The sequence below is a fragment of the Orcinus orca genome, chromosome 6 (genome assembly GCF_937001465.1).
Source record: "Orcinus orca chromosome 6, mOrcOrc1.1, whole genome shotgun sequence".
Classification (NCBI taxonomy): domain Eukaryota; kingdom Metazoa; phylum Chordata; class Mammalia; order Artiodactyla; family Delphinidae; genus Orcinus; species Orcinus orca.
In genome coordinates, this window is record NC_064564.1 from 13,024,360 (window position 1) to 13,168,538 (window position 144,179).

Consider the following 144,179-nt stretch of genomic DNA (forward strand, 5'->3'; position numbering starts at 1 on the left):
CATGGCCGCTGAGCCTGCGCGTCCGGAGCCTGTGCTCCGCAACAGGAGAGGCCACAACGGTGAGAGGCCCGCGTACCGAAGGAAAAAAAAAAAAAAGCACACTCCATGCACTTTATCTTCTGCAGTCCTACAACACTGAATTCAGGTAAGCAGGTGAACCTGATCGTGATTGCCTCTATGTCACAGGTGGGAACAACCATGCTCTTCAAAGTGAAAAGTCTGAGCAAAATAGCTAATAAAGTCTTCTGGTTTCAAATGTCCCCCCCAATCCCCGGCTTTTTTTGTTCTACCAAACAAAAAAAGAAATATACCAAAATAAAAAGCAAAATATACCAAGAAGAATAACAAAGACACATAATCAATGATTTAAAAGAAGGGCTTCCCTGGTGGCGCAGTGGTTGAGAGTCCGCCCGCCGATTCAGGGGACACTGGTTCGTGCCCTGGTCCGGGAGGATCCCACATGCCGCGGAGCGGCTGGGCCCGTGAGCCATGGCCGCTGAGCCTGTGCGTCCGGAGTCTGTGCTCCGCAACGGGAGAGGCCACAACAGTGAGAGGCCCGCGTACTGCAAAAAAAAAAAAAGAGAGAGAGAGAAACAATGTCAGGAGTGATGGGGAGAGGCTTTATAGAGGTGTAAGACGTGATTTTTAAACAAATTTTGTTTGTTTTTTTGCATAAGGAAACTGGTATATTTTGGTGGAAGAGAAGAGAACACAGACATTTTTCATGTGGAAGAAGAGAACGTGGGATCTCTAGAGGCAGGAGAGAAGCTAGTGCTTTGCTAATCTGAAGATACAATGAAACCTCTCTTGGTGCCAAGAGAGGGCACTTGGATAAATTACAGTAAGTTCCCTACATACAAACCTTCAAGATGCGAACTTTCAAAGATGCCAACGTGTGTTCCATCAGCGTCAGGTGTGAGTGACATTGCAGCCTGCACTCCACCTTCTATTGCTGACCATCCTTCAGCTCTACCATCTCCCACCTCCTCTCCCTCTTCCAGTCAGTAACTCTTCTTAACTGTTCACTCCATGCCAGCCCCGTATGCCAGCTGTTGTACTGTACGACTATATTTTTCAAAGTACTGTACTGTAAGATTAAAAATGTTGTCTTTGTTTTGTATGTATTATTTGTGTGAAAAGTATTATAAACCTATAACAATACAGTATTATATAACCGACTGTGTTAGTTGGGTACCTGGCTAACTTTGTTGGACTTACGAACAAATTGGACTTACACACACACTCTTGGAATAGAACTCGTTCATATATAGGGAACTTACCGTAGTGGAAAAACCTCAGAGTGCATAATTAGTTTAAATTTGACTCAAGAAACCATTAGAAACCTGCGTAAGTTTCTAAGAAGGGTTGTGACAGGAGCAAAACGCTTGAGGGAGATGATTCTGACAGCACATGAAGCCATGCAACAGGAGGAAACAGGTGTGTAATTGGGAGATGTCGTGGAGAGAGAGGTGACAGAATGCACTCCCAGGAAGACAGACAGGAGTTGCACTGGTCTTTAGAGAGGTACCTGGGGTGGAGGAAGCCGTATTGGAGATGGACAATCAGAGTCACCTATGAACCCACTTGAATGACAAAAACCTCATGCTTGGGCTTCCCTGGTGGTGCAGTGGTGGGGAGTCCGCCTGCCGATGCAGGGGACGCAGGTTCGTGCCCCGGTCCGGGAAGATCCCACATGCCGCGTAGCGGCTGGGCCCGTGAGCCATGGCCGCTGAGCCTGCGTGTCCGGAGCCTGTGCTCTGCAATGGGAGAGGCCACAACAGTGAGAGGCCCGTGTACCGCAAGAAAAAAAGAACAAAAAACTCATGCTCTACTCCCCTGCTTTCATGCATATCTTCAAGATTCCAGATAGACTTTCTAGGGGTTGAGTGTGTATTGGAAAAGGCACTCCAGGTGATTCTGACATGGGATACAAAAAAGGATGAAAAAATAAGACCCCAGTCCCAGGAGAGTTGAGATCTAACACATGAGTAGCTAGGTAGTGAACCAGAACTGCACGATGCTGTACCATGTTGTATGACGGAGGTATGCAGAGAAATCTCCGGAAAGTCACGTGAAGGAATGATTCATCCCACATAGAGAAGAGAAGGGTCACAAAAGGTGTAGATGAGTCGTTCTCATCCCTGGCTGCACATTTCAAAACACCAGTTAAATCAGGCTCTCTGTGGGGGGGACTTGGACAACAGTATATTTTAAAAGCTCCTCAGGTGATTCTAGTGCAACTGGGGTTGAAAATAGTTGTTCGATATCAAAGTTATCCCAGCCTTTGTACAAGGAGTAGATGTTTTCTAGGTAAAAAGAGTAATGGAATTGCTAAAGGCACAGAGATATGGAAGGAGCATGTTTGGAGAATGGAGAAAAGTCTAGTGTGGCACTTTGGTGATGTGGAGGACAGACTGCAAAGGTAAGCTGGGGCTACATGGTGAAGATGCTGGCAGCAGTGGCAGAGGAGAAGGAGACAAAGAGGGAGGGGGAGGAGGAAGAACATCGTCCTCAAAGTATTGGCAGCATGTTTTTCAGAAGAGTGATAAGAGAGACCCATTTTATAACAACTCTAGAGGGTGAAGATGGACAAAAAGAGACATAAGGATATCTAACTTTGTCTTAATTTCTTTGGGCCAGGGGAGCCGTTTTTGCCTGTACTATAGTTGTGATAAAGCAATGGTCATTGAGTCTTGGAAAGTATTATGCTTGATAGTCACAAAGATGAATGTCTTCATTCTCCATGACGTTATTTTTTTAGTAGAATGAAAAGTATCCGCGCCCACGTCCCTACCAAAGTACCAAAGTGTGAGGTTTTTCTCCCTTCCCCCTCCTCTGAAGATTAGAAGTGATTTCAAGACTGCCAGTCCTTTCGAATTTAAAAAGAGGAATTTAACCCCTCTGCCCCAACCCTTGGTAACAATTTCAAGCAGTGCATTCCTATCCTACACACTTAAAGGCAGGCATTTCAAAGGCAGGCAGACAATGAGGCAGATCTTTGCCCCCGGGGTCCAGGGAGTGCTACGTGGGCTTTGAGTCTTCCCTCTTCTCTGTCTTTCCCTTTCTTTCCTTGTCTTTCTAAGTGGTCTTAATATTACACTTAATATTAGCTTTTACTGAATAATTTTACTTCTGTTTTGAAATTTAAAAGCTGGTGAATAAAAGTTCCTATTTAACCCTTTTTAAAACCTTTCAATTAAGTTGATTTTTACATGTATGTTCTTGGATCGTGTGCTTTTCCTCTTTCCTCTCCTTCTGTGAATCCTAGTCGTTCATGCGAAGTGCACAAACACAAACAATTTCCAGATGGTAGTAAAAGTGTAATGGTGGGTAGGAACATTGAGGACCTGAGGTTTGCAGATGCTTGATTTTATTTTTAGACTCAGATGGATTTCCTTCTTCAAGGCACCCTTCAAGTATTCATTGAACACCCACTGAATACCCACTGTAGATCAGGCCCCCTGGGTTGGGGTGGGGGACACAGTCAGTCCTTGGTCCCATCTCATCTTCCTAATAACTTTAAGATATAAGTAAGGGTGGGCTTCCCTGGTGGCGCAGTGGTTGAGAGTCCGCCTGCCGATGCAGGGTACATGGGTTCGTGCCCCGGTCCGGGAAGATCCCACATGCCGCGGAGCAGCTGGGCCCATGAGCCATGGCCGCTGAGCCTGAGCGTCCAGAGCCTGCGCGTCCGGAGCCTGTGCTCCACAACGGGAGAGGCCACAACAGTGAGAGACCTGCGACCGCAAAAAAAAAAAAAAAAAAAAGATATAAGTAGGGTACAAGATTATTTTTACATAATGAAACCGGGGCCCAGAAGGGTTGAGGGCACAGATGGAGGCTAAACAAATGTGGATCCCAGATCATTCTATCTTTGGAGTGGTGCTCAAAGCAAATCTTTACATCATGTGACACGTCTCAATAGCACCTGAGTTACTGCGGAGGTAGTGGCAACTAATAATTTACATTACTGTAATGGAAAAAGTGACATTTCTATTATGTATTATTGTTTTGAGATTTTAAAACATGGACTGAAAAAAATGATAGAACCTGGTAAAGCAATTATTTAACATAGGGAATTAAATACTTCATCCCTAACTGTTGCCTGTTGGAAAAGAACAAAATGTTTTAATAAGACACTTCAATAAATATATTTTTTAAATTTAATATTTTAATCGAACATTTTCCTCAAAAATCCTTTTATAATTACAAACCCTTAAAAAGTATTAATTGATCCAAGGACTATTAAATTCCATATGGTTTGTATTTATATTTTTAAAATTTTAAGTAAGAGCACTGATAACAATGAGGATGATTTTTTATTTTCATATAACTATCTTAAAACGTTGAAGTACCTTGAAATCATTAGACACTAAAATATGAAAATTCTAGACTACAAGGAATCTTTCTGTCTTAACCCATACCAGTGTTTTATACCTTAAAAAAATTTTTTTTTTTTACCATATCCTAAGGGATCCTGTAATTCTTTATAATCTCAACTCACTCCTGAGCTTCATTTTAAATAAAAGCAACAGCAAAATTTCTGAGCTATTGAATAGACACATAAATAGTTACACTTTCCCATTTTACTCACTGCTATGTTCTGTTCCTTCACCATGCCATGTCTTCCTTTTTCCATTGGGTAATAGAGGCGATTCTGATAATTTCCTTAAATAATTGAGGTAGCTAAAGTGTAATTCATTAACTTCATATTTTATGTTTTCAAAGTTGAAAGTTTACCCGTGTGGGGCTTCCCTGGTGGTGCAGTGGTTAAGAATCTGCCTGCCAGTGCAGGGGACATAGGTTCGAGCCCTGGTCCGGAAAGATCCCACATGCAGAGCAACTAAGCCCGTGCGCCACAACTATTGAGCCTGCACTCTAGATCCCGCAAGCCACAACTACTGAGTCCGTGCGCCTACAGCCCGTGCTCCGCAACAAGAGAAGCCCACTGGGTAAGGAGCTAGGGCTAGGAGCTAGCTCTTTTTGGTTTTAAGCCACAAATCTGAATCAGACATTTTCAAATGCACATGCCATGAAAGCTGGGTTCTTATTTCTATATCTCTAGAAAAAGAGCAGCTGTATTAACTCTCTTCTCCTTTGCGAAATGCTAGCTTTCACTTCATAAATCAGAACCTTAGGAGGTTGGATTAAACATTTGAAAAGTCAGTTGGGTTGCAATTTTAAGCACATTTAAGTAAGTTAAAAATATATTTTATTATTTCTTTCTATAATAGTGAACACTAAAGATGGGTGCTCTTATCAGTTGGGAAACCAGCTATGGGTATAAATGATAAATCTGTTTGTTCTGGACTTTTATGAGATTTTCCCTTCTCTTGGGAACCCAACCTTTCTGTGGTTTACCCTGTAATGTTCTTCCCTGACTTACTCTGCCCTTCTGCCCCAACCATGATTGATTGGCCCAGGAGAGGGCACCTGGAAGTAGAGCCAATGAGTCTGTTTTCTAGGATTTTTGGCCTCAAAACAAAAGAGGTCAATTAGAGTTTCTCTACTGACACAAACTCTAAGATGTGAAACTTGAGACTCACAGTGGACATATTTCCCACCACTTGGATAAATCTGGTAAAACAAATAGGGATGAAAGATCTTGGATGTCTCAGGCACCAGTTGCTACACCCTTTCCCAAGTGAACTTGTAATCCTCCAGTTAGCCATCCTTGGGGATCTGCTTTTCTTTATTCCCAAGATAAAGTATTTTGATTGTGGAGGTGGGAGAGGAAAAAAGGAGGAAGGGAGATCAAGTCTTCTCTCCTTTGAGAAAATCTTCTCTGGAGGTAGTTGGTTTTATTTATTTATTGAATTTTATTTTATTTTTTTTATACAGCAGGTTCTTATTAGTCATCCATTTTATATATATTAGTGTATACATGTCAATGCCAATCTCCCAGTTCATCCTACCACCACCACCACCACCACTATCCCCCCCCCCCCCGTAGTTGGTGTTAAATCAATCTACTCATGACAATGCAACAATCCCCACAGGTTATTATTTTAAAGTTTGCAGGCTAGAGTCTGCAATCAACTGTTTACTGAGTTGTCTGCCTCCTTTTCATCAACTAATTGACCCATACCTTTGATAATAAAATCATTTTGGGTGAGGATCAGAAGACAAAAAGTATGTGTTCACGTGTGTGTCCTAGGACATCTGGAGCACAGGTGCTTCATGATTAAAATGAAACGATAGTGAGTACTTACTATGTGCTTACGTGCATTGTTCTAAGAGTTTATATGTAGCAACTCATTTAATTCTTACAATATCCTACATCAAGGTAGTTGTTGTCTTCCCCATTGTATAGTTGAAGATACTGTGGCTGAGAGAGGCTAAGTAACTTGTCCAAGGTCACACAGGTAAAATGAGTGTAACGTCAGTATTCAAATCAAGACAGCCTTGCTTCAGAGTCCTTGCTCTTACTGCCCATGGCACATGATTTTTTATGATAGGATGCAGGATACAGTGCTTCACAGGAGTGCTTTCAAGCCCCAAGGGATCACTGGACTCCTCTTGGGGAAGGAACGTTGTTTTAGACCTGCGGCCATTACCTGCCCATGGTGGGTCATGGGCTCAAGTATGTGTTTAATCATCATCATCTGGGGCTTGTTGGAACAATCTAAGCTGGAATCCGAAAGGCATTAGCCAACTCTGTTGTCAGAAATTCTGCATTTAGGGAGTTATTAGAAGCACAAGGATTTCCTTACGCATAGTAGCCATCTAATACACAATTGATGAATAAACAAATGAGCAACAACTAGTTATAAAGACTGTCTAAATGTATAACAGGGATCTAAAACTTAATGGCCCACTTCTGAGTGGTAGGATTACAGATGATTTTCACTGTATGTTTTCAGGTTTTTGACCAAGAACGTGTAAACAGACACGTTTACCTTTTTTTAAATCAGAAAAAAAGTATGTTTTAAAAGAGGAACATTCAGAGGCAATAATGATTGTGTTGGGTTTTGTTGCATCTTTGTGCTTTATACCCCAAGGTCCAGAAATATTTCATTTGTCCTCAGTGTAAAGTTTAATATAGGTCCTCAACAAGTACTTGTTGTCATGATATTTATTAATAATATATTCCATTTCTATAAGACCCTGTCATTCTTGATTGAAAAAAATCATACAGTTAGAAAATACTAAATGGAACTCTTAGAACACTGGAATTAGAAAAAGTACAAACGCTCACGGACACATGTATTAATTATATGTAACTAAATAGTAGTTTGAAATCCTAATTTTTTCTACATTTTTTGTATCTTTCAATTCAAGCACATCCTTCGTCACCTTAGGGAAAGGCAGAGGCAGGTAGGAGGTAGAAAGAGTCTATCAAATCTCCAGGCTTGTGTTTCAAAAAGTCTAATTCATTAAGGATGATAGAGTCTGAGGTAGAGAGGGCCCTCCCAAAACCAAAAAGAAAACATTCTCATTTGGATGACAGAATCGAGGACTGGAGTGTTGGAATAGCAGAGTCCTCTCTGTCATTACCCTGGTGAGGGGGCAGGGCAAGATGTGCTTGGGACATGGGACCATGGGCACCAAGGGATCGTAGCCTTAGGGACCCATCCTGATACCCCAACATGGCTTGAAAGCAGTTGGCCTGAATGTACCCAGCCCTTCTTGGCCCGAGATAAGGCTCTTACTTCTGCATGGAAGACTGGCTGATGGTCAGAAGGAGTTACCCCAGTCTAGGCTGTTATGGGCTAAGTTGTGTCCCACACCCACATTTATATGTAAACGTAACCCCCAGTACCTCAGAGTACGACTGTATTTGGAGAGAAGGTATTAAAGAGGTAATTAAGGTAAAACAAGGTCATAGTGGTGAGCCTTAATCCAATCCTACTCGTGTCCCTATACGAAGAGGAGATTAGGACACAGACATGCACAGAGGGAAGACTTGTGAAGACATAGCAGGGAAACAACCATCTACAAGCCCAGGAGAGAGGTCCTCAGGAGAAGCCAACCCTCTTGACACTTTATTCTTGGACTTCTAGCCTCCAGAACTGTGAGACATAAATTTTTGTTGTTTAAGCCACACAGTCTGTGGCACCTTGTTATGACAGCCTGAGCAAACTAACACACACTGAGTCTACATGTGATCTCAGAACCTTATCACAACCCTGGGAGGACCACTCCAGGATGATCGAGGCAGGAAAGCTGCCAATCTTATAGGATTAGGGCTTGGAATAGAAACTCAATTGTTTAATGGAGAATAAAACCTTATTTCTTCCACACCAAAACTTGAGTTCTATGATTCAAACTTATTACTCACACTATTTTGTTTCATGTTGATTTTGCTGCATTATATTTGAGGGATCTGATTTTATTTCTACTATTTATTATTAATTCTTTTTTTTTTTTTTTTTGTGGTACGCAGACCTCTCACTGTTGTGGCCTCTCCCGTTGCGGAGCACAGGCTCCGGACGCGCAGGTTCCGGATGCGCAGGCTCAGCGGCCGTGGCTCACGGGCCCAGCCGCTCCACGGCATGTGGGATCCTCCCGGACCGGGGCACAAACCCGTGTCCCCTGCATCGGCAGGCGGACTCTTAACCACTGCGCCACCAGGGAAGCCCTATTATTCATTCTTTTTAATGTGTCTCTCTTAGAACTCATTATTTTATGACTCATTGTGAAGTTGTTCGAAATCATCTAGTACATTTCTCACTTTCTTTTTTTCCAGTAAGCTAGGTTATAGGAAAATTTGTGTGAATTGTTCCAAACTGTATATATATATATATATATATATATATGTGTATATATATATACATGTATATATACACACATATATATATACATGTACATATATATATATATATATATTCTCAATAGGAAATCTTCACAAAGAAATTCCACTATAGAGACAAGACTTGGGAGAAGGAATTGGAAACCAGATCCCCCAGTTTGCAGCTGATTCAGCTGATGGAAGGCAGAATAAACCACCAATAAATAGTGAGAACAATGGAAAAGGCTTGGAGACTTTTGTGATTTTATCAGCAGATGGCAAGTGTAATTTAATATAGACAAACTAATAATTAATTGGGGAGCAAGGAGGCCAGTCCAGTGATGTACCTAGGCAGAAAATAATCCTCTAACACAGAGATCAAGAAAAGGATTTAGGGATTATACTTGAAAAATCATTAAAACCCTCAGTCTAGTGCATAGTTCTGGGAACAAAAGCGAACACAGTGGTAGCAAAGAGAAAGCACAGAAACTGGAGGTGGCAACCGTTAGTTTGAAAAGGACTTTGATCTAGTCAGGAATCTCACCATGTTAGCCATTAGGATGCAAGGAGGTGACAGAAGAAGAATAAAAACTCAAGAATCAAATGTATTCACTTACATAAGAGGGACATGAACTCAAATACCTCCAAGGACCAAGCAGGTGAGTAAATGTGTGAGTTGTCATGGTAAGACTTCAGGGAAGGGTGGGGACTGGGTCAGAATGGAGGGTGCTTAAAGGCTTTTAGATTCACGTATGTGAGAACGCCTCCTCCCTAATCCGAAGGTCCCTGGAGGATAGGGCTGTGTCTTACTCAGTCTTGTATCCTGCACTGCATTAAGCATAGTACTTTGCCCCATGAAGATTGGTTGAATATGTTGCAATGAAGAAGCTGCTCTATGCCATACATAGCAGAAAATGCTGCTGACAATTGCTGCGTCTGTTCCTCTCGGGCTGCTGCGTCTGAAGTTGCGTGTCTAAAAGAGCTTGTGAGTGGGCCTGAAAGCCCACTCTGTGCCTGGCTCAGCTTCACAGCACCTGATTTGCATGCAGTGTGTAAATTATTTCTGTCTCTGTTATGTATAATACTGCATTTTCTCTCTTCTGTCAGCTCCTCCCATTTAGCTCGGCCTTCCTTCATCCCAGATTTTCCCCTTTCCTTTTTTTAGCAACATAAAAAGGAATTTCTCAGTTGGTTTTTCCTTTTCTGTCTTCTCATCCTGTTTTGTTTTGCTTTGTACTCTTTCCTTTTTCTCATTATACCTATGCTACAAAATATGGGAAACAAAAACCATCTCAATGAATTATGTCCTCAGGTTGTGTGATATTCTGGTTAGCAGAGTTTGTGTTTAACTACCTTTTTGAAAGGTAGTTGAAACTACCTTTGAAACTACCCTTTCAAATGGCACAATCCTTTTACGGTAGGTAAGAGAAATAGGTTAACAATTAAGAAGTACATTAGGCTGATCTTAATGTTTATTTATATTTTTTGACATTCACTGATATATACAAAAAACCTACGACATATATATGTAAATTATAAAGCATAATAATAAATGAATAGCTATGAACCCACCTCTTAAGAACTAGAATGTTAAAAATACAGTTAAAGCTTTTGTATTTTACTTAGTGTTTCTTTGGTGCCTACCAGTCCTGCCTTGGGACCATTACTATGAGCATCAGTTACAAGTGTACCATACTCTGGATGCACAGCATAATGCTTTTGTCAAAATATAAAATAAGGACTTGCCTGGCAGTCCAGTGGTTAAGACTCCATACGTCCAATGCAGGGGGCATGGGTTCAATCCCTGGTCAGGGAACTAAGATTCCACATGCTGTGAGCACAGCCAAAAAAAAAAAATGTATATACATATGTATATAATATATATATGCACACACACACACATATATATTATATATATAATATATATTTTTATATATGTGTATTTTTATATATATATGAAATAAGAGTCTGAGTTGTTCCTTGCATCTGTCTCCTCTTCTCCTTCCAGATTCCATTGCTGAGGCCCAGCCTGGAGACATTCATCTAGACCATGACACCAGCCCCTTTACTTCTCTCTCTGTCTCTGTCTTCACCCAGGGTTGAAACTGCAGCTGGATGATGGGGCAAGCCAATAGGGCAGTTGTGGATGGGAAGATTCAGTCTACTAGAGACACAAACATATTTGAACCAATTAGAAATATGGTGCCAATTAGCTGAATTTTTATACAACTCTAAATAACCAGCGAAGTGTGAATTGATTCTATCTACCTGCTATATTAGTTTTCTATTGTTCTGTAACAAATTACTACAAACCGAGCAGTTTAAAACAACACACAGTTACTCTCCCACAGTTTCTTGGGGCAGGAGGTCAGGCAGAGCTTGGCTGGCTCCTCTGCTCAGCTCTCACACAGCTGTGATCAAGGCGTTGGCTGGGCTGCATTCTCATCCGGAGGCTCAACCGGGGAAGGATCTGCTGCCTAGCTCAGGTTGCTGGCAGAATTTGTTTCCTTGTGGTTTTATCACTGAAGGCCCTAGCTTCTAGCTCTCCGTTAGTATGAGGCTGCTCTCCCATCCTAGAAGTCATCTTGCCACATCCAGCCCACCAGGGGAGTCTCCAGCTTCAGCCTGCTGAGATGGAGTCATATATAATGTAATGTAATCCAGAAGAGTGACATCATGTCACCTCTACTACATTCCATGGGTTAGAAGCAAGCCACAGTTCTTTCCACATTCAAAGGGATGGGATTGCACAAAAGTGTGAACACCAGGAGACAAATCCTTGAAGGTCATCTTTTAGGGTCTGTCCACTACATATGCCTAAGTAGACAGTGATTTGGAGTAGGAAAAAAAAATCCTAGTCAGCCATATATATATATATATATTTTAAAGTCTCTTCCCAAAGATTATGTGTGATTATAATTAACTGAAAGTTGGCTTTCCACGGAAATTTTAAAACCAAAGAATGCATTGCATAGTGCTGACTGTTTGGAAGGAGTGACTTATTTTAGTATCTAAAATGTAAATCCTTTAATGTGCTCTCCCAAAAGTTCTTTAGTTTAGAAAGTCATAAAATAGAACTGATAAATGCAAGAGAACTATATACAGAAGGAACTTTTTTGCCAATTTTTTTTTTTTTTTTTTGCGGTACGTGGGCCCCTCACCGCCGCGGAGCACAGGCTCTGGACGCGCAGGCCCAGTGGCCATGGCCCACGGGCCCACGTGGGATCCTCCCCCGGACCGGGGCACGAACCCGCATCCCCTGCATCGGCAGGCGGACCCTCAACCACTGCACCACCAGGGAAGCCCCAATTTTGCCAATTTTTTAAAGGACAATTGATTCTGTTTGGGCTAGGAAAATTTAATCTGTTTATGAATATTATTTTTATCAAAAAGAATATTAGTTTCTTCCTGTCTGCACTAATAAAGGTTGGGCCAAAAAATACTGGTTTATAGAGATGCCAATTAATTCGTCAGCTTAGGATACCTGCATGTTGTCAGCTTTTGCTCTAACTTCTACACTTTCATCAAAGCTGTTGGTCTAAAACAAAAACTTAATTTTGTCATTTCTCTGAATCAAAGCCTCTGATGATTTTCCACTGCCCTATACAATCAACTTTAAAGTCTTAAACCTGACTTTTATGTATCTTCAAAAATGACCCCAGGCTACCCTTACCATCTTCCTCTTCTTTCACACTTCTACATGCATCTGATGCTGTAGGCACACTGAAGAGTTTCGAGAGTACCAGAGCTCCTTCATTGTGCTGTCTCTGCGTCTGTTACGTCCTCAACTTGGCATACGTCCATCCCCTTCTCTGGGAGTTCTAGAGATTTTGCTTTGTTCTACTAGATTCCTTGGGCAAAGTGCTTAATACTTAGGAAGTACTCAATACATATTGCTTGAATAAATGAGTCTCAGACTATTCTTATGTAAAATGAGAGATTGGATGAAATGATGGTTCCTTATGGCTCTCTTTTTAAAATAATTACACGAACTTAGACAATGTAAGAGTACATATAAATAAATGAAAATTTGTGATTGAAATTCTAAATGCTACAGGATTTCAGAGGAAGGAGGTATCATTCTGTGTTGGAATAATCAAGGACTTTTTTTTTTTTTTTTTTTTTTTGGTACGCGGGCCTCTCACTGTTGTGGCCTCTCCCGTTGTGGAGCAAAGGCTCCGGACGCACAGGCTCAGCAGCCATGGCTCACGGGCCCAGCCGCTCCGCGGCATGTGGGATCTTCCCGGACTGGGGCACGAACCCGTGTCCCCTGCATCGGCAGGCGGACTCTCAACCACTGCGCCACCAGGGAAGCCCTCAAGGACATTTTTTGCTGAAGAAGGTGGGATTTGAAACAGGTGTTGAAAGATGAGAGTGATTTTGAGCCATTGCTAGCATGATACCTTCTTCTTGTAGGCCTTCATTAAGTTTATTGATTTGTATTTTTGAATCGAATGATAGACAAAGGGGAGGTAAATAGACTTTGTGAATGAAAAACACAACGAGATCAGAAGCTCTAGTGCAGGAATGAGCCAGATATGTGTGGACCATGAGAAAATTTTCCTGATAAGGGTGTGTTCTGTTCAACAGTGAAGATTAATTTTGACTATGTAGGTTGGGAACAAGATTATGGAAGATCTGAAAACTAAGGGGTGCAGACTGAATTTTGTACTGTAGTAACTAGTGAGCTATCACATGTTTTCACAATAGCGTGATAGAATTTTACGTTTGTTAGCCTGGTGATGGTAAGCAGGCTGGGTGGGAAAACAAGAGAATAAAGTCATGGAGATTAGGTAGGAAGCCTCAACTTGGATAAAAGTCATTCCTTATATTTCTTACATCTCTTTATGATTTAGAAAGCATCCAATAAGCCTATAAGAGAACTTCTCACAACAAGCCTCAGAGGAAGGTAGGGCAGACATCAATATTCTTATCCTATATAGAACTGAGATTCAATCTGGATTTGTCCAAAGTCACAGAACTGGCCAATAGTGTTCCTGGAACTCAAACCTATTTTGTGCCTTTTTAATCTCTAAGACCAGTATTCCTGTCATTAAGAAAGAGAAATGAAAGAGGAGATATCAAAAACTGAAAATATACAACTTTATAAGGTATAATTCACATTATGTAGCAGTAAGTTGTGGCCTGAATATCAGGAAATGTAAGTCCTAATCCTTGAGTTAATGTGATCTAGTGTGACCTTAAATAAATGTCTTCTACGGCCAGCTGCCTCTGCCTCATCTGTAACATGAAGGTTGTTCACAAAATGCTCTTTAAATTCATTCTGGCTCAATGGTCTTGGAGTTTGTGAGTGAGTCATCAGCTAGGGGTCTGGATGACCAAGTGAGGCTGGTATCACGGCAGTATGAAAATTGGAGGACAGCATCAATTTGAGGGCCAGGAATGATGAAATCAGGTTTGCACATCAGGAAAAAGTTAAAGGGAGTGGTTGGCAGAATAACAGTCCTCCAGATATGGCCACATCCTTATCCCTGGAATCTGTGAACATGTTACCTTACATGCAAGAGAAATTGCAGATGTAATTAAAATAAGTATTTTTTTGAGATAGGGAGGTTATTCTGGATTATCTCGGTGGGAAGAGGGAGGAAGGAGAGTCAGAGTTAGAAAAGAAGATTTAACGACAGACGCAGACGTGAAGTAATTGCTGGCTTTGAAGATGGAGGAGGGATATGAGCTGAGGAACGCAGGCAGCCTCTAGATCTAGAAGAAGCAAGGACATGGCCTCTCCCCTAGGACCTCCAGAAGGCCCACAGCCCTGTTGACACCTTGACACTCGCTGAGACCCCCTCTGGACTTTTTTTTTTTTTTAACGATTTATTTATTATTTATTTAATTTATTTTTGGCTGTCTCAGGTCTTAGTTGCGGCACGTGGGATCTTTGTTGAGCCATGTGAGATATTTCCTTGCCGCGCGCGGCCTTCTCTCTAGTTGTGGCACACAGACTCCAGGGCGCATGGGCTCTGTAGTTGTGGTGCGTGGGCTCTGTAGTTTGTGGCACACGGGCTCTAGTTGAGGTGCACGAGCTCAGTAGTTGTGGTGCGCGGGCTTAGTTGCCCCGCGGCATGTGGGATCTCAGTTCCCTGACCAGGGATCGAACCTGCGTCCCCTGCATTGCAAGGTGGATTCTTTACCACTGGACCACCAGGGAAGTCCCTCCCCAACCCCAGCTCCCGGACTTATGACCTCCAGAACTGTGAGGCAATAAATCTGTGCTGGTTCAAGCCACCAAGTTTGTGATAATTTCTTACAGCAGCCTCGGGAAACAAATCCAGGGAGTGTCTAGGGAGGGAGGACTAATATTCACTGCCACCTACTGTATCCCAGGCGTTGATATCACAATAAGCTTGTGGGGGAATCAGTGTGCTCACTGTTTTATCCATCAGGAAAGTAAACCTGAGAGCGGAAGTAACTTGCCCAGGTGACACAGGAAGAGTGGGAATTCAGATTCCGGGCTGTGTGACTGACGGTTCCATCATCAAATTTCCGGTATGAAAGGCAAAGTCCACAAGAAACCTGCATGGTTGCTTAATCTCACAGTGCTGGAAAACCAGAGGAAATATGGTAAAAAAATCAATGAACTAGGAGCTTGGGAATGGCGATGATCTAGCAACATTAAGGTCTAGTAACATGAGGCAGGGATGGGCCAGCATCAACACTAACTCAGTGGCAGGTACATTTTACACCATTTCAATTAACCGTCACAAACCATGCTATGAGGTACATTTTATTCTCCCTGTTTTTACGTCTGAGGAACTGAGGCTTAAATAAGAAACTACCTTGCCCCAAATCCTTTAACTAATGACAGAGCTGGGATTTAAATACAAAGCTCACCTTTTTGACTAACAAAACAAAACAAAACAAAAAAACCCAAAAACTTTTATTTAAAAAAAAATGAGGGGCTTACCTGGTGGTGCAGTGGTTAAGAATCTGCCTGCCAATGCAGGGGACACGGGTTCGAGCCCTGGTCCAGGAAGACCCCACATGCTGCGGAGCTACTAAGCTCGTGCGCCACAAGTACTGAGCCTGTGCTCTAGAGCCCATGCTCCACAACTACTGAGCCCGTGTGCCTAGAGCCCGTGCTCCGCATCAAGAGAAGTCACTGCAACGAGAAGCCTGCGCACCGCAACGAAGAGCAGCCCCCACTCGCCACAACTAGAGAAAGCCCACAAGCAGCAATGAAGACCCAATGCAGCCAAAAATAAAATAAAATAATAAATTGAAAAAAAGGAAGAGCCAGAGAAAGGCATAATTTAATTATCACTTGAAAGTATATGACACACACACAACCCCCACGCCAAACTCACACAGAAGATTGTAATTGGCTTGAGGTCATGGATGTTTATATCATTATTTGCTCTCCAAGGTGCTTAAAACAGTCTTGAGTAGATTGTAGGCACCCAATGTACACTCACTAGATGGAATCTGTCAGCGGGATCGAGGGGATTCTGTATAAGGATGACTGAAAAGACTGAAACCCCGAAGTCTGGAAGGATGAAGGTTGAGATCTGATGAAACCCAAATGTAGCAGAGTCCCCGCTCCCCCTTAAAGCTTTTCTCTGTGCCTCCATCCATCACTGATCTCCTCTTTCTCCTTCCTGATTTCTCCTTCCTGATTGCCCCAAGTGCTTGGGCACTTGATCACTCAGTTTTGCACTTCATTCTGCTGCACTGATAGCAACAGCGTCCCCTGCCTCCTGTATCAACCCAACTTTCTAGTCTCCCCATCCCTCTCTCTCATGCTTGCTCTCCAGCCTGATCGCTTGTCTATGCAAATCCTTGTCTCTGGACTGCCTGATGCCCTGACTAGAGCCGGTGGAATCCCTGCCTCACACCAACCTGTATCTAGATCCTCCTTGCCCATTGCTCCAACTTTTGGGGTTAATTCTCCCTTCCCCCACAATGCCTTCTTTAACCCTTCCAGCTCTTCTCCTCCACTTCCTCTAATCCTTATAGAAATATAAGAAAATTCAAGAAGGGTTTAAGTCAATTCACAGATGGCAGAGTTCTTAAGAGACAGAAACATTTACAAAATACTCCTCAGTGGAGCTGCTGTCCAAAAATACAGATGTGCCTACCCCTTCATTCCTACCTGTCTCTGCAACCCTGCATGTGTGTGCACACTCTGCATCCTTCAAAAATAAAACCCTCCCTCAAACAATTATTGCCTTTCTCCCATCCCTCCCATTTCTTCCTACCACTACCACCATCCTATAGGTATCACTGTAATTTTTTGGAAAAATACAAGCAAATAAGAATAGATAACCTTATCCCTTCCCCTTCCTTACAGAAAACATAGCAAGCTGTATTGTTTTGCACCTTACTCTTTTTGGAGAACAAAGTATACTGCAACTCTTTCTATATCACTAAAAAAGAAAAGTGTAAATTTACAATATCACTGCATGTTTTCTGTAGTGTAGATATGCCACAGTCTAACTAATTTTACTAGTCTCCTTTTGGATTGACACTTCATTTTTTTTCTCTCCCATCTTTTTTCTTGCTATTATAAACAATGCTAAATGAATAATCTTGGCCACATGTAATTTCTGGCATGTGTATGTTTATCTGTAGGATAAATTCCCATAAGAGGGACTGCTGTCTCAGAGGGTGATTGCATTTGCAATTTTGATAGATAGTACCTAATTCCCTTCCATAGAGGTTGTACCATTTTGTAACCAGCAGGAGTGTGTGAGAGGGCTTGTTAAAATTTCAGTTCTTAACATCAAATATAGAAATGGAGCTTCTCAGGATAATGGGTTCTCTGTGCTTACTCTGCAGTGCTCAAAGAAGTCCTATTTCTATAGAAGACAATTGGATACGAGGAATAGATTTGATAAGGATGACATCCACCTACTGGTTGTGAGGCTTTACCTAGGCTCAAAGTAGGAAAATCTTGTGAAGAATGTAGGAAGCCCCTTTGCAATGATTTGCTGGGGCAAATCCTCGTGTTGGAATTCAAGTGTCCTGTCTCTCAGATGTGTATCAGCATCTTACATAATAGGGTCCCTCCAGTGACTAAACCAGTGACACTGACTTCATTTCGAGGGGCCAATAGCTGCCTGGCCCAGGGCAAGGGTAGAGTAAGTGGTTTAGGCTTTAGAGTCTAATCCATGCCTACCCTACCTCCTAAGGGTGAGACTCTTAGGTGTCATGAGGTGACACCTTAGGTGTCTCTTAGGTGTCATGAGACTGATTCAAGCCTGTTTTCTAGACCATTAGAATGGGGACACTAATGTTCATGCCTTTTTGGACTGTTGTAAGATTAAATGGAATAATGTTTGGGATAGTGACTAACACACAACAGTATTCGACACTAACTTTCCCTCTTTACCTTTCTGAAACTCACAGAGAATTGGGACAAAAACCCCAAAGTTCTCTCTAAACAGCCAAAATGTATGCCACAATTTCCATAAATTAACTCTGTCTCACTTTACTCATAGAAGAGGCTCTAAAAATCTATTTACTGTTATTTTACATGTTATTCCAGCATCTTTTGTAGTTTGGCTTCCCAGCCTATATCCGAGTGGAAATAACAGGAGCCAAAGCTGTTAACTGACTGATGAAAAGCAGAGCTTAAAAAAATTGTTATTTCGAAACAACAATAACAACAAAAGTGACCAGTAGGCCTGGGTGCCTCTTTAGCAAGCCCATAGACAGTCAGAGTCTCTTAACATAAGGCTACCTTAAGGGCAAATCATCAAGAAAGTGTTAAGTGGTGTGCTGGTAAGAAAGCAGACCAGTGGGCAATGCATTTCTTTTATTCCCTTTCCCACCCCCGCTTTACTAAAGAATTGAGATATCTCTGTAATATATCAATTGAGTTTTATGAAGATTTACATCATAAAATGTAAAGTAATGCAATGAAAGTCACTTCAAAGGGTAAATTTCAGTTACGTGAAAAATTAATTAATTCACTCATTTAACCAATATTTATAGAGTGCTCACTAAGTGTTCAGGACTGTGTTAAATGCTGCACTGGCTTGGACATCTAATTGCCCCAAAATTCTAGGTTAAAAAAAAAAAGGACCATTCATAGCACAGTCCAAATTTATGTTAACCTTTCAATGAGTCTTCATGAGAGGTTTATTATCATTGATTTCAATTTTAGAAACTCCTGGGTTCTACAAAGTATCCCTTCCATAGAAGGCAGAATGGTAAAATTTTTGAAACAGCAAATGTAAAGTTGAAATCACTTGACAGTCTGTGAATCTTATATATGTACTTTAAACTTCAATCGTGATAAACCCTTTTGACTTAGCCTCATTTGTCCGCATTATATAGTGACTGTAATTTACTTAGCTAATTTCACTAGTAGATTATGTTCCTTCTGGGCACAGAGAAACAGAAAATCGTAAATATGTCATTGCTGCTTGCTCTTTTATCTCATTTCACAGGCTCACAGGCTCAAATAGAGAAAATGTATTTAAAAACAAATTAATTGCATCTACTTCCTAGAATTATTTGAAAATGCTTTCATTTATTAGAGATACCAAATCTACTGGATGATAGAATTTAAGTAACTATATGTTGGCATATGTGAACATAGCAATAACAATAATAGCAATAGTAATAATAATAATAGTTATTATTAATCCAGTGCTTACTACCTATCAGGCATTGTGTTGAGAGCTTTGAATAGACTATGATCTTTAATCTGTCCAACAACTTTTTTAAAAAATAAATGTATTTGTTTTATTTATTTATTTTTGGCTGCATTGGGTCTTCGTTGCTGCTAGCGGGATTTCTCTAGTTGCGGTGAGCAGGGGCTACTTTCTGTTGTGGTGGCAGGCTTCTCACTGTGGTGGCTTCTCTTGTTGCGGAGCATGGGCTCTAGGCACACGGGCTTCAGGAGTTGTGGCACGCGGGCTCAGGAGTTGTGGCTCACAGGCTCCAGAGTGCAGGCTCAGTAGTCGTGGTGCACAGGCTTAGTTGCTCTGCGGCATGTGGGATCTTCCCGGAGCAGGGCTTGAACCCGTGTCCCCTGCATTGGCAGGCAGATTCTTAACCACTGTGCCACCAGGGAAGCCCTGCCGAACAACTTTTCAAAGAAGCCACTGTTATATTCCCATTTATATAATGGAGGAAACTGGGATTTAAAGAGGTTAGCTATCTTTTTCACTTTATTCATGTTTTAGTGGAACTGGGATCCAAACCTGGGCAGTCCTACTCTACACCTATGCCATCTTTTAAAGGTGTTATTAACTCAAATTCAGTAAAGAAAGAAGTAGTATCTCATCTAAATGCAGAGTAATCCTTACCTGCTGGCTATAAGTTTTACGCCCATAGGAACAAGGAGGCTTAAATTATAGTGTGAAGTAAAAGGATACCCTTATGTGACATGTTTCCAAAAGTAGATTTTGGATTATTTCTTCCCCCCTCCCCCGTCAAATGGCAAAGGTAAAAATTCTCTTTGAGTACTTTCTGTAAACGTCTTTACAGGTTTTAGCTTGGCATAAATACCCATGAAACGTTGTGTACCAAAATGTGGAATCCTCACCTTGCCCTGCCACCCCCAAAATTTAACTAGGAGCTATAGTGTTAAATATAGTGTTAAATATAAATTATATATCTCAAAATAATGATACTGAAAATTTCAAAGGCATCTTTCTTCCCCGAAACCTCAATGCCATACAAATATTACCTAATTTGTCCTATTTGAAGGAAAATTATTGGCATGATTAGAAGGTTTTACTGAAGGAAGAAGTAGACAGAATCAGAAAAATGAGCACAAAAATCCAGAGAGGTCAATGAGAAAATTCAGGGTTAGAAAATTTTTTCTTTTAACTCCAAAATGTTCCATTCACCTGATCAGTAACAATTGTGACCATGTAGCTTTCTCTATCTGGCTTCAAATATACTTTCACTAGAAGATCATTGTAATTCAAATCCATTCGGTGCTGCTTCACTTTTGTAAACTGTTAGTTAAGTAGTGTACCCTGCACCTATTTTAATCATATAGCACATTGATAACATTTTCACTTATTTAAAGCCATGTTTACTGACAGATCCTTAGCACCAAAAAAATTCTAAAAGGCAATTTTCACACATCCAAAAGCTTGAAGAAGTAACTGACACAGCTTAAACCCTGGCTAGTTCTGAATTTTCCAAGTTAAGGTCACAGAATTGAAAAACTGCATACTTAAAAAAAAAGTTGGTAGAAATACATTTTAATCGTGAAGAAAATACACTCAAGGTCACAATATGCCAATTCAGTCTTCGCTGTAATTTTCAAGACCCAATCAGGCTGGTTATCACTGGATTTTTGCCTGCACTTTTCTTAAGGGAATGGTGAAAACTTTATTGCAAAAGATGGTAAAGTTATCAGTGACAAGAAAATCAGGGGGTCAACAGAGATAAAAGAGGAGGGAGTTGTCTAAATAGAAGTGAGAATCAGTGTGTATGGGAATCTAAACTGACTTATACAATTTCTAAAGACCCTCAAAATAAGAAAAGGAGACAAATTTAAAAGAAAAAAATCAAAAAAGGAAAAGAAACAGCCAAAGAGGTGAGAGACAGCCATTTTGATGGGGGGGGCGTCTAACTACACAATGAGGTCATCCTATCTCCCGGAAGTGACACGTAATCACCTGCTTTGCACTAGCTCCGCCCCTTCCCTCACAGGTCCCGCCCCTCCGCCAGCAGCCGGGAGGGTGTTAGGGGGCGTTTCTCCAGGAGGAAAGCTGTGAGCTGCGACGCTGAGGAAGGGGACCCCAAAACGTCTGGCACTGCCCCCTCCAGGGATCACTTTGGACCGCCTCACTCGGCCCAGCGGGATTCAGAAACGCCGAGGGGTCAACCTGATGGGTTTCGGGGTCAACGGAAGAGGGGAAGGGGAGCCCTGGCGGGGTGAACCCCCCGGTCCCCCGCCCAGCAGCTGAGGCACAGGAGGGCGGCCATCTTGGCCGGGAGGGTAGGGCTGGGGAGCTGCGGGCGCCGTGCGATTGGGGGGCTCGCCCGGAAGTGACGCCAACTACCCGGAAGCGGAGGGGGTTCCCTGGCCCACTCCCCCCTCGTTCGTTTGCTCCCCCGCTTCCTCCCCGCCCCCCTTCCTCTCCATTCGTTTCCCCCCCCTTTCCCTGCCTTCTCCCCCCCCCCACCCGTCCCTCCCCCCCCAACCTCCGGAGCTGGGAAGAGAGTCAAGATGGCGGCGAAATCCGATGGCGGTGGCGTGGGGGTGGGCTTCGCCCAGCTGCACAACCTGGACGAGGCGGTGGGCAGCGGCGGCGAGGAGGACGGGGAGCCCGGGGGAGGCGGCTGCGGCGGCGGCGGCGACGGCAGCGAGCCCGGCGAGAGCAGCTCGCTGCACATCTGCCACTGCTGCAACACTTCCTCGTGCTACTGGGGCTGCCGCTCCGCCTGCCTGCGCTCCCTCCTGGGCAAGAAGCCGCGCCGCAGCGCCGCCGCCGCCGACGGGGGGGACCAGCCGCTGCAGCCGCCCGCGGCCGCCGGCCGCCACCCCCCGACGCCCTCGGCCGAGCGGCCGCAGCCGCCGCAGGTGGAGCGGCCGTGGCTCGACTGCCTGTGGATCGTGCTGGCGCTGCTAGTCTTCTTCGGGGACGTGGGCACCGACCTGTGGCTTGCCCTCGACTACTACCGCAAGGGGGACTACGTCTACTTCGGGCTGACCCTCTCCTTCGTGCTGGTGCCGTCCCTGTTGGTGCAGAGCCTGAGCTTCCGCTGGTTCGTGCAGGACTACACGGGCGGCGGGCTGGGCGCCGTGGAGGGGCTCAGCAGCCGGGGCCCCCCCATGATGGGGGCCGTCTACGGCCATGGCGCGGGGGTCCCGGCCACGCCGGGGGCGCAGCGCCTCTGCCGCCTCTCCGTGTGGATCTGGCTGTCGGTCATCCACCTGCTGCAGATGGGGCAGGTGTGGAGGTAAGAGCACTGCGGGGGTGGGGGCGGGGGCCTGGCCAGCTGGCCCTGCAGAGGGCCCCGCGGGCGAGGCCGGAGCCCTCCGGAGTGCGCTCCGCCCTCGAGGGGCCCCGCAGGTGGGCCCCTCGGACACGCCTGGCACGGGGTCTTGAAGGAGGGCTTTGCCACGCACTTACCCTGGCGTCTCAAAAAGACCATCGTGCGGTCTGGATCCCTGGCCACGCCTTTTGGCCCGGGGAGGCCCAAGTCCCGCTGTATGTCTTCATCCCTGGTTCGCACTTAGCGGAGACCCTGCCTCATCCTCCCTCTCCTCTGTCTCTGTAGATCTCTATATTCCCGTGGTCCCTTGCCCCTGTATCCCAAGGTAACCAGGCGCTAGCGCTTTTTATCTGCACCCTAGCTCGCCTCCTGGGGGAACCTTCCTTCTTCCAGCCGGTTTGCACTCGGTTTTGTGCCCCGGTGAGACACCTTCCCCTCTTTCCCCGTCTTCTCTCCGCAGTGGCCTGTGTGGGGCTCTGTGCAACTCCCCTGGCTGCCTCTCCTTTCAGTGCTCCGTTGTTCCACGCCCCCTCCCCCCTTCCTGCGACCCCCCCCCCCCATCCCTTGCAAAGGACTCCAAAGCGCTGTTCTCCTTGAAGGAAAAATGACTTTTTTGCTGGATTAGACGTGCCCTTTTCTTAGTGACAGGTAAAATTGTATAATATGTGATAGGTGTAAGCGTTTGTTTTTAACTCTCAACCTCCGAAAATCACTTAGCCACCTGGACATCTCTTCTGGTGGAACATTGTTTTTGGTAGCCAGGCCAGTGCGCAGGTGATTTATGTTTACACAAGCCCCAAGCTTAGCCCTGGGGCTCTTTCCCTTCTTGTAAATTTCCCATGTGCCAGGTGAATCCCTCAAAAACCACTTGCAGATTTTTTTTTTAAATAGCTTAACTTGCTAAACTAAGGAAATGATTTCATTAAAACGTTGGTAAATCTGTGCCCTCCAACTTAAATCAGCTTGAGTGTATTCTGCAAACAGTGAGTTGTGGGTGAGAGCATTCACAAGAAAAAAAAATCTTACTGAAGAGAAATTATACAGAGCTCCTCAGGTACGTTGCTTCTGTGAGAAGACATTTTGCCTACACTGCTCAGGCACCTATTCCTAGTAGGAGATATTAGGTGCTCAGAATTTCAGTTTACTGGTATGTACTCAGGTTAACTGAAATGAAGTTCAGTGTGTTTTGAATTGTTTGTCTAGGTCTCTGTTCAGAATTTTAAATAAAAACATTTCAGAAAGCATGGGGAGGAATTAAGTCGAATCACGAAAGAGCAAGAACTTTGTCTGCAGAATTTACATGCAAATTCAGGATGGGGACATGTGAGTGGTTCTTGATTTTTCTGGTCCTTGCAGGGTAGTTTACTGGTGTTCCTAGATTGAACCAAGCAACTTTTTTTCCTAGCTCTGTTTGTCTGAAGGTAATTTATTTCCTGCTGATAGGTTTGTAAGAAGAGAAGGAATAAAATAGAAACAAAGATTATTGATTAACTTTTAGCGATTATGAGCCTAATATGGGGTCAAGGAAAATTTTGACATATGTTTTGAATTTGAAATCTAAATCTAAAAACTCCCCAGTCCATACTGAATCAAAGATAGTGTGTTTAACATAGGGGATACCTTTTTTGGTTTCTTGCAGGTTGGTAAGATGCAAAGGTATGAAGGGGAGAGGGACAAAAAGTATGGGGAGAGATTTTGAAATAGTAGTAAAATTGAACAGCATCTAATTAATAAGTAGGCTTGTACCGAAAGTCACCTATCTCTCCATGTTAGGCGTGGAGATGTGGGCAATCAAAACCTTGGTGTCAGGTTAAAATTCCTGAGAGAATTGTTTCTAATGTAATCCATCCTAGATATTTATTAGCAGTAAGCTTTTGGGACATACTGAAATTGGAGTTCTGTTTCACAAATTTTTTAGGCAGAGTAATCCCCCACTATTGACCTAAACCTTAATTGTATTTGGTAAAGTAGTAGAAGTCCCGGTTGTGGACAAACTGAAAAGTATATTTTAAATATGAATTTAGCTTTTATAATTGTTTAAAACAGGGTTGTGTATTATTTTTCCAGATTTTTATTGAACTTTCAGAGTCTGTAGTGGTAAATATATATATATATATATATTTTTTGAAAAGATGCCTGTGATATTACTATGTATAAAGTTTTTGGTCCTTTTTCAAGATTAGAATATATGTCTAAATATTTTATGAAGTTAAGGTATTAAAAGGCATGCTAATTCATCTAAGTTATTTATTCCAACGTACTATACTTCAAAAGAAATATTTACTGAGGAAGGATTTTATTTTTTTTCAGTAAGCTTGTTTACTTGAAATACTCCAGGAGCAGAGTCTGCTCTTTAATACCTGCTAGGCATGTGGCTTGCATGGAAATCATTCATAAGTAAAAGCTTCGGAGAAAGTTATTTATTCTTTTCTAGTTTTAATCTCTTGGCAAACTTGTCAGTGTGTATAAACATACATCATCTCAGTTTTTTCTGCAGATCTTTTGGGGTTACAGTTTGTTCCCTTAATCATATTTGCTACTTAAATTTTATTTCATGTGGTCATGTGACATAAAGGTTAGGGTCTAAGAATTTGATTTGGGCCACATTTCTAAGAAAAGATATTGGTGAAGTATGTTGTCAAAACTGATTGCATTAAACCATGAAGCGTGTCTCTTCATATGCTTTTTTTTTTAATGTAAAATTATTTGACTCGCGTGAACAAAAGCACAGTGCTTATTTAAGAAAAATTAGTTTCTCTTGACATTAAAGTGGTAAATTTCTATGCATGTTGCCTTTGCTATCAAGATGGAAAATACTTGACATCTCTTTCACCAAATGACTTCACAGAATGTAAGAAAATATTTTTGGCTGGGCCAGAGTTGGAGCGTGGAAGAATAGTTGCCTGTAGGATGATTTGGTTTCATGAACCTTGTTTTGCAGAGCACTACTGTGTGATTAAGGTCTGTTTAATGGATGCTTTACCTTCCCTAATTAATTACTTAAGGTGGAACTTACTGTCTACCTTTATGTGCTCTGTTTTTCAGGTGCTTTTCCCAGGGATAGGGGGTCTATGAGTCACTCATACCAGGAATAGGGGTCTCACCAGGCTTCAATTTAGTACAGTGTGTTGTTATTAGAAAGTGAGATCATTTCCTTGGAGGGTTAGAGCTTAGAAACAGGTTTGCATATTGCATTTTTGTGTGTAAATTTTTTCCTTCAGTGTATCGGCTTTTCTTTGCTTCTGTGCTACTTTTAGGGGGTGCTTAATGTGTTGGCTTGGCAGTTCACTGCAGTCAAGAAGCAAGTTCTTTGACTAAAATTTCATGTAATGTCATGATGTTGCAGCTGAATCATTAATCTCCCTCTTTATGTATTTATTTTTATGGGTATGTTTTAAAGATTTAAAACTTTTAATTAAGATTAAAGCCTGAATTTTATCTGCCATTTTTAAAGTGAACATCAGCTGTTCTTTATCTTGGGAGATGAGGTGACGGAGAGGGTTGCCTTCAAGTGAGAGGAAGGAAGCGGTGTTTCACCTGCCGTAATGGGGTCATCAGTCTGTAAACAATCTGAAGCTTTGTTTTAGCATTTTTTCCATTTCAAGACTTTGATGTAATATAGGGATACAACTCTCTAATCAGCAGCAAATGTTGCTGGGCTGGTGAAGATGCTTTTTTAACTTATCTCCCCCCACCCTCCCTCAGTGTAGGGATACTTGGAAAATTATGGGGCTTTGTTCTTACTGAATATTTTAGAATAGCGGTTCTTAACTCTGGCTGAGAATAGAACCTACTACAGCTTACAAAATGCCTGAGCATTGCTGGACCTGCTGAGGAAGAATCCCAGGGCGGGACCCAAGCAGTCTTAGTTTTAGAAGCTCCACAGGTGATCAGATGGGCAGCCAGGCTTGAGAAGCACTTTTAGAATTGGGTTTCAGGCTTATTCCATTTCGAGATTGTTATTGGGTTTATGTTCTTAATAAATAGGATGGAACAGTCGGGAATGGAATGCTTTGGTATTGTGAAGCTTGGTTCCTGGACAACACCATAACAAAACAACTTTACCTTGGAAACATGAGTGTCTAAATACAGTACTTGGGGCTGTCTCAAGTGTATGCACTTATAGTACTCAGTGTTTTTTTCTTTGAGCCTAAGTATGGATCTTATTCTAAAAGGATTCCTAGATTCAAAGCATTCTTCAATAAATGTAGCTCACTTATCTGACTTTTATGTGATTCAAATAGCAGGTTTATGATTGTGTTGCATGTACAAGGGAAATTAATTTTGAAATGATTCTCTTAAGTAGACTTGAGGTAAACAACGCGATTACGAGAGGTGTTGGACTAAGTGATCTGTAATGTCCCTCTAGCTCTAAGATGTTGTGATTTAGGAATGGAAATGTTACCTTTCAAATAAGAAAATTCACTCGTGGGGCCAGAATACCAGCCCTAGTCACGATAAAAGATTGTATATGTGTATTTGTGTGTGTGTGTCCGTGTGTGTAGGAGACTTTATATAGTATCGGCTTATTACTAGATGAGAATCTCTATATTGTAAAAATCTTTTTTTTTTTTTCCCATTTTGGTCCATATGTTTAATGGAATTCTGGTTCAAAAGAAACTCAGTGGGATTTTTTTGAGGGGAAACTTGAGGAAAATTGATTGGAGAAAAGTAATGTGTTTGAGTAGTCAAAAACTTTCAAAATTCAAAAGAAAAATGTTGAGAAAAATGTTCCTCTGTCAAGAAGTGAATGTGCTGTAGTGTCAGTAATTAGATCAATGTGCCACTGGCAGAGGAATTAAGCAAATAGGTGTTGAAGCAGAGTAAAGAGAGAAATTGACAGGTTTGTGGGAATTTAGTAGGTAGTAAAGGTGGCATTCCTAATCAGTGAAGGAAAAAAAGATTATTTATCAAATGATATTGAGGCAATTGACTACGCAATTGGGGGAAAAATAGCTCTCTACCTTACATAAACAAAAATTCTAAAAGAATTAAAAGTGTAAACATGAAATATTAAATTGTAAAAGCACTAGAAGAAAATGTAGGATAATAATTTTATAATCGTGAAATGGGCAAGATGCTTTGACACCATCAAGGAGAAAAGGGATAAATTTAACAACATAAAGTCTCATCTAGTTACTCCCTTCCTCCTCCCCCTACCTGAAAAATCGTGGAAATACGTGATGAGTTGTGAGGGTAGAAGAGTTATATTTAGACAACGAGCTACTTACCTAAAGGAGAGCGAGTATGAAGAAAGCATCTCTGAAGATTATTTCTCATTTTTGAGTGAACAGAAACAGTAAAAACTTGACATATATGGTGAATTTTCAAGGGAAGGTGATGAAAAAATGGCACACTTTGAGTAAAATTGCAAACAGTGCTGAAGGATAGTATTTCCAGAATGATCTAGAAACAAAACACCAAATTTGTATTGCAGAAGGCTAGCATTCCGGAAACCTAGTAGGCACATGTCAGAAATCATGAACAGTTCATTTCTGCCTTTTAACATCATTTGCTTTGCTTTTACAAACTTTATCCCTAAAGCCAATTAGTTAGCAGTATGTAATGGATAAATTCTGGAGAGTTGGAAAGATTAGGTGGGATGCAAAAAGAAATAAACTGTCTCAATTGTTGCTATTTTCATCATGGGTTGGTTTGATTTACAGTATGCTTTCTGCAAACAAGATTGTGGTTAAAACTTTACTCCTTGTGATACTCTGTTTACCTAGTTCCCAGTCAGAAATTGTGAATTTCAAAGAATTAATTTTTTTTAAATCATGAAAATATAGCCTCGTTTAAAAAGTTCACTGACTTTTGTTTTTTGCCGAAAGACAATCCACTATTTACCACTACTGGAGATACTCAAACAAAACAAAACAAAACAAAAACAAAGAAAGACACCACAGGGCACAGCAATAGTATAAAGGGAACATTGGAGTTAAGAAATCAGGTTTATCATTCTGCAAGTTCAAAAAAATCTCTGGCCTCCATTTCCTCATATTTATCAAATAAGGAGTTAAACTAATTGATCTTTCAGGTCCCTCAATTTTAGAAAGTCTATTATGCTATAGGTATTAGCACTCCGAAGTTTTAAACAAGGAATTTCAGACTCTAGTTTGAACAATTAAAATATTTAAAAATGTGGATTTCTTAGGAACTGCTTTGAAGTCCTATCATGTATTATTTTGACTTACTAATTTAAAAAATTTTCATCACTTGTAATCACTTTGCTACCTATAGAGGCATTATGTATATATTGCTAGCTAATGTCAAAATTTATAGCAGATAAGACTTTCTGAAAAACTTGGTATCCTGGTTTATTAGCTACTTTTGGGCACTTGCAATTTCAGCTAAAATTACGTTAAGGTGTCCTTTTATAATCCTATGTTTAAAATTTTTTACTGTCAGGTTAAGGTAAAGCAATGCATATATCTAACATATTTTGGAGGTTTTTCTGAGTCGTTTACCTAGATTAATTTCTAATTGGGGAGGAACCTCAAAATCTCCTACTGCAATTTATCGTTTGATATGTATTCTCTAACTTTGAAAAGTTAATGTTTGTAAAATTTTTTTTTTTTAATGATAGCTTTTCTGTCAGTTGTGAGCTGTTTTAGGAAATGATTCTAAGTGAGTTTTTTTTGTGTTTTGTATTTTATTAGATTAAGGTATAGGTACTTTTTTGGTTTAAGTTGAATTTGGGGAAAAAACGTGATTTGCTTGAAGGATTCAGTGAATATTACTATGACAAGAACACATTTGTACATAAAATTCAGCTTTAGGTTTTTTTCTGTATGTCTAACGTGGGTGGATCTTGGTATATTGCATTACTGTATTTTAATATACTTAAAAACAAATGACAGTATCCTAAGGTATTTTGTATATTGCTAACAAAAATGGTCTTTACGAGTATATTGCTTTTATCCTGAAATATCAAACAAGTGGTTTTAAAAATAACTTTTGTATGCAATATTTTGGTCTTTTTTCTTTTTAATTGTGAGAAAGCTATTTCTGTTTTATATTGGTCATTAATATACAGAGCATGGATTATATGTCCATCAAATCATTTCTAGGAAGAAATTTGAATATTCAGTTCACAGAAAGGTAAACATATCAGTTTTCTTCACAGCACCCTGGGAAGGGAGGAAGAGTTGATAGTTATTGTTTACCCTGGCCAGATGTTCTCAAAGAATCATAGGTACATGAAGTAGAAAGTTTCTCTTTTACCATTATGTCCGCTTTTTCATTCTGTCTTAAACATACTGTACACATGAAGAAAGACGACAGAGGTGAGGAAGACACCAAATTCATGGCTTGGAAAGCCTGGTGATAAAATAGAGCCGGCAGGAAATTAGGAACCCAGGCCCTTCCAGACAGCAGACACTTTCTGCTTTCTCTCTTTGGCTGGTCAGAGAACTTCTTGTATTAGGATAGGCCTGGGGCTTGTTAGAATGCAGATTTGTGGGTCTACTATGGGCTTAAAGAATCAGAACCTCAGGGAGTTGGACCAGGGAATGTGTATTTTTGCTCTCTTTATTATGGAAACTTTTAAGCATACAGGGAAATAGAGGAGTATATTGAACACCCAGTACCAACTACTTGGATTCTGTAATTAACATAGATAGCTTTATGTGTGTTTAACGTGTATCATGAGGTTGCACCTCTCCATACTTTGCCTCAAATACTAAATAATTAGACTAATTCTACATAGCTATAATACTATTATCCCATCTTAGAAATTTAATGGTAATCCCATAATTATTCCATAATTCAAGAAAATCATCTAATAGTTGTTTCACGTTCAGATTTGCTCATTTGTCGCCAACAATGTCTTTTATAGGTTTTCTCCCTCCCAACACGGCTTAATCAAAATTGCTTAATCAGCATTGCTTTTATGTTTCTTTAATGCTAGAACAATTCTTAAATTTTTCTTTTCTTCATGATGTTAACTTTTGCAGAGTCTGGGCCACTTCTCTTGTATGTTCCGTATTTTGGATTGCCTGATTGTTTCCTCCAAGTTTGATCTGCCCTCTGTATTTCGGGTAAACTTGAAGGTGCTTCTAGGGGCTTGATTATATTCAGACTACATACTGTTGTCAAAAGTACTGCTTTCCACTTCATATTTGCATCATATCACATTATAACCTGATTCATCTCACTGTTCGTGATGCTAAGTTTTATCTCTTGGTTAGGGTTCTGACTGCCAGATTCTTCTGTATAAAGGTACATTTTCCCCTTTGCAGTCAGTAAGTCACTTGTGGAGTAAGACTTTTGGCAAGGTGTCAAGGCCTATTTCCTGACAACCTTTTACCTAATAGTTTTAGTGGCCATTGAGAATCCTTGCCTGAATCAATTATGAATTGCTGGTGGGAGGTGGGATTTGTATTTTAAACAAGCTCCCTAGGCGTTCTTAGCTCTCTAAAGTTGGAGAGCCATTGCTGTACTGGAATCAGGAACTGAGAGTTAAAGAAAAAAAAAATCCGTCCTGAAGAAGTTACTATGAATCTAGGCACTGGTGGGTTTTCAGCTGGTTGTCAGTAGACAGAGTTTAAACTTCATGTTAGTTTTGGAGGAACAAATTTGAAATATGTCTCATGTGTTCTCTGTATGTAACAGCAATAACCTGATATAAGGGCTAATATAACAGGTTAGAGTGTATGACTCAAAGGAGAGTGGAGGATGCATAGAAATTACTAAGGTGGAAAGGAAACTATATTAGAAATTCTTTTTTTACAAATGTCTCGTTTAAATTTTTGTAAGTTTTTTTGGTGCCCATTTTCAGATGAAGAAATGGGTTTAGAGAGGTTAAGTAATCTGATAAGTCACTGGTGACTGGTGGAGGAAAGTTTTGAAGCCAGATCTCACTGACGGCAAAATATATGCAGTTTTCTATATCTCTTGTAAGGATCCAGAGCCTCTTCTCACTAATTACTTTGCTTTACTTTGGGACTTCGCTGTTTTGGCTTATTGAAAGTGGAGGAATGATATTCTTGAACCACTGGGGCCTCTTCATGTACACGCTGAGGTTCTTTGAGACCTCTGATTTCAACTCTAGTGTATTAAACTCTGCAGACAAGATGCACCCATATGTTGATTCTCTGTTTACCTGTTGGAAATACCAAGAGTAGTAGCTCTTTCCTTAAGGTTATAAAGCAGTTGTTTTCAAACTTGACTGTGCTTTGGGGTCACCTGGGGAGTCAGATATTTGGGTTTTACCATAAGAGATTATGATCCAGTAGGTCTGGGATGGGCCTTAGAATCTATTTTAAAAAGCCTGTGTTTTCAGAAAGATCCCCAAGCAGTGCACAGACAGGGATGAGAACCACATTTCTATAGGCTGATTTCTACCAATATTTACAGCGGTAGTTCTCCGGGAGAAGGAGTTTATATTAGAATCACTTGGGAATATTTTTGTGCGTGTGTGAACTTGAGCACTAGGCGTATCAGATATAGAGGGGTGGAATGAATAAAGGAAGCTCTGATGATGATTTTAATGGAACACCAGTTTTAATGGAAACAGTCTCTGATTGGACCGTACTCTTAGCTGGAATGGTTGGTGAAAGTGTGTATTAATCAAATGGTAGCTATATTTGCCATATACTATGGCATATGGGTTATACATAAGTTTTAGAATACTGTAAAGGCATTTTACGTTAAAACTGTACAGCATATAATTGAATATTCTTTTGATTCAGAAGCTTCTTTGGAAGTTTGAAGTACTTCAAGGTCATTATTAACACAAATGATCACTGTTGGTGCTCTAAAAGTGCCAGGTTAGAGGCATTTCATTATGTTGGGAAAATTGATATTCAGTGCAGAGTGAATTTCATGTCTCAAATTTTCAGAAATGTTATATTTGTTAAAATTGGTGCCAAGGATAGGATTCCTAAAAAGAAACTGGTGAATGAAAGGGGAGAAGTGTCCTAATAGGTATTAAATAGGTGTCATTAGAGACAGGAATGAAGGAAGCAGAGAAGGAAAATGACCTAACTACATTTTGCTTGATGGATTCACGGGGAGGAATAGCTAGGGGAGGGGTTGGGAAGGGGTTTTACAGTCTTTACTCTTCCCTGCTGTAAGTTATTTAGTACAGTGGATCAACAGGGACCCCTAAACTCTACATACACCAAAATAACATCCTTTGAGCTCCATCTAGCAATGGAGCTCAAATGTGGCAGTGGTGAGAAAACTCAGGCTCCTTGTAACTCGGAAGCTCAAGGTCAGAACCTCTAGGAGAGAAAACAGCTGGCAGAGAGGGACACAGGATGTATGGGCAGGCACACCGTACACTGGGTTGGATCCTCTGTGATTCTGGATAAAAATGAACAGAACTCCAAATCTGTCATTTTGCTTGGTTATAAGGAACACAGCTTTTGAGTAGTAAACTAAATAGTAGTTATAAATAGCCCTGTTATAATAGTAGTTATTAATAGCCCTGTATGTTTAGGATGCTGCCATTTTGCCTTTTGTAAGGCAGTTTTCATTAAAGCTTTCTCTGAAGGAAAAGATATGCATTCCAATAGAGAAATTATGTATTCAAAATTTAAGCAACCTCAGATGGCTTTGCTTAGACCTAGTGCGTGATGGCGCGTTTCGGGGTTGGAAGAAAAGAGAAGCTACATGAAGGACTTTTTACTCTGTTCACAAATTAAACAAAAGTTATCAAAACGAAGCTGAAGTTAAAAGCAATTACATTGTAAATTTGGAAAAATAGAGAATTACAACACGTTTATAGCATTTGTGGACCGTATTTGTGGTTTCCACTATTTGATAGGGACCACATAATTTTTAGGTAGTTTTCAAGATGTAGTCTAGGATTAAATGAGATGGTATTTGTCAGGCATGTTACAAGATTTTGAATAGGGCCCTGTGAGATTGGAATGTGTCATTCTATTTGTTTGGCATCTGCAATTCACTCTCTCAATTCGTGGTATAATCATATCTACCATAATGTGATATTCCTGAAAACCCTCTCATTCTGTAAAATCACACAATGAAAACAACAGGGCTGTGGGAAAAATAGGATTAAGGCTAGACTACTTAAAACCATGTGACTTTGTAACCAGAACACTAACAGAACAATGACAATCCAAATATTAGCACCATAGTGTCGGGGACATTTGCACTCAGCTTCATATCCAGGTGGTTCAAGGCCTTATTTTATCCTGGGACATGTTTTTCCTTCTTTGATATGTAGATTCTTGTACGTATTGGCTTCTACTGGAGGCCATTTTCACCAAAATTGAAGCTGTGGTCCAGGGTTTAGCCTTCATGTGTGCCCACAGCATCACTAGGTAGAGGAAAGGATAAGGAGTATGGAAGACACTAAACCAGCCACCACTGCTTGAACAAAAGGAAGGTATTTTGGTAAGATTCTCACCGGTTTTCTTATTCTTGTTTTTTCCTAAGTCTTTATTATTTGTGAAAAATCTTGCCCTTGATAGCTTCAAAACATTAACATGCTGGGAAGAATCACTTACAAACCAAAACTATTTCCCCATTATACTATTGTCGTTCCCATTTTGCCAGTCATGTGTGAAACAATACATGTTATGGGAGCATGCATTGTGGCATAACTGACATGTTTTTGAATCTGTGATGGTGTCAAGATGCAGCTCTTGGAGTTGTCAAGGTTCTGTTGTTTTGCGAAGTTCTAGTTTTGGAGATAGTACAGCGTTTCAAGGTTAAGTGAAAGTTATTCTTCTCATGCTTTGTTGGCCTTTATATACAATAAAGAAGTGAAGAGGGGCTATTTCAATCCACTTTTAAATTTCTGCTTCTGTAACATAGTCATTGGATGGAATGAGCTACTGTCTCAATGCCACATCAGCCCTTGAACTACATATATAGAGCAGGAATGGCTTTAAATTTCGGCCCATTTGAAATGTAGTTATAGTGAGGCTTTAAATTAAAATTCATCTGAGTGTACAGTAAATGGAAAAAAAGAGCAACAGTAGCCAGTTGTCAAGGAAAAAACTGATGGGTTTAACAAACACGGCTTTCAGCAATATAAACAATCTGTTTTCATAGGGTTGTTTTGTTTTGTTTTAGGATTGGGAAAATGTCCACATTAAGTCGAAGTAAGTTAAATGTGAAAGGCAGCAAATATACAATGTGTATGTTGAGTATTACAGTGTTTTTCTTCACTAACTGTAATAACAAACATTTCAGTGGCTTAACACAAGAGGTGTATTGTCTTCTGTGGGTGGTCCTGGCTGATCATGGCTTTAGCATCCTTTAGAGACTCAGCGCCCTCAGCATTCAGCCAGAGAAAGGAAAGAAAATATGGAGAAAGCACAACTGCTTCTTAAAAGCCCTGGCTTGAAGTGACTCACATCACTGGTGCTATCATCCCACAGGGAGAACAGCCCTGTGACTACGCCCATATAAACGGAAGCCGGGGGAATGTGGTCCTGCCGAGGGAACAGCTTTGTACTACAGAAGAGGGAGCTTGTGTTTTGTTGACTAGAGACTGAGGAAGAAACAATTCTCTACTTAGGTCAGGTATTCTCCGGATTAGATGGAGGGAGGGAGGGAGGGAGGGAGGGAGGGAGGGAGGGAGGGAGGGAGTGTGTGTGTGTGTGTGTGTGTGTGTGTGTGTGTGTGTGTGTGTGTGTGTGTGTGTGTGTGTGTGTGTGTGTGTGTGTGTGTGTGTAATGTAAATTGCTATTGATTGGAACATAAAAGAGACAATTCCTTTTAAAACTTTGATTTATCTTTTAATTTAATATTTTAGGATTTGCTAGCCATGTCAGGTGTCTCATTTTACTTTTTAAAAAAATCTTTATTGGAGTATAATTGCTTTACAGTGTTTTAGTTTCTGCTGTACAACAAAGTGAATCAGCTATCTGTATACATATATCCCCATATCTCCTCCCTCTTGAGCCTTCCTCCCACCCTCCCTATCCCACCCCTCTAGGTCGTCACAAAGCATCGAGCTGATCTCCCTGTGCTATGCAGCAGCTTCCCACTAGCCATTTATTTTACTCTTAAAAATGTCAAAACTGTTCTTAGCCTGAGTGGCATACAAACACAGGTCAACCCTATTTTAACTGGTCAGGTAAAACAAGTAACTCTATTTAAATTAGCTTTTAAAAGTAACAACTACGTTTAATAATTTTAAGTGTGATCTGTGCTAAATATACTCAATTAAAATATAATGAAATGGTACAACTAGAGTTTTGAATAATTTTTCTTCAGATGAGATTTCATTGAGGTAAAAATGGCCTTCATAGACTAAATAAAAAGTACTGTAGCCTTGTCAGTGTTTCATGTCTTAAAAGAAATAGATCATCTGGTTTAGGACAGTTTGGGATCTTGACATGTGCTCACAGAGGTTGTAACTTTAACAAAACTGTGTCCCATACTTAGGGAACTTGTTGGCTTCTATTCCCCAAATAACTGCCCCCCAAAATCACTCCTTGTTTTTTGTCTTTTAATTGTACAGGCCACCAAATAAATACGTGTGCAAAATTCATACCTAAATTTGGAGATTTACACTAAAACTTTGTTAGTAAAACTGATTGGATTCTATTTGTTTTGCGTGTTAGTAATCACTGGGAATGGATTAAAATTATCTAAAGGTGTTAAAGCATCTTATAAAGGTGTTATAAAGCTGTTAAAGCATCTAAATATGATTTAAAGTAAAACTGAAACTAAAATGTTTTCATCAAAACACGTCGATATGTTTTATAAGTTCTTCTAGAAATCATAAAATATTAAAATATAGAGACCTGTTAGTCTAGTAGTGAAGGTTTAACGGTCAACTGTTTTAAGATGCTTGTTCTGTTAATTCCAAATATGACTTAGGTTACATTTTCTGGTATTCTTTGTTTTTTGTTTTTGTCTTTTTTTTGCGGTATGCGGGCCTCTCACTGTTGTGGCCTCTCCCGTTGCGGAGCATAGGCTCCAGACGCACAGGCTCAGCGGCCATGGCTCACGGGCCCAGCCGCTCCGTGGCATGTGGGATCTTCCCGGACTGGGGCACGAACCCGTGTCCCCTGCATTGGCAGGCGGACTCTCAACCACTGCGCCACCAGGGAAGCCCCCCATTTTCTGGTATTCTTAATTGGCTTTTAAAAAGTAGGTTGCTAAAGCATTAAAATAATAAATATACGTATTTATTTAGAGGCTATTTAATAATTAAAGTTTCTCTACATAATATTACCAGGTGAGACTGTACCAGGGTCTAGATGAGGATCCTTTTTTTTCCTTACAAAGCCAAAATCTGTGACCTGTATGGCTAATACATAATTAATATCTTCTCAACTATTGTGCTTGAGAGATAAAACAGCAAATTATAATTAGAATAAAAATCAGACACTGAAACCTTTAATAGGAGCTGTATGGTGTTACAGGTCAAATACGCACTACTTGAGATAAAATTTTTTGCCTGGTTGATCTTATTAATATAATTTTAATACTTTTAGTGTGTTTACTTATATTAGCTTAGTCTTAGTCTTTCACTCCCAATATTGCATCTGTTGTATCCAGACAACATTGCCCAGACTACAAGCAGACGTGACTCCCCAATGTCATAAGAAGCCACTGGGTGACCCTGTCTGAGCTTGATCAAAATAATTACTGTTACGTCCAGGGATTCCAGAATGTAATACTGCTGCAGATGTTAAAATGCTTACACTGTGTTTAGAAACTTATTCCTAAGCCTTTTCAGTTTTCAATTCATAAGCCCACTTGGGTGGATGCTCCAAAATCTTACTTAGTGACATTGTAGTAATATTAATCAACACAGATTGTAGGACTTCTCAAGACCAAAGGAAAAATGAATTGCTAAACTTCACGATAGTTACTCTTGGTTGACATAGATACAGTCTTAAATAATAGTGTTTAAAAAATCCAACAGGGACTTCCCTGGTGGCGCAGTGGTTAAGAATCCACCTGCCAATGCTGCGGACACGGGTTCGATCCCTGGTCTGGGAAGATCCCACATGCCACGGAGCAACTAAGCCCATGTGCCACAACTACTGAGCCTGTGCTCTAGAGCCCATGAGCCACAGCTACTGAAGCCTGCGTGCCTAGAGCCCGAGCTCTGCAACAAGAGAAGCCACTGCAATGAGAGGCCCGCACACCGCAAGGAAGAATAGCCCCCGCTCTCCGCAACAAGAGAAAGCCTGCGCGCAGCAATGAAGACCCAAAACAGCCAAAAAATATAAATCATTTATATAAAAAAAATATATGCATGGCTTCCCTGGTGGTGCAGTGGTTGAGAGTCCACCTGCCGATGCAGGGGACACGGGTTCGTGCCCCGGTCCGGGAAGATCCCACATGCCACGGAGCGGCTGGGCCCGTGAGCCATGGCCGCTGAGCCTGCGCGTCCGGAGCCTATGCTCCGCAGCGGGAGAGGCCACAGCAGTGAGAGGACTGCGCACCGCAAAAAAAAAAAAAAAAAAAAAAAAAATATATATATATATATATATATACACACACACATATGCGCAAAAAAATTCCAACAAATAATAGTTCACACTAATTAAGATGGCTCCTAACTACATCTGAAACTAGCATGATATTGTAAATCAACTGTACTTCAATAAAAAAAAAGATGGCTCTTATCAAAACCCCTGAAAATAACAAGTATCGGTGAGGATGTGGAGAAATTGGGACCCTTGTGCACTGTTGCTGGGAATGCAAAATTATGTAGCCATCATGGAAGCAGAACGGTGGTTTCTCAAAAAATTGAATATAGAATTATATATGATCCAGCAATTCCACTTCTGGGTGTCTACCCTAAAGAACTGAAAACAGGAGCTTGAAGAGATTTGTACAACATGTTCATAGCAGCATGATTCATAGTAGCCAGAAGGTGGAAGCAACCCCACTGTCCACAGATGGATGAGGAGGTGAAATGTAGCACACATGTGTAATGGAATATCATTCAGCCTTTATGAAGGATGGATATTCTAGCACATGATACAGCATTGGATGAACCTTGGTGCCATTATGCTAAGTGACATAAGCTGGTAAAAAAGAAGGACAAATACTGTATGATTCTACTTTTATGAGGTAACTAGAGTAGCCACACTCAGAGAGACAGAAAGAATGGTGGTTGCCAGGCCCTGGCGGGGGGGTAATGGGAAGTTAGTTTCAGTCTGGGAAGATGAAAAGAGTTCTGTGGATGGATGGTGGTGATGGTTGCACAGCAGTGTGAATGCACTTAATGCCTCTGAACTGTGCACTTAACAATGGTTAAGATAGTAAAGTTTATGTCATGTGCATTTTATCAAAATTTTAAAAAATCAACAGACCTTTCGGATAGTTTCATTTCGTCATAGTCCTACTCACTGATTAAACACAGAAAACAAATGAACAAACAAAATCTTTTTCTCTTCCTTGCCCAGTACTGTTGTTAATTTAAAAAACAGAAGTAATATTAATTATGTCCCCACAGCCAATCCATTTGGATCAAGGCATACCGCTTTTTTTTTTTAGTAAATTTATTTTTTATTTTTACTTTTGGCTGCATTGGGTCTTTGTTGCTGCACACGGGCTTTCTCTAGTTGTGTTGAGCGGGGGTTACTCTGTTGTGGTGCGTGGGCTTCTCATTGTGGTGGCTTCTCTTGTTGCAGAGCATGGGCTCTAGGTGTGTGGGCCTCAGTAGTTGCAGCACACGGGCTCAGTAGTTGTGGCACGCGAGCTCTAGAGCGCAGGCTCAGTAGTTGTGGCTCACGGGGCCAGCTGCTCTGGGGCATGTGGGATCTTCCTGGACCAGGGCTTGAACCCATGTCCCCTGCATTGGCAGGCGGATTCCCAACCACTGCGCCACCAGGGAAGCCCCAAGGCATACCTCTTACCAGTGTTCTAGCCACACTGTGCAGGTGGGCACCGGCTTCAATTGTGTTACCTAAAAATATTATTTTGAAATTGGTCCCTTCCACTTCTACGGCACAGTGCAACCGTTGTCCGGTAAGAAGTTAGTGTTCGTCTTCACAGTGATACTCATAGTCTCAGATTGGAAAATGAGAACCCAAGTGTTTTTAAATCTGAAATGACTCCAGTAAAGGATGGGTAGGTAGTATTTTAAATCAAAAGAGAGCTCTTCCGAGTTCTCTCTCCTACAGCCTGACCTGTGGTGATGAGGCACTGCCTGTAAGGAGGGCCAGAGAAGCCCAGGCCTTCAGAGCATGCCTTTTGGAGGCCAAGTGCTGGGTCTCAAGCCTGCCCTGGACCAGCTCTTAACTGGTTACAGTTATTTAACCACTCTGTTCTTGGGTTTCCTCACAGGTAAAATGGGGCTTATTTTGGGTAGAAAGATCAGGAACAGCTTTGTGGACGAGGATATTACTACCTTACAGGGTTGTTTTGAGAATTAAGACTTAATACATGTAAAGTCTGAGGATAAAGCTTTGATACACTTACTTACTAAATGTTAGATATTAACAGCTTTTTCTACCTGGCCCACAGGATTGAAAATTGTACCAGGCATTGATAAGGTTCTACCTGGCCAAATTTTCTTTCTTTATTTAACTGTATCCAACCCTCTTTCTACACGTAGAAATATGCCTTGCTTAGGTGTTCAAAGTAAATCCTCCAAATAAAAATGTGATATTGTTAAAGCAGTTTGAACTGTGTATCTATTAAATGATTGTAAGTGAAATGATTGTAAGTTCTCATTGTAAGTGAAACCAGGGAGAAAACTATAGTCACTTTGTAATTTATTTACATATTGTAAATGCTTGAATAAAAAGTGGATTGTCCATGTTCAAAAATACATTAGGTAGGCAGTCTTTTGAAACAGTCTTGTCTAAATGTCAAAACATATTATCTAGCACCCAAAAAATCTAAAATGTTTATATGAGCTTTCTTAAGGAAAAAAACGTTATTATGAAATATGCATGTATAAACTTTTGATGGATAAAGAGTTTACCACCCTTTAGTTGATAAGGAAAATATTACGTATAAATGGTGTAACTATGCAACAATTCTTTAAAATCCCCTCAGTAAAGAAAGATGTTAACCAGCCATTTCACACCCTTTCCAAACAACATTGACAGATCTTCGTTCTGTGAACCTGTCAGCAGATCAAAGACCTTCAGTGGTCCCTGTTTGTTCACAGAATGTACCCCAAACTTCTAAACCCAAAGTGCTAAGTACATGGTTCCAGAAGACTTTTCTAACCCCATATTTCATTCCCTCATTACTCCACTGTCCCATTTTCATAATGAAACATTCTTACAACACTATTTCAACCAAACTATTCTCATGCTCTTTATTGTTTGTCTCCGTGCAACCTTGTCTCTATTGCAACCTTGGAAACAGCCTTAGCAATTTGGGGAGACGTTTGCTGGTGACCGTTTCCCAGGGTCTGGTTGTTTCAGGCGGTGGTTTTGATCTCTTGCCTGGGAAATGTTACACAAACTGGAAGTATGTAGAGGTTTATTTTAGTCTGTTCTCTATGTGTGGTAGCTACAGTCCAGGTGGGAATTGGTAGATTAATAATCAGTTACTTGCTTTTCATAAAGAAGGCATCTGTCAACTTGTAGTCCAGCTGTTAACCTTAGATGTGTCTTCTCTAGCTAGATGCCTGTTCTGTGGGCGACTGGTCTCCTGTAGGCTCAGGCAGAACCAAAACCAGTCAAAGACTGGAGAATTAAAGAGCAGAGGAAGAGTTCACTTGGTACTTCAGCAACTGTCTGTAAGTGCTTTGTCTCACTCCTATTTACAGCCAAAATTACAGTAAAACTAGAAGTTTTTTGTTTGATCCAAGCTCCTCTCCCATTTCTTATTTTTTCCTAACCTCTCAGATGTTTGTACTTAAAAACTTGGTATTTTTTAAAGTGATTTCTCCACGGTTGGGATATTTTGTATCCTTTTTTTCTCAACTTTAATGTGTGTATATAACAAGTTCCTTTTTGATTGGAATTCAGGTTGTTCTCTTCCCTAACTGCCTGATGACCACATAAGTAAGACTATTTAATGAAGTTATCCATTTTTAATATACTAATTTGGGGGGCCCACTTGTAATTTTCAAAGTTTCATAATATTATATTATTAATCCTTGAGGTTGTTACAGGTCACTCGATCCCAGAGCTGATAAACTTTTGAAAGATTAGACTAGAGGCGGCTAATTCATTGTTGAGCATGTGAAATTACTGATTTGACTGGAATACATATCTGTGGTCTGTTTTTGGTAATTCTGCCTGTAATGGTGTTCATTAGGGTAACCTGTCTCTCCGTAGGACGGTTTCCTACTACTTCTGCCTGTTGGTTGGAAGACCTGGCTTCCACCTGGCCTCTGTGGCTCGGTACCCTGCTCTCTGTGCTGTAGTCAGCTCTCGCCTCTGTTATAAAACCAAGTGTGATGGGATCAGTTCTGTGTAGCTTACAGTTAAGAAGGACCTCAGACTTCAGGCTTTCTATGTCAGAGAGGCCTCAGTTGGGCAGTACCTTGGAGTGTACATTAGCCCATTGTATTAGTTTCCTCCTAAGGCTGATGTGACAAAGTGTCACCAGTGGGGTGGCTTAAAACAACAGAAATTTATTCTCAACAGTTCTGGAGACTAGAAGTCTGAAACCAGAGTGCCAGAGGGCTGTGATCCCTCTGAGACCCTGGCTAGAATCCTTCCTTGCCCCTTCCTAGCCTCTGGTGATGGCTGTCAGTCCGTGGCATTCGTTGGCTTGCAGCTGCATAACTTCGTTATCTGCCTCTGTTGTCACATGGCATCCTTCTCTCTGTGTCTGTGTCTAAATTTTCCTTTTCTTATGAGGATACCAGTCGTATTGGACTAAGGCCCAGCCTACTCTAGTATGACTCTATCTTCACTTATTACCTCTGCAACTACCCTGTTTCCAAATAAGGTCACATTCAGAGATACTGGGGTTAGTTAGGACTTCACATGTTTTTTTGGGAGACACAGTTCGACCCGTAACATCCACGATTTTTTCTTTAACCTAGTAGGTTTGGAAATTCTCTTTTGTGGTTGACCCAATGTCACTCTGACTAAAAATGAAGGCAGTTTGCCTGGGTATAGTAACCATTCAAACAAGGAAATTATGTGTTTGTGAAAATGTGCTGTAATGAAGATTATGAAAAAGGTAAAAACTACAGCTTTGCCATGGGATAAGTGAGGGTCTTTGAGCTGGACTGTTCTGTGTGATGTTATACATCCTGTTCCAGCTAATGTCACACTGTAACAAATGGAAATACCGTGGGGCTTCCTTATGCATCACTTTAACCCTGCAGATAACGCATTTTTCTCAGTTCCGTAGTGCCATAGGCTTAGGTTTTGGAACAGATCGCTGAGTTCTCAGAGCCTTGGTTTGCCCCTCAGTGGAGTGAGAACACTACCTCCGAGGTAGGGTTTTCAAGGTTTGGATGAGTCGATGTTGGCGTAGCGTCTGGCACGCATGGCGTGCTCGCTCTGTGGGACTTGCCCTCTCCCCCTCTCCGTCTATCTTCTCATCGTCTCGGCTACGGTGAAAGTGGCTGTCAGTGGAGCAGCTGGAGTCCACCACGCTGCCAGCAGTAACATCTTGCTGCCAGTGGTGCCATACTTTGCCCAGTGTTGAGATGTCTAAGAATAGTAACCAGGAAGACGGCCAGAGGAGGCCTCTCACTCTGATCTAGAGGCTTTGCGCGGGTTTTCTTTCAGAAGGATGCTCGTGCTTTATTACGGTGCACTGATTGCTGTGGGTCTGAGTGCCAGCGGGTGCAGTGCTGTGGGTGCCTCGAGTGGACCTCATCTGCCTTCTCACCCAGATTTTTCAATAGTCCTTGGATTTTGGGGTGGCGGGGAGCACTGTGGGGCAGTATCTTAATGCTTCGGAAAACAGTTTAATATGAAATTTAGCTTGACGTAATTTTAAAAAAAGTATATATATTTATTTTAGAAATAAAGGGACATTGTAATAAAAACACCAGTTTACCAGTATATTTGAACCATTTTTTGCCCTTTGAAGCGTCAATAACATGCTTAAGTGTTCTTTGGAGGGGAATTTATTCTTGACATAGTAAATATGTTTGATCCTCACTTATCTGTTTTGTTAGGCCATTTCCTCAGCTCACCCGCAGTTTCTGATTCTGTAAATTGGAAATGATAGTACCTATTATACCGACCTTAAAATTATTATAAGCATCAAAACAGGATATAGGCATATGCTGGTCAGTTGGACTAGGTCATTTCTCAGGTTTATTTCAACTGTGAGATGCTCCAGTTTTTTGGAGTTGGATAACTTGTAAAAGTGCTTGTGTAAAACAGTGATAATGTCCGTTTGGGAACACTCGGCACACAGGTTGGGAACTTGTAAAATGAGTTTTACACTCACAGAATAGTGTGTGAGACAATCTCTCTCAGAGGTCAGAAATTAGTATTAATTTGTCAGGCTTTAAATGCAAATCAGCATTCCTCTAATTCTTTGACAAGGATAAACTTGCAAGCCTGTACTTTTGTACTTGCATTATGCTATTTGTACAGTCAAAAAAAGATCACGAAAAATGCTGAGTAGCACGGTTGGTACTGTTGACGCTGCGGGAGGTATAGTGATGATGTTGAGGTGTCATTGGTCTGGTAGGAGAGGGAAGCATAGTGAACAGGGTTTGAAAAACCATAAGTTGCTTTCAAAGTGAAATAATTATCTTCAAGTAGATAATCAGAATAAAAAAAATTTTTTTTTAAAACTACTACAGAGGGATCTGAGGAATAGATCTCGTAAATGCTTTCTATTTACTTTTTTTCCTCCTGTATTTTTGTAAAATAAATTTTCACTTACCTGTTTTAGAAGGGGCGTAGGGGGATCCTGATAATTCTAAATTCCTTTGGAATTTTAGTTAAATATTCTCCTATCCAGAATGTGGATTGGGGGTGTTTGAGAAAGTGGAAAGATCCTTTGGTTGTCCTTTCTCCTTTGCTTCCCTGGATCTTGAGGAACGAGTTACTGAAGGGAGCTGTGGGACTTGTCAGGAGATCTCAGGTGAGAGCTGGAATTGGAGCAGTGCTCAGGGCAGGGTCTCCACGACTTAAGGCAGTGTAACCTCTCAATGGATTAATGAGCCACCAAGGGAAGGCATGTGTGTTCTTTGCTACAGTCAGAGCCACTTTGTTCTTTGAATCAAAGGAAAGAACAGAATGTCTAATTACAATAATCTGCTAATAATTACAATATTTTGCATTCATTTTCTTTAAAAAATCTATTTGAGTAACTACTAGCCTTCAGAAGATGTTGGAAAATAGTATTTAGGCAGCAGCTGGCAGCTACTAGTGTTGGAGTCTGTGCAGTGCTCAGCTCGTAAAAGATTTCATTAGTTGGACATATACTTTGATTTCCTTATTACCGCACAAGTACATTCTTTTGAGCAGCTGCTTTGGAAGGGAACGTACAATAAACATTTCTACACTTGTTTCAAATATGTGGGTTTTGTTGGAGTGTCACTTGCCGTCTGGTAGAGAGAGGAGTGGCTTACTAGTAGAGAGGAGTGGCTTACTCGTAGAGAGGAAGTGTCTGGAATCTCTGCATGTTCTCCTAATGCAATTTCAGGACCCCTCTTTGTCATTCACTGAGAGGAGATCATTGACAGCTGTAGTTATTTTGTTCCCTTAGATCCTTAAGAAGAATTACATGTAGGATAGAATTTATAGAAATGTTTTGAATTGTACCTGATCAGTAGTTGTTTTAATTTGAAACTGAATTTTTTATAGTGTTTATTGAAACTTAGTATATTCTAAACAAAAAATATATTGTAAACAAGTCAGACGAAAATACTGATATCTGTAAAAAAAGTATAAAAGAACTCCCCTCATCCCCAATCACCAACAGCAGAAAGGTGCCATATTCACCCTCCCCCCACCTTTTTTTCCCCGTGTCCCAGCAACTAACAGAGTGATATCTGAGCGGAATTCTTCGAGTAGTGACTTGTGGTCGTGTCATAACCACATTGATTGCTGTTGATAAGAGCGATCACACATTAGTTCTCTGGAGGCTGCAGGGGCATTAAGGGACTGGTGGAGGTGGGTTGAATAAAGGAAAATCCTGCTTCAACAGAGAAGTGGGCAGGAAGGGTCATTGTTCAGGAACTTACTCATATTTGGAATAACCACCGTCACAACGACTGACTTATGTTGAGGGTCTCCCACGGGCAAGGCATTAAGCGCTTACATACATCTTACTGAGTCCTCACGGCAACCCTGTGAGGTGAGTACTCTTGTCCCCATTCATTTTACAGACATGCAAATGGAAGCACAGAGACATGAGTGGCCCAGCGTCAGACAGCTTAGTGACAGGTTTGAATTTAGCTAGTCTGGCTCCAGAATCACGTTCTCACAATGTTGTGCCATCTTTTGGAAACACACCTCCGTTCTCTGGAAGCTGTTATATTTTAAAATCATACCTTTTGGTCCCCAAATGAGGCAAATGGAAATTATAGATATGTTAATGACTTAAATAGCAGATGAGAAAGTTGGTATAATTAATTAAATCTATGACTTGAAACAATCCCACTCTTGCGAAGACTTGCAGGAATCCTCCTTCTGGTTTCGCTTGTTAAAGTAAATGTTTTCCCCCATGAGTCTTCTGTAGTGTTTTATTCTTGGTGTTTTTCTTTGGGGCCTGCATGCTTTCTGGCTTTTGCTCCTGCTGAGTAGGCAAACATATCTGGAGACAGCCATGGAGTAAAGGAAAAGAAAAGCTTTGCAGTTTAGAATTGATTTATGGGGAAGCTGCTTCTGTGGTTAAAAAAAAGGAAAAAAAAAAACCCAAAACCCTACCCTCCTTTCTATATTAATCATCCCGTTACAGTAAATGAAACTCATTTTATTTGGGGGGCAGGCATGAATGTGTCAAAGCACTCAGAACAGGGAGGTCAGTGCCACTGTGTTAATCATGTGATCGCCATGAGAAGTTATTGTTGAGAAAATGTACTTGTGTGGATGCAAAATGTGGAGGGAAACCCCCCTGATGATGGGTAACCTGACCTAAAGTATGTGCCTTAGTGAAGGAATGGTATTTTGAGGGATGCAGCTCCTTAACCTCTGGTAATTAGTAGTGAAACAGGCAATATTTCCTGGGCTGATTTTTCTTTTTTTCGCTCAGCCATTTTTTGAATTAGCTTGGTTTCTGTATGTGTGTGTGCACATCTGTGTATGTATATACATGTCCTTAATTCTAGTACCAGCAGAATTCTTAATGGCATTTTTTTTTTCTGAGGTGCCCGGTGTTCAGTTGATTTCTTTGGTGGCCCGTACTCCAGCAAATCCTTTCTTCTTTATGCAATCTGTCCCTTCACCTGACAAAGCATGTTACATTTATGACAAAATAGACTTCAGGAACTCAAGAACAATGTATGTAAAGAGGACAAAATATTTTCTTTTTCTTTTGTTTTTTTCTTTTGTAATTTCTAAACCAGTTAGAGTCAAGAAGTCAAGGTTGCTCATCTAAATCCTTAAGTTGGAGTAGCCATTGTGAAGGGTGATAGAATAGAATATCATTTAAATTATTCAAACCTAGGAATATTTTCTAACATTGCAAAGAATTAAAAAAACAAACAAGAGGGTTTCCCTGGTGGCGCAGTGGTTGAGAGTCCGCCTGCCGACGCAGGGGACACGGGTTCGTGCCCCGGTCCGGGAAGATCCCACATGCCACGGAGCGGCTGGGCCCGTGAGCCGTGGCCGCTGAGCCTGCGCGTCTGGAACCTGTGCTCCGCAACGGGAGAGGCCACAACAGTGAGAGGCCCGCATACCGCAACAAACAAACAAACAAACAAAACAAAACAAACAAACAAGAGTTGAATGTCCTGTGTGTTCAGATGCTATTGTTTTTCCCCTCTGAGATTTTGCTTTAGCACTTGAGATGATGATCAGAATGTTGACTGGCAACAGTTATTTTTAGCAGCGTTAGATATGTTGACATCATAAAATTTACCCATTTGAAGTGTTTAATTCTGTGTTTTTAGTGTATTCACAGAGTTGTACAACCATCACCACAGTCTAATTTTAGAACATTTTCATCCCTCTGAAAAGAAACCCTAACGCGTTGTAGCCACTCCACCTTCTCCCTTTCCTGCAACCCCTGGGAACCGCTGACCTACTGTCTCTACAGAGTAGTTGCCTATTCTGGACATTTCATATAACTGGAATCATACAATATGTAGTTTTTTCTGAATGGCTTCTTTGACTTTTACATAGTGTCAAGGTTCATCCCTGCGGTAGCCTGTATCAGTACTTCATTCCTTCTTATGGCTGAGTAATATCCAGCTGTATGGATATACTACATTTTGTTTATCCATTTATTCGTTGATGGACATTTGGGTTGTTTCTCCTATTTGACTGTTTAACAAATAATGCGGTTAAAATTTGTGTGCAGGTTTTTTGTGTGGGCTGTTTTTATTTCTGTTGGACATATACCTAGGAGTGGATTTGCTGGGTCCTGTGATAATTCTGTGTTTAACATTTTGTGGTATTGCATAGGGTAGCAAGTTAGCACTGTATTTTTTGTTCAGTACAAGATATTATCTAATAATCAGGAGCTTAAGTCACCCTTGTTTAAGGTTACCCTAGGGTACTAGTTACTAACCCAGACCTAACATCAGATCCAACTAGAAGCTGCAGACTTCATTTTTATGTCTGTACAGGAGAAATTTTATTACACACACCTGTAAGATCACAGACTTTATTTTCTTGCTTCCTCTTTGTTTCTATATTGCAAAAATACAGTGGTAAAATACTAAACATAAAATATGCCATTTAAGATTTTTATCATTGTGGTAAAATACGCATAAAACTTACTGTTTTAACCATTTTTAAGTGTAGTTCAGTGATACTACGTCCGTTCACAATGTTGTGTAATAATCCTCACCATCGATCTCCAGAACTTTTTCGTCTTCCCAAACAGAAGCTCTGTACCTATTCAGCAATTCCCCATTGCTTCCTTCCCAAGCCCCTGTTCTACTTTCTGTCATTGTTTGTCTATTCTAGATACCTGATAGAAGTGGGATCATACATTTGTCCTTTTGTGTCTGGCTTATTTCACTTAGCGTGTTTTTGAGGTTCATCTGTCTTGTAGCATGTATCAAAATTTCATTCCTTTTTAAAACTGGAAAATATTCCATTGTATGGATATATACCACATTTTGTTTATCTGTTCATCCGTTGATGGACATTTGGATTGTTTCCACTGTTTGGCTTTTGCAAATGATGCTGCTGTGAACACTGGTGTACAAATAACTGTTTGAGTCCCTTCTCTCACTTTTGGGTATAGGTGTGGAATTGCAGGATCATATGGTAATTCTGTGTTTAACTTTTTGAGTAACTGCCAACTGTTTTCCTCAGCAGCTGATGAACAAGCGTTCCAGTTTCTCCACATCTTTGCCAACACTTGTTACTTTCCTTGTTTTTTCCATTAAATTCATCCTGGTGGGTGTGAAGGTATCTCACTGTGATTTTGATTTACATTTCCCTAATGACTGATGATGTCGAGCTTGCTTGTTGTCCATTTGTATATCTTCTTTGGGGAAATGTCTGTTGAAGTCCTTTGCCTATTTAATTGGCTTGCTTTTCTCCCTGGCAATCACTACAGTTTCTGTTACTCTATTTTCAGTAGTGTTGTTGACTGAATAGTAGTGTTAATGTTTTTTTCCTATCAAATATTAGATTAAATAAATAGTAAGTACTACATATAAGATTTTTAAAATTTTTTATCTATTTTATTTATTTTCGGCTGCGTTGGGTCTTTGTTGCTGCACGCGGTCTTTCTCTAGTTGTGGCGAGCAGGGGCTACTCTTCTTTGCGGTGTGCGGGCTTCTCATTGTGGTGGCTTCTCCTATTGCAGAGCACGGGCTCTACACACGTGGGCTTCAGTAGTTGTGGCTCGCGGGCTCTAGAGCACAGGCTCAGTAGTTGTGGCGCATGGGCTTATTTGCTCTGCGGCATGTGGGATCTTCCTGGACCAGGGCTTGAACCCATGTCTCTTGCATTGGCAGGCGGATTCTTAACCACTGCACCACCAGGGAAGCCCAACGTATAAGATTTTAATTAGGTTTGGTGCTGTGTGATCTTTATAGCTTAAGGCCATATTTTTTTTTTTTTTTCCCTCTGCGTAAATGCACCTCTGAAATAGCCCAAGGCAGTGGTAAATATGATTTGATTTATTGTTTTATAGTTATGCATCTACTGGCAAAACTGAAATATAGCTAGAATGTTTTTTTATCTAGTTGGTAGATAGTATGCATTTATAATCAGCTTGCAAATATGGCATCACTTGGCAAAACATTAGACAGTGACCACTGCATGTGGCTTTTGAAGACCTTACTGCCCTCTTATGTAACATGAGACAGTATAACACAGAGTGTATTCAGAAGAAGACAAATTCTAGCATTATACATGAACTAAAAATGACCATTTGGACAAAAATTTGAGGCCCTTGGATGCAAGAATATATAATGTTCTTCTGCTCTTCTTTGTCTACTTTTGTCCCTGATCAGTCATTTTAATACTGGATTGGAATTCATTGTTAATTTTTCAGGAGTGTTACTTAGGAGTTAACTCGTTGCCTTTATTCTGAAGACTGAGTTGGAGAATAAAAATAGAAAACAGTTGGTAATAGGTTATGGTTTGTACGAAGTGAACCTGAAGCTTGCTGTGACCGTAGACGGCATGCCGTCTTCCCAGCTGTACCTCATTGCCCCTCACTTTGCTTGTCCAGGCTTCAACTTGAAATGTAATTTGGTTCAAATTCTCCACAAAAGCATAGGAGTTAGTGGGTCTGCACTTCTCTGCTTAGGATAGTAATTACCAAGGGAAAGGTTGGATTACTTACTATACATGTTGCTTCGGGGGATGTTTTTTGGACTGAAGGTATGTCCTAACCCTTTTGGCACCTCTAGTTCTTTCGTGACACATCTCCTTTGAACACTCCATTGGGGAGGTAAACAAAACTTTAATAACATTAAAATGTTTCATAAGTAAGTGATGGTGGTGATCTAGGAGCCACGTCACAGAGGTCCAAGGCTGATGTTGCTTCTAATATTTCAAATCTGACAAATGGATTTTAAGAAATAGTTGATTATGTGATTAGAGAAGAGCAGTGTAGTTAGAAACTAGTGGATAGAAAAAAAGGAGGGATCCTAAGAATGAAAGACGACCCTGACTTTTATGGCATATATGTGTGTATTTATTTACTATACTTGGGCCGTATATTCCTTATGTTTTGACGCTTGGTTTATTTGAAAGGAACAAAGCCATTATACCTGTTGAAACAGTGACTTAAAACAAGACTTTCTTGAATTTTCATTTCATTTTATTAGTTCTACTTTTCCTCTCAAACCTTTCATTTTCCCCACAGGAATCCATAGGGGAGAAGACTTAGAATAACATAAATGTAGGAGCAGTAAAAACCAAGGGGAAAAGGCTAACGACAGCTCTGAGTAGGTGCTGGGAAAAGAGGCTGAACACCAGGGATGGAGAAAAGGGAGAAGTCTAGCAAGTGCCTAGAGTAATTGCCCTCATTCTGGCACGGCTGCTATGACACACAATTGCAGAGTTTGATACTGTAAAGGATCAGAGAACTGTTGGCTCTGCTTGAGGCACTTTCAAACCTCACTCGTGCACCTGAATTGAAGTAGAAGCCTGCGGGAAGGTTGGCTTTATGGCTGTGAATAGGCCAACTCAGTAGGGGAGCAAGTAGGAAGTAGTGCTGGCTTGGTCATGCTTATTCTTCCCATTTTAGAGAGGAGATGGTAAGGGGGGACCTAAGATGAGAGACACTCCTCCAGACACTTACCTTCACGTTACCATTCAGAAGCATGTGTCTGTAACCTACCAGAACAGTGAGGCTGAGGAAGGGTTGTCTCCCCCCGCGCCCCCCCCCCGCTCCTGGTGCCACGCAGCATGTGGGATCTGAGTTCCCAGACCAGGGATCAAAACCACCACCCCTGCAGTGGAAGTGCAGAGTCTTAACCACTGGACCGCCAGGGAAGTCCCAGGGTTGTCTTTTTTATGTTTGTTTGTCCTTTTGTTTTGCATGCATTTTTCAGAGAGAGCTGGGCCAGGGACAGCAGAGAAGATTTAGAACAAAGTAAAATTTAAACCCTTCATTTAACTCTGTGACTGTGGGTACCTTGGACATCAGTGAACTCTCTCTGCCTCAGTTCCTCAACTGCGAAATGAGGTAACATAGGTAAAATAAGTGAGTTGATGTATCTAAAGTGCTGAGGCAGTGCCTAGAACAAAATAAGTACTACAGAAGTGGTGGTGCTGTCAGAGACTAAAAAAAATGAGTAACAGACCATGTGAACAACAAAATGATATGTATTCTATCCCACCTGAGTAAGTACCACTACCAAATTCAGTATTCATGTATTTTGTTACTCACTATGCGTTTTTAGAGTTTCGCCCTCAGATTTTATTATGGAACTTAATTTTATCATGGATGTCTATCTCCAGTAGATGCAGGACATCGTTAGTTGTGTGACCAAGTTAAGACATGGTACATGCAGATTTGGGTGGATTTTTTGAGCTCTTTATACTAGGTGAGAACTCAGAAAATGACAGTGGAAACATAAAAAAGACAAAGTCTCTGATGTGCCAGTCACATTTTTCCTGCAACAGTAAGTTATTAGAATTAAGTGCATATGGAAATAGGCTTAGTAATACATTATCTTGGGTAATAAATGCTGTGCAATGCTTATACTTTATATGCAACTGTATTTTTAAAAGCACTGTATTTAAAAAAAACTATTTTTAAAAAAGTTTGAAAGAATGGTAATTATTAGGACTGACCCTCACAGAGTATGACTTAATGTGTTCTAACAATTTCTAAATTATTTGTTGATTTCTTGATCATTTTACATGTCCTTGGTTTTATTAGAAAATAATTTTAGGTTATGATCACTTGGCTTTGGTATGATATTGTATTAGTAAAGGGTTCTACTCTCCTTGTTTTCATGTAAGGGGAAACAAATTGGGTAAAATAAACCATTTCTCTTTAAAGAAGAGCTGTTTCCTTTTTCCTAAAGTGACATTTTTGGAGGCCCGTGGTCCAAACAGATTAGCTGGACTGAGAATGAGATCTCTGATGAATGCATAAAAATGTCTCTGAGGTCTTACATGCTTGTCCTACGGAGTTCTGCTAGGACTTGGCCATTGGATGTGACATCTAAGTAAATGGATAGTGGTTTCTGGTTCATTACAGAGTTCTTTTTCTGTATCCCAAGTGTCAGCCAGACAGACCACCTTAAAACTTTGAAGTTCAGTGTCTCACTGGGTTAATCAATAGGCCTTTTGTAATGTCTTAAAAATTTTGGAAAGTCTAAAGTCACACTTTTATATAAGCCAAAAGCAAACAAATAAAATGAGTTTCTTATATTGTAGTTTGTGGAGAAGAAAGTATGTTCTGTAAATTTTCACTGTCACAGTGTCAGTATAAAACCATTTTCAGATTCTAATTTAGCTGCCTTTAAGTGAAATTGGAAGTGAAACTATATACTACCTGATTATAGTAAAAAAATTAGGATATTTTTCCCTTTCCACAATTGGTCAGGAGCATTCTACTTTAAGTCGTGACCTTGGTGAATCTTTATTCACCATTTAGAATGTTAAGGCCATAAAGCTTCAGAGAGTTCGGGATATCTTATGGACTAGGAGAAGGAGACATTTTTTCTGGGTTTACTATGTGGTAGGCATATATATTCCTATTTAATTTAATACAGTCCACTTGCATTACCTGCTTTTCCCTCCTTCCCTCAACTTTTTGTACCCTTAACTCTTAGATTCATTTCTCTGTTCATTCTTTTAAAACACTCTAGAGGCTTCCTTTTTTAGTTTTCTTTTACAATTAGGAAGGTTCCTGACTTGGAAAATAAAAAAAAGGACCTTTTTTTTTTTTTTCCTTTACTTTGGGCATATCACTTAATTTTTCTGAGTCACTATTTTTATATATAAAAAATGATGGAGTTGGATTACTTTTCAGATATGACATTCTGTGGAGTAGGATAAGATGAGATTGATCCTTCCGTAGTTTGCTTTCTTTTTCCTTTTCATTTATTCAGCTTCATGTATTTGCCAAGACCTGGATAACTAAGTACAATTCCTTTTTTACAAAGGCCTTTTATTCTTTACTTTCCTTCTTTGTTAGTTTAAGCCCACCAGAATTTTGAGTCACAGGTACTTGATGATATAGTTTAATAAATATTTTACCATTATATAAATATATTAAATATTAAACTCCTGAAAGATCTGTGATAGTTTCTAAAGTGATTGACTAATCAGTAAGGTTTATTAAGGGCTTAAAATACTCCCAACATTGTAAAGAACTGTGGGGGCCCCTGATTGTGTTTACATTATAATTGGAAGAATAAAAACATCTGAAAGAACAGTCAGGTGCTCAGTCTTGCCCTCTTGAGTAAGTGCAGTCTCAGTCTAGAGGGAGTTGTGTGCTGTGCATTATGGGAGTTGTTGGCAGTTACTGGCAGGAGAATCATGGGGTCCATCCTAACCGTGGGACTGGGTATTTTGGTTGCACTTTTCAAGATTTACAAATTTCAGATGGGCAAAAGGGTTAATGCCATCCTAGGTTTGTAGGGACATCCTGAACAAAGGCACTAGATAGGAATTAGGCTGAGGTGGGTTTAGGGGAAGGTTATGGATAACTTGGAATGTGGACACTGAGTGAGTAGACTCCTTTTGGAGTGGAAGCTGTGTCAAGGTAGGTGGTGGTGGAGAGTTAACTTTAAATCCCAGCCACAGGAGTTTAGATCGGAGGTGGGTAGATCTTTGAAAGTCTTTGTTTTTAAAAATGAACATAAAGAAGGGGCCTTTTTTCTTCTAGCCTGTAGATGTTGTTGCTTGTTGACTTGATGCTTAGAGCTGCTGTAGTCATCTTATAACCCTGCAAGGGTTGTGAATTCTACGCCTCAAAGATACCTTGATTTCTTGAATTTAATTTCTCCTAGGTACTCTGCCTAGATCAGGTCCTACTGGCAGTTTTGATTTGATTTTGTGTTTTAATGAGTTTTCTTACCTTCGCTATATTCTAGTATTTTAGAATCTTATAGTTGAAAGGGTCCTTGGAGGTATTCATACCCTTAGTTTTTCAAGTAATTGTTATGTTTCTGCTGGAGCGCATGGACCTTTTTAAGACAACTCTTCCATTGGTAGATTTCATTCCTTAGGTTAAAATCTGCCTTTCCCAGCTTTATCTGGATAAGGTCTAATCCTTTTTTAATATTCCAGCCCTTCAGGTATTTGAGGACAGTCATGATGCCCTCTTCTAAATGTTCTTTTCTCAGTCTAAATATTTTACTTTCTCTTACTTCATATTTCAAGATTCCGCACCATTATTCTTGCCCATCTTTCATGTATTCTGTGTCTTAGTGAAGACCCAGAATTGAAAATAATATCCTTTTAAAACAATTATGATGTTTTTATAGCAGTAAGCAGCAGGAAACCCCTTCTTATTTGGCTTAAACAATAAGGAATTTACTGTTTTCAGTTGGGAGATGTACCTTTTCTTCATATCTGAACATTCCTGAAATTGAGACATTTTGAACATTTAGGTGAATAGCATGTCAGGGTAGTTGACAGCACCCCCCTTCCTTGATGACTTATAAAATAGTGATGCATTCTACCATTGCTGTATCTTACATTTGATGAAACATGTTATTATCTCAAATAGCAGGAGGTCTCATGGAAGAGTAGATTCACAATTGGTTATTTTTTTCACCTTGATTATATCAAGGACCCGGTGTGGCAGATAGACTTGGCTTACCCTCTCAGAGTTACAAGATGGCTGCAGAAGTTCTAAACATCAAACCTCTAATCGACAACATTTAGAGGCTAGAAGAGAGAAGGTCCCTTCTTTGTGTTTGTGTGTGTGTGTGTGTGTGTGTGTGTGTGTGTGTTCATTTTAAGAATAAGCAGAATTTCCCAAAGTACCCTTCCTAGGTCAGAATTGTCACATGCCCATTCCTAAACCAATCAATGACAAGAGTTAGAAGTTACCATTATTAGCTCAGTGGTTCTTGGTCAATGATTCTCAAACTTGTGTACACCAGAATGACCTGGAGAACTTAAACACAGATTGGTGGGCCTTATCCCTAGGTTTTTTGATTTAGTACATTTGGATTGGGGACTGAGAATTTATATTTTTCCCAAGTTTGTGGGTGATGCCAGCCAGTGCTGCTGGTCCAGAGAGTGGAGATGGGCCCAGTCCCCCTTAAAGTGCATGGCCAGCTGATATCCAAACAAAATCAGGGTTTTGTTAGCAAGAGGTGAGGCGGGGCAGTGTGAGGTAGGCAGTTATCCATTTCTGTCACAGTCTAGATCAGCATTTCTCCTAGATGTTGTAACACTGAAGTGTGGCTGTTACTGTGTACAGAATATATTATCATTAGTAAACTAAGATTTGAGAATGACTTACTTAAATCATACGGAGTGGATCAAGTAGATTCAAGATAATGGTTGTTACTCTCTGACATACTTTCTTGATGGAGGAGAGGACAGGATGGCCATTCAGTGAGGGCACAGAGAATATACACTTTTGGTAGTATCAATATATAGTGCCTATTAATAATAGCTGACAATGATAGTTAATAGTGTATTAACTACATTTAGACATCACACTGATTCATTAGGTAGGGACTGGTAATATCCACATTTCACAAGGCAGGAACTGAGGCACAAAGAGGCTAAGTAATTTGCCTAGTGTCATAGAGCCAGTTAATAGTAGAGTGGGGCTTCAAAACCCTGCAGTTTGGCCTCACGACTCCATACTTTTAACCATATGTTCTACTGTCAGGTGGGGCCTCTGATGCGGGAAGGGGGAGGCTTGAGAGGTTTATTTTATATTTTTGGCTTGTGTCAGTATGGTGAGATTAGTGTGGTGGTAATTATTCTTTCCCTCCATTCCTTCCTTTTCTCCTGGTTCACTTCTGCCTGTGTTTGTGTAATTGATACATTTGAGCATAAGCGCAGGACTTAAAACATTGTGTTAGCAATGTCTGCCATCTATAGATTTTACAGACCTGCCTTCTTTGTCTTTTTGCACATACTGGGGAGAAAGATAGGAAACTGTAGAAAGTAGATAGGATTGAGCACAGAGACCTATGGTTAAACGCTAAGTTTTTGTTGTTTTTGTTGAATGTTATGGTGTGGAGGCTAATTATCTTCATAAGAGCAGTTTTGTTGGTCAGTCTTTATGGCAAATAATGAACTAAATACAAAGGTTTAAAGCTGCTTCAGAATTCTTGGGAAAGCTAGAGAAACTCTAGGCCAAGCTTCTAGGCACAACTCCCAAAAGCAGAGTGAAAAACTGAGCTGCCTCATTGCTTGTCATGCCCTGCTTAGCACTTTAGGCTGAAGCCCTACTGAACAACTGGCCATGTTCTCTCACTTGTAGGTCTTTGTGTAGGCTGTTCCCTTTGCCTGGTACGCTCAATCCACATTCTCTTGGCAAATGCTTCCCATCCTTCAGATCTCATTGTAAACTTTACTTAATTTTCCTGATCCTTCCGCCTTACTCTCCCTCAGACAGCCCAGTGCTCCTGCTCTGGCCCCCATTGCACCCGCTATCCCCCTGTCGAGGCACCTAAGCGTTTATTATTGTTTGTTGGTCTGTGTTTCCCCGCTCATTGTGTTGTAGTGCATTGTGATGCTTGAATGTAGAGAGTTGAATGGTTCAGATTTTAAATGTCACTAATTACACATTTGCAGCTTCATTATCAAGAAATAGATGCCAATCACTAAGTTCTAAGTTGTAATTTCTAATTTTCATAATTATAATTGACAGATTTTTGCTTTGGTTTGAGTAAAACACTCCTTATGGCATGTCTAATGTAACTTAATGGAGATTGGACAGCCGATCTGTTAGCTAATAGTTCTTTGAAGTTTGGAGACTATGAATCTGAGAAGTTTGTAATTAGGTGAAACTAGACTCTTAAAAAATAAGCTTTTTATTTTTGAATAATTTCAGGTTTACAGAAAAATTGTAAAGAAAGCACAGAGAGTTCCCATATACTCCTCACCCAGTTTCTTCCGTTGTTAACATCTTACACTATCATGGTACATTTGTCCCAACTAAGAAACCAGTGGTGTACATTACTATTAACTAAACTCCAGACTTCATTTGGATTTCACCAGTTTTCCTATTTGTATCTTCTCTCTGTTGCAGGATCCAGTCCAGGGAAGCAAATTGCATTTTGTTGTCACATCTCCTTAGTCTCCTTTGGGCCGTGACAGTTGCAATATTTCGTTGTTTTTCGTGACCCTGACAGTTTGGGGGAGTACTGGTCAGGCATTTTGTGGACCGTTCCTCAGTTTGGGTTGGTCCGATTTTTTGTCATGGTTATCCTGAGGTGATGGATTTTGGGAAAGAATACTAGATTTTTTTCAAGAAGGAGTGAAATGCCCTTCTTGACACATTGTATCAAGGGGCTCTGATGCCTACACTACATCATGGGTAAGGTTAACCTTCATCACTAGTAAGGTGGTGTTTGCCAGGTTTCTTCACTGTGACGTTACTCTTTTTCTCTTTTGCCGTTCTGTTATTTGGAAGCAAGTCACTAAGTGGCCCACCCTCAAGGACTGTGTGAGCACATGTGCATGGGGGGATTAAGTTCCACCTCCTGGAGGGGGCAGTGATGACATGTTATTTAGAATTCTGTAAGCAAGATTTGTTTCTTCTCTCCCCGCAAATAAATATTTAGATTCATCACTGTGCAGTCACTTTGCAAGTATATTGATGACAATTTTTTTTTAAACATGTTTATTGGAGTATAACTGCTTAACAATGTTGTGTTAGTTTCTGCTGTATATTGATGACAATTTAATAGACACTTAATGGGTCTCTGCTATGTGACAGGTACTGTGCTAATTTAGGGGGAAGTATTTTTAAATTCTTTGGAGTCACATGCCTCTGTGAGAAACTGATAACTGCTATAGACTTTCTCTCCAAAAACAAAAGATATGGGAAATTTTGCATACAATTTTAGGGGTTTCACAGATCTTTGACTTCCTTTAAGACAGTCTCTGCCTTCCAGTAATTCAGTTCAGCTGAGGAGACAGGCAGGCAAGAAAATAGAATATGACGTATTGCCTGCTATCAGGGAAGTCTGAGTTAAGTGTTTTGAGAACACAGTTAAAGGAGTAGTTTTATTGGGGTGAGAGGCTGGGGAAAGTTACAGAGAGGAGATGCCATTTGAGTTTGGGCTTGAAGAATGAGAAAGTTAAATGAACAAAAGGTTGGAAAAACATTCTAAGCAGCGGGAACCCAAGGAGCAAGACCTATGCAGAAATGCATGGTGAGGATTTAGGTCTTGCCACCGTATAGCTAAAAGCGAGAGGTAGGTGGGCTAGATAAAAACTTGGAGTGGTAGGAGAAGCTCTAGCTGGGAAAGAGACTTGGGTAAGTTTCTGTTTATAAATCTTGAAATGTTTAAAAGTGTAATGGTTTTGTCCATAAATTATTTTCATCTTCAGTTTTATGGCTCAGTAATTTACTACTTCACTTGCATCATGCATATATGATTAAGGAGTGAGTAGGAGGTGAAGAAATGCAGACCACTTTCTCAAGATGTTTGGATATAAAGGGACTTGAGGAGGGAGAGAGCTAGAAGAGATCATGGGGTCCAGAGAAGTTTTATTCAAGTTGGGAGAGACTTGAATGTATTTAAATAAAAGGAAGGAGCCAGTAAAGAAGGAAAGAGGGTGATTGAAATAGGCTGCTCAAAAGGTAGCAGGGTTGATCCAACACCGAATTGACACTTGGCATCAGGAAAGAATGGGTAAATAATCTAATTTGTAATGAATGGCTTGCGTACATTGTATTTAGAACTATCGGACTTATATAAGACTTACAGTTGGCTTATAGGTAAATTTGGGCTGTGGCCTGACCTACTATCTTGCTGTTATTGTATTCATTGTGTTCATTTAATTCCTTTTCTTTGCTAGGTTCTGGTGATAGGAGAATGTATCAGAGAGTCCATGCCCTTGAACTTAGTTGAGGTCATTAAGGATATAGGACAGATATATGAAAGGATCAAACATAAATATAAAGTGAGAACTTCCACAGTTCTTCCTCATGCTTTGGGCTGTAGGCTTTGGCATTTTTTTTTCAGGGTGTGGGGAAAATGAAGTTGGGGTCTATGGTAGTTTATCTTGTTCTAAATAGTTTCTCATTTAGAAGTGAATTCAGCCGGTTCTACACTTAGTAAATCCTTGCTGGGCATTTTTCTTTTACTCTTAGATAATTTTAACTATAAACTATGAAGAGGATTAATTTTTATGGTGACCTGTTTTCTTTGTTTTAACTTAGGCCACAATGTTAATCGCTAGTTTCTAATCTCATAGATACTATTTATAAAGAAATCAGCTTCTTATGAGGGAAATTCTTCCTAAGTAAAGCATTAAAATTTAGCACATGTTTGAACATAGATTTGACCCTATGCTTAACAAAAGGAGGTTTTTTGTTGTGGTTATAATGCCCTTTGGGCATGGTATTAATTGGCTTCAGAAATTAAAATGAAACTTCATTAGGCGGCCATTACTCTTGCATTTATATTCTTTCTACTCTGAATCCTTAGTGAAAACATATGCTCTTTAAAGACTCAAAAATTGTATACTGGTTTTATTGTTACAAACCTGTGTAGTATTTTAATGACAAACTTTCACTTGAAAGAAACCTCTTTTGTGAGGGATTCTTGAAAAGAAATTTTAATAAGATTATATAATTAGTACTAATAATGGACTGAAGCCTTTAAGGTCAGTATAGTTTATGCTTCTAGACTCAATTCATTCAGCAAAATATGTGCAGAAGCACCGTGTACATAGCAGGGGATAAGAAAATCATGGTTTCTGTCTCAAGCTTCCTGTCGAGCGGAGACAAATTGAACAAGAGTAGTTGGTGCTGTGAGAGGTGGGTTGTCTGATGTGGGCACGTGTGGCTGTTTATTACTTCGTTTGTGCCAGCAAAGACCTCTTCGGTACTGTGAAACCTGCAGCCTGAGGGATGGGTAGAGTCTGGCGGAAGAGTGGGGGAAGGATGTATGAGGCAGAGGGCGCAGTTATGAGGGAGGGAGCGTGCCTGGGGAGAGTGGGGTTCCTGTACAAGCAGACCCAGAAGGCTGAAGTGTACGTATGCAGGGGGAGAGCAGGACATGGTGACTAGGGCCACATGGTGAGGGTCTTGTAAGGATTTTGGCTTCATCCTAAAGGCTCCAGAAGACCATTGCTGGAAGAAGATCAGGTTCTTTTATTAAGTTTTGGGGACGATCACCCTGGAGTGGAGTGGAGCGGAGTGGAGCAGAGATTGATGGGAGGTTTGAGCAGATGTGGGGAGGCCAGTTAGCCTTGTGTAATAATAGTCTGCAAGGGGTGATGATGGGTGCTTTGTGAGAATTAAGTATTAAACTCTCTACTCTGAGAAATCACTGAAATAGGTGGAAAACTGCATACTTGTGTAAAACAAACAGCATGTGCCTCTTTTCAGAAGTGTAAAGCTTTAGATAGTGTGTATAGTTCTTGAATCTCATTTAAGGATCCTGAATTCTGCTAAAGATCTGTATGCTAAAGATAGTACACGACTCTTGTGAAGTCTTTCATTTTTTTTCCCTCGGAGGGGGCGGGTGTCCCTTGTTTATTTGATTTTTTTTAATGAAGCTTTAATGTTCAAATTATAAAGTCTTTGGTCATACTGATTTAAAAACAGATTTTTCTTTTCAGTTTTGAACGTATCTGACTACCACTCTGGAATACTTGACCCTTAATTAACTAGTAGGGCAGGGAATTCAGTCTGCCCAGATGTTAAGCAGTGCTATTTAAAATTTGGAAGCCTGAAGCAAGACAAGGCTGAGGTGACTATAGCCAAGCCAAGCAGCCTCTTTTTGAGTAATAAAATAAGCTTGTTAAATGAGCGCAGTTCCAGGGAGTATGTCATGTCGAAGACTGGAGAAGCAGGTGCCAGTGGTTGGGGGCCTCAGGATGAAAACATGGGCCTGGCCAGAAGATTCTTAATTGTTTTCATCTCTTATTGCAGCTCAGATAAATACGAGGCTGTGCCTGTAGAAATCGTTTGTATTCCCTATTTGTCTTTCCCTTCCAGGAGGAGTAGAAACTTTATATAGCAGGTTTATGAGAATATGATAAGAAAATTTTAGGGTTCAGTTTTGAACTTCTCTTACTGAGAAGACTTGAAGAGAAGGATTGAAGCAGTCAGTGGAGAGAAAAGAAGACAGAGGGCGTGTGCTTTCATTTTCTCTTAAAGAATGGGATGATAGGCCATATTTATAGGCAGAGAAGGAACCAGCAGAAAGGAAGAGATTACATGTACATTAGAAACTCTTTTAATTTGCAAGAAAACTGCAAAAACACACTGGCTGATACCCTCCCGGAGTTAGCCAACTGCACAGTTTGAGGGCACAGTCCCCAAGACAGCCCTTACTTCTGACACCAATTGTAAGTTCATGAGTTTTATTTTATTTATTTTTAAAATTAATTAATTATTTTTCGGGCTGCGTTGGGTCTTTGTTGCTGCGCTTGGGCTTTCTCTAGTTGGGGCGAGTGGGGGCTACTCTTCATTGTGGTGTGCGGGCTTCTCATTGCGGTGGCTTCTTCTCTTGTGGAGCACGGGCTCTAGGAGCATGGGCTCAGTAGTTGTGGCTCACGGGTGCCAGAGTGCAGGCTCGGTAGTTGTGGTGCACAGGCTTAGTTGCTCTGCGGCATGTGGGATCTTCCCGGACCAGGGCTCGAACCCATGTCCCCTGCATTGACAGGCGTATTCTTGACCACTGGGCCAGCAGGGAAGTCCCAGTTCATGAGCTTTAAATAACATGTCATTCTGAGTGATGAAATCTTGTGCCATACAGCCAGGGACACGAAGCATCCCTTTGTCCAGTGTATCCCGTCTGTTAGTCACTCAGTAGCTGTCTTGGTTATCACACCAACTGTCGTGGTATCCCAGGGCTTATGCTCATGGGATATGACCCTTATTTTACTTAGTAATGACCCCAAAGCGCGAGAGTAGCAATGCTGGCAATTCGGATGTACCAAAGAGAAGCCATAAAGTGCTTCCTTTAAGTGAAAAGGTGAAAATTCTCAAGGAAGGAAAAAAATCATATGCTGAGGTCGCTAAGATCTTCAGTAAGAACAAATCTATTTGTGAAACTGTGAAGAAGAAGAAATTCATGCTGGTTTTGCTGTCACATCTTAAACTGCAAAAGTTGTGGCCACACTGCATGAGAAATACTTAGATAAGGGACTTCCCTGGTGGCACAGTGGTTAAGAATCTACCTGCCAATGCAGGGGACACAGGTTCGAGCCCTGGTCTGGGAAGAGCCCACATGCCGTGGAGCAACTAAACCCGTGCACCACAACTACTGAGCCTGCGCTCTAGAGCCCGTGAGCCACAACTACTGAGCCTGCATGCCACAACTACTGAAGCCCGTGCGCCTAGAGCCAGTGCTCTGCCACAAGAGAGGCCACTGCCATGAGAAGCCTGTGCACCTCAACGAAGAGTAGCCCCTGCTCGCTGCAACTAGAGAAAGCCCACATGCAGCATCGAAGACCCATTGCAGCCAAAAATAAAAAAAACAAAAACTATAAAAAAGAAAAGATGGAAAAGGCATTAAATTTGTACAATATTTTGAGAGAGACCACAACCATATAACTTTAATAAAAGTATATTGTTATAATTGTTCTTTTTTATTGTGTTACTGCTGTTAATCTCTTACTGTGCCTAATTTATAAATAAAACTTTAGTATGTATGTACAGGAAAAAATATTGTATATATAGGGTTCCATACTCTCCGAGTTTCAGGCATCCACTGGGGTTCTTGGAACATAACCCCTGCGGATAAGGGGGGACCACTGTGTATAGTAAACAGTACACATCTTTGTTATGGTTAAAGGAGGTAGACAGAATAAAAGAGAGGGGAAAACAATAAAGGACTTCAAGGTTGGAAGGAATTTTAAGTGATCATTCTGTTCAACTCCCTTTTTTCAGCTAGTCAGATATTCCAATTTAAGAAACAAGGTGGAATCAGGGAGGAAGTAACCCAGTATGGAGGATGTGGGTGTAGAGAAGGAAGTCCTACCTAATTAAATTCACTTTCACCTTGTTTCCTACTTTTATATGAAGGATGAAACAGCAGTGGGTTTTTGAAAGATTTAAGCATAGACATTCTGGAAATGTTTTCATCTCATTAATTTTTTATATAGTTTTTCACATTACAGAAGTGTGATACGTATTGGGTTGGCCAAAAAGTTTGGGTTTTTCCATAAGGTGTTATGGAACCCAATACTTACTTCAAAAGTAGAAGCCATTCTGGACATGAAATATACAGAGCAAAAATTTCCCATAATTTCACCCTCACAGAAATAACACTATTAAAAGTTTGTTGAGTGACCCTCTATATTATTCTTACTCACTTTTATTAAAAATGGGAGTATACTATACGTATCATGTTACAATTTGGTATTTTAACTTAACATCTTGCATGCCTTTCTGTATCAGTATATATAGCGCTGATTATGTTAAATGTATATGTAGAATTCCATTGTGTTGTACATTGTGCCATAATTTGTTAATTCCTTATTGAAAATATTTAGTTAATTTCTGATGTTTTTATGAATGCAAAAATTATACATATGAATACAAAAAGTTCTTCAGTAAACTTCTTGATACATATTTACCTTTTGTACTTGTGTTAGTATTTAGTAGGGTAAATATTTCTGTATCTCATGAAACAAACATAAAAAAACACTCTAAATAGGTACCAGTTTGCATATACTTCAAAGAAGTATTATCAGTCTTTTAATCTATTTAGTAGCCAAAATTTATATATTAATTTGTAGTCCTTGTTGAATTCAAGTGGCTTTTTTTACGTTTTCGCTCAGTGAATTTTGACAAAGTGAGTACTCCCATGTGAGCAGCCTCTAGATCAAGAAACCTGGACCACAGAAATATCCTTGGTGACCCTTTAGTCACTAAAACTGCTCTTCATCTCAACTTAAATATTCTTCTGTGTTCTTGGTTTTTTACTTACTCCATCTGTCAAGGCCTGGAAGAAGTTTATTAGAAACCTTTATTGATGGATGATTTTATGTCCATTTCTCCTTTGTAGTATTTAATGTGTAATATGCACATATTTAACTTTTTAACAGGTTCATTGAAGTATAATTGACTTACAGAAAACTACACACATTTGAAGTGTGTAATTTGATATGTTTTGAAATGTATATCCTCACCCTTGGGATCCACAATTAAGATAACCAACATATCTGTCACTGCCCATAATTTCCTTGTGCACCTTTGTAACCCCTTCCTGTCACCAAGCAACCACTGATCTGCTCTTTCACTATAGATTAGTATACCTTTTCTAGAATTTTATGTTAATGAAATTATACACTGTTTTCGTTTCTGTTTGGTTTCTTTTACTCAGCATAATTATATTCAGATTCATCTATGCTGTTGTGCATATTAATAGTTCATTCCTTTTATTGCCCAGAAGTATTCCATTGTAGAAACCCTAGTTTGTCTGTCCATTCATCTGTTGATGGATGCTTCGGTTGTTTCCAGTTTGGAGCTATTACAAATAAGCCATGAACATTTGTGTACAAGTCTTTGGGCTTTTACTTTAGGTGGTAAGTACCTAGATGTGGAATGGCTAGATCATATGGGAGGTGTATGTTTAAGGTTTTAAGACATCGTTACTGTTTTCCAAAGTGGTTATACCATTTGGCATTAACATGAACTGTGTGAGGGTTACTGTTGCTTCATATCCTTGCTGGATCAGTTTGCTAGGGCTGCCATAGCCAAATACCATAAACTGAGGGACTTACACAACAGAAATTAATTTTCTCGTGGCTCTTGAGGGTGGAAGTGCAAGATCAAGGTGTTGGCAGGGTTGCTTTCTCCTGAGGTCTTTCTCCTTGGCTTGTAAATGGCTGCTCTGTGTTGCCTCTTCACATGGTCTCTTCTTTGTGGTCTTTTTCTGTGTCTAAATTTCCTCTTCTTATAAGGACACAGGTCAGGTTGGATTAGAGCCCACCCTAACCTCGTTTTTAACTTAATCATCTCATTAAATACCCATGTATTCTGAGGTACTGGGGGTTAGGGCTTCAGCTTATGAAGTTTGGGACACACAATTCAGACCATAACACTTGCCAACAGTTGGTATGATGAATTGTTGTGATTTTAGCCTTTCGAAGAGATGTGTAATGGTAGCAGTCTGCATTTCTCTAATGACTAATAATGTTGAGCATATTTTCATCTGCTTATTGCCATCCATATATCTTCTTTGGTAAAGTATCTGTTAAAATTTCATGCCCACTTTAAAAATGGGGTTGTTTGGTTTCTTACTGTTGAGTACTGAGAAATGTTTATTTTGGATACAAGTTCTTTATCACATACATGCTTTGAAAATATTTTCTCTCAGTCTCTGGCTTGTCTTCTTGTTCTTGTAACAGTATCTTCTAATGAGCAGAAGTTTTAAATTTTGATGAAGTCTCTTTTATTAATTTATTCTTTTATGGATTGTGCTTTTGGTATTGTATTTTAGAGATCTTTTCCAAATCCAGGAACACAAAGATTTTCTTATGTGTTTTCATCCAGAAGTTTTATAGTTTTAGGTTTTACATCTAGGTCTATGACCCACTTTAAGTTACTTATTGTATATAATATGAAGTATGGATCAGTCCTTTTTTTTTTTTTTTGTATCAACATCCAATTGTTCTAGTATCATTTGTTGACAAGGTTATTCTTTACTGAATTGCCTTTGCACCTTTGTTGAAAATCAGTTGACCATAAATGTGTGATTCTATTTCTGAGCTCTGTTCTGTTCCATTGATCTTTTTGTGTATCTTCATGCCAATACCACACTTTCTTTATTACTGTAACTTTAAAAATTAGTCTTGAAGCCTTGTACTGTAAGTCCTCAAATATTCTTCTTCCTGAAAGCTGTTTTGGCTCTTCTTGGTCCTTTGCATCTTCACATGCATTTTGGAGTCAGTTTATAAACTTCTACAAAACAGCGTGTGAGGCTTTTAATTGGGATTGTGTTGAATTTGTAGATCAGTTTGGGAAGAATTGAAATGTTAACAATATTGAACCTTCTGATCCAATAACACAGCATAGTTCGCCATTTATTTAGGTAGTCTTTAATTTCTCTCAGCATTATTTTGTTGTTTTCAGTGTAAAGTTCTTGTGTGTCTTTCATCAGATTTATCCCTAAGTATTTTATATTTTCTGATAGTATTATTTAATGGTATTTTGTTAATTTCAATTTCTGTTGGTTTGTAGAAATACAATTGATTTTCATATATTGCTGTATCCTGGAACCTTGCTAAAATTAGTTTTAGTAGCTTCTTTGGTAGATTCCATGGGAATTTTCTATGTAGATGGTCATGTCAGCTACAAATAAATTTTATCTTTTCATTGTTTGTTTTGTTTCTTGGCCTTTTCAGCAAAGAAAATCATTATCTTCAGTGTTGGGAAAATTTTCTAGCACTACTCTTTTAATCTTTTTTTCTCTTTCTTTCTTTGTAGTGTCAAACTGAGCGGTTAGTATTCTAGTGTATGAACAAGGAAGGGCTCTGGAGATAAGGGCTTTTATTTCTCTTGTGGAGTCAAAATAGAAGGTAGTTGTTTGGTATATGCTCTTCCCAGTCTCTCGATGGTTTTTAGTAGTTACACTGTGTCAACATATAGCCATTAAATATTATAATCTCTCTTTTAACTTTCATTTAATCTTTGTTCTGCAAGTAACCATACAGTTAGTTGATGCTCATAGCAGTCTTTATATATGTCTTTGTAGTCATTTTAGTTTTCTAAAGCTTATTCTCTAGTAGATTACCCAGGAAGTTGTTGACAACTCTTCTTGAGTTCTTTGCATAGTGATAACTGTTCCCTTAATACTTGAAAGTCACTTTTGCTGGATATAAAATTTTTGACTTGCATTTTCTTTCCTTTAGTATCTTAATTATGTTTCTCTGTTTTCTTCTGTCATAAAATATTGCTGACAATATCAAATGATATTTTCCTCTGTGAGTCATTTGTTCTTTTTGCCTAGAAGTCCCAAAGACTTTTCTTTCAATCCAGTAATTTTTTTAAAATTTATTTTTATTTTATTTATTTATTTTTGGCTGCATTGGGTCTTTGTTGCTGCGCACGGGCTTTCTCTATTTGCGGCGTGCAGGGGCTACTCTTCGTTGAGGTGCGTGGGCTTCTCATTGTGGTGCCTTGTTGCGGAGCACGGGCTCTAGGCATGCGGGCTTCAGTAGTTGTGGCACGTGGGCTCAGTAGTTGTGGCATGCGGGCTCAGTAGTTGTGGCTTGTGAGCTCTAGAGTTCAGGCTCATTAGTTGTGGCACACGGGCTTAGTTGTTCCGCGGCATGTGGGACCTTCATGGACCAGGGCTTGAACCCGCGTCTCCTGCATTGGCAGGCGGATTCTTAACCATTGTGCCACCAGGGACGCCCAGTGTTTTTTTGAGAGTATGTCTGGTGTTGTTCGTTTGGGGTGAATAGTCTCAGATAAATGGTATGGTCTTTCGATATGTAGGTTTATATCATTTTTTATTCAGGAAAATGTTCTTGTATTATAATTTTCAGTATTTGTTCTTTTCCATTGCTTTGTTGTTGTTTTAGTTAGAGACTCCTATTTTCTGTTAGATTTTCCTTTCCTATCTTTAATATTTGTTATGTTTCTCTTGCATCCTTTTTATTTATCTGTTTTCTTTTATTTAAAAAAATTTCTCTTTTTAGCCATCTGTTTCTCTTAAAAGCATTTTTGTGTTTATTTGCTCTCGTCTTCTAAAATAATGTTCATTTCTAAAATAGTGTTTTCTTTTATTTGTTGTTCTTCCTTGAGTTTTCTGAATCACCTCTTCTGTGAATTTAAAAAAGAATCTGATAGTCATTCATGCCTTGTATCATTTTGATATCTTTTATCTGGTTCTGAAATTGGGGGTGGACGTGCTTTTATTGTCTGTTGGGGATATTAGCTGTTGAATATCTTTTCTTTACAGTAATTTTGTATGGCATCTGACATCAGTAGATTCTGTTGCTCATTTTTATGTGAAGTCAGTTTTCTCCATCTCTGAGAAGGAGGATTAGTTTAGTTTGTTTTCCCCTCCTCATAGTACTCCTTCTTTTGTGGTTTTTGCACAGACAGCTTGCTTTCTGAGATTTTATGGTTCCTCTCTCCCAGTTTTACCTAGACCTGTTCTTTCTTTCATCTTGTTGTCCCTGTTTTGTCCAGTTTTGATTCCACTCACTGCATTTTCTCCTCAGTGTGGGTCCTTGTCCCGGAAGGGGGGTCCTGGAGGGTCCGTTTCATTGGTCCATGGAGGCACACTGCTGCAGCCCTTTCAGACCTGCATTCACCTGCTATTGGAGTGGGCAAAACCTCTCCCTGTTTCAGCTGCTCATCTGATGTTGGTCCATTGTGCTTTCCAGTGGGCTGGAAACTCGAGGGCTGTGGGGTTTCTTCTGTTCTGCCAGCCGCAGACATCCCCTTGCTTTTCTGTGCTTTCTTCGGTACAGTCATCGGTAACATGGTCTTACGGCTGCTGGTGGTTTGTCCTCGCCTGCTTGTACTGTGGAGTTGGTGAGGATTCTTGTCATTGAGTTACGTCATAAATGTTGTCTGTGAGCTTTTGGTTTTGCTACCTAAACTGCTTTTATAGTCTGTTTTTATATTTCACTTAGAGAAAATTCTACTTTTCTGTACAGAAAAATGAAGAATTTTTTGTTATTTCACAGAGAAAAGGATCTGCTTTTATGAAGTAACAGCCTTGTGAGGAAGGCCAAGAGGGTAAATTGCCAGTTAAAACATAGCAATTTGTGTTTAATATTTATGGTTAATGCATTGTTTTATTGTGAAATCACCATAGAATGGGTTAGAGTACTAATTGCTTTTATTAGTCACCAACAAGTAACTAAAAATCCAGAATGTGGCAACTAGCTGACTATATATTAGTATGTTATTGGAAATTTAAATGTGAGGTTAATTTATTATCAGCTAATAAGTGATACAGATACTTCAGTGGAAAAAAAAGTGCTTCTTCCTTGGGATATAAGTTATTTCTTTTATATGGTTTTGCCTATTTTGAGAATAGAAAACACTTCAAGTAAAATTAGTCATTTTTGAAGACTCAGAGAACTGAGAACTTATCTAATTGTCCTCCCTATTACATCAATCCTGATTTCCCCTTTTTCATCAACTTGAAGACCCCCTTGGTTGTAATTTTGATTTTTTTTTTTTAAACTGGCAGCTTCCTGTGTTATGTAGAGCAGGGGAGGGCCTAGAAGGGAGAACTAAAATTAAATGAGATAATTCTGCTTCTTCATACCTTCTCAGTTTAATTATTTCAGTAAGAATCTGAAATCAAATATAGAATGGAAAATGAATGTAGGAAAACCATCTGAGAACCAGTAGTATAGTTTAGACATCAAATCATAGCATTCTTTCAGTAGCAGTTTGGGTACCTATGACATTCTATATTGAATTATTGTTTTGAATAATAAAGAAACTTGCTTGAAAAATGTAGTTTCTTTTCTTATATTAGATATATAACCAGTGTTCTGTTCCTCAAATAAAATAAATTCTAATTCTAATCCTTGGTTATTTATACTAATTGGAGAAGATGGTGGGAAAGCCGTACCTGCCGATGTTTTGACATGAGATCTGTCCTAAGTATAGGTGATTCATTGTGGGAAGTACGTGCAGGATCTCCTTATGATCCTTGCATTTATAAAATTTTTCTGGAATGGATTTTAAGGGCAGAGTTTTAGCAGGTAGTCAGTTTCTAAGGTAGAGGCAAGTGTTTTAAGAATGTTGTTTGAATGAAGTGATAAGAAGAGCCTACCTGACTGACTGCTCTTCTGTCTCGGAAGATGGAAGGGGTTGCTGCCGCCTCAGGCAGGGCAGTTAGAGGGAAGGGCTAGTGCGTTTACCGTGGGTCAAGGGAGAGTTGTTTCAAGAAATAAGATTTTGGACTTAAGTCTTATTTTTTGGTATGTTTTATATGTCAGCCTTGTTCCAGTATTTCTTTGTTAATTCTAAAGAGCTTAGAATTCTTGTACAATTCAGAAAGCCTGAGATTTAAGAGGAGAAGATAAAAAGGAAAAAAAGACTGGAAGGAGATTCAGAGCTAACCTGTTTTCTTCTTATTTCAGTTCAGCAGAATCTCTCTGCTGCTTGTGCTTTGTACATACGTTGCTCACCTTGTAGAATGGTATTTTTCCATTTAGGAAAAATATTTTTTCCTTATTCCATTTGACGCAGAAGAGCAGGTTTTAGACCTTCTCCATGCTCTCCTTTTCTTCCAGAAAACTAGGGGTGGCTGAGATATGGTGGCAGTTTGCTTGACCCTCCCCTAGAGTGGGGTAGTAGAGAACCTAGTCTTAGATAATGACTTTAAAGAGACATCTATGAAGTCTTGAGATGTGAGGGCTACTGTCTAGGTTTGAGAGAGAACTTCTCCTAACTGTTCTGGCTAGAATATGCAAATGAAGAAAGGTTTCTATTAGCCTTGACCCCCTGTAGTCTTTATAATCGTTTCTTTTTTATTATCTAGTCTGTATTGGTTTCTTGGAAGAAGTAAAGCATAATTTCAGTAGACATTTCCTCCCTGCATACAGCTCTTTGAGAAAACTCCATGGTAGAATGGTGGCTCTGTTCTGCTGCCATGTAGCTGCACGGTTTAGCATGGCCATGGGTTGACTGGACTGGAGCTAGCAGCAGGGCTAATTGTGCCCTGCCCAGGTTTCAGAAATATCTGAGAGGAATGTGGAGACATTTATGTTTTTTATTTAGGTTTGAGCCTAAAGGATGCTTTTGGGGAAGTACAGGTGATTTGAGGATGAGGCTTTTTCTAGAAAATCAGGGCAAAAGGTAGGAGGCCAGGTCATGAATGACCTCATAGGCAGATTCTGTCAGTGAGGGGAAGTCATTGCTAGGTTTTAAAATAGGAGATGGCATGATCTGATTGGGTCCATGATATAATGGAAGGCATGGAGTTAGTGCTTTTCAAAGTGTGGTCCTGGCATAGCAGCATCCCATCACTGGGGTGCTTGTTAGGAATGCAGATTCTTGAGCCCAACCCGGACCTGAACCAGAATCTCTGGGGTGGGCCCAGTCATGTTGAAGTTTAAGGTCCAAGTATTACAAAAAATATGGCTCTTTGGATCAGTAGTGCTAGGAAGTAACGCTAGTTATGTACTCTGTACTCTGTTTTAGAGATTCTTTCTCCTGGGCAGTTCTTTTTTGCTCCAGTAATCCTTATTTGTACCTATAATTTCGATGAAAAAATAAAATCCAGAGACTCGATGTTGTATTAAATTGAGCGTGTATGTGTTCGGGTTCCACTTAGCAAACAGCTTTCATTTTCTATATCTTTACAGCTTTCGGCCTTTCTCTGTATTTGTCATATAGATGGGAGAAGTATACCCTCGTTCTGTTTCCTTTAGATTCTTAATCTGGATTATGCCTTTTTAGATTTCTGTGTGGAAATGTATGTGTGATTTTAGGAATTGAAGTTTACTTGAAAGATACAAGTAAGATACAAAGAAGAGAGTAGTGATTAAAATAGAGAATTGGTGGAAAACCTTTTATTGAGTTTTTCTTTTAAATTTATGAAGAGGGACAATTCCTTAGAAACATAAATTTCATGACCTAACTAAAGTTAATAGGTAAAAATTATTTTGGAATGGTTTAATGGTATAAAATACCTTCAGAAGGTAAACAGGGATTCACAGTCTTCCTTTCATCCATGTCCCTCAGCCGCTGGTTCTCTTCCCCTGAGGCAGCCAGTGTCGTTTGCCTGTACACACGCGCGTGCACACACACACACCTTTGTAAATATATTACCATTAAAGTATATTTATTTTTGCCATAAACAGTAGCATACTATACCTCTTATGATGGACAGTTACATTTTTTGAAATCTTTTGCCGTTGCTGCCGTAATATGGTAAGTGTATATGTATACCACACATGCATACACATAACACATCTAATCTTCACACATGTGTTAATATATCTACAGAATAAGTTTCTAGAAGTCCACTAGCTGTGTCAAAGGGTATGTGCATGTGCAGTTTTGATAGCTATTGTCAAATTGCCCTCCATGAAGGCTATTTACACTAGAGCAAGGTACTAGCATGGTAGGTCTTTAAAGGGAAATTCAGGGTTTCTCTTTTCTAGTACCAGTTTGAACTCCCGCCAGCAATGTGAGGAGGTTATTTCTCCACAGCATCACCAACAGATTGTTTTGAATGTTTGCCAATGTGGTTGGTAAAAAGTAATTTTTCAGCAGAGCTTAATTGTGTATAATGTTGATCATCTTTTTATTTGTTTCTGCTCCTTTCCGATGAATTGCTGATAGCTTTTGAGTATACCTCATTTACTCAACAAATATCCTTTGAGGAACTTCTGTCTGGTACTTTGTGGGCCTGGGAGATACCAAAAGGAAAAATTTGCTGTGGGAAAAAAAAAATTTGCTGTGGGGTTAGTTTTTGTTTTTAAGACGGGAGACACTTTGAAATGAAACATGCTGAAGAAGACAAGCCAGGAAAAGAGTACCCCGGTATGCCTGAAGGTACACGAAGCGAAACGACTGGTTGATAGAGGATTTAGGGGACCAGGAAATGCCTATTTAGTCAGAGATACATTGTGTGTGATGTCATGACATCATTTCTGGGTCTTCTCAGAGTTCAGATAGTTTGACTACAGAATTTATTATTTGGGAACACATTTGTTTTTCACATGATTAGTGGTAACATTGCTGCAGTGAAGTGGAATATTAAGAAGGACTGAAGGTTCTGATGATGTTATGCTGATTCTAGTAGGTGTGTACATACATGGATCCAATGTTCTTTATAAAGGCCCCTAACTTAACTTCTCATTACCATGTCACTTTCACATTGCTTCTCACTTTGTCTGGGTGTCCCATGGCTTGTGATGGAAGGTCTACAATCTACCTTAGTCTAAAGGGGATATATATAGTATTTCATACAGGGTTCTCAATGACTGTCCTGTAGGCAAAGTGCCCAGAGCAGAGCTAGGTCAGAGCAGATCCCAAGTAGGTAGGAATGAGAACCAGTTGCAGAGTAGCCAAAGAAAGATTTTTTTTTTAAGGACCAAGTATTAGCCATAGTGGGGAGGTCCTAGTCCCTTAGCCTAAAGAATTCCAAGGAGACCATACCATTTAGGTTCAGACTTTGAATGACCCTTTCCTTTGTATCTCAGTGCCCTTGGCACTGTCTCTGTGTAATGTCCAGGCCCTGGTTTTTGCCCCAGATCCTGATGAATCCAAGGAACATGGATGGATACTGCGAGGAGAGAAAAGAGAAACCCTGAATTTCCCTTTAAAGACCTACCATACTAGTACCTTGCTCTATTGTAAATACCATTGTAAAATGCTTGTTCTTTGGGAAACTTAAAAACTTCAGATGCAGGTCTTGACTATAAAGTGAAGAGGAACTGAATTTACATCTTTGCTTAAAAATATATCATTTTGGAAGCATTTAAAATAATTAAACTTTGAGAGTGAACAGTTTAACAGCAACCCAAAAATAAATTAAAAAGTGAAACCACCCAACAGATACAAACTACTGTGCATAAAATAGATAAGCAACAGGGATTTACTGTACAGCACAGGGAACTATATTCAATATCTTGTAATCACCTATAATGGAAAAAATCTGAAAAATATGTATAACTGAATCACTTTGCTGTACACCTGAAACTAACACAATATTGTAAATCAGCTGTATTTCAACAACAACAACAACAACGACACCAGCTGCTCAGTAGTTTTACTTTATCTTAAGTGCTAAATGCTAGTCTGAAAATGACTTGTCTTTTTTCTAGAAGTATATGTTTTGAATATGTAATGAGATTTCTTTTTCTGTGGCTTTGAAGAATTAATTTTACTACTTTATTGTCAGACCTTTCATGTAAGAAGTGTGATCAGGGCTTTCCCATGCAATCTGGCACAAGAATGAAGATTGACACTTAAGCTTTGTACCTCAATATCCCTTTTCCTTATCCCCTTTTATTATATATCAAGTAGATGAGATTTTTTAAAGTGAAGATTGAATTGTTTTCTCCCATTTATTGTGAACTGGCAGAAAAATGGAAAGGATCATTCTTTGAGACAGTTGACTTGGCTGGAGGAGAGGAGAAAATATTCCTCTCTGTCTTATTTTCCTGTCCTCCTTTTCACCTCGATTTTAAAAATTAGGTGCAAATGCAAAATTCAAAAACAATAAATTTAGGATGAATTACAATTCAGGTAGAATTAAGATATTGTAATTAAGTTATATAGCATTTGACACTAAATGTACGTAAATCTTTTTTTTTAAATTAATTTATTTTTGGCTGCGTTGGGTCTTCGTTTCTGCACGCAGTGTTTTTCTAGTTGCGGCGAGTGGGGGCTACTCTTCATTGTGGTGCGCAGTCTTCTCATCGCGGTGGCTTCTCTTGTTGTGGAACATGGGCTCTAGGTGCGCGGGCTTCAATAGTTGTGGCTCGCGGGCTGCAGGCTCAGTAGTTGTGGCGCATGGGATTAGTTGCTCCGCGGCATGTGGGATCTTTCACGGACCAGGGCTCGAACCCGTGTCCCTTGCATTGGCAGGCGGATTCTTAACCACTGTGCCACCAGGGAAGTCCCTGTAATCTTTTTAAAAATGGTATTTTATGGTGTTTGTGTCCCGTGAATATTATTCAATTTCTAGAGTCAGTTATTAACTCTTGAAGAAGAGATGGTTTGGGCATCTAGTGGGCTTCCTGTGGAAATGGAAAGCAGATCTATATGCTTGGTAACATTTAAAGTCAGGGATGAACCACTCAAGAAATGTGTGATGATCAGATTTTTTTTTTTTTTTTTTTGGTGTGTGTGTTATGCGGGCCTCTCACTGCCGTGGCCTTTCCCGTTGCGGAGCACAGGCTCCGGACGCGCAGGCTCAGCGGCCATGGCTCACGGGCCCTGCCGCTTCGCGGCACGTGGGATCCTCCCGGACCGGGGCACGAACCCGTGTCACCTGCATCGGCAGGCGGACTCTCAACCACTGCGCCACCAGGGAAGCCCCAATGATCAGATATTTTTTAAAGTCCCATCAGTGGACTTTAAAAGTCACTTAAATACCTGATTTTGCAGTGATAAACCTTTTTTTAAAACCAGTATTTTCCACAAAAAGGAGAGAGTCTTTCGCTCTCTCTTCGCCCCCTCCCGCCACCCCCCAATAATATATCTTTCTAAATTGAGAAATCACTTGGCAAATGAAGAGGAAATACTCCTTGAAGGCAGAAATTTATCTTACTCTCACTTTTGAATTGTGGTATCTGTTTTAAAGCACAGGTACGATAGGAAATACTCACTAGGGTGACTGTCATTAAGGAAAGGTTAATCTGTGGTGTGCACTCTGCTGTAGAGCAGGGAAATGTGCACAACACAGGAGCTTGCTTTCAAATAGGTTACCACGAAGAGCTTCTGCATTTAGAGTGATTTAATTCTGAAGGTTAGAAGAGACCTCAGAGATCATCTAATTTAGCCAATCCTCCTAATTGTATAGACACAGCCGCTGAGACTCAGAGCATTTAAATAGCCCACGCAGGCAAAGCTGGCATTGTAGCCAGAGCTCCTCGCTTGTAGCGCACTGTACAGTGCTTGAGGGGTGGGGCAGAATCCCCCTGAAATTGACCTGTGTGCTTTTCACCTGAAAACTCTGCATTACTACCTCATAAAGCAGGGCTGGCGAGAATGGAAATTTTAGGTAATAGTAATATTTTTGAGTCATTTCATGTGTTCACTGTGCATTGAACTCCTGCAAGATACCTACATTGTGGCTTTGACTGTGTTCCACAGTACGAAGTAGTCATCTTTGCACTGTTCATTCCTAATTAGTTAAAAATACTCAGTTTTATATCCTCTTGAATTAAAAAATGGTGTTTTACATTTCCCAGTAAATGGCTGTATTTAATAGCCTTTTGTTGTTATTTTCCAGTTCCCTTGCAGTTTGGCTAGCAGATTTGGTTTTTCTTGTGGAATATGTTGAGATTTTCTTCATGGCCTAATATGTGATCAGTGTTTGTGAATATTCAAATGTATATTTGGAAAGAATGTGTATTTTCTGTTAAGTACACGTGTGTGTGTGTGTGTGTGTGTGTAAAATGTAGCTTATTAATGGGTCTTTCAAATCCTTTATGTCCTTACTTATTTTTTGCCTGCTTCATATTTTGATTTCTCAGAAGGGTTTTGCCATAGTCTGAATGTGTCCCCCCCAGATTCTTATGTAGAAGTCTAGCCCCCAAGGTGATGGTATTAGGAGGTGGATCTTTTAGGAGATGATTAGGTCATGAGGGCAGAGCTTCCATGAATGGGATTCGTGCCCCTATAACAGAGGCACTCGAAAGCTTCCTTGCCCCGCTCTGCTATATGAGTATGCCAGCTCTGCCCCGGGGAAGAGGGCCCTCACCTAAACATGCTGGCGTCCTGATCTCGGACTTTCAGCCTCCAAAACTGTGAGAAATAAATTTCTGTTGTTTATAAGCTCCCCATTTATCCAACTTACCCATTGGTATTTTGTTACAGCAACCCTAACGGACCAAATTTGTTAAAGCCTCCCTCAGTGAATGTTAATTTGCCAAGTTTTGTGATACTTTTTACCAGAGCTGTGTTGGTGGGTATATAAAATTTATTATTTTTATCTTCTTAGTGGATTATTCAATTTATTATGGAATATTCCTTTTTGTCTTGTTTATTGCTTTTTTTAAATTCTACTATGAAACTAGTACTGATACACCTATTTCTTTTGGTATATCTTTCTTCCCCATCAATTCTCTGCACAGATGAACCCTCCGTAGACCCAGCCTGGTGACAGTATAAAACCTTCTGTCCCTCTCTATCCCTCTAGTCTGCCAGCGTCTTATCCCCATTGTGTCTTACCTTTATACCACTCAAGTGTTTCTTGATTTGCTTATGGTCTGCCTCCCACTTTTGAGTGTTAGCTTTGAGAGAGCAGAGGCGGTACTTGGTCCCATCCTCCCACCCCCATCTTTGTCTTAAACATCTTGCAGAGTCCTGGCATATAGTGGGCATTTTATGAATGTTGAATGAATGAATGGGGTAATGGTTAGCATAAGAAGTGGTCAGCAGGAGGCCTTCATGAGGTTGGAGCGTCGCTGGTATGTTTAAAAGCACGATTTTGGAGGGGGTGCAGTTGTTGGTGATGGGGCTGTGCACTGACCGCAGCAGTGGGTGGCTGAGGTTAGAGGCAGAAGGGGTGACTGGAGCCCCGGACTTGAAAGGCCCGATGGCTGGGATGGGTTTTCAATGTAGGCGTTGAAACCCCTGACAGAGATCACAGGAGTCCTTTGGCTTTTATCGCAGGAAGGTGAAGGAAATGTTCACTCACGGGTGCTGGGCTCCCTGCACCCTTTGTGCTTCAGACTGTCTGTGGCCCTTAGTTTTGGAGGAACTCCTGGAAAGGAGGTTTTAATGTTCTCGGTCATAGTTTCTTCTTGGAACTAGAGAGGTGCTGCTCTGTTGCCTTCTGCCGGTTAATGTGGCTGCAGGAAAGTCTGAGGCCAGCCTGATTTCTTTTCCTCCTGGTGGGGATTGCTTTTTCTCCCTGCATGCTTGAAGAAGTCTTCAGTTATAGCCTGTCTTTTCCTTTCTTTTGAGTTGAGAGCATTGTATGTGAAAGAAGACGAAATGCAGCTGCGTTAGGTAATTGGCCTGTGAGCCCCCTTAATTAAATCTTAAAGTGACTAGAACTCTTGTGTTTCTGAATATTTATTCCTTTACTTGTACGAGGCTCCTGGGCATCGGCAGAGATCAGAAGAACTATTCTAGGTCTGGGCTGCGTCTTCCTGCAGTCACTCAGCTCTCCAGGCCTCCTGTTGGATGGGCTCTGATTGTGACCTGAAGTCCAGACTGGCCGTGAACCAACAATTGTATTTCAACCAAGTACAATCAACATGATTCCATTCTAGAATTAATCCCTTCAGTCTGTCTAATAGGGCTCCCCAGTGTTAGAATCCGATTTTTCTCTAACAGTAAGACCTTTGGTTAGTTACACACCTTCTGAAATTGCACTCAATTGGGTTTAGAATCTAGGAGGACTTAGGACCCTAGAATTTCCTTCGGGGCTCAGAGGCGGCAGGGTATAGTGGATGGAGTATGGGCTTTGAAGTCAGCCCCACCTGAGGTCAAGCTGCAGAGGTGCCTCTGATTAATTTGATTCAGCACAAGTTGCTTGGCATAATGGGATAGTGCTTGGATGTTATGAAGAATGCAGATAATATTCGTAAACTATGTTGCACGGTACCTGCCATAGAGTTGGTTAAGTGATCATAGTTTTTATCAGTATTTTGTTAATTTGTGTAGCTGTTGCATATTGAGTTTTAAGGACATTTAAATTTGAACATGTTAAATCTAGTTAGTGCTACTTCTAGATGGCTAGTCTTATATGTTGGTTAGTGTTTTTCCTTGATGTAAGCAAATTACTGTAGTCAAACTCTAGTTTGTTAACCTGTGTTAATTGAGATTAAACTTCGAGATGGCATAATAGTTGGTCAGCTCCCTGTTTTATCTCCTGCGCACTTGGGGCTCTTTAGCTTATGGCTTTAGGAAAGTGGCCTCTTTTATCTCAGGTAATCTTTCTTCAGCCCCTCTCAATGGCAACACTCTCAAGCTCGTTTTGAGCGCAGTGTTAAATCATTGACTGGGGCACCGGGGATAATCTTACGTATGACTCATGACAAGTTAGGTCATCATAGAAGCCAAAGGAGGACAGTTTGCTGGTGTGTCTTGACTTGGAGCCTCTTCTCTCCATCCTTATAAGACTAGCTCTTCAAAATATTTTTAGCTGCCTCCCTGAGACCTGTATTCATCATTGGCCTCCCAGTCTGAGCATATCCCCTATTGGTCCTAATAGAAAAGATGGTTAATTTTTTATGCCTAGCACTTTACAAAGTATTTTTATTGTCATTATCTCAGTTAATCCTCACAACAGTCCAGTGAAGGATCTTCCTTTTACACATGAAAAGAAACCCCAGAAGTCTGCAGAGTTGAAGAGACTTGCTCCAGACCATGTGGTTTAGTGAAATGACCCAACTCACCCACATACAGTGGTGTTGACACAAGGTTTTGTGTTGTCCTAAACTGCCTGAGTGAGATTCTGTTTCAAATAATATAAAATAAAATCCTGTGTGTGGGGTGTTTTTTTGGGGGGGAGGGGTGAAATTCACATAACATAAAATTAACCATTTCAGAGAGAACAGTTCAGTGGCATGTAGTATGTTCAGTGTGGAGCAGCCATTACCACTACCCAGTTCTAAAACATTTTCATTGCCCTAAAAGAAAACCTGTACCTGTTAAGTAATCACTTCCTATTTTCCCTTCCCCCAGCCCCTGGCAGCCATCAATTTACATTCTGTATCTATGAATTTACCTATTCTGAATATCTTATACAAATGTGATCTTTGTGTTTGGTTTCTTTCACTTAGCATAATGTTCTCAAGGCTCATCCCCATGCGGCATTGTATCAGTACTTCATTCCTTTTTATACCTGAATTATATTCCATTGTATGGAGTTACTGCATTTTATTTAACCATTTATCTGTTGATGGACAGTTGGGCTGTTTCCACCTTTTGGCTGTTGTGAATAGCGCTGCTGTGAACATGCATGTACATATTTCTATTCTGTTACACAGCACTTCATGCTCCTAGGTATTTACCCAGGGAAACCATATGTCCTTGAAAAGATTTGTATAGGAATGTTCATAACAGCTTTATTCATAATAGCCCAAAGTTGGAAGTATTCCGAATCTTGATTGGGGTCTTGGTTATATAGTGGATATACTCATTGAATTGAAACCTAAGATCTGTTTAATTTCACTATACATGAATTTCACTTTATTTTTAAAGAGAAAGAGAATAGGGCAACCCATGAACCTTAATTAGAAAAAAAAAATTCTGGCTGCTGTATTGTTTTAGTCTGTTTGGGCTGCTGTAATAAAGTACCACAGACTGGGTGGCTTCTGAACAACAGAAATTTGGTTCTTATAGTTCTGGAGGCTGGAAGTCCAGGATCAGGGTGGCGGCATGGTTGCGTTTTGACGAGGGTCCTCTTCCTGGTTCATAGTGGGAGCTTTTTCCTTGTGTCCTTGTTCCTTTTCCTTGTGATGGAAGGGGTGAGGGAGCTCTCTGAGGTCTTCTTTTATAAGAGCACTAATCCCCCTCGTGAGGGTTCCACCCTCAGGACCTAATCGCTTCCCAAGGGCCCCATCTACTAATACTGTCACCTTTGAGGGTTAGGATTTCAACATAATGAATTCTGGGGAGACACAAACATTTAGACCATAGCATATATTAATATAGGGGGATAAGAGTGGAAGCAGATCAGTTAGCAGTATGGCTTGGCTCAAGATGGTATCAGTGGAGCTGGTAAGTGTTCAGATTCTAGGTCTATTTTGAAGGTAGCACTAATTGGGTCTGCTGATGGAAACGATGGTGGATTCGAGGAGAAGAAAGTTGTCAGGGGTGATGCTAAGGTTTTGGATGGGATGGAGTTGCCGTATACTGAGCTGAGGAAGACTGAGGAGCAGGCTTATAGGGAAATGAGGGATTTGGTTGGGGACATGCAGAGGCACCTGCCTGACATCTAAGAGAAGGGATGGAATAGGCAGTTGTGATCTAGGAGGTGGCAGTTCAGGGCTCTGATCTAGGCTGGAATGTAAAATTTGGAGTTTTCAGCACAGATGGTGATTCAAGTCCTGAGACTGAAGGGCTTTCCCAAAGGAGTAAATGTAGACAGTGAAGCCTGAGAACTGAACCCTGAGGCACTTTTAACTTTTAGGGTTAGGGAGACGAGAGGAATCCAGCAAAGGGCAGTGAGAAGGCCTGGCCAGTAGGGTGGAAGGAAAACCAGAATACTATGGTGTCTTGAAAGTCAAGTGTGGAAAGTGTTTCATGGAAAAAGATTCATCATCTTGGCTAAATAATATGAGTACCAAGAATTGACTGTTAAATTTAGTTGCACAAAGATTACTGATGACCTTGATGAGAAGTTTCTGCGGTATGTTAAGGGCGAGCACCTGGTGTGTGAGCTCTGGAGAAGATGGGAGGAAGGTGATTGGAGGCAGTGCGTGTGATGGGGAAAATTGCAGCCTGTTTGTGTGCTTATAGAAATGATCCACAGAGAGGAAAAATTTGATGAAGCAGGAGAGAGGGGAGCTAGAGCTAGAGCTGCAGCCTCAAGTTGGTAAGAGAAGGGAAGAGGCCAAAGGCTGAAGTGAAGAAATGGCAATTAACCCAGACCAACGGGAGGGAGAGGAGAGTATATGGGCAAGCCGCAAGTCATTGGGTAGAGGATGAGGGGAGATGGGTCTGTTGGTTTCTGTTTGCTGAGTGAAACAGGAAGCAACAGCTATCAGCGGAGAGTGAGGATTGGGGAAGAAAGGTTTTCAGGGTTGCAGAGAGGGAGGGTGTGAGATAATTACCTGGGAAAGTGGAATCGGTGGATTAAGGAAATGTAGTTTGATTAAGGGGCAGCTGTAAGGGGCCATTTGAAGTTAGTGGTGGAGGTTTTTCTCCTTCCATGTTAAACTGTTCTTGGGCTGGCATGAAGTAGGCAGAAAGTTGGGTATTAGAGTGTTGGGTTTTTGCTAGCTGGGGTACCATTGAGATGAGAGAGGGGAGGGGCGAGAGTGTATTCAAAGGGAGTGATTACAATGATGGATTGTAAGGTCTACACTAGGACGTGAGGATCAGGACAGAGTGTGGATAATGAAAAGGTGGTAGGATCAATGAGTTGAAGGATCCATCAGGGTTGGGGAATTGTTGGCGCTGGCATCTCCAGGAGGAGGTAAGCAGCAGTCAGGACCACTGCGGTGGAAGATTCGGTGGTGGGCATAGGGCGTTTGAAATTGAGATGACGGGAAAGGTTGCAATTGTTTGGTAATGACAGAGTTTAGGGTATGATTAATAAACTCAGTAGCTTGTTTCCATCCTTTGCATATTTCCTATTTTTAATAGGAAAAACTCAATAAAGCATTTAGATTCCCTTTTATATATTAACTTCATTCTGGCTAATTTGTCCTGTATTAATTGGTACAGTGTTAAGGCTTTAGTGATTGCTTAACCCATATTTTCTTTTCTCCTCCATTGATAAATCAAACATCTGCCATTTTGTGTGTGAAAACTGAAATAGAAAAATGCAGTCTGATTTTAGTATGAGCTATGCATGGAAGTAGCCATGTCCTCCTTAGTTAATAGTATAGAAGTTTCAAGATAAGCTGAATTTTTCCACCAAATTTAAAATGGCTAACATAAAATCAGTGGTGAGACTACAGTACAGTAGCTCTGTGGTAGGCAGAAACATGATCTTCCAATGGTGTCACATCCTAATCCCCAGAAACTGTAAGTATGTTACCTCACGTTGCAGAATGGACTTCACAGATGTAATTAAGGATTTGGAGATGGCGTGGTTATCCTGGATTAGCTAAGTAGGGTATGTAATCTAAGGGTGCCTGACGAGTGGAAGGAGGAGGCTGGAGGGTCAGAGGCAGAAGGATTTGAAGACGCTGCACTGCGGCTGACGCTGGCTTTGAAGGTGGAGGGAGGGGCCGTGAGCCTGTGAATGCATGTGATGCAGTCTCTAGAAGTTCCCCTAGAGCCTCCAGAAGGAGGTGTTGGCCTTGAACTCAATCAGTATGACTCCAGCGTCTATAAAACAGACTAACTTGCAGGCCAGCTGAGCTTGATCATAGCCCCATGGGGTAGGGTACATTATATCTAATTAAGAAGTGGGACTGTCAGAGGGGAGTTGGTTAGTCAGATAACGGAGACAGTTTTTAACACTGTTTATTCAAATACCAATCAGAGTAGCCCCATCTGCTGCTCAGTTGTACTAGAGCAATAACCCTGTGGTGGAGAATGACACACAAGACTGTTTACCCTGAGGTTTTTAAATATATATTAGATAACTGTTTTTAAATATATACATTAGACAATATTATATATATAATAGCTATATATAGATAATATATATATTATAAATATGTATTAGATATATTAGATATTCTTTTGCTTAGATTTCTGTGCTCACTAAACAAATGCTTGATTATGATTTGGCTTCCCGTGCTGCACGTCTACATGGAAAGAGCTCAGTGAGCAGATGATTCAATTATCTGGTTCCCTTTGATTAATATATGGGTTTCCAATATGGTTTGTCTGTGGACAGGCGTGGGTGAAAATACATTGGCCAGAGGGCTCTCATTTCTCTTGGTCCCCTTGGCTGTTGTAATTTTCACTTAACATTGCTGAATTGGTATTCTGGTTTGAGTTAGTCCGTTGAAAGTCAGTCGGTCCCTGGGAGATGGCTGTACTCGATACACTTAACGATCATTTTGCTGACCCTGTGAGGATTAGTCTCTGGACCTTGAAAATTCAACAAGCTAATCTAACCCCAGAAGGCTTGTGTGAGACATAAGATGTTTTCGCCAGGTGACATAGCCCTGCTTCTTCAAAGCTGAGAGATAAACATGAGCGAGCTTTGCTTAAATCTGAATTTCTGTAATTGAAAACCAGGAAAGAGGCAAACACGTTAGTTTTCAGAATCAAGATAATTGCAACACCTGGATAGGTTGGAAAAATAGGCCAAAAGTAAGGTGAAATACAGCATAACCAAGTGTAGAGTTTTGTACCATATCATTTTTAAAAAAACTCGAAGTGTTGGTTGTAAGAAGATAAAGTTTATTGGAAGCCAGGAGAAGGATGGTACCAGAGAAGCAACATAATGTTAGATGGTATTGATAGAAGTGTAGTATTAAGCACATGGGAGGTAATTAGCCTGTTGTACTGGTACAAAACATTTTAAGAGGATCATGGGCATTTTATAAGGGCATTGGCAAACTGCAGAGCGATCAAGATGGTAACCATGTAGGTATGAAGTCATATACAGTCAGCCCTCTGTACCTGTGGGTTCTGCATCCGCAGATTCAACCAATCTTGGATCTAAAATATTAGGAAAATTCCAGAAAGTTCCAAAAAGCAAAACTTGAATTTGCTGCCTACTAGCAACTATTCATATAGCATTTACATTGTATTAGGTATTATGAGTAATCTAGAGATGACTTAAAGTGTATGAGAGGATGTGCTTAGGTTATATGCAAATACTGTGCCCTTTATATAAGGGACTCGAGCATGTGCAGATTTTGGCATCCATGGGGGAGTAGGGAGGAGGGTCCTGGAACCAATCCCCCATGGATACCGAGGGACACCTGTAGACAGAAATGGGAATATTTAACCTAGAGAAGAAGTTAGGGTTGAGGAGGAGGTGAACCTAATAGTGTTTTTCATATACAGAATTTGTAGTACAGTTAAGGAACAGGGATTTCTCCAGTTAGATCTAGAGGTTAGAACTAGTGCCAGTAGGTAGACATTAACTGAAAGACAAGTTTTTGATGCCATACACCCATAGCAAATGTTGGATCACCTATACATATCCCTGCCCTTTCTCCCTCCCTTCCTCCTAAGGGAACCTTGATTTTGTCTCTGTAATCTACCCTCTCTGTAGAGGTTTGTCTTTCAAGACAGGCAGACCCTAGCTTCAGAGGGGCAAATCATGATTAGTCTTAGCCAATCATGATAGACCCCTTTTCCTTATTGGTGACTGGCCAGACGTAGTTCTGGTCAGTAAGATGTGTGCCAGAGGTCTTCAGACACAAGCATTCCTCTCTGATAAAAAGATTCAGCAGGGAAGAAATAATCTTACACTGGACATTGTTATGTCTGCACGTGAAGCCTGGAATGATAGGTGCCATCCTGAGACCATAAGGAGAGCTAAACCAGTGAGCTAGTGGCTGAGTGAAAAGAAGGATGTAGCCTTGGGTGACACTGAGCCACTGAAATAACAAACCTTGGAGAGACAATGACCTCAGGACTTATTATTATTGAACAATAAAAACAGGTGAGTTATTCATATATCCTGACATTGCTGATTTTTCCTGAATTGTATAGGACCAAAATGATGCCCAACAGAGCTGCTCTGAAATGAGAAAGATTATTTTCCAAGGAAGCAGTCTTTTTGTCTTTGGAGATATTTAAGCAAAAGTTGAGTGAACATTTGATAGACTTGGGATTCCAGCACTGGTGAAAATTTGGACTAGTTGACTTTAGCTCCTTCCTAATTAAAAGATTCAGGCTTTACCGTTCTAAAAACAAAATAAGGAAGCAATCCGCAGTTCAGACAGAAGAAGTTGGGACTCACTTAGCTTCTCCATTTGGTGCCCTCTTAACTCTCCTAGCATCTCTACTGCCCTGAGGGATGAATGGGGAACATTGTTTCTCATCATCCTGGATAGCCCATGATCTGCTGCTTTATATCGATAGCTTCCAGAGGGAAGGAAATAGGACACAATTGTGTTTTAGTGTAAAAGACCTTTTCTGTTGTTTAGATGCACTGATTTATGGAGAGAAGAAAGTATCTCAGAGTAGATATTAGAAGTTTTGTTTTATTGTAGTAAAATCTTTTAGCTTAGTTTTTTTCCTTTTGGAAAATGGACCACTTACTCCAGTGTTATTACTAGAGGATGTTGTAGAGACACAATGAAATGATATAATACATTGGAAAATAGTTGTAGTGGTGGGCATTTATTAGAAATGTTTTCTGCTGTTTGAATAGTTTATGTCTTTATTAAATTGAGGCCAAAATAAGTAGCTCATTATTAAATTGATATCCCTGAATTTCAAGATGATAGTGAGAAGCTAAGTGATTTTAAAAATAGAAATGAATACAAATGACTCTACCTTTATTCATTATGGACATTATCAGAAACACTAGAGTTAAGTCCTCCTCAGTGTTTAACTGGATTGTCTTACTGTATTTTAGAAATAAAGGCAAAAGAAGGTTTTAATTCAGGTTTCAATTTCTAACATGACCCGAAGGTGGTATAGAAAGAGAGGAGTGTCCACATATTATTGTGAAGTTTCTTTTTGAACTTAGTTTTTATTTTCTCATAAAGCATGTTTGGCTTATGCTATCAGGAAAATTAATTAACATTTATGGTTACGTTAAAAAAATGACAAGCTTCTCTTACACATTACCACAACATTTCAGAAGCTATAAGAATGACTCAAGAGTAGACAAGTTTGATTTCTGGAATTGTGACATAACTGGTAGTTTTGGGAGCTTCTCGTTTTTCTTCTCATTTTAGACTTCTGTTTCATTAACTTTCCCAAGACCCACTCTGATATTAAAACTTTTTCCTGTCCAACCCCGGATTCCTCCCTCTCCTTGCCTAACAGGATATTTTTGAACCACGGCTAACCCTGGGCACTTAGTCAATAAGGGAAAAGTTGTCTGTGGTCTTTTCTGTCCCTCTTCATGTTGCAGATTTCAGATAAAATATATAGGGCTCTTGTCTTCCTGCTCTTGGGCAGCCATATTGATCTTTCTTGGGTACTGATAGACGCCAGATCTTCTTCATGATGCCTTTCACCAAAACGTAGCAATTCTATATTTCCTGCCTACTGTGCTCCTGTCTGTTTGGTGGTGATTAATCTCATTTTCAGCCATGAACTGAGTTAATAGATGTTTGCTTGTTAACCCTCCACCCCTTTATTTAAAAGCAAACGGACCTGGGAATGCCTGGAGATACATTTTGGCCTTGATATGCCCTGTGAATTGTGCCCTGGACGCCGGTGTCCTCTGTGGGCGCCTGCTGCACTGAGACGTGGCGCTTCTCCTGCCTTTCCCCCACCCTTGCTGCTGGGAGCAGTGCTAGTTGCCCTGCGTCCTGTCTTCAGCTCAGTACGTAGGGCTGGCTTCCTGGGCCAGCGACCTGTGCAGTTGAACAGGGCCCCGCACTTGACTTAATGTTTTCCTGTTGCCATCCTGAAATTCTTAACTTTTTTTTTTTTATAAGAGCCCTGCATTTTTATTATGCACTAGGCCCTGGAAATTATATAACTTTCTCATCAATAAGCTTTGAACTCATTGCCTGCTTTCTCTCCTCCATTTGCTTCCAGCTTTCCCTGTGGGCTTTCTGTGCTGCCTCATAGCTTCTGCTCACCCCACTTACTTCACCCCCCACCCCATGTACAACTACCTCACATAGTGGAATCTGCAGGAAACATAAAGTCTGAATTACCTAGTAACTGTCTAGCTGGTATCTGTCAAGGCTACCTGTTAAGATCCTCACAGCTGTTTTTTGTTTTAACATCTTTATTGGAGTATAATTGCTTTACAATGGTGTGTTAGTTTCTGCTTTATAACAAAGTGAATCAGTTATACATATACATATGTCCCCATATCTCTTCCCTCTTGCGTCTCCCTCCCTCCCACCCTCCCTATCCCACCCCTCTAGGTGGTCACAAAGCACCGAGCTGATCTCCCTTCGCTATGCAGCTGCTTCCCACTAGCTATCTATTTTACATTTGGTAGTGTATATATGTCCATGCCACTCTCTCACTTCATCCCAGCTTACGATTCCCCCTCCCCGTGTCCTCAAGTCCATTCTCTACGTCTGCGTCTTTATTCCTGTCCTGCCCCTAGGTTCTTCAGAACCTTTTTTTTTAGATTCCATATATATGTCTCACAGCTGTTTTAAGGTTAGTCCCCTTGGGATCGACAATATCATTCTATTATGTTTACATTTCATTTGGGTCCTTTAAGTCCCTCACTATTAATATTTTTAGCGTTTAGCTATATACATATCTAATATTGTGTAATATAGTCTGCTTAAACCAGTCTGATTAGAAGAAAACATTTATTCAGAAATACGGAGAGAGGTGACATTATTAAGAATCTGAATACTTGCCAAGAGATCAGGCCTCCAAGCTAGTCAGCTGTGTTTGAAGGATTATGTAGTATAATGTATATGAACGTACTTTGTAAACTCTACATTTTTGCCAAGTGCCAGTTTTCTTAAACATAATTGTTTATCATCCTGTGTACTGTTGATGGGAATGTAAACTAGTAGAGCCACTATGGAAAATGATGTGGTAGTTCATCAAAAAATGAAAAATAAAATTACCATATGATCCAGCAATTCCAATTCTGGGTGTATACCCAAAAGAATTGGAAGAATCTTGAAGAAGTATTTGTACACCCGTGTTCATAGTAGTGTTATTCACAGTAGACAAAAGGCGGAATCAACCAAGTGTCCATTGATAGATGAATGGATAAGCAAAATATAGTCTGTACATACGAATGAATATTATCCAACCTTAAAAAGGAAGGACACAAAAAATAAACACATGAACCTGGAGGACTTTACGCTAAGTGAAAGAAACCAGACAAAAAAGGGCAAATACTGTATGATTCTGCTTACGTGAGGTACCTATAGAGTAGTCAGATTCATAGAGACAGAAAGGAGAATGGTGGGTGTTGGAGGAAGTGGGGAAAGGGGAATGGGCAATTACTGTTTAGAGGCTGAAGAGTTTCAGACAATATGAAATGAATTGTGGAGATGGATGGTGGTGGCAGCACAACAGTATAAATATATACTTACTACTGCTGAGCTGTATACTTAAAAATGGTTAAGATGGTTAAAAAAAACTTAGTTGTAACTTTTATCTCGGGGAAAAAAGGAAAGTAATAATCCTCATCAAGTTGGGGAGTGAGGAGTGTGTGGAGAAACAAAAGTGTCAGAATGTTGATAGTTACTGAAAGTGAGTTGAAGGTACATAAGGGTTCATGGCACTAGTCTGTTTACTTCATATACATTTGAAATTTTCTGTAGTGAAAATTTTTTAAATGGTTGCCATTCAGTTTAGAAGACCAAATTTACTCATCAGGGGATTCTAGTGGCTGCTGCAACCCTCCATAAAGATGGACATTTCCAGTGATGAGAGAGGGATATGGCCGGTGAGGAATGGAACAAATTGTGAGGATTTCTGACTAGAAGAATGATGTCGCTTTTCACAGAGAAGGACATTGAAAGGGCTGTGACTTCAGAGGGCAAGAGTATCTCATAGGAAGTTAAAGTACCTGAGTCCTTCATATTTGCTTTCCTTTTACTAGAACAGTTACTGACTGAGGCCAGGAAAACACTAAAAATTTTTATTGTGCATTAGTGCTCTTAATAACTGTATACCTTCTTCTTATGAGCCCAGACCGGGCTGTAGTTGTTGCCTGTGTCGTTGGGAATTACAAAAAAAGAATGACACTGTAAAGTTAATAGTAAAACCGCGAATGGCCTGCACTTCATTGAACGTGGACTTGTCATAGACATCTCTACATTAAGACAGTGTGGTTCTGTTTTCCAGCACAGGCACTTTTTTCTATTTCTGTTTCAATGCCAAACACAGGCACTTTCTTTCCCATCATGGGCAAAGTGACCACCCAGTTATAAAATGTTTCAACTATTAGTCTGATCATTTCTTTTAGATAACACAATCTCTCTTCGCAAGGCTGAAGCATCTCAAAGAGATAGAAACCTTTTAATCTACTTCTAAGAAAACTAGACATCAGAAAGCAGAAACATTCTGATATGTGTATACACATTAAACTTCAGAATGTACAAATCCGGTCTTCTAGCCATTGTAAAACAAAGGATGAAGGAGAGGAGAATGTTTTTATCATTTACATTTGAATTTTATAGAGTTCTCACTCTTGGTTATAAAAGATACATAATGTGGGGAATTTGGTACAAGAACAATGAAAGTACATTTTGTTCGCTTTGTATAGAAAATATCTAATTAAGCTTAATTATATGATGGGCTGGTTGTGGGCACAACTCAGATCATTCTGTAGACATAAAGAAAAGGCTTGCAAAGAGGTAAAACATCTACAGCTCACGGTAGAGGAAGCATATTACTTTCTAAAATAAACAGATCTTACATTTCTTTCTAGATCAGTACCAACAGTTCTAATAGAATGTGGGCAGAACCCTTAAATGTTGAACCTAAGAAACTTGACATCTTGCCCCACCTACCAGAATAAGGTGAAATTACTCGCTGCTTGTTTTCATTTACTAGAACATAAGTATGTTGATTTCCTGCTCAGATCTATAAATGTGGTGGCCATTGACTTCTAGCATTTGCTAAAATTATCAAAAATGAAAGGAATAGCATATTCTACAAAGTTTCAAAACGAATAGCCCATACATACATACATGTAAAGGGAAGCATACATACAATAACTTGCAGGATATAATGGCTAGTTGGTGGGGGATGGCATCAGCTTGTATTCTTTGTAACAGGAATCATACTTTTCAGTTAAATGTCTATTTTACCTGGATGTCTGTTATCTAATTTTAATAATTTCAGTATGGGAGAACTAGACCACTGCCATGCACCCAGCTACTGCAGTAAGCACAAATGAATGGCAGTGTAATCTGAACATGTGTTCGCAGACTGATCAAATTATATTACGGCATTTGTTTAAAGGAATTTCTTGCTTGAGTTTGTACCTGTTCCATCACTGTGAGAGAGAATAAGGCATAAGATAAGGCAATTTCAAATATACTACTAATAGGGAATCTTATTAAATATGCTTGCTTTCCTGTACTGTTGTAATTAACTTTTCGTCAATGTGTTTTCTTCCAAGACTGATTTATCCACTGTGTACATTTTGAATACCTACTATGTATAAAACATTAAGCTAAATACTGAGAGAAGTGGAAGATACAAAAATCAATGACAGCTCGTGCTTTCAAACTTAGGATAGAAGTCATTTCACAAGCTGAACTGTCAGTTGAAGACTGAAAAGGTGCTACATGTTAGGAGCACATATAGAGCCTGTTAAAAGAGTGTGGGAGGAGTAGAAGTCAGGCTGCAAAGAGCTAAGGAGTTAAGGGTGAGAGATGAACACAGTCCCTGGTGCACTTAGGATAAAGCCACAGCCCTCATCGGGCCACGTGAGATGGCTGGCCTGGCTGGTGCCTGTGTGCTCTCCGTCAGGGTCTGTTGACGAACCACTCTTCTTTCTGGTCCTCCCAAGTCACGGTGTTCTCTGCTGTCCAGCGCTTTCACATATCTGGTTCCCTCTGCCTGGAATGCTACTTCTCTTGTTCTTTGCCTGGCCAGTTTCTGCTCAGCCTTTAGATCTCATGAAATGTCACTCCTTTCAAGAGACCCCGCCATTGCTGCTATGCAATGTGTAGGACCACAAACACACAGGTCGTACGGAATGGCAGCCCAATCTAAATTAAGCCCCCCAATGATACTGTTATAGACGCCAGTGTTTTTCCTTTGTGTCAGTTAACATTTTGAATCCATAAATGTATCTGCTTATCTGTGTAAATGGAATCATAAGCTCCCTGAGGGAGGGGGCCTTGCTAATTTGTGTCCCCAGGCTCTGGTACATAGTCACTTTTCAGGAAATATTTTTGAGTGAATGAACAAATGTAGCTCACTCTTCAAATTTGGCATTTTGGCAGTAAAGAAAAAGAGGAAGAAGGACATTCTAAAGTCAGTGATGTGTTCAAGGAAATGGATCGTGCCTCAGTCTCAGGATCAGGAGATCTGAATGTGTCTGTAGGCAAAAGGAAAGGAGCCATTGGAGGGAAAACAGAAGATGTAAACGAAGGATTAAAATTCCACAGGAGCTGTGTGATAGAGGAAGAGTTAGCCTTAGAAGAAGATCCCTGTGTACCCTTAGATAAGAGAGAGAGAAGGGTTTGGAAATTGTGATCTATTAGTGAGGGCGCAAGTAAAATTAATATTAATCTGCTGATAATTTCCACAACACTTTCAATTATAGTGGCCTACCATCTAAAGAAAAATGAAGGTTGAAAATGTTCAAAATTGTGTACGTGCCAGTGGTTACGCACCATGGCTCCCAGTGAGAAGTGATGCATCGTGATTGTTAGGCCCATTTGCCGTAAACTTTTGAGGGTGGAGGGCTCCTGCAAGTGCCAGCATCTAGTCGTGCCAGGGTGGACGCGCCTCCTTGACCTGCTGAATAATTCAGGGATTCTGCCTCCGGTTAGTGCTGATTTGGAACAAATGTGAACAGGATTATAGAGTAAAGACCATTTTTAAATGGACAAATATTTTTTTTAGCATTGTTTGTTTCTCCTACCTAGGAGGCTGATTTTCTTCAGTGATGTTTTACTGGGAAGCCTGACCAGTTTCATGTATTGTTTATAATAGTGGGTATCACATAATATAGCAAGACTGTAATTAAAAAAAAAATAATTGATTTTTGGCTGCGTTGGGTCTTCATTGCTGCACGTGGGCTTTCTCTAGTTGCGGCGAGCCGGGGCTACTCTTCGTTGCGGTGCGCGGGCTTCTCGTTGCAGTGGCTTCTCGAATGTTGCAGAGCACAAGCTCTAGGCGCGTGGGGTTCGGTAGTTGTGGCACGCGGGCTCAGTAGCGGCGGCTCGGGGCTCTAGAGCGCAGGCTCTGTAGTTGTGGCGCACGGGCTTAGTTGCTCTGTGGCATGTGGGGTCTTCCCGGACCAGGGCTCGAACCCGTGTCCCCTACACTGGCAGGCAGATTCTTAAGCACTGCGCTACCAGCAAAGTCCCAAAACTGTAATTTTGAAGGAGCTGGGTTTGGAGTCTAAGATCACTGGAGAAGTCCAAAGCAACAACACACTTTTACTGGACTGGCGCTGGCTCTCGGATGGGAGGGTATGGTAAACAATCAATAACTGACTTTGAGGCACACGCACACTGAGCTATTGGATAGCTCATTAGGTCCTTAAAAGTAAACTCAAAACCTCGCAACCTGCCCCTGGTATATAGGAGTCAGGAGTGAAAGTGAACTTTGCCTGCCACAATGTGGTGTGCAGATTTAAGAACATGAGAAGAAGCAAGCGATGGCCAGCTTCAAGAAGCACAGTGCCCAGGACCATGTTGACAGTATATATCAGGAGTGACAGCTGAGTGCCTCTGTGGTCCTCAACAATTCTCACATTCACAGGGTGGCTCTCAAGACGTGACTCAAGGCTATAAATTCTTTTCCATTTTGAGAAATCAATCCATAGTCTTGAAATGCTGAAATAGGAAAGCATCCTTGAAAAACATTTTAATTGTAATTATTACATATATAACAAAAATTACTTTATAAGTAGACAGTCCTTCTCCCCATTCTTATATGTTTTAAGAGTTTCTTAGATAGCTTTTCATAATTTTCGTGTTTTTCCCTTTCTTACTCATACTGCACGCCTTTTAAAAATTATTTTTGAAATGAACATTATATTTCTGTTCAGTGTCATTTATGCACTTAGTAATACAGGTATTCCCCAGTTTTCAAAAGTTCGCTTTATGCCACTTCGTTTTTAAGAAAGTCCTACTTAGTGCCTGTTTTCACTAACCAGAAGAATTCTGAGGAGGATTTTTGCTTTTATGAAAAAAGACAGAAAGCAAAATACGGTTCAGTGTCTGTTTTCCAACTAGCTGTGACAGAGGCAGTGCACACCCAAAGCAGGTAAAGCGGCCCCACTGAGCTCCTTCCCCAGGAACTGCACTCAGCATCTCGGCATGCAGCCACCATAGCTTTGAAATGTATGAGCATCTGTGCTTTATCTCGATTTATTTTGTGCATCTGTTAGCAAGATTGCTTCCTTGCTTTATGCCATTTTGGCTTGTGAAGGGTTTCATAGGAACACTGTCCTTTCAGATAGATAGTGGGTGAAGCCTGTATATCTAGGACACCTCCCCACAGCTATATGAGATGACACATAATTTTTTGGAAACAGTTTCCTTTTGACCGATGTTAGGATTGTTTTCCAGATTTTTTCTTTCATTTTTTGTATATTAATATTACTGGTGTAGTATTGTCATTATAAATAGTCTCCATGTACAAATAATTTTGCTTACATGAAAGAAGAAGTATAAAGGATCCTAGTCCCCGAAGTCAAATTTGTGGGTTTAAAGCATGTGGGTTTCTACACTTCTATAGATATTGCCATTGTTCCACAAAAATTTAGCACCAGTTTACACCTCTCCCAGTGGTAAATTTGAGCACCACATCCCCCAGATTCTTGATAATCATTCTTCATCTGTTAGTATGTTTTAATTTGCATTTCTTAAGTTTTGAGTGAATTTGAAGGTATTTTCATATGTTTACAGATCATTTTTATTTCTCAGTGAATTGTCTATAATCATTGTCCATTTTCCAGTGGATTGTCTTTTTCTTAGCAATTTGTAAAAACTGGATATTAATATTTGATGCAAATATTTACCTTGGTTTATTGTTTGTTTTTGTTTATAATTGATTTTTTGTTTGGTTTGTCTTTTGTAAAATCAATTGTAACTTCTTTTTGACTTCTAGTTTTTTTAAATCATAATTAAAGTCCTTCCTGTGTTTCAGAATTTATTTAAAAAATTTTTAAAAATATTTTTATAGTCTCATGTTTTAACTTTAAATGTGGTATACCCAGAATTTGTTTTGGCTTAAGGAATGAAGTTAAAGATTTGGCCTTAAGTTTTCCAAATTGCTAGAATTGTCTCAATGTCATTTTTTGGAGCATTTTCCCTTCTTCCTATAGAATCCTTGAATTTGAGATTTTCTGACTGATAAATGTATTTATAGTAACATCTAAACTAAGGGACTGATTTTCATGAGAATGTATTTTACATTGGATGCTCTTGAATAGATAGGCATTGTTTTTAAAGAAGTTTGATTCTATGATTTGTTGAAATTTATTTTTTTTTAAATAAATTTATGGGCTTCCCTGGTGGCACAGTGGTTGAGAGTCCGCCTGCCGATGCAGGGAACATGGGTTCGTGCCCTGGGCCGGGAAGATCCCACATGCTGCGGAGCGGCTGGGCCCGTGAGCCATGGCCGCTGAGCCTGCGCGTCTGGAGCCTGTGCTCCGCAGCGGGAGAGGCCACAGCAGTGAGAGGATCATGTACCGCAAAAAAAAAAAAAAAAAAAAAAAAAAATATATATATATATATATATATATAATTTATTTATTTTGGCTGCATTGGGTCTTTGTTGCTGTGCGCGGGCTTTCCCTAGTTGTGGCGAGTGGGGTCTGCTCTTCGTTGTGGTGCGCAGGCTTCTCACTGCAGTGGCTTCTCTTGCTGCGGAGCATGGGCTCTAGGCACGCGGGCTTCAGTAGTTGTGGCCCATGGGCTTAGTTGCTCCATGCATGTGGGATCTTCCTGGACCAGGGCTCCAACCTGTGTCCCCTGCATTGGCAGGTGGATTCTTAACCACTGTGCCACACCAGGGAAGCCCTGTTGAAATTATAATTAACTTACTGGCACTCAATGATTTTATTAAATGGGAGACCTCAATGTATCAGTCTTGAAGTGACAAATGGAGTTTTATGATTAATATAACAAGACTGAGTATAAAATTACTTGCCTTAATAAGCTGTAAAGCATGTCTTCTGAGTATTAAAATCTCACTACTTTATCATTAAAGGTCTTGACCAAAGTGAGAGTAGTGAAAATTGTGGAATTCAAAGAATAGGGTCAAATATTTGTTGTTGTTGCATTCTCTGGGTTGGATGGATTGGTTCAGGGAATATGATAGAACTGTAACTTGTATAACAAAACATACTGTGATTGAAGCAAAGGGGGGAATGAAACTGTGAACATAGTATGGATGAGGATAAAAGTTACTTAAGGGAAAGACCTGAGTTTTGGAGAGGCAGCTACTTTTCGTTTTTTGCCAAAGAATGCTAGCAAATATGAATTGAGAAGAACTGTGGGTTCTCTTTGTTGATGTAAGACACAGATTTGGAATTTACAGATAAGTGAATGTTTAAGGCTTATAGCAAAAGTGTATCTATCAATTATTTATGTCTTCTTTGAAATTTATTGCAACTGGAAAAAGCAGGGATCTATGACATACATGATACATTGACTGTTTACAAATCAGACCAGCATGCAGTTTTCCTTGATGAAGATGTGAATGCATCACAAGGTAAAACTTATAGAATCATCTTATGAACATCAGTGGGAAATGGACTTCAGAGCTCATTGATTTTGTTTTTAATATTTTCACTTGAGGCAAGCCTTAGCCTAAACCTAGATATGACTCAAAACAGTTCTTTTCTTCTTTATTCTAAATACTTAAGTGTAAATTACAGTTTATTCCTCTAAAGTGTGGTTCTGAGACCTAGAAACTTCAGAGTCAAACCATTTAACTTTGTACCAGTTGTCCAGATATTAAATTTAGTTGGAATTCACATGGAAAATGAAGGAAGATAAGCTAACTCAGACGTGTTTATAGACCCTTGATTTAAGACAAACATAGAGCTTAAATTGAATCATGTGTATATATTTTGATATTTTTTGGTAATGTACCATATTCCTACACAAAGAATTTCATTGGTATAGATCAAGCAGAGAAATGAAAAACATTGAACAATGTTAGTATAGACTCTAATGGTAATTTATGTATTTAATTTAATGGATATGTATGAATGGTATAAAAATTTATGAGATACTTGTCTTCATTACACTATAGTTAAGGCCAACTCTTTAAGTAGCTTTGGCAGCAGAATTTCTGATTTTAAATTGTGGCTTCAGGTGAATGAAGTACTCTTCTATTAAGTGATTTTAGTTTCTTGGCTGACATAACCTTACAAAGTAGTCTGAGATGTTTATACTTGGGGTTGAAACCACCAGTGCTCTCCAAATGAAGGATAATTAATTTTCAGGATTGATGTAGGGTTTTGAAAACACAAGCTTCACATGGGAAGAGACCGACTGGTGACTGGCGTTCACTCGCAGCATGAGCGTGGGGCTTCTGAGTGGGTTTTGTTTCCAGTCCTGCAGTCTCATTCAGCTGTCGTGTGATACATACCGATCTCCTCCTCTCATGGAAACAGCAATCCTTATTTTCTGTCCCCTTAGCATTATAGCCAAGACCCGAGACAAAAAGTTAGGAAATAAAAGGCTAGGACCCCACTCGCTGAGGTTTGGAACCATCTTTCATATTCAGCATTTGACTTCCAGTGCTTCGAAACATTCAATATTTGTGGAATGAGTGAACGCTCACTTTGTAGAAACAGGTTAATTTTCACTTACTACTAGCATTACTGTTGGACTAGGAGTTCTAAATACACAAAAATGTGTTTCTTAGGGCCAGATCATTGTTCTGGTTCAGCGTTACACTTTACTTTCTTGCCTTGGTTTATGTGCGTAAAGAAGTGCTAAGTTGCTGTCTAACATCATTAGCTTCGTTAATGATATTGTTATATTTAACTCTGTAAGAAATAAATAAATGTTTCATAATCTCAGGAGATGAATAAAATATTACTCTTGCTTTGTTGAACCACCTTGGAATTAAATTGTCATTATTGTTATACCCAGCAAGCTGACAGGGTAAGAAGAGCACACTTTCTAAATAAGGTTGTGGTACTCTGGATGGAAATGTGTACATTTTCATTTTTCTGAGATTAATAATGCCTTCTAATATTTTACATTTTAGTGTCATGTTCAAGGTTTCATTTCATGACCATTTGTTCATTCACATGTATTTTTATTTTTAGCTCTAAGCGAAAGACATGAGGCCTAAGACTGAAATGAGGTTGTTTTGAGGCCATCTGATTTCTGGCTAGAAGGTGTGCGATCGCCTCGTCCTGAAACCACTGCAGACAGAATGGTAATGGCAAAGCCTGAGACAAAGAGAGGCCTTCATGTTTTTCCATGTCTCCTCTCCTACCCCAATTCCTTTCTTTTTAAGCTTAAAATTTTAAGTTGTGAACAAAAGGTATTAAACAACATGCTGCCATTCTAACTAAACTGGTTCAAGTGTTTAGTAACAAAAGGATTAATTATATAAAACTACATATTAATTAAACCTTTAAGAGTTGTTTAAACATAACTTTAAAAAAAATGAGCTCTTGTGAGGTACTTAAGTAACAACAAAATATTTATTATACGAAAGCACCTGAGCCCATTAGGTATTTGCAGATTGAAATAATGTTTTTCCTTTGCAAACCAATACAGCTTGCTCTTAACAGGGACTACGGGCTTCATAAGGTTTTCAGAGTAGGAAGTAAGGATTCTTGCCACAGCTTTGCTTTTCTGTCATAAAGAATTTTGATGTTTTATGTATGTGTGTGTTTTTTGCTTTTTACTTTTTAAAAGGTAAAGTGCCCATTAAGAATGTTAGTTGTATCAGTTAAACTCTGCTCTAATTATTACATGTATCTTAGTTCAAAATATATTTTATAGTTGAAGATAACAGCACTCTATTGTAGTAAAACATTTTTCAGGGAGTGTAGTGGCTCTCTTTATTAAGTTTATTCCAACGGACCATGTCCTGTTAAATGTGTTGATATAGCCGTGCTGATAAGGCAATCACTATCCCTCCACCCCCCCAGAATAGAATTTCAGTAGATTCTTTGCTCAAGTTCGAATTTTATACTAAGCCACTTTTTCAGAAGAAGTGGCTCTTCATATTATTTCATTTCCTGTACTACATGTAACAGCATTAATAGCAAAAATAATATTATAAATGTACTTATATTTAGTCTAAATTATGCATCAGTTTGTTTAATTGTGATGAGGTGCTGAGAAAATGAAATTGTCATCCTATTCCAGAGAGTAACGCAGAGGGCAAATTCTAAGGAACTGACAACAATAAGAATTATTATTATTTTTTTAAGTCATGCTTATTTTCATGTTCTCTTCTAGAGGCTCAGTTGTAATATAGTTCTAAACATCACCTCATTTCCTTACAAACAGTGTTTTCTTAAAAACAGTATTACAAATAGTATTTTACTGACAGTATTTTCTCAGATGTTGAGAGTGACTTAAAATTTATAAAATATATTCTTCTTATTCATGTATGTGACTTTCTATGATAATAGACTTATTCACATGTTACGTAAATCCAGGCACTGTTTTGGTTGACTGGAGTGCAATGACTATATATCTGTGACCTCAACTTATACTTAGATAATTCAGCCTAACCTTGTTCTAAAGAAAAGCAATGTACAATAGGTTGTTTCCTTGTTTTATCTTATCTCTTAATTTGTTGTTTTACTCTTCTTTTGGAAATGTGAACTCTGAACTCCTGATTTTCTATGGAAAAATTAAATAGGCTGGTCTAAATAGCATGGTTTTTAAGCCTGTAGTTAGAAGAATTGTTCATATAGTTCATTTTTGTGTATTAATATTTTAATGAGAATTACTGATTATTTTTATTTTTAGAAATTCTCATTTCTTGTATTTTCCCAAACAAAATTGTTTTTCTTTTTCAAATAAAGCCTATCTAGATTGACCCTTTTTGAGCTTACAAGAACTTTGAAGGTCATCTTTCTTATTTCATGTGCTAAAAGTTAATGAAATAGAAGCACAGAGACTTTCACCACTACTAACTGGCTAAAACATAGTTTCTAAAGGTATGAGTTAATAAGAATGAAATCAGTAATTTCATTTATGCATCTGAATGTCTGTTACCTTAATGGTAGCTTTTCAAAGAAAATAAAGACAAATCTAATACCACTTTAAAGCCTGAAGCTGTACATATGAAGATATTTTGACCCAGTAAATATTTAAATAGGTAATGTGTATGAGTATAGTTTAATATTTATTTTGTTATAAGTAAACTGCCTTGTTATTAAGGAAAACTTTAATATTAGACTTACAAGCATATAACTGTAAATGAGAAAAAAATTAACTTTAAAATGTTTTGAAAATTATAAAAGTAAATATTGACCTTTTCTAAGAAAGTCTTTTCCTTTTGACATTGTTTAATTTTTTTTCCTTTTTGTTTTTTAGGTTTGCAATTTTTTTTGGTGATGGCATGTTCAGAATCTTGGATCCCTAAGTTGAATATGTTGGAAATATTTAGGAACTCTGGAAATTGTTGTTTTTGTATATATAATGACTTTCTAGGTGAACCAATAGATTTAATAAAAAGTATATAAAAGAATAGGCATTATAATTTTGTATTTCTAAGTTAGCATGCATGTCTCAAATTCTCAGCTATCATTATTAGTGTCATACTCTGGAGACAATTATCTTTTGAAGATTTGGGGGCTCTCATGGACCTCATATTTTTCCAGGCAGTTTATGTAATCCTCCCGTGCCAATTTGGTCAGCTTCTTTGCCTGCCTACCTTGTAGTGTAGCTTACGTAGATCAGAGGTAATTTTTGATCAGGAGGAGAGAAGATAAAATAATCATCAGGTGAGTGCTCGCTTCGGCAGCACATATACTAAGATTCGAACGATACAGAGAAGATTAGCATGGCCCCTGTGCAAGGATGACATGCAAATTTGTGAAGCGTTCCATATTTTTTTATTAATTAAAAAAATCATCAGGTGACAGTCCTAAAGGTAGTAATTACAAAACTTCAACCTGGAAATGGCCTCAACATGGTCTATATCAGAATATGCAAATTCTATCCGATATATCCAATACATTTGTGGCAAAATGCTGCCAGTTTTCAAGTTAGATATTATTATGTGGGACGGAAGTGCCAATGAGGAGGGAAAGGAGCTGCTCAGTTTCACCTCCTCCTCTCCCCCTGTTGTTGAGTGAATAAATTTGGAGAGGAAAATGCCAAGAGGCAGACTGTGTGAATGAAAAGGAGAAGGAACAAAACCTGACTTTCCAAGAAGGGCTGTTTCCCTTAAAAAATTGAAAGTTGCCTATATTCTATGTACACTGTTCTAAAACTATAGGCTACTTTCATGTAGACCCAGAATGTGAACTAGGTCATTCTTGACCCTAGAAATGGGTGGAGATGTATTTGATAGGAGAATCAGTGCTTGGGTGACTGGAGTTCCATTATTGGTGGTTATCTTCTCTGGCCTGTTCCTGCTGGGATTAGGAACTTGAGGAACATTCTGGGTGGGTAGTTATTTTGATGGTCAAATATGATTGCCTCCCTATCGTTTTGACCAAAACTGGAGAAAGATTGATTTTTTTTTTAAAGACCGTATTCAGAGCAACTTGAAAAAGGATTAAAGGGAAAGGATAAGTAGAATTCAGGGAACTACAGAGATTGAGTGGTAGCTCAGTAGGATGTTAATTATTTGTTTATTGCAAGTTTTATTATTGGTAGATTATCCAGTAATACAGAAATTGGTGTAGAACAGAAGTTTTCATAACATTTCTATTAGAAGGCATTTAGAAGCTAAATAAACTACACTGTAACCGCACCCTCCCCCCTCCTCCCTTGCTTTGCTTGGTTAAAGAGGAATTGGCTGATATATATTTAATGGCACAATGAAAACATCAGATAGATTTTTTAAAAAATCAAGTTATATTTTAATCTAAATGTGTTGCCTATTTAGCTGCTTTCCCATTACAACTGGTTTTAAAAAACTCTCTTTCTGTGGGGCTTCCCTGGTGGCGCAGTGGTTGAGAGTCCGCCTGCCGATGCAGGGGACACGGGTTTGTGCCCCGGTCCGGGAAGATCCCACACGCTGTGAAGCAGCTGGGCCCGTGAGCCATGGCCGCTGGGCCTGCGCGTCTGGAGCCTGTGCTCCGCAACGGGAGAGGCCACAGCAGTGAGAGGCCCGCGTACCGCAAAAAAAACAAAACAAAACTCTCTTTCTGTGATACTTTTGTCAATAGAGGCATTTCCTCTTAGCCAATTCTAGCCACAATATTGACCGGGCCTAGGCATTTGATATACCCTAAAGGAATTAGGCAGGAAAAAACTTGGTCCCTACTGGAATGAATATTTTAAAGATCTTCTTAGATTCTGTGAACACTGTGAGTACAAATGAAAGAGACCCAGGAGAGGGGAAAAGTTAAGAGCCTAAGAATGAAAATGATGGTGGGGATGGGGGCGGGGTGGTAAGCTCTTATATAACTAACCGAAGGTGCACTAAGGGCAGGGAATTCGTTTCCTGGAGGTTATGAGGTAGCGTGTGAAATCCCTTGGACAGGAGGCATTCCGATTTAATTTGGGTACTTCACACTGGCATGCCGCAGTATTTTAAGGATAGTGGCAGGTGATCTTGGGAAATATCAGTGCATTTACTAACAATGAGTTTGATTTTATTCTGGTATGTTATGAATGGGCATGTAGCTCAAAGATTAGCTTAATTCAAAATAAATATCTTAAATATTAGAGAAAATATTTTAAAAATGGGTCTTTCATCCCTGCTGTATAACTTTAGGAAATAATGCAGAATACTGAACATAGTAGAGAATTGATGGCATGAATATAATCAGAATTTGATGGTTGCTTTCTAGAAACTTCTAAATAAAACCTAAATTTGTTTAAAGTTGTACTACAATAGCATTTCTAGTGTGTATGTCTCATGGGAAGGTCTGTACCTTCTTGGATCACTGCACTTCACTGCCTTGCACATCGCTGTGAGGATTCAGAAATTGACTCAGTTACCCAGGGATCATTAGATCTTTGGGTACAGTCAGTACATAGGGGCACATAGAGAAAGTGAGCCTCGAACGATGGCCATTTGTATTTTGGAAGTTTTAAACCCCATTTTGAAAACCGGCAGAAAGCTATGGATCGTTTCCCCAACAAAACTTCCATTTCTGAGGGTGGAGGGATGGCCCTTGGTTGTCATTCAGGAAGCCCTGATCTAAAAGACCATCTTCATTTTACTTCTGACCTTGCTCCAGCTTTGTTGTCACTCTCCGTCTGTAGTTCTCTGTCACCTTTGAATGGAGCGCCAGATCCTGAAGGATGCTTACTGCCTTACCCACTGAACTGAAGCCACAGTCCAGAGCTTTGTGATGTCATGGAGCAAAAACTCTGCAAAGGGCTGCCCCAAAGGTGCAAATGGTAAGAATAGGGCCTGAGGCATGGGACAGCCCTCCTAGGTAGTACCTACCTCCTGCTGGTTTAGGGGCATTTATTTCATAGTCAGTTGAATATTAATGTTTTGTTTTTAAAAATGAGCATATTTCTCCTAAAATTTTTAATCATTATAAAGGTGTTCTACCTAAATGTAACTTTTTTTCTCATGTTTTAGGATATCACATTCATGGTGTGAAATGTGTACTTCAAATTAACATAATGACTGGAAATTTGGGATTCTGTTATTTTGTGACTCTGAAATTTGTAGCATATTTTCAGGAAAATTGTTGAGATTCCTAGATATTTTGTTCTTTATTCCTTTCAAGTTTCCTGCGTGTATGATTATTTCTGAATTTTATTAATCTATTTGTAACTTTAGAGAAAACTGCCTTCAGTTCATATTTTGACACAGAGGGATGCTTTGATTTATCTTACTAGAAACGTGTTTTGACAAAAAATTCCATTTGAGTGGCTCTAATCTCCATTTCGGAATCTCAGATCAACTGCTTGTTACGGCATTCATTGGGACTTTTCTGCCAAATACAGCTTCACTGAGAAGGTCATCCTTGAAAAATCAAGAAATCTGAAGGAAGTAATTTTGGGACCGAGTAGAAAGATGGAAGATCATCATCAGATTACAGCACAGCACACTCTGGAAACATCTTAGACTTCACCGCTTTTGTACGTGAAACATAATTTGAATGTCTTTTATGAATTGGACCTGTAGACAGATAACATATATCTTGAATGTAAGAAAAACACAACTCTAGCCTCTAAAACACTGCCGTCAGTACAGTCGACTCTTGATCATTCACACTGGTGGAGGGAGCCTGGGTCCTTCAGCTTAACTAAAGTTAGACGTCATGTGTTCCGATTCAAAGGTGTTTCTGTGTTCCTTTTGGAATATAGTGTTTGGACTTTTACAACATGTGCCTCCCAATTTCACCTGCCCTGAGAGAGGAGCCTGAGTTCATCTGTGCCCAGATGCTTGTTCTCTGTCCTTTTTTTTCTGTACTGTTGACCTAAATGTGGGGAAAACGTTGAGCATACAGGATTCCAAAATTGATCAGAATCTGTTAAATCTATCCCACTTCTCCTTCCCAGGTAACTTTATTCCATTTCCTTTTCAGCTCTTCTAAATGTTGCCCAACTTTAGCCCCTTTGTCTTAGGTCAGGATAGAATTATAACAGCACTGTCCAGGCTTCTTCCCTCTTGTCCTGTTTTGTTCTGCCTGTGATGGGAGGTTTCCGTTGCTTTCCTCTGAAGGAGTCTACTTGTGTCCTTGCATTTCCATCTCCCTCCCTGCCTGCGGGGAAATAGAATAGATCCAGACTTAGCAATCTTGGCTCTCTAAGATTTGCCTATAAAAGTTCATAGTATTGTATTTAAAATAGAGCTTTTTTAGCTGTGGTGTTGACAGGTGTCTCCATTGGCCGTCTGCTCTGTTCTGATGCTCAGCTGGGTGTGACTGTCCACTCTTTCCCTCACCACCCAGGCCTCTTGAGGCCAGGAGTGAACCCTCACCCTGCCTCAGGCACAGGATGAGCCAGAACTGACTTCTCTGTGAGCTTGCCTAGGTCCTAGAGTCATGAGTTAATGAGATAGTTGGAGAGATCCATATGTTTTCCCCCAGATGCTAGTAAAACAAATCATGTGCAGAGAAAATGATCACATCAATAAGATTTTGAAAGCAAGATTTGTCCAAAAATATGCCAGATTTGAGGTTAACCCACATGAACCCACATTGACCATCCAGGTATGTCTTACTTTAAAAAATACACAAAGTAACATAACCCTTAGAAAATATTACCAAATTATCCTGACATTTTCAAAATGTGATAGTACTCTAAACGTTTTTTTCTTACAAGTAGCTTTCAGAAACACGTGCAAATGTGTTTTGTGTAAAGGAGTATATACTGTATATAATATTCTGACTCTTGCTGTAATAAAATTAAACTTAAACAGTCTCATTATTTAAAGCCTAAGAGTTTGAAATTATTTTTTTGAGTAAACTTTTACAGCATACAATACTATGTTTACTTCTCATGGAATGTACAAATATCCTTAGAAGCTGCTCTTGTGTGTTTGTTTGCCGCACATTCCACATAAAATAAAAATATTGTAAACAGGGTCCATGTCTCCAGTAAGAGTTTCCAAACTTTTGGCTGTAATTACCAAATGCTTGGGATTGGGCTGGCTGGAAATGCATATCAGGTATTTCTGTGTATGCAGCAAACTTTGTCCAAATAAAGTAGCTTTGTACTCTGAAGGAGCTTTTAGTAATGATACTTTTGTTAAATAAAATATGTGAGTTAAAGGAAAGGAAATGAACAAAAAGATCTGTAAATGTGATGGTCTAAATAGGAGGTTTGTGACCGTTTTCTGTCCAAGTTAACAGCAGTAGTAAGTCAGTAGGAATGGGGTGGAGGTGGGATTTGTAGTTTGAAGGGAAAAGAAAGATCCCCATCTGGAATTAGCAGTGGTGTGGGTCAGTGTGTGTAAGCTGTGACCCGTGGACCCTGAATGCAAGGTCAGGCTTGGTACTAGAAGTCTATCCTCACAGTTCCTGAATGAGCAGCAGAGGAAGGGTGTTGATCTGAGGCAAAATAGGAAAAAAAAAGCAAAGACAGTGTAAGGACTTCAAAATATTTTTTCAGTTAAAAAAAAAAAAAGAAATGTCCTTTAAACTTTTATGTCCTCCTGTCTACTGTATGCCCTTATTTGGTAAAAATGAAAAGCTTGCCATCCCAAGTTAGTTCTCTAAAGATATTTAAAAATTTTTGTATTGGCCTGTGAAATCGGAAGGCTGGGAGCTGCTACTTCTTGGAATGTTAATTCCAATATTCTGTGCAATATTAGCATATTAAGGTCCCAGTTGTTTATCCCACAACCCATAACTCATAGGGTGATTAGGGTGCCAGAGAACAGTTTGGGAAGGTGTAGATAATTACTTCAGCACTGCTGTGTCATGGGAGTCATTGTCATAACCTTATTATGGGTAGCAGTTAAAAGGATAGCTGGTATCCTGTTTCAACCAGTGGTTGTCTGGAAATCTGTCAGACAAATTGCCGGTAGTTTTGTGTGAAAATGAACTGATAATGCAAAGATCTGCTACAATACAAACTTTGAGGAAACTATTTTTACTACTTTGCAGGTGATTTTTCAACCTGTGAAATAAATAGTCATCAACATGCAGGAAATTCTACACTAATATGACCAGGAACTATGCAGTGGTTATAACATTTTTATTTCCGCTTATTTCTAATACTAAAGTTCAAGATTGAATAGTCTTGTGTGACCAGACTACTTTTATTAGTTTTAAAAGAACCGGAGAAAAGAATCCCGAAGAAGGAGAAACTAAGGATGACTCCGAGATGTGTTTGGGCCGTAGGGTGATCACCTTCATTTTCCCCCACCAGAAGGGCATTTTTCAGAAAAGTATAAGCCACACAATACCAATTTTTATGTCTCGTCTACTTATGTGCTAGCCACTCGTGTAAGTGACATATATATATATAAAAGGTGTCAAGGAGTGAGTTTCCAAGAAAGATACTGAGATTTCTTCCTTTGGCAGCTTTAAGATGAAGGTCGGTATCCTTCCTGAACAGGTGCTTGTAGGCAAGTTCGGAGGAAGTCAGTGATCTCTAGTCATGATTTACAATACTCCAAAGTACCTCCCTTTATCTCCAGGGATGTTGCAAAATTCTCACTGAATTGCTCATTAGGGAAAGCTTGTCATATTCTACATTAAGTGTTTTCCTTAGAGACTTTTTCTTAGGAGACCCAACTTTGAGTTATTAAACCCAGGGCTATGATGAGTGAGGCAGACACCTGCTTTCTGTATTCACTGGAACTTGAAAGCAAGAATGAAATTACTAAATAAGATGAAATTGGTTTGAGAGAGATTTTGGACCTCATTTGCTATGTGCTGTACGTCCGTTCCCAAGGGTGGAAAACAATCAGCAAGAGTTTTAAATTTCTCACTACTGGAAGGCACTACTTTCCCATTAAAATTTTGGATTAAATATTTTGAGCATTCTTAATTTTGTAGCAGAAAAAGAATAATTGATTGAAACCGTTTCACCTCAAATATGACCCAAAATTTTGGTAGATCTGCAGTTTTGTATTCTGAAGAGAAAGCACACGTCTCTTATTATGGGCCTTTGATAACACAGGTGTAAGTCCGGGATTTAGTTTTTTTCTCTCATCAATATCTCAGTCTTGCTCCAAACCAAGTAACAGTTTTAGTCAAATAATACCGCAGGAACTTTCCTTTAGGAATTAAGACTTTCTTTAGCTCTTGAGTTGCTCTCAGAGGCTTCTCCAGGCCCCATTTTGACCTTAGAAAACCACATCACAGAATGAGTTATGCAATTTTCAAAGCCCCATTTGCAGAATCTGCTAGCAAATGTTAAAATATTCACATCATTTTAGGCTAGTTTTCCCACTTCAAAAAGGGAGGGATTATTCTGTCTAAGTACCAGGCTAAAGACAGGTGAATGGGTGGTTCGTGGATCTCGTTTGGGACCTCCCCTGGTTCTTGTTGGCCCTGATTCAGCAGGACTCCCCCTGGTGTCGGGGCTGAAGGCCATGGCTGGATTTTAGGAGGTCTGAGGCAGGTGTTGGAGCGTGGCTTTTCACATCTACCACCACAAGCAGTTCTTGTTTGCTTGTTTTATAACATCCTTCCAGGAAGTCATTGTAGCAAATTGTTGTTTCTCCCTGCCCCTAGATTATTTAGATTAATGTGGTTAAATTGAGATTAACAAGTAGAGTTAATTCAGTGGTTGCCATTTCCTCTAAAAAATTGCTGTCAGCTGCTGATCTAGAATTCCATCTTCCATGTCCTAAATTCTGATCAAAAAAATATCAATTTGGTCTGAGTACCGTGTAAAACCTTGTAATAGCCCTTTCTCTTGTCTTTCCATTCTCGGTCTCCTGCCCCACAGATCTTTCTGGCTCACTACCAACTTTTTGTAGTGAAGTTGATGAGCACCTTAAGGATTTGAAATTTAGAGCAAGAATCAGAGGTGATAGAAGGGAAGTGGCACAGGGATGGGTAAAAGTTCTTATTAAAGTGCAGCAAATACTGGATTCGGATACAGTTATCACTGGTTTATCAGGATGTTTTTATGGCCAAACAGCACAGAGCTGAGTACTGCACATTAACTCTTGCCTCTTCCAGTTCTGTTTTTGTCCTCATCTTCCTCCTGCTGATGGAGACTTGAATCCTCACAAATGAAATGTCTGAGCACTGGATTACCCTGGTGCCCAGCCGGGCATCAAGTGGGCAGAGTTTCTGCATCCTTAGACAGCTGAGTGAATGAAAAGGCCACGTTTCTCAACAATTGGAAGTTGTCGCTTGCCAGTCTTGTTTCCTGTTTCTCCCCACCTTTTTCAGTATGAGAGTCTCCAGCAAAATCATTTCCTCTAAAAGCTATTCCATAGGGGATCTTGAGAAGCGCAGTACAGTTGGACATGGCACCTAAGTAAGTTATTCATTCCTCCAACATACTGGATGCTTACTGTGCTCTGGACTCTTGGGAAACAGAACACACAAAGCGTGGAGTTTACATTCTGGCAGAAGTAAACAGACACAAGTAAATTATCACACTGTGGAATAAACAGAAAAAGAGAATGGGCTCAGGACCCTGGTGAGGGATGGAGAGGTAGGTGTCAGTTTTCAAACAGGGAGATCAGAGGAGACCTCCCTGGAAAGTGTGATTTGGGAAAGACGATGTTTGTAGTAATTGGAGCTGAGCAACAGGTTTATCTTAAGGAAGAGAGAAAATATTGAAACATTTCCAACAATGGTGTATGGCTTTTCTTGCCACTCCTTGATCTATGCTAGAGGCTTGCACTGCGTCTAAGACCAGCTGTGCACATTCCTCCTTGTTTCTGCCACTGTCATTCCTTCTGCCCAGAATCTTTCCCAGGATCCAGCCCAGATGGCATCTACATGACGTTATTTGTGGAGATAGGCAAGGTCATAACAAGCTGGACTGCATGGCAGAATCTGACACTGAGAGTCCTGAGGGCCCACTAACAAAGGATGGGCTTTTAGAGGGGGCCCCAGGGGCCACATACTTTGCAAGGGGGTTAGAAGGACAGGCCAGGCTGAGCAAGGTCAAACTCAAGGGTGGTGAAAATGAGACAGATCATGGAGGACCCCAAATGCCACGGAGGGAGTAGGGGTTAAGTTCTACAGGCAGCAGGGGACCAGTGCTGTCCTCTGGGGCTTCTCCCATGTGGGAGTTTCCACTGAGTATAGCAAAGATTCATTGGCTTTTGGGGGTTCGCAGTTTATAATCTCTGGCAAGTGAGGAATGGAGAAGGTGGTTAGTAGTAATTTCCTCTCTTCCATCTCTCAGTACCTGTGTTTCCAAAAGCGTATAACTTTTTTTTCTCATAAAAAGCATATGATTTGTAAAAATTTCAGCTGGCACAGAAAAATAAAAAGCAGAGTCCACCATTTCACTGCTATTAATATCCTGATCACCGTCAGTTTAGACTTCTTTCTTCTCAGGAGTATACAGTATTTGCTAACATCCTTTGTAATGGGTGCTCCATGCAGATATAACCAACACTATTGCTGGAAGTTTAGTGGTTTACGATTCTCGTTATTCAGGTTCTTTCCAGTTTTCACCCTTATAAACTCAGTTTCAATAAATAACCTTCTGTATAGTATCTGCACTAACCCAATCATCTCCTTGGTGTAAGTGATGGACAATTCCAAAAACGGGGATGCTTATAACTGAGATACAAGATATTAGGATTTTGCGCTGTAAGACGTTACCTGGGAGCAGGGTGTGTGGGCGGGGGAGGGCGGGTGCGTGCGTGCGAGTGCGTGTGCGTGCGTGCGTGCCTTGCGTATGCGTGCGTGCATGTGCGCATGCCTGCCCTTTCCTGTGCACTTCAGCGACGGCTTACGTCTTCAGACCTGCGTGGCGACAGCAGCAGGTGGGTTGAGGGCTGTGGCCTCTGCGTTGGGCGCGGAGGGTACCGCGTCTCGTGTCACCTCGCGGTGGGAACACCTGTGGCTCACGACGCGCGTCTGCAGCCGCTTCCAGAGCCCTGACTCACAGGCGGCGGCCCGCAGAAGCCTTGGGTATGTAAGTGCTTAGCCCGTATCGTAGCCAGACTCGGGACTTTCTAGCTTCTTCCCATGAAGCTCCTTTGATTCCACGGTTTACCGTTCTCATTAGGCGGATGAAAGAGACAACACATTCTCCTAGGAAGCTGAACATTCTACCACGAAACCCCGATCTGTTTCTCAGTGTAGAAGTTTTTAGGAGGGTTAAGTTTGTTACTTTAGTTCTTTCAGGGAAATGTCCTCTCTGGAGGTGGTCGAATTGGATTACTCAGAGGGTTTTATATCTATGCCATCCTCCCCAGCCACTTCTCATCCTCAAGGTTTTTAGATGGTTTCTAGATTGAGCCATTGTGCACTAGACACAATAAGCAGAACTCAAGGAGTCCAGGACTCAGAGCCCTGTTACATGGAAGGTTTGGCTTAGGTTGAAGTCATAAGGTCTATTCCCTCTTCTTAAAAATGGGTGCTCCTGGGACTTCCGTGGTGGTGCAGTGGTTAAGAATCAGCCAGCCAACGCAGGGGACATGGGTTAGAGCCCTGGTCCGGGAAGATCCCACAGGCCGTGGAGCAACTAAGGCCGTGCGCCACAACTACAGAACCTGCGCTCTAGAGCTCTGCAACAAGAGAAGCCACCGCAATGAGAAGCCTGTGCGCTGCAACAAATACCCAACGCAGCCAAAAATAAATAAATTTACCCCCAAAAATGGGAGCTACTTAAAAACCATAGCTATGTCACCGGTTCTGCTCATCAGCCAGCCCCGTTGGTGATTACCACTCCTTTCCATCTCAGGGCCTTTGCCCTCGCTGTTCCCTTTGCCTGGTAACGTGCCCCCAGGGGTTCACAGGGCTCCCCGCCTTGCTTCCGTTAGTTCTCTGTAAATTGTCTCCTCATCAGATGTGCGAAACAGCGTCTCTGGTATTAGCTCCCTTATTTCCTCCTAGCAGCTATCGCAACCTGGCATGAAAGACTTGTCTCCTCCACTAAGCCATAAGCTCAGAGAGGGCAAGGTCTTTGTTTTGTTCCTGGATGTTTCCTCAAAGCTAGAACGACACCTGACATATGTTAGAAACTCAGCAAATACATAATATTTGAAGGAGTGAATGAATGAATCCCCCACTGCTCCCACTTTGGGAGTTGTGAAGAAACTTGGAGCTTTTAAAGACTCTGGAAGAAAGCAAAAGACATACAAAAAAAGCCCCAACTGCCGTAGAGGAGCCTCGGGGCAGGGTCTTCAGGCCAGGCGGCCTGGCCAGCAGGTCGTTCCTGCTTCCAGCCCCTTCTCTGCCTGAATGTTCCCTTGCAGCTAACAGTCCCCCAGCTGGATGGTGACTGTGCCTTTAGAAAACGTTTTAATGGATGACTACAGTCAATAGATACTTTCTGGGCAGCAGCTATGGTGCCAGGTATCGTGCTGGAGGCCAGGGTTACAACAGTCATCTGGACAGACTCACTGAGCCTGCAGTTTTTCAGGGCGTGAGTTTGGTTGGACAAGACTGCCCTTCTGCCATCCTCACACTAAGAGAAGAGCTCTGAGGGAGGGGAGCTTTTTTCAGCGGGAGGGGGGCTGTAATGTGGAGCCAGGTGTGCATGAGGAGGTGGTGGCTGCTCGTGTGGTGTGTGGTCCTTGTGCAGGAGAAGGGCACAAGTGGGAGGAAGACAACATGCCCGGCCTCAGGGTTTGCTTTGACCCCCTACCCCCCAAGCCGGAGGCCCAGGGGAGAGGGAGGAAGCTCGCAGTATGCCTGTTTTCTCCTGCGAAATTCTTAAGGCCCACCACTTTCCAGCTTAGACTTCTACAGACGAAATTCAGGAGCTAATAATGATTTTAAATATTTTTATGGGTGAATGTTCTAGAAAGTTCCTAGACTAGAAAGTCTATTTAAAAACGACTTTTGAAACGATGAATTTGTATTTCTCCTCCCACTTAAGACTCAAGGAACAAAGAAGACTGTTCCTCCAACAATACGAATAGACTGAAATTTAAGGGAACAGGATTTCTAAGTGATTTTGCTCACTTGTTCAAGCATAAATAAATAATCAATCCTTCAGCTACTGTAAAGGAGGTATCTTGAAGTTTTCTGTAAGAAATCTTTAACTGAAAAGGAACGTAGTACAAACATGCATGACCATGTAATCCAAACTGTAAGTGACTCAGAGATGAGCATGGAGACAGAATTTCTGCCCTCTAGTTAGGAAATTACTGAAATACTGTTTTCCAGTATTTAGACATTAGAACATTAGAACACATAAAATTCTAAGGATGAGAAGTACACATGACATTAATAGCATCAGGAAAAACCATAGACAGGTAAGAATAGGACCTCATTTTCATCCTGTCCTCGGGGTCCTCTAGATCACATGCCAGCTTTCAGAAATAACACCCAGCTCAGTCCTTCTGTGTGTGTGTGTGTGTGTGTGTGTGTGCGTGCGCACACACATGCACACAACTTGGGGACCTAGTTCAATTGCAAATTCGGATTCAGTGTTTCTGGAGTGGGACTTGGGATTCTGCTTTTCTAACAGGCTCGTTGGTGAAGCCAGTACAGTTGGTCCACGGATCACACAGAGTAGCAAGACTCTTGCTTACCAAGAACTTTCACAAGCATTTGTCCATGGAAACTTTGTAACTACCCTGTGAGTTGAGCAGTGCCCGTGTGACCTCCTTTTACACATAATAAGACAGGTTCCAAGAGGTAGAGTGACTAAAGTTGTGTTAGAACCCAGGTTTTCTAACTCCTCATGGAACCTCTTAGGCTAGTTCTAATTTAGTTGTTGCATCGTGAATATAGAACAGGAAGGGGGTGTGGAACTAAAATACCATTTTTGGAAACCCAGTAGAGAAAATAACGTGGAATTTTATTACGACGGTTGTGTCTCCTGAGGTCTCCTGAGCGGCGCTGATGGACTAGGGGGGTATCAAGGTCATGTGTGAGTTCTTAGACTTGACATTTGTAGGCAACAAGGAGACACAGCAGATGGTGAGCGCCCTGGTGGTGACAAACTTAACTGTCTTTGGGAAAATCGGATTTACCTTGACTAGAGGCTACCTTCCACATTCCAGATGGAAGTAGAGCTCTAGGGCTCAGTGGCGTTGATTCAAGGAGCACTGTACTTGTCACATGGGGCAAAGGATGTGCAAATCCTGTGCAAATGGTCTCAGTCTCACTCAAGATTTGCTGACAGGAAACACAGTGTCTTTATCTCAGCTAGATTTTAATTGGTCTTAAGATAACTTCCAGTGAGGTCTTGATGATGCTTGTTCTTCATATGGATTATGCTGAGAAATCACTAAATATTGTCAAACAGGGAAAGATACCTGCGTGGAAACCCATTGTGGCCTCTGTGAGCCTCGGGTCTTGGGCCCCAGTTGGCAAGAGGAAGCCGACTGTCCCTGGGTCCATGAGATTGGAGGCCATTGACTCTCATACGGCCTTTTACTTTCACGATGACTATTTTCTAGGGAAAGGCTGCTTTATTATTGATGTTGGTCTGTCTTCCTTCCTTTTCCAAACTCTCAGGCATTTGCCACTGAGCAATCGAGCGGTAGCATAGAAAGATTTGATTCGTTTGGCATCTGTTCAGCTCGAAAACACGAGTGCCTTGATTTTGCAGTGTTCTGATGGTGTCTTGTTATAAACATAATACACGTTCACTGCAGAAGTTTTGGAGATTAAAGGAAAGTACAAAGAAAATAAACACTATACGCCTACCACCCAGTGATAACTATTGTTACCATTTTGGTATCATTCAAGAACATGTTTTAACAAATTGACACCATTAAAGTTTTTTTTTTTTTTTTTACTATTAAGTTTTGTAACCTATTATTTCGCATAAGAATATTAGAATGATTGTTTTCCCAAATTTTGAAATATTATTTAAGAGTGTTCTTTTTTGGACTAGTTGGTATTCCATCACACAGATGTACCCAGTCATCCCTTATTGATGAACATTTAGTCTGTTTCCTATTGTTTAATATGTTATGCTGCAAGGGAGATCCTTGTACCGAATCTTTATACACACCTCTGGTTCTTCCCTTAGGATAAATACTGAGAATTGGAATTACCAACTCTAAAGATATATTTAAAATATTTGTTAGATGATTGATGCCTCTTGATAAATATTAACAGAGCATGCCCCAGAACAGTTGTCCAATGTACACCTTTAACTAACATGCACCCTGGCTATTTTGGGGCATTGTTTTTAAACTTTACCTCTTTGACCGTTGAAAAAGGTATCCTTTTGTTTTACTTTGCATATATTTGATTTTCACTAAGACTGTATTTCTTACATGTTTTTCCTTTTGTGAAATGCCTCTTAGGTCGTTGGCTCATTTTTCTCTAGGAGTTGTGTTGTTGTTGTTGTTGTTGTTTTAATGATCCCTGAAAGCTCTGTATATTAACATATTAACCTTTGTCACTTGTACGCGTATTTTCCCTCATTTGTTATTTAAATTTGTTTATAGTATTTTTCACATTTAGAAAAATTTATACTTTTACTTAGTCAAATTTTTCAATCTTTTATTTATTTTTACTTTATTTATTTATTTATTCTGTAGTACGTGGGCCTCTCACTGTTGTGGCCTCTCCCGTTGCGGAGCACAGGCTCTGGTCGCGCAGGCTCAGTGGCCATGGCTCATGGGCCCAGCCGCTCTGCGGCATGTGGGATCCTCCCGGACCGGGGCACAAACCCGTGTCCCCTGCATAGGCAGGCGGACTCTCAACCACTGCGCCACCAGGGAAGTCCCAATCTTTTATTTTATGCTTTCTTCTGCATTTATACTTTAAAATGTCTTTGCAGTCCTGAAATAAAATGACTGAAGTTAGTTTTAATTGTAGACTTAATTGGAAGACAGTGGAATTAGGAATTGGCAGCAAGCATTTTGAGGAAAATACAACCACTAATTAAATGTGAGCTAGTTTTAACCAAATGTGTACATCAAAATCACCTGTTACGGCTTTTAAAAATTTACCAGTGCCTGAGTTACACCCCAGAGCCACTGAATCTGAAGCTTAAAAAAAAGTACCTTACACAAGTCCACAGACTTAGTTGCAGAGCCAAGTCGCACATGATTCCCACCCCACCCCTTGCTTTGAGCATTAAATTTTACTAGTGTGGTGGGTGTGTTTTGTCTTACCCTTTACAGTCTGTTAATAATGAAGAGCAGAGTGCTTTCATGAAGAAGGGGATTCAGAGCGGAGTGCTGGGGAGCCCCCTACAATGTTATGATGGGTCTCTGGAAGCACCAGTCTCCCAAGTCCACATTTAGTGCACATGCATGTGATTGTGTCCAAGCTCCATGGCTGACCCACACGCTTGCCACTACAGTATGGCAAGTGGACTTTTTTTTTTATTGGAAGAGATAATATATTTACAAATGTAATATATCTGAGGAATACATAGAACGTAATCTATTTGAAGAACATCTAGAATATATTAGAAGATACACTGTATTTACAAATTATGAATGTAATACCTCACATTTATATGTTTCTTTTAACCATGATTCATTATTTTTTGATATATGGTAGTATCTCATTTGAAATGGGGTGTAGACCTTGCAAATTAGTGTTTACAACTCGGGAAAAGAAAGTCAAACCAAAAATGGCCAGTTTTATATCTCTGAACAGATTTGAATTATGCTCATAGATCAGATAGGAGTGAAAGTACACTCCTGTAGCCTGGAGTTGTCTCATTGAAAGGTTTTATAAGGAATTTGCCCACAAGTCAACCTATGTTTTTTTAGTGTCCACCCATAAGTAACATCCTGCGTTCTAAGGAGCAGCCAGTCTACCCATGGGAGGTGAGAGGAAGACACAGACCATCCTTGGCTTTGGGCCAAGAACTTGGCATCTCAGAGCCTCGGAAATGATAGTGATGATGGTGATGGTGATGATGACGATGATGATGATGGTGGTGCTGCCCCATAGGGCTGAGAGGAGGACTAGGTGGTAATTTAACTCCAGTGTCTGGCAGCTGGCGGCTACCCCACTAAAGTTGGTGCTACCATCCCGCAGTCTGTTCACTGCTCCAGATGATTTGATGAAGGATATCTGGGTGTTAGGGGCAGGAGGCAGAGGGTTCCAAGGAGAGGTCCCTTTGTGTGTTTGAGTTCCCCTGACCAGTTTGAGAGAGAAATTACATATGCCCCAAACAAAAAGAGATAATATAAAGACACTGAAGTATAAAGTGCTAAATTTCATGTTACAGATAATACATTTATTATTTATAAAAAATCAAAAAAGGGAGAGACAGATGTGGCCTGAAGTACACAATTTTTAATATCATTTTCATGTATAAAATGCTTAAACCAGATCTGAATGCATCTTAGGTAATTAGAAGAAGAAGAAGAAAAGATCATGGTGCCTAAAATTTCTATCATAACTAGGAGGTTGAGAGTGTATGAGGGGATTAAGTGCTGGTGGGCGAGATCCAGTCCATGGTAGAGCTCAGGGAGCAAGGGAGGCACCGAACTTCATGCCAGAGTTTTTCCTGCATCACCATCCTTGTGCCGTGGTGGAGGCTATGGCTTGAGATAAATGTGCAGCACAGCTGGACGCCATGGGCGTCCCGGGCAGGCAGGCAGCCGGCTGGGTCTTCTGCACTGTGAGTCCCAGCGCCAGCCCCCAAGGTCTTCCTGCCTGTACTGCCTCCCATGAGATGAGGGGACCGACTGGCTGATTTGTGTGGTCTTTAGGCCCCTTTCAGCTCTGATATTTCATGATGAAAAACCAATTTATTGATGATTGCGGGCCAGAAGAATTGAAAGAGGTTGAAAGGGATGCTGAGTTCTTTTCTGGCCAAAGTTCCTCAAGAAGTAGAGCAAAGTGAGCTTCTTGATCACAATCCAGGAGGAAGAGTATATCTTTGCACCTCTTTCTGGTTTTCTTGCTCATCTTTGCCAGGCAGGACCATGGCCAGCTCTTGGCAGATTTGTGAACTAAGCAGTTTCTCTGTCTTTTATGACCCAGGATATCCCCCATCCCTCATATCCTGGCTTCCAGGGGATACAGATCTTTACCGCCAGGGTCCCCTCCTAGCTACCCAAAACCTAGAGGGGGTCTCAAGGTCAGAGTGTTCCATGTACAAAGTCCACAGTGGTGTTTGTACAATTATTACTCTTCATTTTGCTCAACAGACGCTTACCCAATAGCTATTGTGTGCAAAGCACTGTGCTGGGCTCTTGGGCAGTATTTTTCAAACCCACTAGTGGGCTTTGACCTCAATTTAATTGGCTACAATCAGAATTCTAAAAATAAAAAATAGAATAAAATAGAAAATGTCAAAGTGCCTCACATACTGTAAGGGAGTATTATTTAATAAAACATTTGTTTCAGTTTTACATTCGTAGTGGTGTGTGTGTGTGAGTGTAATGAGTTTCAGTGGAAAATGTATTTCGACTCTGCACTGTAGTGAGAAAAGCTTACGAAACAATTCTCTGGGCTCGCGATCCCTTATCTGCAATTCCACGTTACAAAACACGAAACTCTTTTCTTAAGTTTGGTGCAAGTTCATTTGGCAGCAAAACATGACCTAAATGCTTTAAGGGTATTTATGGTCTCTCTTTATCCCACTTCCTGTGAATATGTGTACACTTAACTGCAGAATGGAGCTGTACCTTAAACTCCAGTGGGCTGTTGTACTTACTTTCCTAAGGGCCAAAAAATTCTGAACCATAGCGATTGTGGACCTGTGTAACGGATAGAACAGTTTTCATTCATTTAGCAAACGTTTATCGAATGCTTCCTGTGAGCTTGGTGTCGTGCTGGGTGTCAGGTGTGGAAGGAAGAAGAATTTGCGTGAGACGAATTCTTGGGGAATTTCACGACCCCGTGGGTGAGATAGAGTTGGGGCCACCAGAGCTGGACTTGATTCCTCTCCTTCCACGTTCTCTCTCTCTGTCCGTTCACCCAGACCCTCAGCGGCAGGGATTGTCTGCAGGAGGCCTCGAAGTCTCCGACACCAGGGATCCCCAACCCCCGGGCCTCGGACCATTACGGGTCTGCGTCCTGTTAGGAACGGGCCGCAGAGCAGGACGGGAGTGGTGGGCGGGCGAGCGAAGCTTCATCTGCCGCTGCCCATCACTCGCATTACTGCCTGAGCCACGCCCCACACCCCTGTCCGTGGAAAAATTGTCTTGCACGAAACCGGTCCCTGGTGCCAAAAAGGTTGGGGACCGCTGTCCTGCACCACGTTTCCAACACCACTTCACGCCAGCACTTCAGCATGTTAAAAATCAGGCTCCAAACACCTTCCTCCTGTATTTCTGTATCCTTAGAAGTACCTCTGTCTCCTGCACCCGGACGCAGCCGCATCCTTGTCCTTGGCCCTGTCACCCGGTTACTGGTCAGTTTCTGTGGATTTTTTTCTGCCTGTAGCCCCTGCCTCTTTTCCCTTCCATCCATTCCCAGCACCACCTGTTGCTGCCAGAGTGGATGATTACTTATCACCAGAAAGAGAGGATGGTCTAGAAGTGTAGCTGGGGGAAGCCAGGGTCTTAGGGTCATAAAGACCTGGGCTCAAGTTGTCCCTCTTCCCCAGTCTGGCCGAGGGGTCTCAGGCAAGTCTCACAGGACCAGTTTTCTCATCTCTAAAACGGAGGCAATGATAACAGTTTTCATGAGCTGTAGTTAGGAATTGAAGCATGTACACCAAAAACAATACTAAAAGATAAGCCACAGACTGTGTGCAGATATCTGTAGGGCATGTAACTCACAAACGGTTAGTATTCAGAACTTATAAATAACCTCCTTTAAAACAACAAGGGAAAAAGACCCAGTTTTTTTAAATGGGCAAAAGATATGAACAGAGAGTATCTAGGCAGGAAATCAAAAGACCAATAAATATATTAAACGATGTTTGATCTCATTAGCAATCCAGGAAATGCAAATTAGAAAAAAGAAATTTGGGTTCACGCCCATCATATAGCACCACACGTAGGCGCGGATGTCAAGCAACAGTAACTCGCGTTGCTGGTCCACCGTCTCAGAGAGCAAGAGAGCAAGGCCGTGGGTGCCCACCGCGCAGCAGCCCGTCACCAGGGGTGCTTTCCACAGCCTTGTTTTTAATGGCAGGAACATCAGAAATAACAAAAATATCCATTAAAAGGAAAGAGGATAGTCCTTCAGTGGAATACTCTACAGCAATTCTGTACTGTACAGAACTGCATTTGTATCCTCATGGCTAAGTCTGAAAACAAATGTTGAGTGAAGAAAGCAAACACAGACGATCTACAGTATGAAACCATTTATATCACATTTTAAAACGTGCCAAACAATGTTTATTTATATATTATATATAGTTACATATATATGTGTATATATTTATATGTGTGTGGGTACATATATGTATCTAGCTTATGAATAAGTGTCTATCTAGCAAAAATATTAAAATATGCTCGGGAACAATTAACAACAAATTCATGCAGTGGTTATGGAGTGGAGAAAAGTACAGAGAGGCTTTCAATTGTATGTTAAGTGATTTGTTTCTCACAAAGAAAATGAAGCTATTCATGCAGAATGTTAAGTTTTGACAAAGTTGGGTGGGTACATAAATGTTCCTTGTATTATTCTCTTTTCTTATGTGCTTGAAATATTTCATTTTTAAAAAGCACTTAGCTCTAGCCTGGCACTCAGTGAGCATATAATAAATATTCCTTCCATCCCATTCAGAAGGTTTCTAAGATTTCCTTTTTCCTGACTAGTCAAATTCCATTCCCTCCATCTGGCATTCCACATCAGACAAGGTCTAAACCCCCTGATGAGGCACTATGACCCTCCACTCCTGGGTCCCAGACGATTTCTAGCCTTTACTTTAGCGCTTCCCTCATTGGACCTGCTGCCATGGGGTCCCAAGTTATGCTTGATGCTTTCCTGCTCCTTTGTCTTGGCCTGTGTGGTTTTCTTGGCAGGAATTTCCTTGTCACTTTTCCCTAGCTATACTAACCCAACCCCCCTTCCTTCCTTCCATCCATCCATCCATCCATCGATGCATGCATGCATCCATCCATCCATCCATTTCTCTATCCACCCACTTCCATCTATCCATTCATCTGCCCATCCATCCAGCCACCCACCCGTTCATCCACTTATTGAGCCTCTTTTATATGCAAGGCACATAAAACCTACCCAGATTTACTCTGCCACAAATAATCACAACTTTCACAAAAGCCCCTGAATGCCTTATACCTCTAAGATGGTGTTTATCATATTACAGTTTATTTTATTTAACAAATTAGGCACCAAACGGCAGGTACCATCCTATTCATTTTTAACGTTTTGCACTTGTGAGCAAGTACAAAAATATGCTTATGTATTTAATATCATATACTTAATATCATTAAATATACTTGAAGAAATAAACAAATTTCAGAGTGTATGTCCAAAACGTTGAAAGCAATGTTAACATTATGGTTTAATCCTCCTTGCTCGAATCTAAGTATTTAGTGTCTTCAGCTCATTGGATTTAGTGAGCGTGTCACGCCTTCACTTCCATCTGTCACCTGAAGGAAAGAGGGACATTCTTCCTGAGCCATTCTGCCTCCACATTTACTGAGAACCCGACTCCAGGGCACCAGGCATAATCTCACCTTTCTAGGGACTTGGCATGAAGTTAGAAAAGGAAGATGGTGCCACAAAAAATTAGTAACAGGACAAGGCAGTGTGAGGTGTGGGTCAAATAAACGGTGTTGGCATCATGATCTGAATCCGTCCTTAATGAAACACCTTGTTTTATGCTTGGCTGTGTAAGACTGGTTCTGAGAGATTTATTCTTTTGCAAAGGGATCTGGGTCAGAATTATCATTTTTTTACAGGTTTTTACAGGTTTCTGTAAAATCCTTTTTTTTGGCTCAAGTAGATATTTAACAACATCTTTATTATATGTAAGCTGATACACAGGTGTGGATTTGAAGTTGTCTTCTGATATCGCAGTTTTATGAGGTGTGAGTCTGAAATCTTTCTGACCTCACACTGAATGGAATTTTCTTAGCACTTTTTCGAAACAGGTGTCTGTGAATTCTGAAAGCTACTAATGTTCTTTGCACCCCTTCCTTTTCCAGTACACTCCCAGGAAACAGTTTTCAGTCTAACTGTGGCTAACTTTATGTTTCCAACAACCAGTCACAGGTTGGTTGTTTGTTTGTTTTTGTGGTTATTCTTTACCCAGGGAGGCTATTTGAAACTCAGAGTTGGAAGGAGGCTTTCCGGGACTTTGCTCTTCCCAGAAAGAAGTCTCTCCTCTGCCTTCTGTGTCAGGTTGAATCTTTCTAGTGATGGGAAACTCATCATTTCTCACTGTTGATAACCTCACTGTGGGATTAAACTCCACGCTGTCTAAATGTAGTGGAGGGCTGGGCTTTCCCCAGCAGTGGTGCCCACGTAGCATTCCAGGGAGACCTTATCCTCCTTGCAGGATTCAGGATCTGCTGGTGGATCCCAGTCTTTTAGAACAGTGGGTCTGTTGCAGCTTGTTTTGAGTCTTGGCATTAGTGGAGCCCTGACCTCAAGAATGCTGGTCCTGTTCATTTACCATTAGTGTGAATGACGCGTCTGGCCTCCGCGGTGGCAAATAATGGGATCCAACTTTGGCTGAGTGGGGGAGGGGTGGGAAGAATAAGCATGAAGGTATAGGGAGAATTTGGGTGCCTGAATACGGATTGGACAGGAGACAGATGACCAGGGAGAAGCTGCAGAGGCCCTGACAAAGTCACCCTAGCAGGAACAAGCTCTTCAGAGTTGCAGGTGTGCCCCTGGAACCTCCAGGCGTCCTGCGGCCTGGTCAGCGCATCTGATTGGCTGAGACCGAGTTACGTGTCCTCTCCCCAAGGCTTGTTCCCAGAGTAGGAACTGGCTGGGGCTTTCCACCTGCAGGGTGGGCAGCGGCCACCACCTGCTACCAAGACGGCTGACACTGGAGGCTAGGGGCCCAGCCAGTGGGGAGAGGGCTGCTGGACTGCCAAAAGCCAACAGGGGTTCCTTTTCAGTAACAAACTTTGATGAAGTCCTGAAGTCACCGTATTGAGTATGACACCGTCTAAAAAAGAAGAAAAAAAAATTGTTTTCCTCTTCCCTGTTCTTTGCTTTAAGCTTTGGCATGTCTGTCTTATTGGCCAGAGAGGTAAATGTGAGTTTGTAACGGAACCAGTGCCAGCTTAGCCCTGCCTAACAGGGTCCAGAGGCCGTCTGCCAAGACCAGGCCGGCGCTGGCATTAGGAGGTGTACTGCAGAACGTGATCAAGTTCCTACACGGCTGCGGGCTTCGCACGGGTACAGCACCACCCCTCCCTTACTGGGTAATCTCAAAGCGTGGTCAACATTGTTGTTGGAATTTAAGTGTTGATGTGACCTTCCTAACACTCAGAAGCGTGTTTTCTGTGTCTCTGGGCTGTGTGAGGTGGGACAGAGCCCCTAGAGACCCGGGAAACCCAGCGCCTGCTGCCCTGGTGCCCCCGCCACTTGACTGAGCCCCTCCTGCCCTGCTGCATCTTGGCATGCTTCCTGCCTCGGTTCCCGCTCTCCCCCCACCTTGCTTCTGAGCCTTCTGACCACACATCTTTCTGCTCTGGGCCTCCTAGGTATTTGATTCACCAGTTTGACCCAACAGAGAGGTCTTCAGGTGGGACAGGGATGGTGACTTGGATTCTAGAAAGAGTCCAGTTCCCCAGTCTTGATTCTCTAAGGAATGTGAACATAAATAGTACATGCGCTCTTCGGCATGTGTTTAAAAGGCCATCATTGTAAATGCAACTGGGGCTTAAAAGCTTAGAGTAAGTAATGGCTTCACAGCCAGCTTGAGTGAACGCATGGGAGCTGGTTGCTGGATAGTTAATGGCCACAGCTGACTGAGTGGAAGGATCTTATAGACAGGAGTAATATTTAAGCTACTGTAAGACTTGTAAGGCCCCTGAATCAAATGATGCTCCCTCAGGCTGGGGCCCCTGCTGGGCCAGGACAACCCTTTAGTTGCAGGACTGTGATTAGTTCTGGGGCCCCAGGGGTGGGGCAGGGTAGCAGGAAGAGCACTTGGGGGTGGTAGTTTACCAGGTAGGCAGAAAAAAAATTGGTTCAGAGTCACTATCAGCCCTGCTTTAAGACAGAGATGCAGTCTGTATTCCCTCTGCTGCTTTTTCAGGGAGCCGGGATTTTTTTTAAAATTTGGTTTGTTATTCTGTTTAGATGGGTGAGTTGGATTGTATCACCAGCGGACACATTGGCAATTTTCTCCTATGCTGTCCTGTTCTTCTCACCCCTGTTAACCCACCCCGCCTGCCCCGCACAATGCTGTGATATCATGGAAACCACTACCCTCTGTAAAGTGGCCCTGAGGGTGCTTCCCTTTCGGGGATGTTGCTAGGACTCAGTAGGATGACATAGGTGACAAAGCACCTAGCACTGTGCCAACCACTTCAGTCATGTCTTGGGAGAAGGTGCTGATAGAGTCAGAGCAAATTGTTTTTCAGATCTGAACACTGGTCCCAGACAAGTTCTCAGAGGTCAGCTCACTAAGTCCCTGTGCTGCCCTGACGGGGACACTGAGGTCCCATAGCTACTGCATGGAAGAGCGAGGACCAGCTCCCACACATCGTGTTTCCCAGCCCTTTCCCTCTTCAGTGGCGTGCAGGATCCTTTCACGAGGAGCCTCATACTTACATGGAATATGAGACAAAGACAGAGGCTCCAGTTATGAAGGGCTTCCCTTGCATTAAAATGGTGCAAAAGCCACTTAATTATTTTATCATTAAAATATTGCCAGATGCAGATATTGCCTGGAATCTTTTCATCTACATATTTTTCATCTTCTACACTTGAGTCTTCATTTTATGTGAGGCAGTAGTTCTTTAAAAATCAGATTCATGTATATTTTTCTTTTGCTTTGAAATTAGAGTGGTCCCTTCATGAAATGAAGTCTTCTATGTCAAGATCTAAATCGGGAGAATAGGATCTGTCCATAAATCTGAAAATATTGTCTGGTAGCCCTCCAAGTCCTGCCACCACCATACATTCAGGTTTAGATGGAATTCCAGGGAGGGGGGATGAAAGAGGTGGAGCTGTAGCCTTCCATGCTTGGAGCTAGAACAGTAGGATCAGCCATCCTCCAGTCTCCAGCCCCAGTAATACCAGGTGCCTCCTCAAAAAGAATGTCCCTGCAACCCCTGCTGCTGCCACCATGACAGCACACCTAATAGGCAAGGGAAGGGCAAACATGATAATAACTGCTACCATTCATTGGTCTCCTTCTATGGCCTGAGCCTTGTGCTAGCCAATTTCCTATATCATCTCCATTCAGCTTCCTGACTCTATGAGACAGGTGTGAATTCCATTTTTAAGTTGAGGAAATGGAGACTCAGAGAAGTTAACCTGCCTGAAATCACAAATGTAGTAAACGGTGGAGCCGGGATTCCAAGCCAGTCTTGTCTCTCTTGAAAGGCCATGCTTCTGGAGAAACAGAGAAACAGAAGGCTTCTCTTGGTTGACCATGGTCAGGCACATACGTGGCTCCAGGTTCTGCACTGTAAACACTGCCCTCTGAGCTTCTTAGGCAGCGGACGGACATGCCACCATTTCTTGACACTTTCAGGTAGGGTCGGGCAGCCCCACCCTTTCCCCCTGCCTGAGTCCCACTCCTCTTGCAGTTGGGCGTGACTTCCTCCCACCCTGGGCAGTGCCTGCTCCTCCCACCACCTGGGCCCGCCAGCATCTCCCACTGGATGGCAGGAAGCACATCTCATTCCCACTGTATCCCTGTAGTGCCCACTACCTAGTGAGCTTTCATAAATACAGCATCTGTTGAATGAGTAGCCAATGAGGGTGTGGCCAAGAGAAAAAAAATCGCACGGAAATGTTGAGCTGGAATGGGATTTAGAGCCTCTCTCACTTTACAGATGTGCAAGGTGTTCCCATGGATAGGGTGGGCGGAGCTGAGCCTGGCACCCAGTCTTCTCAGGACTCCTGGCACAGTGCTCGCGTCATTGCAGCCCAGTGCCCCTCCCTGGTCTCAGGCTCAGCACGTGGCTTCAGCGCCCCCAGTGCCATCGTTCTTCACTGGCTCTCTCTGTGTTGTCCTTGTTTAAAAGTACAGTGCGGAGCTATGTTTGTGCAGCAATCTGTGTGAAATCCAGGTAATAGATGCTGTGGGAGTTCAGAAAGAATACGCAGCACTCCCGGCTGGGTTGGCAGAAACCACTTCCTCCCAGTAGCCCAGGTATAATCTCCAGAGGGCGAGTTTGGGAGTCACCCAACCCCATCCCCCATCCTGCAAACCTGGGCTTCATTTTCTGGTTTGAGGGACTTTGTACTGGGTCACAGTCTCTTAGGCTAGAAGGGGAAGTCAATTTCCATTTTCCTCCATTGTCAGGAACTCAGATACAAGGAGGATGAAAGCAAGTTCCAGGTCCAAAGAAGGATAACAGCTGCACATTAATGCATGCAGCTTTCTCCGTATCCCTGCTTACACTGGAGCCTACAGAGGCACTGATTATTTGTCGCATTCCTTTTGTCTTAAAGTCATGGTTTGACCTCCAGACTGTCTAACCTCAAGCAAAATTGTTTGTGTTTTCCTGAATTTAAACAATACCACAGTAAAAGGAACACAGTCTTCGGTTAATATTCAGCTTCTCCCTGTCCCAGGGAGCCTGCCGGCTTATGTTGATAAACAAAGAGACACTACGTGACTACCCTTTCCCTAGAGCTGTAAGCATCATGAAAACCCTTCCCGTTTACCATCGGGCCACTACTCTGGTTTAATGTAAAAGACTCCACTATGGATTTAGGTTTTAGAAATGAAGGAGTTCAACTTACATTCCAGTCATGCAGGAAAAATTTCTAAAATGTTAAACACTTACACTAACGTGTAGTATTTGGTCCTATACATAGTTTGGAAATTTGTGTTGGTTATACTCTGTCTCATCAATTAAATGCAAAGACCGTATTGAGAAGAGAGATTTCTCATCAGGGTGCTTTGGGCTACAGGTACAGAAAATGCACTTCAAAGTAGCCTATGTAATAAGAAAAATGTGTTATGTCATTTAACGAGAAGTCACTAGGTAATGTTACTCTAGGATTGGTTCATTCAGTAGCTCAAAGATGACATCACAGACCCAGCCTCCTTCCGTCTTATTGCTCCGCCATCCTCAGAAGGTCAGGCTGGGTCCCACTGGGGCTGCAAAGTGGCTTTCAGTGATCCCAGTGTAGTATTGCGATATGACAGTGGCCAGAGGAAGAAGAGAAGGTCTCTTTCCACGTGTGTCTCTTTAAGAAGTAGGAAACCTTTCCATACTTCCCACAGTGGGCTTCCACCGTGCCTCATTGGCCAGGACCCATCATGTTACTATGCCTCCATCCAGGAGGGATGGAGTTGCTGAGATTTAGCAGGCACACTGGAATCCACTGCAAACCTGAGATCTGCCGCTTTCCCTGAGGGGAGGAAAATCCTCGAGATCAGAGTTCTGCTGGCAGGGAAGGAGGGGAGGAAGGAGGTGGGTGGTCAACCAACAATGGCAGCCCAAAGTGCTCTTCGTGGAGACACTGTCGCATGCCTCCTCAGAGGATAGGTTCAGCCGTCTTTGAACAGTGCAGCCCCGCCCTGATTTTACAAGATTTGGTAGGAGGAAAAGAGGCAGCTAAAGAGAAGGACTTCCAGACCCTGGAACAGAGGGTGGCGAGGGCAAGACAGAGGAGAATGAGCGTGTGTTGGGTGGAGGGTGTTCCACTTGTCCACACTTCAGCCCTGAGCGAAGGCAGACGCCTGCAGGGGGCAGCCTTGCCGCGGAGCCACTCCCTGGCGATCTCGAGGAAGGGCAGGCCCGAGCCCTGTGGGACGGGACTGGCCAAGTGACCTCCGAGGCCTCTGTTCTGTTTCAGATGTTTCTGGCGTTAAATCTTCTCAGAGGATGCAGGCAGCAGCCGCACCACTGCCTCTGTTGGTAGCGGAGCAAACTACTGCACTGACTTTTTATTTGAAGTCTCCCCTTTCACCGAGGAGGCAGCAGGATCTAGAAAGGAGATGCTATCAGAGTGGGACACCGGAGACCCGGATTATATTCCTGCCTCCCCTGGGGATTTACTTTGTAGCTGAGGTAAGTCACTTAACCTCTGCATGCGGCTTTCTAGTGTGTACGGCTCGACTTGAGGCCATTGAAAGCTTTTTACTCTTTCTGACATTTCAGAGGTGTCGGTCTCTGGTTGCCTTTATGTGGGCCGGGCAGGATATAGTGTCTTCATCCCATTAGGATCCTTTTCAGTGACTGCACTAATAAAGTGACAGGACACAGATCTGATGAGCACCTCCATGTTTGATGCCCGCCTCTGCCAAAGGCTGACAGTTACCGATAACAACGGTAACAGCTAGCACTGCTCGAAGACCTACTGTGTGCCAGGCTTATCTGCAGCCAGGGATTTGGGCTCATTAGTGCTCAGACTTCCAGAATATTCCATAGATCAACCGAATTAAACCTCTGTGTTTTACCTGTAGTGTGATTTTTTTTTTCCTCAAATACCTTATTTACATTTAAGCAAACATTCATAAACCACCGAGGCAGTGCATTAGCACGAGTCTGGGTTAGGGACGTGCATTCCACTGTTTTTTTTTTTTTTTTAAAAAAAAAAACACGTTTGACTTCTGCTCCTAATTCTTCCCCTGAGGGAACGTGGACAGCTGCGGTGCCCTGAGCACTTGCTGAGTGTCCTCCAGGGGACCCAGGCCCACCTGGAGACTTGGTTCCTTCTGTAGGTGCTGCTCAGTCTTCAGTGAGCATGAGAATCCCCCGGGGAGTTTGTGAAGCCCTGGGTTCCCACTGCAGACATTCTGACCCGGTAGATTTGGGATGAGGCTCAGGTGCGTCTTCCCAGCTCCCCAGGTGATGCTGAGGCAGGACATCTGCAGATCCCAGTTTGGCAAACACCAGTCTTGCTGATGTGTAGAACACTGGCCCACGGAAGCCACCGGAAAGACCTGACAGAACAACTGGACTAGGACAAACCAAGTCACTTAATTCTCCAGAGAGGTGGGCACTGAAGTAAATGGCAGGGGGGCGAGAGCTGAGTCTTCTTGCCCAGCAAGCCTTCCTCTAGAGAGACAGTTTGAGCTGAGGTGGGAAGGAGTTGGGGGAAAGATGGCAGGAGGGGGAGGCCACTGCTGTCCCCAGGTCCACACCAGCAGCCCACGGGTGAGAGTGTTTGAGGAGAGGTCTTGGGTGGCTGACCTCTCTCCAGAAAAGAGGGTTACTAGCAGCCTGACCTCTGGCAGGCTCTTTCCTGGGCACCATGCTGGGTCATTACCCACCCTGGCACCCTCCCCCCCATCACTGTCCACTGCACTTTTCCACCCTTGGCCAGTATCATTCTATAAAATGAGGAAAACTAGCTCTTCTCATGGGATTGGTTTGAGGATTAATGCAGTCATCACACACACACACACCCCTTTCACATCTAACACACATGTGCTCAGGCACTCTCCCCGGGCCAGGTCCCCTGCACAGGGCTGTGGGCTCCTTGAGAGCAGGAACAGTGCAACCTGGCACCTGGCACGCAGGGCAGGCATGCCGTGAATACCCATTGAATCGAATGAACCGTGCTTGTTGCCGGGGATACAGAGACAGGAAGATGTGGCCCCTGCCCTTAAACAGCTCACCTGGCACAGGGTAGGGGGCACGGAGGTAAACTTGTGAGGGTTGTGGGATGAGGCAAGCACTGATGCTTGTAGAGCTCTTCTGGGGTGACAGAAGGCAAGGCAGTGCCTAAGGGTCAGGAAAGCCAGAAAGGAGCGCTTGGAAGAAAGAGAAGGAGGTGACCGTGGGGACAGAGGAGAGTGGGGATGGGGCGGTGAGGCCATCCCCAGCAGAGGCAGAGCTGGGAGATGAGAAACAGTTTAGGGGTGCAGCTTGGGGCCCCAGACCCCAAAGGCTTTTTTCTCAGGCATAGGAGATTGGGATTTGCCTCATAGATAGATGAGGGCATCCCCTGGATTCCATTACCCGGCAGGTGCTTCATCTCATAGGTCTAAGCCGGTGTTTCCGTAGGAGCTGACCGGTGGTGAATTGGTGAGGAAGACGAAGGGTGCTAGAGTTCTCTTCCATTCAGTGTGTGAGTAACTGCCCCTTCCCTCGAAGCCGGCATCAGTCCCAATACTGACAGAAAAGGATGGAGAACCTTCTCTGAGTCTTGGGAAATAGCTAAACTGTTACTGGCAAGTGCCTCTTTGTAAAAGGGGAAAAAATAGATCCCACACATTAACTCTGAAAGCTGGTGAAGTCTGGTAACTTATTTCAAACAGATTTGGACTGAATCAGAAATAACGCCAGGCTGGTGGGTGGAGCTCTAAATTTACACCTTCATCTCACCATTAAGATCCGGTAGATGTTTCATTAGTGTGAGGTGCTATGTAAACATGAAGAACTTTCTGAATAAATATTTTCTCTTTCCCTCCCAATCAGGATATGCTCTCTCGTAAACAGTGCAATTCTTAGAGACAGGAGAGTTTTATTTTTAAATGATGATAGTGTAAATCATACCTAAATTCTGGGAAGAAGTGCTAAGTGATCCAGCGTCGAAGCAAGATAGTAGCTTCTGTTTGTGCAAAGTCGAGCGCGGCTGAAATCGTATGTGGCAAATTGCTCTGAGCTCTTGAGGGCACAGTGCGCACAGATGGTGTTCCGGCCAGATTTCCACCTCCCTTGGTTTGGTAAATACTGATGGTCGAGGCCATAGTTTAATTAGGTCAGTAAGCACTGTTTGCGGGTGGACAAAACTGTAGAAAACCAGAACTGGAAGATACACTGGCAGTTAACACTGTGTAACTTATTACTCAGTGTATGTGTGGAAACTGAGGCTCAGAGAGGCCTGGGCAGGGCCACATGGTGAGACCAGGCAGAGACAGGACTAGGGAACCCCACTGAGGGCCACCTTTGCACCAGATTCCTTATTTTTTTTCTTTTGTTGTAAAAATATGTTATTAAAGGAGTTTTTTTAAAACTTATCTTCCTACCTCAAAAACTTTAAAATATAGATATGTATTACTGCATTTCTTTACAAAAATTTAAAATATGTAGTTGCAGTCATAGTAGGCATACAAATTCTGTGTTCCCCTTCTTAATTAATATAATACAAGTCACTTCCCTTTACAGTTGTGTCTTTTTTTAACATCCATTTTATTTATTTATTTGTCTGCATCGGGTCTTAGTTGCGCTACGCGGGGTCTTTGTTGAGGCGTGTGGGATCTTTCGTTGCGTTGCGGGCTCTTTGTTGTGGCGTGCGGGCTTCTCTCTAGTTGCGGGGTGCGGGTTTTCTCTCTCTAGTTGTGGCACTCAGGCTCCAGGGCGCGTGGGCTCTGTAGTTTGCAGCACATGGGCTCTCCAGTTGAGGCGCTCGGGTTCAGTAGTTGCGACACGAGGGCTTAGTTGCCCCGAGGCATGTGGGATCTTAGTTCTCTACCAGGGATCGAAGGCGGATTGGAAGGCGGATTCTTTACCGCTGGACCACCAGGGAGGTCCCAGTTATGTGTCTTTCGTAATTACTTTTAGTTATGACAGTTTACCAGAGCGCCATTGATACTGAACATTTCCTTCTTGCTTGGCCACTTAGATTGTTTTCAGATTGTTAACGTTGACATCTAATGCGGGTGTGGACAGCTTGGTGCGTTTGGCTTTTTCACATTGAAACAAGTTCCTCGCCCTCTTCCCCCATGGAAACAGCCCCAGGCCCTGAAGGGGAAGCGCATGCAGGGTGAAAGGGAAAACTTTGACTGGGGCTTGGGGAGAGCCCACCCAGGAGCGCAGTAAAAGCACACAAATAAAGCCCGAACCCCAGTGAGGATGCCACAGCCCAGTCAGATCCCACAGAGATGACATAAGAGAGGAGTTGACGGTTCAGGCCTGTGTGCTCCGCCGGCCCTCGGTGGCGGGGAAGGGGGAAGAGCAGGAGGGTGGGGAGAGTGCTGTGGTCACCCCTCGCCCCCGCCCTCCAGCTGCACTTGGGGCTCCCTGCCAGCCTGGCGTGGGGGTGACGGCAGGGGCCCCCACCAGCTCTTGTAGGCAGCCAGGCGCCCCCCGTCCACTGGCCACTGAATCTCAAAGAGGGCGGTCCTGAGATTGGCCTCGTTCTGTGGTGGGAGCCGCGAGTTCCAGGGCAGGGGCATTCGGAGATGTCAGTCCGCCCCCTGGCTTTTTAGAAAGGGCCGGGAGCCCAGAAAGCCTTGCTCACTTGCTCCCGCTCTCGTTCATGGGAAGGCCACCCCCAGGGACCTGCTGTTATCCTTTCTGGCTTCTTCAGCTCCTTTTCAGTCCTTGAACCCTGAGTTATCAGAGTAGCAGCACGGCCCAGTCCCTGTTCAGGAAAGTGGGGTGTGTCCACTAAATCCTGGGCTTTGTCAGATCGTGGCAGAGTGTCCCAGTCCAGAGGGACTCAGGAAAGCTGGGTTGCCGAGGGCAGAAGGGAGGCTTTGGGGCCACTCTTGGAGCAGAGGGCCCTTCTTTGACCTTGTCCCAGGTTGCAGGTTGAACCCACGTTACTTCAGCTCAGATTTTGAGATTCACCAGCCATTTGGACTGTGCCCCTTCCAACTTTGCCGGGCTCTTGCTCCTGCCTTATGGCGAGGTGTGGACGGCTGGCATGTTATTATTTGAGCCCCATCCCAAGATGAGATATTCTGGATCCCGCTTGTCAGCGAGATCTTACAGAGAGTGAGGCTGCGCTTTGCAGATGCCCCCGCAAGCACGGCTGGACAACCTTTTCTGTGTTCAGGGCAGAAATGCTCTCCTCAGATTTCCTACTCCCAGCTCTCTGCTCCTGGCCACGTGGTAGCATGTTCTGGTGGCAGAAGGAGCTGTCTGTCAGCAGAGCCCAAACTGCCCTGCTTTGACTTTTGACTCCCCTCCACCTGGGGTCCCTGGCCATTCGTTCCTTCCAGGTCTTAGCAGAGAGGGCGGGCAGGCAGGAGCATCCTTAAGTGGATTCCCTGAACTGTGCACAGCCTCTCTGGTCTGTTGGTGCCCCATCTGGCCTCGAAGGGCCAGGAGCATGTGCTTCTGCCGCCTTTAACTGCGGCCATAAGACTGCAGCCCGACTGACACTGAGGAGAACAGTGGGACTAACGCTGACTCCTAATGAACTATTGCAAAGTAAACCCCCTACTAATTAACGCACGTTAAAGCTTCTCTCTCTCCCCATTAAGCCGACAGGGCTTATTCTTGTTTACATCTTCTTTGATTGTAAGCTTCCCTTTCAACTTGATGGTCAGAAATCGGGGTAGAGAGCCGTGGGGAAAGGAGGGAAAATCCAGGCTGAGCCACGTTCCCACTGAGGGCTCACCTGAGCCTGCTGACATGGGAATTTCTGGGATGGAGCAGCCCCAGGAGAGAAGGCAAGGCAAATGCATTTAATTTCTCGTTTAAAATGCGTTAAATGCCCACAGTTTTGGTGTATGATCAAATCATATTTGAAATACACTGGGCCAAACAGATTTGAGATGAACTGCTGTGCAGATAATGGACATCATTTCAACAAAACTCTCAGCCATGCTAAGACCTTAATCAAAGGATAACCTATTTGACATTGGATCACAGAGAACTGTGTAATTCTGCCCCTGCAGGAATAGATTTATTCCATTTGAGTCATTATTGCATTAGGAAGCTTAGGTCATGCTAAAGTTACAGTCCCTCTTCTGGATTTCTCGGGCACCTTCGCTTTTCTCAGTAATCTTAGTTTCCTCAGAATTTGGTCTTTTCTGCATGGAAACTATGCCATTTTGAGGTAGATAGCCTGGAAAGTAGGGGCGACCTCTCCTCGTTCCCTGTATTACTTTTACCTAAACTTAGTCCTTTTGACTTTACCAAAAGTTTTGCCATGGAGGGCTTTGTCCCAAATAATCACAGACCCCTGAGTTTCCTTCATGATTATTTACCATTGATGTGTCCTTTACATTTTGTCATTTTATTATACATATCTTATTCAACGAGCCTTAGTTTCCTCCTGTGTAAAATGCGGATGATAATATAGATCCATTCTCCTTCCCAAGGAGGTTGGCAACACAGACGGGCAAACAGAGCCTGACCGGCTGGTGTAAGCTGCCGAGAACAGCCAGACACTGCTCTCATGCCGTTCCCTCTGAGTTCTTCTCTTTCTGACTAGGTTATATGCTTTCTGGGGGCGGGGGCTGTCTGTCTCCTCCCCCAGATTGTTTCCTGGCACGAGCCAATGCTCAGCAGAGACTTCTTGGCCGGCCAGCTGGACAGAAGTGGGTTGTGCAGACAGCTCTGGAGAGCAGCCAGGGAGGCTTGCAGAGCTCGTCCTCAGCACGGCAGGCTGGGGACAGACTCGACCCAGTGGCAAGCACTGCCTTTACATCTCCAAGGTTTCGATCATTACATTCTGCTGGGAGAAATAGATAAATAGTTAAACTGCTAAAATGGGCCCGATAGTCAGGTCAGTGGAATTGCAAGCGATGTCTCTTTTGACGTGTTCTGATTTCTTTTTTCCTCTTTCCTTACCTTCCTCCTAAAATCTGTCCTTTCTTATAAAGAGACAAATCCCTGATTTGGCATATGCTGTAGCTTGGACGAATTGTGTGAGAAGAGACCTCTTTTTGTTAGTTTGCTTAGGAAGCTGTCTTATTATGGGGATGAAAATGACTGGAGAGGCCGGGCTCTTCTAATTAGGCAAAGAACAAAAAAAGATGTCAATGAAAAATTGCAAGTGGGCATTTTTTCTTGCTTTTTGATGTGGGTCTCTGCAGATATATCAGGGTGTTGCCCATTTGAGGGAGGACGCTGATCTCAAGCGTGTGCTCTCCTTTGGGGGTATTTGGGTACCTTCTGGAATTTTTTTACCTTATTGGTTTTTTTTTCTTTTTTCTTTTTGGCCGCACCATGTGGCATGTGGGATCTTAGTTCCCCGACCAGGGATTGAACCCGTGCCCCCTGCATTGGGAGCGCAGAGTCTTAACCTCTGGACCACCAGGGAAGTCCCCCTTTATTGGTTTTTTAATTACAAAATGTTACCTGGTCTTTGTAACAGAATTCAAAGATGTGTATAAAGCAAAACCACATTCTCCCCTTTCTTCCTTGCCCTTCCTCCCGCCCCAGCCTACCTTCCCCTCCAACAGGTGACAGGTGTTAACTGCTGGGGTGACATGGACTTCCGCACTGTTTATGCTTAGTCAAACTCATATACAGAGCACAGATTTTATTTCACAAAAATAACGTAATAGGAGACATATCACCTGCAACTTGCTTTTCTCACCGTGGACATATCTCCAGTCAGAAATACAGATCTATTCAATACTTCCTTATTTTTAAAGGCTGCATTTATTCCATTGTTCGATATAACCTGAATCAAACTGTGATGATACGGCAAAACGTATGCATTTATTTCCCTGCTGATACATATTTAGGTCGTATCTCCCTACCCCTTCCTTCTGCCATTGCCGACCAACAAGGAGAAGCTGCCCACGCATGGCTGTGTACACTGGGCGTCTGCTCAGAAGTCACGTTTTCTGCCGGGGAGAAGGAGTTCTCTTCCTGTAAGCGGTGGCTGGAGATCGGCCCCCGGCCCTCGGGTCCTGCTTCCTGCCCTGGAGGAGCAGCGTGCAGGGTGCAGAATGGTTGGAGTTTTAAGGCCCACTGGTGCCCTGCTTCTCCGCCTTGCTCACTTTCCCCTGTGGTCTTGGTTCGGCCCATGGGTCCCTTTGCCTTGGCTGTCAGCTGAGGTTGGTTGGAATAGACTGCTCATGGGGACGGGGCCGCCTCAGGGAGGGGATGTTTGCCTTGGGGGCTGGATGGCATCACTCTGAGATCCCACCTGCAGGGCTGGCTGAATGGGCACCCCCTTCCTCTCTCAGCATCCTTGGTGTGCCGAGAACCTCCAGATGGGCTCTTAACAGCCAACTGCTAGGACCTCCCTGGATTGCCATTGAGACCAGCCTGGACCTCTCTCCCGGGGGCGGCCTCTGTCAGGCACAGGGACCTTGGGCCAGAGAGGCTGGGTGACTCTGCACCAGTCAGTCATGAGTGCCCATCAGTGCCGTGCCTAGTGGGCCTGCAGAGCTGGAGGAGAGTAAGTAGGGGCTACTTCAGAAGACACTGAGGTGGGGACTTTTGTTAGAGAAGGTAGGTGTCAAGCCAACGGAAAGGAAGAGCCAGCACGGGGTGAGCTCAGAAGCCTGTTCCAGGAAGGGTATAGGGCGTGCAAAGGACCTGGGGCGGGGAGATCCTTAGGCTGGGAAAACAGGGCAGCTCTAGGACCTGGCAACAGGACAGGGCGCTGGACAGTAAGTGAGGAACACATGCAAAGGGGCCCGACGGCCAGCGTGGCGTGCCAGCAGGCCTGGGTCACTGTCAGGGCCCCAGTGCACGTCCTGCCCTGACGCATTTCTGGTGTCAGACTTCCTCTAGGATGAAACTCCTTCGTTTGGGGGTCTTGGGGGTGGAGTTAGAGAAACGCACACTGCTGGCTCTGAGGTGAGAATGCTGAGTGCTGGGGGGTTGTCAACAGTGCGAGGAGCTCCGGGCACAGTGGCGCCCCTGCTGCGGGGTCTCGAGGGTGGGCGTTGGGGCCGCACAGGCACTGGAACAGACTGCTCGTGGGGGGCGTGCCTGGCAGAAGGAGCATGCAGCAAAGTTCCCGGGCTTGCGAGCAGGGACGGGTGTGGGGATGGTCACGAGAGCTCTCTGGGCCTCTTCTCCTCATCTGTAAGATGGTGACAGTGATCCACAGGCTCTCAGTGCTGACTGAAGTTGATGATGTTGATAAAGGCTCAGGGTGCAGAGTAAGAAATTCAGTCAGTGTCAGCTCTCCTTTCCCTCTGGAATTCCCTCCCCTACTTTATCCTTCCAAATGAAGTTTTAAAAATAGGTCTAGACTCAGCAAGTAGAGTAGACTCAGCAAGACTCAGTAAACCCTAGAATAGGGTACCAAGGGAGGTTGTAGAATACCTTTCCCCAGAGAGCTCTAACAACACAGCTGTCTGGGATGGCCCGGGGTCAAGATCCAGGTCAACGGTGAGGCCCTTCCAACTGAGGGTTAAGTGCTCTCCTCACCCCTGCCCCCCTGCCCACCCAGATCTCACCCCTGACCCCCAGGGCCATCTCGGGCCAGGGCACTTGGACCCTGAGGCTGTTCCCGAGCTCAGCTTCTCTCCTGTGAATCCCCTGGGGTCCTGATTCTGAGGAGCAGAAAAGGCTGAGCGTGTGAGGGTTTCCCCCTCCTGTAATTTTAGCAGCAGCAGACTCTGTTGGCGTTCACACTGACACAGATTGGAGCGGTTGCCATGGAGACCAGAATCCGTGCCCAGATTCGCTCTGGAGCTGGGAAGATGGTGCAGGGTTTCTACTTTATAGAGGGGGCTGGGGGGAAACAGCCCCAGGCTCTTTCCTTGGCTGTTCTAGCTGCTTCAGCCAAAGGTGACCCAAGGAGGCCTGGGCCTGGAAAGTCACCTCCTCCTCTGGGCCCTGCCCGGTGCACAGTGTCGCGCTGGGCCTTCACCCACCCAGGGCTGCCCATCTTCCTCCTACACTCTTTTCCTGGCATGCAGTGAGGATGAGGACGAAAGGTTTATACTGGGGCGTCTGTGGTCCCTTGTCCAGAATGCTTGGGGCCATTCGTGTTTGCGATTCAGAATTTGGGGTTTTTGAAAGGTGACATGGTGCATGTGTGTATATCGCACAACTCTTGAGTGTGAGGTTCTGGGCAGCACCTCGTAATCAAACCCGTGAATGTTTCCCCAGCAAAGCACAAGAATGTGCAAGCTCATAAAGATTATAAATAACCTGTCGGTTGGGGGCAGATCTCGCCTCCAGGAATTATGAAGAAGCTGTTGGTGTTTCGAGTCTTTTAGATTTCGGAGCTGTAAATGCGAATGTAGTTCACAGCTGTTTCTGCTTCGCCAGCACTTTCACATTTGTCGTCTTGTTTTATTCTCCTGCAACCCTGGGTATTACTCCATCCATTTAACAGATGATACAAGTGGGTCTTAGGCTAAGGGACTTGTAAGATCACAGAAAGCGAGGACTGGTGTCGGCATTCAAACGTGGGACACGTTAAGTCCAAATTCCAGGTTCTTTCAGTTATTACCAGATTTTATGGAACTTGGTGGAGAAGCGCTTTGCTTCTGAATAACAATAACAACAATAATAATGGCACTGGGACTTCCCTGGTGGCGCAGTGGTTAAGAATCTGCCCGCCAATGCAGGGGACACGGGTTCGAGCCCTGGTTCAGGAAGACCCCACATGCCGCGGGGCAATGTAAGCCCGTGCGCCACAACTACTGATCCCACGCACCTAGAGCCCGTGCACCGCAACGAAGAGTAGCCCCCTCTCGCTGCAACTCGAGAAAGCCTGCGCGCAGCAACAAAGACCCAACGCAGCCAAAAATAAAAATAAATAAATTTATTAAAAAAATAATAATGGCACTTAATTAGGAGCTAACATCGATAAAGCAGTCAGGGCAAGCTGGGTGTTGTGCAGAATGCTTTTGTGTGGCGTCCTCAAGCAGCCCTGCAACTACCCTGTGAAGGGTGCTTAGACTGAGTATTTGTGTCCACCTCAAATTCATATGTTGAAATCCTAACCCCCAAGGTGGCCATATTTGGAGGTGGGGCCTTTGGGAGGCAATTAGGTCTTGAGGGTGGAGCCCCCAATAATGGGATCAGTGTCTCTATAAAAGAGACCCCGGACAGTTCCCTCGCCCCTTCCTCCGTGTGAGGATACAGCAAAAAGACGGCCGTCTATGAACCAGGAAGCGGGTCTTGATCTTGGACTTCCAGCCTCCACGACTGTGAGAAATAAATGTGTGTTGTCTATAAGCTGCTCAGTCTGTGGGATTCTGTTATAGCAGCCTGAATGGACTAAAACAGAGGGGTGTTATTCAGCAGCATGGTCAGCTTGGGCCTCATAGGAAGGTGACCTTTGTAGGTGGAGATGGAGTCAACCCTGTGGAGTCTGGAGGAAGAACACTGCAGGCCTGTGCTTTCCAACATGGTAGCGGGTGGCTGTTGAGCGTGGTCGAAACGTGGCCGGTGCAAATGAGATGTGCTGTAAGTGTCCAATACACACCAGATTCCAAAGACTTAGAATGAAATTCAAAATTATGAAATAGCTCACGAATAATTTTTATATTGGTTACATATCAAAATGATAATATTTGGATATATTGAGTTAAGCGAAATTAATTTCACCTTCCAGAAGAACTTTTTAAATGTGGCTATTAGAAAATTTAAATTTACATACATGAAATGTAAGTTTAAATTACACACATGTGAAAACAGTTATATCTGTGGCTCGCATTTGTGGTGGACACTGCTGTGCTAGGAGGGAGCAGCCCGTGTGGTCGGGGATGGAGAGAGGGCCAGGGTGGATGGGCACAGTGGGGGAGGGAAGGGGGGCAGAGATTCATAGGATTTTGAGCAGAGAAGTGATGTGGGCCTGATGATATCCTGTTGTCTCTGCTTGAGCTGCCACAACAAAGTAACACTGACTGGGCAGCTTAAACAACAGACTAATTCTCTCGAAGTTCTGGAGGCTGGAAGTCCAAGGTCGAGGTGTCGGCAGGGTTGGTTTCTGGTGAGACCTCTCTCCTTGGCCTGTAGGTGGCCACCTCTCTGTGTCCTCACATGGCCTTTCCTCTGTGCACACATCCCTGGTGTCTCTTCCTCTTCTTATAAGGACACCAGTCGTCATGGGCTATCACCCTTACCACCCGATTTAACCTTAGGTACCTCTGCAAAGGCGCCACCTCAAGATACAATCACATTGGGGGTTAGGGCCTCAGTACACTTGGGGGGACACATTTGGTCCACAGCACACGCTCAGCAGCCGTGTCCATTCTGCCCAGCTAGCATGAGGGAAGGTCGCTTGTGGGCAGGACCCTCCTTGGCTCTTCTCCCGTCCCCAGCGTGGGTACTCGGTCAGCCCTAAAACCTCCTTTCTGCAGCTGTAGGCCCTGGACACCCCCAGAACCTTCTAGGAAGCTCTCCAGGGTGCTTCTCAAAGGAGACAACCTTACTGAGCCCCCCTCTTTGCAGACGCTCAAAGCCCAGGACCCCCTCTAACCCTCTCAGTCACCCTGAGGGGGAGCCATCATCCCCGGCGGTTCCCCGCGGTGCTTGAAGAAATGCAGGGACCTGTCCAGGGTCACACAGTGAGAGGCTGCGCTGAGGCCCCTCGGCCCCCAAGCCTGTACTCTGGCCACTGCTCGCTGCTGCCTGGGCTTCCCGGCAGCTGGGCGTAACTTTCTACTCTTTGAAGCAACAAGAGAGTGAGACTCTCACTTGTGAAAGACTGGACTTTCTCACCCCCGTGGCTTGGGAGGCGAGGTTGCCATGGATGAGGGGACGCTCTTCTGCCCATCCACCCATGGGCAGGTTGAGGACCCAGGTCCTGGCTGGACTTAGCCGGACCCATCCTTAGCCCACTCTGACTTTCATGGGGTGCCTGCCTGGGGCTTGGGATACTTTACTCCATTATTGTGTTTCAGCTTCAATGTATAGCTTAGAAAATTGAATCTCAGAGAGGCAGAGACCAGGTCACAAGGCCAGTGAGACTCTCACCCAGCTGCTGGTCTGATCCAGGCTGTGTCTCTTCCTGGTGTCCGTGCCACCATCACTCCTCAGCTGGCGGTGTAGAGAGCAGGCCTGTGACCTGATGGTCAGGACATCTAGGTTCAAGTCAGTTTTTACAAAAACTTAAAAAAAATTTAAATTGTAAATACACATAACAAAATTACCATCTTAGTTATTTTGAAGTGTACAGTTCAGTAGTGTTAAGTAGTTTCACATTGTTGTAAACCAATCGCCACCACCCATCTCCAGGACTCTTTAATCTTGCAAAACTGAAACTCCGTACTCATTAAACACCAACTCCCTGTTTCCTCTCCCCAGCGTCTGGCAACCATGCTTCTACCTCCTGTCTCTATGAATTTGACTACTCTAGGTACTCTGTATAAATGGAACCATATAGTATTTTGTATGTGTGTATGTGATTGGCTTCTTTTACTTAGGTTCATCCACAGTGTAGCCTGTGTCAGAATTTCCTGCGTTTTTCAGACTGAATAATATTCCATTGTGTGGATAGACCACATTATGTTTCTCCATCCATCTCTCGATGGAAGCTTGGGTTGCTTCCACCTTTTGGCTATTGTGAATAACGTCACGATAAGCATGGATGTGCAAGTGTCTCTCGGAGATCAGGTCACTTTGTTGAATTGATAAACTGGGAACAATAGCACCTGCTTCTCTTATGTACCTCCCAGGATTGTTTCGAGGATAAAGTTGTGATCGTGTATGGAGTCCTTTGTGAGTGTAAAGGACTGTCTCGTGTGGGGGCTTCATCATAGTCCTTCTCGTCACCAACCTTGACTGGCAAGAGCCAACTTTCACCAGGAGGAATCAAGCTGGGAACATTTTCCCTAATCCCAACCCTGGGAGGAAACTGACCCCGACCCTAGTAAAGCGGTCGGCTTAGAGGGCAGACTCAGGCCCAGCTTCGTTGTCTATACCCAGTCTCTGTTTATTTCTCGGATAGGATAAAGTAGGGGGAACTTGGCTCATTTCTAACCAAGGGACCCATGGCCGGTGTGGACCCATCATATTCTTCCCGGAGCCAGGCTTGACAGTGTTCCCACATCCCACCCCCAGATGTGATGGGCTACCTTGTGGGATCCCCTGAAGGGCTGGGGCAGCTTCCCCTCCCCTCCCCTCCCCACCTTGCCCAGTGCCTCGGCTTCCCAGAATGGTGCCACCAGCTGCATCCTGTGGGCCATTTGGAACCTCTCCTGTCCCGAGGCTCTGCTCTGAGTCCAGGGCTGGCCCACCGCCCTGTGGGAAAACGACTGTGGTTTCTGCCGAAGCTCCAGCGGTTTTTCCCGCCGCTCTGTCAGCCTTCCTCCCTCATCCTGGGTCTCAGCGTTGTTGGTTCTCATCTTGCTCCCAGAAGACTGCTTCCTACAGATGCTCCAGCATTAGAACTTCATTCCAGAACAGTTCGTTATCGCCTCAATGGGGCCTGGCATGCGGCCTCCACTTGGAAATTTCTCCTTGGGGGCCAGGGCCCCGAGGCTCACCCTGGGTAGCATATACACTTTGCCGTCTTTCCGCCCATCTCCCCCAACTGGACTGTGAACTTCCTGGGGCAGGGGTGGTGTCCCCAAGTGCCCAGCGGAGCTCTGGGGCATAGCACGTGCTCAGAGAGTGTTTGCTGAGGGAACGCAGGTCTAGGCTGTATTCTCCAGGGCAGGGCCTGTGAGTCAGGAATCATCTGCATTTCTTTATCCATCCCCTACATCCAGCGTAGTGCCTGGTACACAGCCAGGGCCCGGGAAGTGATTGAGTGAGTAGATGAATGCATGAATGAATCATGAGGCCGCAAGCTCTGTCTGCTCAGGCGGGGCTGGGCAGTGCTGCAGGGCGGATCTCAGATGTTGTATCTGGCAACTGACGGTGGGCCACGGGCCGTGTGGGTGCTGCTGAGGTCGGGGAGACCCGAGGTGGGAGAAAGAGCGTAGCTCCTGCTAACCAGAGTTGTGCGTGCCCTGGCTCCGTCCTTTCTGCGGCTGCTGGAGCTGGTACAGGGCAGACCTGTGGCTGTCGCCGGGCACCTCAGAGACAGGACTTTGAAAAAATGTCCGGCTCCCTATGGCCCCAAGAGTAGGCAAACCTGCCTCTTTGAAGTCTTACCTTCCTGCTCAGACACCCTAAACGTCTAAAATTCCTAACCTTCCATGATGTCCCCCGAATCTATGTTTCAACATTTTTTGTTTTCCCTTCCAATTCTTTGCTTCGAACCAGCCAAAGAGACCACTGGGTGTTTTCCGTGTCTCTGGCTTGTTTCCTGGCAGCAATCCAGAACCTACTGCCTGCACTCTGGGCCTCTTGAACGGGCCGTAGAGCCCGGGCCACCTGCCCGGGAGCGGCTCCTGAGTGGCCGCTGGACAGGACTGTCCACCTCAGGGCCTGTCGTTTTACTCTGAACCCTCTCCATTTGCCGAGGGCCAGCGGAACAACTTCCTGGCAAGGGTTTCTACTTCTTAATCTAGTTTCACAACCTGTGATTGAACTCGGTACAATGCGGGCCTCAGAACTTAGTGGCATCGTTTAATTCTCCGTCGTTGATGAAAATTTTTGGTCTGGAGAGAAAAGCTGGCTTTGGGATTGATTTTCATCAGTTTAATTCATCTTCGGCATTGATCGGTGCCTATGTTAGAATGAAAGGCTACATCTGGGCTGTTCCAGATGGACGGGGGCTGTTATTACAGAGTGTCTACAATTGGGGGCAGTTATGGGACCACTGTCACCTTTGGGCACGTCTCCCTTTCTGCCTTGGACAGAGTCCTTCCTGTATGGGTCTCCTCTCCCATGTTGGACTGTGGATCTTTGCAGGCAGGAGGCATCTCTGAATTACCCTTCTAACCCCGCCCCAGACCCAGCACGGTACCTGGCACAGAGCTGGCTCTCAGCCAGCATGTGTTAAGCACATTTGTTTAAACACAGCCTCCAGAGTTCATTACAGTCCTTAGGTACTGCTCATCGGGAGGGAATCCCAATATTCAAATCGTGCAAGCATGCATGAATTCCGTAGGAACGGGGGTTTGGGTAAAGGTACTGGATATCAGTTGCACAGCTGATGAACGATTACCCTTCTCAGGAAAACGCCGACAGGACTCTGACTTCAGACTGTGCCAGTCACAGGTTCTTGTAGCACAAGGTGGCACCGCCAGCAGGCAGCTCCTGGCACAGTTCACATATCTGACCACAGATAAAACGCCTCTGCCACCAGCGTCCCCCCAGGCCACCTCCACACCCTCATGCTGTTGCCTGATAGGTGTGGCCCGCTGTCCCAGTACCCAGAGTCCCGGGGGCAGCGCGGGGCTCTGGGCAGACTTGGAGTTCCCTTCCTTCTCTCTCCCTCCAACATGAGACCCGTGCTGGACTCTTGGATCCAACCGTGTGGGGCCCACCCCAGGGACCCAGGGATCGTCAGATTCAACCCTTCTGATATGAGAAGGGGACTCTTGTGCTCAGAGGGGAGGTGACTTGGTCAAGATCACCCTGGTCCAGGTGTCTGGGATTCGAGGGAATCCAGGGAAGGATGCAAGTTCAAGCCACATATGCAGGTTTATTCTAGAACCTCGAGCTGCCACGCCATGCTCTTGCCCTTGCCCTGCTGGGACAGTCAGAGCCACCCCTCAGCAGCCGAGTGAGTCAGACACCAGCCTCCGCTGCGTCTGCGCTCCCCACCGGCCTCCGTCGGTGCCCTAAGCCACGACTTCCACAGGCCTCTCTCGTGCTCGCAGCCCTGTCCTTACACTCCCCCTGGCCTGGGGTCTTGTTCCTCTTTCCTTGCAGCTTCCGCCCACACCTGCGCAGCCCCATCTCGCTCCATGGCCTCACAGCAGCGGGAGGTGAGGGAGGACTCGTAGCTCCTGCCTCTGGGAGCTGAGGGTCCAGGGAAGAGGCCACAGGAAATAGGCAAAGGCAGAGCAGAGTGACGAGCCCCAGACGGGAAGCAGGCCTGACACGGACCCAGGGAAGGGCAGTTTCATTCCACGTGGAGGCCTGGGAAGGCTCCCTGCGAGGTGCCAGCTGAACTGGGTCGTGTAGCAGGAGAACCTGCAGCGGCGGGAGAGGCAGCCCTGGGCTCACCCCGGCCTGAGGCCGCTGGAGCTGCCGGGTGTGGGGCGGCAGTGGCCAGACATCCAGACCGTGAGGACACTGCAGGCCCCAGGAGCCTGGGGGCGGGGGGACAGGAGGGCTCAGCTGGTCTTGGGGACAAAGGACCGCCCTGCCTGAAGGGTCCTCTGTGCTGTGGCGAAGGGCGGGAGGCTCTTGCCGGGACCCTCAGTGGAAGAGAGCCCTGCAGGGA

The 144,179-nt window shown here is 42.1% G+C and overlaps 1 protein-coding gene and 1 non-coding gene across 7 annotated transcripts; both read left to right on the plus strand.

Moving 5' to 3' along the window:
* Window positions 1-21,357: 21,357 nt before the first annotated feature.
* On the plus strand, window positions 21,358-105,515 carry XKR6 (XK related 6). 6 transcript variants are annotated; one of them, XM_049711257.1, is made up of 4 exons: window positions 21,358-22,621; window positions 98,004-98,116; window positions 100,243-103,230; window positions 103,684-105,515. In XM_049711257.1, the coding sequence occupies exons 1-2, from the start codon at window positions 21,888-21,890 to the stop codon at window positions 98,020-98,022; spliced, it is 753 nt and encodes a 250-aa protein (XP_049567214.1). In that variant the 5' UTR covers window positions 21,358-21,887; the 3' UTR covers window positions 98,023-98,116; window positions 100,243-103,230; window positions 103,684-105,515. The 6 variants fall into 6 exon arrangements, with proteins under 6 accessions (XP_049567214.1, XP_049567217.1, XP_049567218.1 ...); XM_049711260.1 differs by having other exon boundaries at window positions 103,744-105,515; XM_049711261.1 differs by having other exon boundaries at window positions 103,792-105,515.
* Window positions 100,657-100,763, plus strand: LOC117201662 (U6 spliceosomal RNA). The gene has a single exon (XR_004483728.1). It is a non-coding gene; the product is annotated as a U6 spliceosomal RNA (small nuclear RNA).
* Window positions 105,516-144,179: the final 38,664 nt, after the last annotated feature.

Bases quoted from the DNA above. Each gene is read 5' to 3' on its own strand.
- XKR6 (XM_049711256.1), top strand. From the start codon at position 21,888: ATGGCGGCGAAATCCGATGGCGGTGGCGTGGGGGTGGGCTTCGCCCAG.